The following is a 138,905-nucleotide window of genomic DNA, read 5'->3' as shown; positions in this document are numbered from 1 at the left end:
ATGGCAGGTTGAGCTATTCATCTGCTCACCCTGCTAAGGAGTTGAACTTGATCTGGAGAGTACCAGAGTGACAGAATCTCAAATGTGTGCTTTATAAAGTTCAGCCTGGCCACAGCTGCAGCTGTGATAGAGGAAGAAGAGAAAAGTCAAGGTAGAAACAGGGTCCCACTGTGAGTCACTTCAATCAGGGCAATGCTGATGATGTCCATGTACCGTTATTAATATTTTCCTTAAATGATCTAGTGAATCCTTAAAGGAGTTCCTTTAATGAAACCAGTGAATAAGAAAAGAAGGACAAGGGGCACCTGGGTGGCTCAGTGGGTTAAAGCCTCTGCCTTCGGTTCAGGACATGATCCCAGGGTCCTGGGATCGAGCCCCACGTCGGGCTCTCTGCTCTCAGTGGGAAGCCTGCTCACCCCACCTCTGCCTCTCTGCCTACTTGTGATCTCTGTCAAATAAATAAAATCTTAAAAAAGAAAAAAAGAAGAAGAAGAAGGACAGGTTCCATGGTCCAGTGTTGGACCCAGGATTAGGGGATGGCAATGGGAAAAGGCAGAGAGGGGACAGTGAGAAGGGTCCGTGGGTGCTGATTCAGGGCCCAAGGGGCCCAGAGATCAGGGAGTGGGAAACTGGCAGGGATTGCTGAGGGACTGCGGCTGCTGAATGAAGCCCCTGCGATGCTCCATGGCGCTAAATCCTCTCTTACGACATGTCCAGGCAGCACGGGCCCCAGCCGATGGGCCCCCTCCTGTCTCACTTTCTCTACCCAGTTCCTGTGCCTCCATTCTCCTCCAGCCTCAGTGGTCTCCCCCCGGCTGCTGGATCCCCTTCTTCCCAGCCTCTCTGTGTTGGAGGCTCCAAGACCCTGTGTCGGTTCCGTTCTCTCCTCCGTCACCGCAATGGAGAGTCATCTTTTCTCCAGGCCTTCAAGACCGTCTTTGTACCGACAACTCCCTGAAGCCCCTTCGTCCCTGGTCCCCACGCTCACATCCAACCTGGTCCCTGGTCCCCACACTCACATCCAACCTACTGATGTGTCTGTTTGGAGTGCCAATGAACATCTTGAATTCATGTCCCAAATGGGACTTCTGACCTCCCCCAGACTTAGGTCTGCCGTCTTCCGCATCTCGGTGATGGCTAACCATCCCTTCCGGGTTTTACTTTTGATAGCTATCTTTGAATCGTGTTTTTCTTGTACTTTATATCCAATTTTCAGTAAATCCTCCTGGCTCTATCTTCAGAGAAGAGCCAACCATGTCTCACGCCACCACCCGGGGCCACGCTACTGTTCACTGTGGTCTGGGCTCACTGCCCCCATCTTGGTGCCCTTCCCACCCCCACGATTTAAAGACGGGCTCTACTCCAAAGCCTCCATCTTGCTCTGCAAAAACTGAAGTGGGCACAAAAACCTGCGTCTCCCCGTCCTCCCTCTTTGTCCCCCTCCGGTCATTCGGGTCTCCTACGGTCCCTGTTCACAACGGATGCAAAGGTGTGCCTCTGCCTGCCCCCTCCACCCCACTTCCCTGCAGGCCTTTCCTCCTCGAGCCTTCCAGGCCCGGCTCCACCCCGTGCTCCGCGGCTGGCCGCGCGGCTCTTCCTCCCGCAGAGCTCGCCGCTCTCCACCGCACCGTGAAATCTACTCGTCCTGTTCATTGTCTGTTGCCCCCTAGGATGCGGCAGGCAGGCAGGGAACCGGGCTCGCTATCTCCCGCGCCTGGAACAACGCCGGCATGCGGGAGTTCTCTGTGTCTGTTTGTTGAAGCAGCGAGCAGACCCCAGAGAAGAGCTTCAGCTCAGAAGGACGGGTTGGGCCGGGGTGGGGTGGAATGAATGGCCGCGGGGGGCAGGCACAGACGCGGCTGGAGTCGGTAGGGCTGCTGGAAGGCTGGGCAGCGGGTCTGAGAAGGAGCCCACGGAAGGAGCTCGGGGGTGAGGGGACTGAAGGGTGAAGGGGCTGAAGCCCCGATGGGCGTCCAGAAAGAAGGGGTGCGCGGGGATCGAGCTGGGAGACTGGCGGGGGCCAGCGGGCAGGTGGGCGCGGAAGAGGGGACCGGCCGGGCAGGCAGTTGGGACCAGGCAGTGGGGCTGGAGGCAGGTCCCCACGCCGGCCGCAGGAGGGGAAGCGCGGTTGCCCGTGACTGTCACGCAGCGGCCAGCGTGAGACGGACGCGCAGAAGGTTCTAACGCCGGACAGTGCCGTGGGCTCCGCGAGGAAGCAGCCACCCGAGCTTTCTCAGGTAAAAGCCAGAGCCTCATAAATGCGCGGACGCGGACTGAGAGGCGGCACGAGGGCGGGGCGCGTCACGGACCCGGGCAGGGAAGGTGCCCGAGGCGGCCGAGCGGCGCACCGCGGCCCGGGAGGCTCCGTCGCTGAAGCGGGGTGGGCTTCGGTGGGCCAGTCGGGAAGGAAGGACCCGGCCCCGAGGCCCGAGAGGGCGGCGCCGAGGCACGCCCGTCCCTCAGGCGAGCGGCCAAGGGCTGCGACGGCGGCCCAGGGCGGTGAGCGCGCGGAGGCCGGCGGAGCGGCGGGAGGTGCGCGCCGGGAGCCGCGCGGCCACGCCGGTCCCCGCCGGAGGCAGGCCGACAGCGCGGGGCGCGCCGCACAGACGCGGCCACGCGGAGCCGCGGCCCCCGCCCCGGCGCCCCGCAGGCCGGCCAATCAGGCGGCGCCGTCGGCCGCCCGGCTCCGAGGCCCCGCCCCGGCCCGGCGCGTCGCCAGCCAATGGGCGGTCGAGCCTGGGCGTCCAGAGCGCGCAGCCCGCGCCGAGCCGGCTCAGAGCGAGAAAAGCGAACCCAACCCGTCAGGGCCGCCGCTCCGGACCCGCCGCCGCCGCCGCCGCCGCTGCCGCCGCCTCCTCCTCCCCCCCGGATCGGGTGTACTGTCCCAACCCGAAAGTCCAGTTCTGCGGCCCGGCAGCGGCGAGCAAGCGCGATGACACAGGAGTACGACAAGTGAGTGAGGCGCCGGCGCGCGAGTCCGGCCGTGCGGCTTCAGGCCGCTGCTGCGCGCCCGGCCAGCGGCACCTGCCGCGGGCCCGGGAGAGGCGAGGCCGGACGAGCTGGGGGGCTAGGCCGGGCGCGGGGCGCGGGGCGGGGACGGGGACGCGAAGCGCGCAGGGAGGGCGGGGGGCGCGCGTCACACCGTCCGCTTTCTACCCCGCCGCGGCCTCTGCCCTCGGCACCCCCCCCCCCACCGCCCTTTGTTCCACCGAAGCCCCCGGGTCAGACCCTTGCCTTGGGGACGCAGTTCCGGAGGGGACACCTCCCTCCTCGCCCCCCCCTCCGCCTCAGCGGCCTCGTCGGGGGGACCACCCCGCGGGCGCCCCCCCATCTCGGCTCTGCTGCTGGCAGGGGTGCGGGGTGGGAGACTGGGGCGCCGCGCCGCGCGGGGGCCCCCCTCGGGGTCGCTTTTGCTCAGGGGGGCCAGCGGAGCTCTTGGGGACCGGCTCCCCCGCTGGGAAGGTAGGAAGGTCTCGGGTAATCAGCCCGTTGTCGTCCAGCCCTCTCCTCCAGTCCGCCTGCCAGAACTCCAGAAAGGAGAAATTTAGGGAAAAGTTGAAGTGCTCTGCTGTCCTGGCATTTTTCCCCGCTGGCTGGCTGTGTGAGTGAGAAAATTGTTGTAGGAGTTATTTTGCCACTTGCATCATTGATGGTAATTACAGATTACTGTAATTAAAAATCCTCAGAACATATCAAGAGGATGAAATCTTCGAAATCTGGGTGATAAACAGAACGTACCGTACTAGTATTCCTTTTGGAGTTTGTGATCAAAGAAGTATTTCTGACAAATGCAAGGTGGTAACGCAAGATATTAACTTTGAGGGACACAGGGGCGGGGGGGGGGGGGGCGGGGAGGGATACTTCAGTGTTTTCTTTGCACCTTTTCTGTAAGTGTGAAATTGTTGCGAAACAAAATATTTATTAGGAAAAAAGTAAATCGCACCCAACCCAACCATCTACGGCAGATCAGTAAATCCAGATGAGAGATAATCCATTCCAGTTTTATAATTATTTGTTAAGGATCATTTTATTTAAGTGTGCTCTTTTTCTGATTTGGGAAGGTTAGATGTTGTGTAGGGGATATCTTAAATGGATTAATCTTGGGTTGTAGAATGTGCAGTTAAATTAATCACTTGAAGTATGTTTCAGAAGTCTTTCGAGAGATCACTAATGAAGAGTTTAAGACTTAACCAAAGGCAGTGATGGGCCTTTAGGGACGAGCAACTGCCTGACTGTCATATGAGGAAGTAGTCCTAAGTCAGGCAACTGGTGACTGTTTATTTCTTGACTTATGGTTTAGATAAGGCAAATTTCCAAAGCTAAAATTTTGGCCCTAGGCGCACTTTGGAAATGCAAGACACCTCCAGGGTGATCCCAAACAAAACCATTTGCAAAAAATATTTTCTGTTGCCTATACAAATTTGGGGTGGGGGTGGGAGAAGGAGAGAAGCTGAAAAACTAGCATTACTGGAATTGAATGAGCCAAGGGCTGTCATAATCTTCTGGAAGTAGCTATTACACTATTAATAATAGCTTAGCAGCGCACCAGTAAATCACCCCAAGGTACCACTGATTCAGTGGCTGTTATACTCTGCTCCTATGGTGTAGGGAATGCCTTTTTGTGCATTTATTTATTTATTGTGAATTTGAGATTTGTACACACAGCCTTCATTTTTAAATAAACGTCATTATGTTTGTTTTGTGTTAGAATAGTATACCCCCCTCAAAACTGCTTTGCCTACTAAATGTAATCAGTATTTGGATTTTATGCCTAGACATGAGTTTAAAACACTGGCTTCGAAATAAGACCGAATTTTGAGGATAAATTCAGTTGTTGGCCCATGTTCCCACACCTTTTCAAAGATGTTCTTCTTTTAAAAAATCTGTGTCTGTTTCTAAAGGGCCTGCCTGCCAAAACCCTAACCTTTGTTGATTACTTGAAAAGATAATCAATCTCTCTACATTCACTTTTAGAGTAGGTAGGTCACCTTTAGGCCATTTACATATTTCATTTGTGTGTTGCAATGAGAGCTGATCCTTAAATTTGCTTGTTAGAATACTGATAATTCAGAGTAGTTTTGAACATTAACAATTTTTTTTCCCTTAAAAAAAAAAAACAACCACTTCATTTTGCTGGAGTTTGTGTTCCGCTTTTTCTCCTTATTGACTTGTTAAATAGTACCAACTGAAAAGTTGTTGAGACTGTTGACATTTCAAGTTTTTGGAATCAGTAATGTTTGTTTTAATCTTTAAAACTGAATCTTCTGTCAGACTTTACTAAGATCTCTGTTGATTTTTCTGGATTTTTCCCACCCAACTACAGTGTTAAAATGAACCCGTTCTTGCCCAGTGTGAAAATCTAGTAAAGAGTTTTAAAAACAGATTTCCCACCCATTTTCTTAAAAAGCTCTTTTTGTTCAGTGGCCTTATTTATTGTTGTAGATTCTTAAGTGTTTATCTCTAAGATAAACAGTTAACTCCCATGCCAGAAAATTATGCCTCCTTATTGATTTACAGTCCCCTTTGGCCACATTCCATGCTCAATCTGGTGGTAATCAGTAGAATATTCTAACTTTCTCATATACCCCCGAGGATTAAACAAAGTCGCTCTTTTCTTTCCGCCCCCTCCTCCTCTCTCCCTGGTTTGTGGGTAGGAAAGTTTTCAAGGCCTGGTATCAACAGGAGAAAGAGGAAGTAACATGTAGCAGCACGATGCTTGAACCAGGTCTACTCTCTTTAAGAGGGTACAGTCCTGACTGCAGATGTCTGAGGAGAATGAATGTTCTGTTTTGCCTCACTTTGTCCTTGTGTTTGTTTGCTTAGGTATTTGAATAGCCTGGCATTTTCTTGGAGTGTTTTGTTTTGTTTTGCCAAGTTATATATCCCGGGTCACGTGTGCAGGTTAACTGTACGTTCCCTGGCTCCCCAGTCCCGTATATCTTACCTGGGGGCCCCGTCGGTGTGCATTCAGGTGGCTTGTCTCCTGGTCTCGCCTCGGTGGCCTTTGCTGGGGTGGGTCATTGGGCTCTTTTACTGGAATATCAAGGAATTGATTGTTTGGGTCTTTTAAAAATTAGCTTATGGTGCCTTGCAGTAAAAAGTGTGAGATCTAGCCGTATGTGTGTTTTTAATCTCTCCGAAGCAAACGGCCAGTCTTAGTTCTTCAGAATGAAGCCCTTTATCCACAGCGGCGCCCCTACACTAGTGAGGACGAAGCCTGGAAGTCTTTCCTGGAGAACCCTCTCACCGCGGCAACCAAGGCGATGATGAGCATCAATGGAGACGAAGACAGTGCGGCCGCCCTGGGCTTGCTCTATGACTATTACAAGGTAGATGTGCCTCCTCTTTCAAAAACCTAACAACCGTCCGAGATGCACTTGATTCAACAGCATATAAAACAGTAATTTGCTGGTAGAATGTAAAGCAAGTTGCTTCTCTAGTGACTATAAATAGTTTAATGAGTGCTTTGACTTACTGTGGTTCAAAGCCGAAAACCTACGATCAAAAATCAAAGGGTTGTTTTTAAAATGGGTGAAGTAGCCAGCTGCTCTAGCTCGATCTGGAGGGTGAAGCTACTATAAAAGAAGATGGGAGATGTGTCTTACTGAGACTGAACGTCTTACCCAAGGGACTTCGTGGTGCCCAGAAGAGTAGACAGTGGTTCCTTTCCCTGCACTCTAACCTTTATTCTGATGTGATCAGAATGATTTCCTCGCCTTACGTGATATCACAGAGCCTTTGATTTGACTGAAGGATTCATGAAGGAAAGCTGTTCTTCTAGTCTTGGACTTTCTACTTCTAAGATCAGAATATGTTCTGTTTCTATTTCAATAGATTAGTCTTAAATATAACCTCTTCTGTGCTTGGAGTTTTGTGTGATGTTCCTATCTGAAGATCTGTGTCCTTGTCACTGGTCACCACTTACTGGTTTCCTCTGTCACGCTAAGCATGTTACTGCCATGTGTGTTATTTCTGATCTCTCCAGAAAGCCTGAAAAATATGCAGTGTGACCGCTGTTTTGCAAATAGGAAAAAATTAAGTTCTCAGGTCACACAACTAGCATGTGTTGCAGGATTTGAGGCCTGGTCTGGATTACGCTAAAGTCATCCTCTTCGGCATGCCGTGCTGTCTCCCATGGAATGTCCTTTGCTTGCTAGACTTGTTGGCGTTCTTTCTGCTCGATAGTAGTATGTGGTGATGGCTCTATGTCACAGTTGATTTTTGTCATATTTTTGTTTTTAAAACTTCCAGACATAGAGAAAACTTCAATTTAATCAGATGATTAACTCTCAGATAATTTCACCTGGATTCACTAGTTGCTTATGGTTTGTTACATTCTGGCATCGTATTCTTTCCTGAATATAAGAAATGCAGAGGGCCGGGGTGCCTGGGTCGCTCAGTCGGTTAAGCAGCTGCCTTCAGCTCAAGTCATGATCCCAGGGTCTTGGGATCCAACTTCCTGTGGGGCCCCGTGCTTGGCGGGAATCTGTTTCTCCCTCTCCCTCTGCCTGCAACTCCCCGTGCTTGTGCTCTCTCTCTCTTTCCTTGTGTGTCTTTCTGTGTGTGTGTGTGTTAAGACGTGTGTGTGTGTGTTAAGTAAATAAATAAACTCTTTAAAAAAATGCAGAGGGAAAAAAACAAAGAAGATGGCTGGATCATGATTGCCAAATTAGGGTGGGACGTAAACAAATGATTTCATTATTTTCTGGTCTGAGGCCGCGTATCCAGCTTGTTGTGATTGAGAGACTGGGGTAAGTTTTGTTTTTTTTCCTTTAAATATGAAGTGAAACTTGTGTAGTAACTAATGACGCTAGGCGATCTCTTTGCCTGGGAAGGAGAGCCGAAGAATTCCTTCGAAGTGGAACTTACGATAAATCTCTTCTTCTCAAGTCCTGTTTTCTTGACTCAGTGTAAAAATCACAAGTTCCTAAGTTTGAAGTACATCTTTTTAACTGAAACTTTTTGAAAATGGGAGAAAACAAACAAGTTCAGTGCCAGAAAGACTGATGTAATGATTCTGATTGCAGGGGTTGTATGTGTATGTATTTTAAGTAAAGGGTCCTAAAAGTATTTTACATCTTAGGAGGAGATCAGTCATTATGTCTGTCCATTAGGGGTGACAGTCTTAGTACTAATATGTCAGGTTTCTTATGACAGGTGTAGCATTCTTTTCTTTTTTAAATGAACTGATTTGTTTCAGTTCTTTGGATATAACCATCTGTCTTTTTTACACAATAACTGTTTGAGTACACTCCACTCCCAGTGTAGAGCCTGACCTGGGGCTTGAACTCACAACGCTGAGATCAAGACCTGAGCTGAGATCAAGAGTCAGATGCTTAACGGACTCAGCCACCCAGGCACCCTCTTTGATGAAGATTTAAATAACTTCAGTGAAGATTTAAAAACACATTTGTTAACACATGAAATAATTTATTTTGTGTTTAAAGGTAAATATATCCATAGGTTCGCATTGGAAACAGTTTCAAACATTTAGCAGTTTTGGAGCACATGTTTGGAATTACTCTTCAGCGGGTTGATGTCTAGGGTACACGTGTATAATGTTAGCCTGTTTTCATCTCCTGCGTAAAGAAGAACAGAATTAAGAAAAGCATAGAACAAACTGAGTTCAGTTTGTCCTCTGGGTACCAGATAATGTGAATCCCAGCGTATTTGAAGAAATTTATCATTTGAGGCCAGCACTTGGATCTTGGAAATGAACTGTTAGCATGGCTGAGTCTTTCGATTGTGCATTTGATCTGAAAGGAAGAGTAACAGAAGGGCGAGAACACTGGGAGGCCGGTTGTGTTTTCAGTAGCTGCTTTATTCCGTAGCGTAGATAAATGGTAAAAACAAGCCAGAGGTATTTTTTTTAAGAGATGAAATCCAGGGGCGCCTGGGTGGCTCAGTAATTAAGTGGCTGCCTTCAGCTCAGGTCATGATCTCAGGGTCCTGGGATCGAGCCCCGCATCGGGCTCCCTGCTCAGTGGGAAGCCTGCTTCTCCCTCTCCCACTCCTCCTGCTTGTGTTCCCTCTCTCGCTGGGTCTCTCTCTCTCTTTGTCAAATAAATAAATAAAATCTTTAAAAAAAAAAAAAAAAAGAGATGAAATCCAAACTCAATGACAGAGTGAATTCAGGATGCCCTGGGTTAATTTGGCAATGAAGGAATCGTCAGTTTTTACATGTTAACCTCGTGACAAGATGTGTAAGCTCTTGAGGGCAGACACGGTCTCACTCGTCGCGGATCCCCACAGCCGGGCATCTGGCGGGCAATCAAGTAGACTTATCAGTGGTTGACTTAGCAGCCTCTGAAAAGAGGCTGCATCTGTATTTCACTAAGTGAGAACTCAATTGTGTCTTGTTTGTTAATATCTAAGGTTCCAAGAGAGAGGAGGTCATCGACAGCAAAGCCAGATGTCGAGCCCCCAGAGCCAGATCACAGCAAAAGGTAATGTCTCATAGAAAGCGTGAAATGGTACTGTATTGTATTTTCACGGGTTTCTGCCAAAAATAAAGTGGGGGTTCAAATGGAAAAGATTTAGTGGAAGAGATGGGTGGTAATTATGATTCTGTTCTGAGACGTTGCCAGTTTCTTTAGACAATACTTGCCTTTTCTGCATGCTTGCTTTGCCTGTGGAGGGATGTTTTTAGTGATGATGTAAGCGAACTGTTCCCTTATTTGTCTGAGTTTCTCTTAAGAAGGGTGTGGCATTTAATGCAAACGTGGGGGTCCTTTAAAAAAGATTATGTACCAATGATCTTGAATAGTGGCCTGAGTAAAACTTAATGAAGCAGCTATATTCCAGACTCCTGTTGAAGTTATTTTAGGTTATTTAGGTTAAAACTTTCAGAGCATTAAGGCTTGACTTTATAGCCGTGAAAACTAATTTGCACACAACTTGTAAATTTCCCTGTGCTCTATTAGTAGAAGAAATAAATATATATATTTATTTATTTGTATTATTTATTTATTTGTCTATTTATTTAGAAAGCGCGAGAAGGGTGGGGCAGAGGGAGAGAGAATCATAAGCAGACTCCACACCTAGCCTGGAGCCCAACAAGGGCTCAATCTCATAATCCTGAGATCATAACCTGAATTGAAATCAAGAGTCAGACGCGTCACTGACTAAGCCTCGTAAGGCTCCCCGGAAGTAAAATATCTTTAAAGAAAGTATGATCACTCAGAATCCCACTGTCTCTATGATTTCTTTATTTACTGTTTGGGTATGTGCGCACATTCTATGTGGTTGTAGTTTAATAGGTTGTGTTCTACTTTCCATAAGTGTTTTCCATGTTGCTAATTTAATCTTGAGAATTACCCTTTGGAGAAGATCTTAAGGTTTTTTTGTTTGTTTGTTTGTTTTTACTGTTAATTTTTATTATGGCTCTTTTCAAATAACAAAAGTAGAGAAATAATATAAGCCTATATATGCATGATTACTAGCTTCAGCAGTTACTAACATAATGCTTCCTGTTTGATCTGCTCTTCCCTTTTCTCCAACTTGTAAATTCATTGTTTATTTAATTTTGGTATAGTTTTTTTTTAATTAAAGATTTTATTTATTTATTTGACAGAGAGAGATCACAAGTAGGCATAGAGGCAGGCAGAGAGAGAGAGAGGAGGAAGCAGGCTCCCTGCTGAGCAGAGTGCCCGATGCGGGACTCGATCCCAGGACCCAGAGATCATGACCTGAGCCGAAGGCAGCGGCTTAACCCACTGAGCCACCCAGGTGCCCCAATTTTGGTATAGTTTTTAAGCAAAACTTAGTTATCCTGACATTAAGGCTCTATAATTTTTTTTTTTTAAACTGCTACAAAGCCTTGACAAACCACTTTCTAGATAGCTTTTTCCTTTTTTTTTTCTTTCATTAGGAAATTCTTGGGAGTGAATTTATGGTTCAAGTTTTGAACATTTTATTGATCTGAAATGTCCAGAACTGCCAAGTTGCTTTTTTTCTTAAACATATCAGCATATATTGTTTGAGGGGGCTTTGGACAATTCACTAACTTCACCCTGGACTAAAAGTCATCTTCTGTTGCCCAGGATATTTATTAAACCAAAAGTAATTTTATGCAAGTATAGCAACCTGTACAATGTAACCATTGGTTTTCTTTTGGTGTAGAGAAAGCCAGATAAGTGTAGGTCCTAGGAAACGTGGTGGCCAAGTGAGATAACTGTTCATACTTCTCAAGCCTTTGTGCGCCAGGCATCATCATACACATTTCAGTGCCTTGTCTCATTTTATCCTTGTCACAACCTTGTGAGAACAGAAAGATAGATAGCATTACTACCCTCACCTTATAGACAAGCACGTACTTACTAAGAGATGAGATAGCGTCCCACTGGTCACAGAATTTGAACCAGGGAGGAATGACTCTAGAGTCTGTGCTTGAAGCACCGTACTGCTCTAGCCGGTTACGTTTGTTGCTTCGGGCTTCGAGTGAAATATGACACTGTATTAGGGTTCTTGCAAATACAGCATAGTGGAGGAGAGCTCTGAGTTCTCTAGATTTCAAGTGAAATTTTACTTGATGCTTTTGGATTTTATGACTGATTAACCATGAAATCTTTTTTTCTTGCTCTAGTAATGGGTTTTCATTGCCATTTTCTATTTATTTGGTTTCTCCCAAACGTATTATTATTATTATTACTATTACTATTATTACTATTACAAAGGACCCAATGGCCCATTCCCATTAGGAAAATAAAAATTGTCAAAGAACTATATCAGCATTAAGTTTGAAAACAGAGTTTTCTTTTCTTTTCTTAAAGAAACAGCATACCAAATGTGACTGAGCAGTCCCTCATTTCTGCTGGAGAAAACAGAGTGCAAGTACTGAAAAATGTGCCATTTAACATTGTCCTTCCCCATGGCAACCAACTGGGCATTGATAAGAGAGGCCATCTAACAGCTCCTGATACAACAGTCACTGTCTCCATAGCAACAATGCCTACCCACTCCATCAAGACAGAAACCCAGCCCCATGGCTTTGCTGTGGGAATCTCTCCGGCAGTATATCATCCTGAGCCTGCTGAGCGGGTGGTGGTTTTTGACCGGAACCTTAATGCTGACCAGTTCAGCTCTGGTGCTCAACCTCCAAATGCTCAAAGGAGAACTCCAGACTCTACCTTCTCAGAGACCTTCAAGGAAGGCGTTCAGGAGGTACAGGAAATGCAAGCATCTTCCTAAGACGTTTGTGTGTTTGTCTAAGTATTGGGTTCCACCTCTTCCTTGTTATGTAAGCTTGAAACTCAGCCTGAAATGAATGGATTAGGAACAAAAGACTTTATTTTTTACGAGAAAAGGCCAATGGGTATAATTTGTAAACTAAACCTACAAAACCAGAAATCATTATCAAGGGCACATGGCTAATCTTACCAGCATTTGAGTTAACAATTATGATTTCAGCTAAGTGATTTTGTCGGAGAAAGAAAAGCCCATATGTAATCTTCCATCAACAACAGATATCTCCACAGAAATCTGTTTTCAGCTTTTGCCCTAGACCAGAACAAGATTCTTGTAATTGGTCTCAATATAAAATGATTTCTCATGGATTTTCTGGGTCTCTCTTGCTTGGTAGTAGAGTCAGGGAGGCAGTAGATGTTGGTGAGGCATGCGTTGTGTGAAATTTACAGATTAACTCCAAACACTTTCAGGGTTTTGTGGTGATGAACCACAAAAAAGTTGGGGAGTAAGGATGTTTAAAGCCATATTTAATGTCTCATGGGGAAAAGGAATATCCCTTTGCTTAGGGCACTAGGAGTAGAATCGTAGCCTTATCTGAGAACAGTGCCTCAGTCCGTCCATTGGTGGTACAGACCTGATAGGGTAGCTTCACTTGCTGTGATGAGCCCTGAAAGTCATGAGATCTTGGTTGCAGATTCTAGAGTTTGAACAGAATTGAGATGTGTGGGGAAGTTGGGAACAGGGGATAAGGCAGCACTCTGGGGGAGTACCTGCGTGGATTGTCTCCATGTAATTGAGTGCATATGAAATGGCTGTTTTTCCTTCAGAATTTTTTTGTAGAGTTAAAGTTTTTATTTTCAAATGAATGTCGAATGAGTAATGTGTAGCCGTGAGCCACATACTTGTGTGCTGTAGCACGTGTCGGTCTTTAGTGAGCCTGATAACCAGTTAAATAGTCGTGGCTTATCACATTCGTATTTCAGGTTTTCTTCCCCTCGGATCTCAGCCTGCGGATGCCTGGCATGAATTCAGAGGACTATGTTTTTGACAGTGTTTCTGGGTAATAGTTGTCTTTTAATTTGATTTTTAACTTTCAGCTCTTATGACTTTTTGTGTTAATCTGATGTTGGAAAATCAGAGGTGGCTTTGGTGGTTTATCTTTGCTAGAGGGACGTTCGCTTTAGTGCACTTAATTTTGAACTCTGTACTGTGTTTCATGTTTCCTTAATTCTTGGTGTTGGTGCTTTTTCTTTCCTTCGGTTTCTTTATGTGATGGTGGTAGAATGGGGTCTAGAAGAAGAGACGAGGGGACTCAACTGGATCCCTGCGCGCCCTTCCGTTTCCAAGAACATATAATTCTGTGAGAATTCAGAAATAACATCAAGTGGATAAAGGCTTTTATTTTGTATTAGCCTCACTTGTGGTGAAATAAATGAAGTCAGCTTTTTTCTGACCTGACAACCTCTTCTTTTAAAACCTCAAAATTGTACTTCATGCCAGCAATATGAGTATCTTCCAAGTTAATTATGAAAATGTACGAACACCTTCGGATGTTTTTTAAGGCATTTAGGATTTCATTTTATAATTTAGTCTTACGCATCTTTTGTATGTTGTGCTTTGAAGTAAAACCAGGTTTTTTTGTTTTTGTTTTTTTAAGTCTAGGATTTGATGGGAATTGAGACTTCCCTTAAAGACCTGCCTTAAGGTACAGGAGTCACAAACTCAGATACCTGTAGGATCTAAGATAGGGGTCAGCAGACCTTTTCTGTAAAGGATCAGATAGTACATACTGAAGCTTTGTGAGCCTTACAGGCTCTGTTGCAACTGCCCAGCTCGCTACTGTGGCACAGAAGCAGCTGTAGACTACGCGCGAAGAAGGGTGCGGTTGTATTCCAATAAAACTTTATTTACAAAAATAGGTGTAATTCTCGAGCTCTGGTCTAGGAAGGTTATTAACTCAAGGGAGATATATACATGTTACTTTAAGGTGATAGTGACTGTAGAGAATTGTGCAGTGCCCATCACAAAACATTGAAATTCCAAGCAAAAACCTCAAAAAGAGTGCTGTGCAGACCAAATCAAATTTAATCAGAGACCTACCGGGCCACCTGTTTGCAGCCCTTGCTGGGTAAATACCAAATTGGAAGCATGTCTTGTGAGATTTCCTTCCAAAGTCCTTTTCAGCTGCTAGTATCTTTAATACCCTTAGCTTCTAAACTTCTAATTTTTAACCTTTTCACTTCATAGAATTTCTAGTAGGCATTTTGTAGCCCTGCATATGAGAGATTTGAGAATATCTGTGTTGCTTTAGCTTATATTTATTGTGCCAGAAGTAGCACATGCTGTTTATAATATGACACAGTCAGTTGGATGTTTCCTGGTAGTTGGCTATTTGCATACATCCACACTGAAGCATTTCAGAGATCGCGCTGACCTATAAAGAGAGTTTCTGAAAGAGTGGATTAGAGAGCTGTGGCTTTTTTTTGTTCTTTAGGAACAACTTTGAATATACCCTAGAAGCCTCAAAATCACTGCGACAGAAGCCAGGAGATAGCACCATGACCTACCTGAACAAAGGGCAGTTCTACCCCGTCACCTTGAAGGAGGCGAGCGGCAGCGAGGGGATCCACCGGCCCATCAGCAAAGTCCGGGTACGTTCTGCGCTTGGCTCTGTTCTCCAGGAAAGCTCGTCAGAGCGCTCATTTAGATCTAAAGGAAGATCTAAAATGGCAGTTTACAGCCTTAACTGTAAAATAGAACACTAAGTAAGATTTCCAGAAGATACTCACCCTTTAGCATCTTTATATCATAATCCATTCTCTTTCATAGAGTGTGATCATGGTGGTTTTTGCAGAAGACAAAAGCAGAGAAGATCAGTTAAGGCACTGGAAATACTGGCACTCACGGCAGCACACGGCCAAACAAAGGTGCATTGACATAGGTGAGGAGCTGTGGAGCCTGCTTTAACTCCCAGAGGTGTAAGCGTCCAGTTTTCTAATTCCAGTTATTTTTGGCAGCGATCGGCTTCCTGCCGAAAGCATTTGAATCTTTATGCCAGCTACTGATCTGTTCCAAACCCTGTTCTCGGCCTCCTGGAATCAGTGTTCTTCACTTACTTCCTTCATAAGGACGTGTGGCCTGTGCAGTGCTGGCTCTCCAGATGACTCTGGACCAGAAGCTCTAGAGCTGGCTCATGTAAGAGGGCCCTGCTCTTTGGTCTGCAAAGTTTTTGAGGTGGAATGTCTTCTTTAAGAGATACTGGTTATTTGTAGATGATGGTGAAGTAGAGAAAAAACCCTAAATAAACAAGCAGAAGCAAATACTGCTGGCGGGCACTTACCTAAGCTATCTCCCCTGGCTACCTGATGAGCTGTACTGCTAGGTTCTTCTGTCTTCCAAGAGACCCAGGGATATAGCCGCTGGGCTGTGGCGGCAGATCTGGGCAGAACCGCGTTTAATGCAGGGGCTTCATGAGAAGGGCTCTTCTTGCCATGTAGAAATTTTGGTACAGAACTGTCATCTGTGTCACAAGATGGCTCTTAATCTCAGTGTTACTTCTTTTGTCTTCATGTTCTCTTTTCAAAAAAATTTAAAAGAGCTAAGTTCTCATCTTGGTTCTCTGAGCTAGTTTTGTGACCTTGGGACAATTATGTAAACTTTTAGTCCTAAATATCTTAATTTTGACATAATGGGGAAAAATTAAATAGGTCTAAGCTTACCTGTATTTTGAAAATCTTGTGATTCTTATTTTCATCTTTTTGAACCTTTTTCAATCCAACAATATGTTCATACAAGTTTTTCAGAGGCAATAATATGGAAAACGTTGGAACCAGAAATCACGATTTCCCTTTCTTTTTTATCACTCATGTAGCTGACTATAAAGAAAGCTTCAACACCATCAGTAATATTGAGGAGATTGCATATAATGCCATTTCCTTCACTTGGGACATTAACGATGAAGCAAAGGTAGGTAACCGAGTCCCGGGGCTCCTCCACTTCCAGCTTTGGGAGGGAAAGTGGGAGGAGCTTAATGATTTGGCAACTGATTTTTTTTTTTTAATGGTTTTGCATGTTTTATTCTTTCGCTAAGTAATAGCGAGAATGAACTCGGTAAGAGGATAGGTGAGAGCCATTAAGTCATGAGGTGTGTGAAAATGAGACAAGACTTTGGGAGAAGAAACCGCTGTTGTCTCATCAGCTATGCCCTTTCTTCTAACCTAGCAGAGTCAGCTGGATTCTTGACTTTCTCTCGTAAGTGCAGCTTCTTCCAGAGGTTACAAAACTGTCCTTGTCCCTCTCTTTCCTCCAAAAAGGACAGTCTTTGTGGACCTCTTTCTGCACGTGTGGTGCAGTGCGTGAGCCTGCAGAGTGGCGGGGGGCGGGGGAGTCAGGGCACCTGACGCCCCATTCCCTGTGCTCCTTTTCCTTATTTGCAGAGAAGCATTAATACCTCCCTCCTCCCTCCTGCGGGCCCGGGATGTGGATTATTGAAACAATTGCCCAGGAAGCTGTTGGAATTTCTTCAGAAAGTCTCTTAAATACAAGTTCTCGTTAGCAGTACTTTCCTGCCATTACTTTCACATTCAGCTAGAGTAAGGGTCTTCTCTCTGCACTTTTCCTCATGAAGAGTTGCCTCCAATTCACGTGATCATTTGGATCATTCTAGTTGGAGTGTTTGGTCCTTGCCAGAAAAATTCAGCATGTCCTTGAGTCATTTCTGCCCTTCCCACAGCATTCTTTTAGTATAATCCCTCTTTCGTGGAATTACAGGGGTTTCGTAGGTAATTTTTCCTTTGGGTTACTTAAAAACTCGGGAGCTCAGGCCTCACAGGGGAGACACGTCCGTGGGCGGTTGGCACGGAGCTGACGCTGGGTACTGTCGCAGACTTGCCGTGTGCGTTGCACTGCCCTTCGTCAGGGGCCAGGTGCAAAGCCACGACCACCTACCTGTCCTCTACCTTGAGAATTTCTTCTCTTATTTATTCAATAGGAAGCTTAGCAATGACAGATAAGACAGCATTAGGTATTAATTATTGCATAACTTCATTTTTTACTGCCTACGGTTGCTTTAAAAAAAAAATCCTATGATTGGATTCTTGTGAACCGTGTGAACTTTGTGGCATCGTCCTTTCTTCCTGGGGGCGTCCTGTCTAAGGCAAAAGTGTGTCTTCAGTGGAGGACATGGTGGGTAGGGTCTGCCAGTGTGAGGAAGTGGGGGTTACTATGGTCGCATGAGGGGCTTCTTGGCGACCCCCTTGGTCCTACACAGGTGTCCTCAGGGTGCGTCGTCCACAGTCTGGCGCTCGAGTAACCCGGGAATTCGCTATAGAAGAGTTGTTAGGAAGAAAAGGAAACTTCATTTTATGTAATTGTTGCTACAGTTACTTTGAAATTAAATCCCAAGCAGCCTATAAGAACAGTTGGCCCTGTGCCCTCCGAGAGCTTCTGTTCTTAAAGCAAAATAGAGATAGACTTCCTGTTTGCCATTAGGGACTAATTGAGAAATTGTGGAGGTGGTGATCGGGAACGCTTAAGTCTTGAATCCACTTTTCGGATTTACCCATAACCTTGGGTTTCGTCCCTTAGTTCACTAGCTCGGTTTTCTCCCCTTTCTCCCCCCAGGAAAATAAAAAGGCTGTGGTGGCCAACTCTCTTTCTCATTGGCACGTCATCAAGGTTAATAAGCACTTGTCAGAGTGCCTGGGGATCTGGGTGGAAAGGCCCAGCATGTGGGCGGGGTGCTCCGGTTGTCTGACGTGTCCCTCTTCGGGGGGTAAGGAAAGCCCAGGTGACGGGTCAGGATAATGGCTGCTTTCATTCTGGCGGCCTTCAGCATGTTTGTAGTAAAGAGAAGTGTTGTGGGGTGTCTTAAGCAGACTTAGTAGCTGCTTGTTCATGGATGGAGGTAAATTCAGTTTTCATTTCCCCTTCCAGACCCCCAACACTGACTTGGTTTTTAAGCCTTTGCCTGCTACCGGAAAGAGTTTGTGCCATTTCTTAATGAGGCTGTTGCCTTTTGATGCTGGTATCAGGCATCAGCTTCAAGCATGTGTTGGAATTCAGTGTCCAGATTCTTGGCTTTCCCTGGCCAAGTGGATGTTTTCTGTTTTTACACTTAAAGTAATTGATGCCCCAGGGCAGCTAGAGTGAAAGAGTATGCGTGCAGAATCTTGTATAGATTTTTTTGATTTTTGATTCTTTTTCAAAAGTATCCACTTTTGTTGCCCACTTTTCTTATTCTCATTTAGAATACGTTTGTTGTTCATTCTCTCCCATAAACGTAAGAGGTGATGTGTGCCATTCCCCTGCTCCCCAACACACTTTAGAAACAAATCTAATATCCCCTTCTGGCCATGCCAGGATGAGTAAAACCAGAATTCTGGCCCTGTGTTGACATCTGAGTTTTCCCGTAGCTTCTGCAGCTCGCTCTGGGGGTGACTGTATTTTGAGGACATAGGAATCCCGAACACCATGGCTTATGTTCCAGGTTGGAAAGAACGCTGCCCAAGCTGGACTCATCGTATCCACTCCCGTCATATTGTCACGTACTTGTGTTATCACGCACCTGCTGTTCCTGTAGGAACTCGAAGACATTATGGAGGCTGTAAAAAAAAATGACGAGTTTTCAAAATGGCAAGGAGGAGGAAGTGACTCTGAAAAGCTGAGGTAGCTTAGGAATAGCCCCCCAGGTGGCCCTCACCTCTCCGCCGTGCAGACCTGTTTTAGCTTGTTTTTCTGTCTTCCACACAAAGTTAGATTTGTCTGGGTAGCCAGGCTTCTTTTAAAGAGGCAGAAATCTCTGGACAAGTGCAGGTTCATCAGACACTCGTCTTCCCCCGTGGAATACCTTTACGATCAGATTTCTTCCCTCCAGATGTACAGCTGATCGCAGGTAATTTTGGCAGGAAGAAGCCTCCGCCTTTGAAACCTTAAAAGTGGAGCTCTGGTGAGGGGCTGCAGTTGAGAATCCGGGAGTTCTGAGGGGTCACGTGGGAGAGGGCAGGGAAGCGAGAAGGGCGCATGAGGAAGGTCGGGGAAGGTGTGCGCCTTCTTGGGCTGGATAGAGATCTTGGCCAGAGCCTGCTGTGCACATCCCCCACCCCGGGGATTCGTGACGCAGCGAAGAGCTACCGTCCGCCAGGACCAAGGCGCTGTGCTCAGTCCAGGCTGTGACCCTGGTATCGTCATTCAGGTACGTTGGCAGTCCCATGGGCTTTTGTGGGAGAGTTTGAGATCCTAAATATAACATCACAGAAAGGGTGTTTACACCACTTTGCAGATGAACTTTGGAGACACTGCTAATTTATAAATTGGGACTGGCTGTCCTTTTCCAGTGACAGTATTTCCAGAACCCAATGGTTAATTCTGGATAGGCTGCACATCTTGGCCTGGAGTTTTATTTCTTGCTGGAATTATAAATGAAGGGTTTACAACAGTGTTGAGATTTGGTTTGTGATAGGAAGTAAGGACCTCTCAAAGCCTGAAGATCTAGAATAAATAAAGGAAACAGAAGTTAGGGAGAGAGAATTAACTTCCTTGAATGCCTGTTTAATGCTAGGCACTGTGCTAAGGGCCCTTTTCTGTGTTTACATGTAACGAGGTAGTGCTACCTGCTCAGTACCCAGAAAAAAGCACTTAGTCCCCTAGATGAGTACATGTTTGCTACGTGGTCATCACGGTGAGGCTGTCCGAGGATGCAAGAATCTAGACCTTGAAATGGACAGAAGGCGTTTTGGACAGGGGGGAGTATTTAAAAGTCTAGTTGGCTCCCACCTGGCTCAGTCAGTGGAGCCTACGACTCTTATATAGGGTGGAGAGTTCAAGCCCCAGTGTTGGGTTGTAGAGATCACATTAAAAAAATAAAATCTTTAAAAGTGCGATAATTCTTGTTAATAGAGTAGCTTTATGGCTTCACTGTATAAGTTCCCTTAGTAGAAAAGCATTTTGCTAACAGGAAATAATTTACGTTGATTGTTGGTAAGTGATGTTTAACTACAGAGAAATAGAAATTATAGCTGTGTTGGAATCAGGTGGAAACTGGGCCAGCCAGCTTTGAGGGAGCCCCTGGACTCAGGGGACCGCTAACAGGAAGGGATCTCTGTTGATGGACTGGGAACACACTGAGTTATAATTGCCTAGACAGTTTGGCAGCAGGAAAAGCGCTACGGTCCAAAGCCAAGGTCGGGTTTTCTTTGATCACCTATATGTAGCTGTGACGCCCATGAATATTAAGCAGATCTTTCTATTTTTAAAGATTTTCTTTATAGAGAGTGCACCTGCACGCCTGTGTGGGTGTGCCTGCGTGTGAGGGGGGGGAGGGGAGAGGAGGGGGAGAGAATCCAAAACAGGCTCCGTCCTGAGCACAGAGCCAGAGGTAGGCTGGATCTCACGACCTTGAGGTCATGACCTGAGCCAGAATCAAGAGTCAGACTCTTAACTGACTGAGCCACCCAGGTGTCCCAAATTTTAAGCAAACCCTTTAAAAATGTAGTGGACCCCAGGGATACAAAACATGTAACAGATTTGTTCCAATAGTGACTTGTACATTTTTTTAAATTAATTTTTAAATTTTTTAATAAATGTATAATGTATTTTTATCCCGAGGGGTTCAGGTCTGTGAATCACCAGGTTTACACACTTCACAGCACTCACCATAGCACATACCCTCCCCAGTGTCCATAACCCTACCCCCCTCTCCAGACCCCCCGACCCCCGTGACTTGTACATTTTTACACCAGAAGCTGTGTTGCGGTGCAGCCACCGTTCCCATGTTTAATTTTTTAAACTATCAGCAGCAAAGCACTTACTGCCAGACAGACATGCACAGAGCTCCTGCTAGAGGAAGCTAGATGTGGAGTCTGGCTGTTTCATTGTCTGTGCATTCATGGCTTAAAGCAGCCTGGCCTGCTTCCTGGGGTGCTCCTGTGGGCCCCGCTGGCTTTCTGAATGAATCTTCGGGTGACCTTCAGAAGCAGCGCTCCATTTCACGCTGCGACTGGATTTCTCGCATGTGGATGGAACGTCTTCTCCTTGGTGGCCTGATCTTATCTGTGGGGGTGACAAAACGTTTTGTCTCTTCATGGTCGGTGAGAAGCGAAGGGGGGGTAGGCAGTCAGAGATGGGCAAAACCAGAGCGTTCCATTCTCTAGAGGAAAAAACCCATCAATGAGAGCACTTTGTGCTTTTAATTACGACCTATCCACTCTAAGAAGGAACAACCAAGCCATTCTGAAGGGTTGGGTTGTCACTCAGAGCCAAGCGTTCTATGTATCTTGGAGAGGCTCGTGTTGCAAAAGAAAGAGGATTAAAATAGAATGCGCTGCCTGACTGGGGTGCTGAGCAGGGGCCCGTGTTTGGATGCGGAGCTGGTATCTCGCTGGTATCTGCTTTGGTCTTCTTGTCTCTGCAGAGAGTGCGCAGTTCCTGGTGAGGGATTATGGAGGCGCGCAGAGTTCATTCTGTCAGAGGGTGTAGCCGATCTGGTAACTTGAACTTAAGACTTTTTGTAGGTTCTTGTGGGATGCGGGTTTATGAGTTTAATAACAGTTTGTTGTTTTGTCTAAGCATAATATTTGGAATTCATTGTGAGAGTAATTTTTAATTTGTTTGGACTGAGCATATCGCACGCATTTATAGGGATTCCATTCCGGTGAAGCATCAATTAAGTGCTCTATTAAAGCGAGGTGTTGCCGTGTTTGGTGGCATTAAGCAGGGACAGGTTCGGTTTGTTTCACAACTTTAAATTCCCAGCGTGAATGGGAGGGAGGAGGGAGAAGTGAGTCAGATATTTTACTTGCAATTGCAATTAAACGCAGGCAGGTGATTTCAAACAAAAGTGTATCCTCCCTGGCCTGAATAGAAGTCGGGAAGCATTGCTACTTTTAAAACAAAGGATAAGAGACTTCTAAGGTCTCAGCAAATGCAAGGCTGACGCCATCGAATGGGATTATCCCTGAGTTCTCGGCTGGGTGGGGGGCCAGCACAAGGGGAGCAGGAGGCCCTCTGTACAGCCTTCCAGATTGGCACGCACTTGACTCCTGGTGTTTCCTTCCATGCGGTTTGAAAGTACATATTTATCAGAGTAAAAAATAAACTTTTTTCATGACAGAAACACAGTCCCATTCCTTTATAGATAATGAACAGTCTGCAGAATTTGAGTTTGACCAGTTTGGGAAATGACAAGAAGTTGTTCTTGAGGGGAGGTTGGGGAAAGAATGCCTCCAGTTGACCAACACGGAGTAAATTCTTAGCAATTGGAACGTTGGCTTTGAAGAAATCGATCTGGGGCAGACTGGAGAAAGGTCTGTCTTTGGAATTTGTTACCATTCTTTTCGCTGGACTCTGGCTTGGAAGTGTTTCATGTAGTATCCTCTGGCATCTAAGCGAGAGTTCGTCCAGACAGAGGATAACATGCACTGACTCCTGGTGGACATTCAGAGCGCCGGGGAACAAGAGGGCACACTCACTGCAGCACACGCCTGAGGGCAGGAGCCTGGCGCCTCACGCTCCTCATTGGACAAGGGAGACACTTTGGCAGCTGAAGAAAGCTTTGGTTTGGTGGTGAAACCTGTATCTTGTGAAACGGGTTTGAAGCATCCCGTGTACTTAGCCGCCATTTGTGCTGTCACTTGAATTTGTTTTTCTTTTTGGTCAAATTTTGCCCCTTCCACCACCCTGCCACTGTCAAGAAACACTGAGCTCCTCTCCGGAACTTTCTTCTTTGACAGCTTGTCACCTCAACCCTCCTTCTCCAGGTCCTTCCTGGAAATTCCATCTAAAGTGGTTTTATAAATCTGTCCTTTCCACTGGTTTTGCTCCGTGTAAGCCGAATCGGAGAGCTGTCTGGCCTGAGCGAGTAGTAGCGGCTGGATTTACCTGAGCAGCAGCGGCCTTGGGGTCAGGTTCCTTTCACAGGGCAGATCTTCGTGCAAGACTCCAAATCCTTTAGTAAATATAAGTGAACTCTCTACATTAATTACTCATTTGGGGACTTTTTTCTTTAGCTTTTTTCAAAATGGAAAATATCTTATAATTAGGAATTTTGACTGGAAGTCTGCTTGCCTGCCAAATCTGCCCTCATGGCCCATGTCCCATTCTGAACCTAGAGATGCTGAAATGTGGTCTGTGTTTGCCTTGTGTCACACCTGCATCCAGTTCGCATATTTCACAACGGACATCCTACTTATCTGGGACAGCAGGTGCCAAATCACTGTATCTGCCAACTGTCCTTAAGTTCACCAGGTCCTGCTTAAAGGCGAGGCCACAGGGAAGTCAGTACGTGGGTACCTCCAGCATGTCTCTGTGTGTCTCTCTTCTCAACGCCTTCTCTGTCTCTGTCTCTCTCTTTTTCTTCTCCTTTTCTCTTTCTGTGTCTGTGACTTTTGCCCTGGCCGTCTAAAGTCTGTGCAGAAACCGGAACTGCCGTGTGGGCGGCGTGGGAAGGCAGAACTGAGGCCACAGAAGTGGGGAGGACTTAGGAGAGCCTTGTTTTTTCTTCAGGGAGATACCCTGCATAGAGGTGAGAAGATACTAGGTTAGTGCCCTGCTCTTCCCAGATCCTTCTCCTCCGTACTCTCAGCCCTCCAACTCTTGTTCTTAGCTCCTGATGGCCGTTCGATGGCCTGAGAAATAGCACAAACCCCAGTGGCGCATTTGGAAGCTTCTAGTTCAGGCTGTGATCATTCTGTAGGAGGGTGTTTGGAATTACCTCACACCATCAGAGTAGTGGGGGAAGTATGGCTTTTCTAGGACTGTCCAATGAGTCAGTAGCAGAACTGGATACTTGTTCTGGGTTTGTGACTCAGTCTTTGATGCCTTCTTGGGCTTGGTTAACGAGGCCAGCACACACAGAGTAAGTAGGAGCTACGGGGATGAGACAGAACTAAGATAATCAGGGTTTGTTTGGTTTTGTTTGCTTGGTTTTGGTTGGGGAGGAGGAATGTTGATTAGGATTAGGTGTCTTCTGTGTAATACTCAATAAATGTTCCTGTCGACTTAGACTGCAGCCAAGAACTGGGTCTTGATTTCTTGGTTGGTGCTGGTTCCCACTTGCTCTGGCCCCAGTTGGCGTTTATCACTTCACATCAACGTGTTGAAGAAAGGGTGATTTTATTCCCGTTAATTAGTGCTTTGGATTTAGGGTGAGAATAAACTTTGTTTTTGACTTCCTGTTGCAATTTCATATGTCAGGAGGTTTCTAACTAAGAAGAGCTTCTTTGAGATGTTTTTGAGTGATCTTTCTGACTGATATGAAAGAGAGTTCAATTAGAATTTGTTCCAAAGTGTCTGCTTTCAATTAGTAGGTCATTTACATTCTAGGAATAAAAATTATAAACTTTATATCTGTATCTGACTAAGCTGAATTTTAATACTAGGTTGGGTGAAAATGATAAAGATTCCCAGAGGCCTGGGAGTGTATCCAGGAGAGCTGCGGTGTCTTGAAGGGCACCACATCATCAGCTAAATCTCGTGACTTATGTGAAATCAAATAGGAACTTTGATTCGAAGGATAGGCACCTTTCATTTCATGCCTCATGATCAGAAAACAACCTCTGCTCACAGCCATTTGGGAATCACTTTTTCCTGGGACAATTTTTCCATGAGGTCCTCTCCAGCTCTCTGTGCTTCCCCGTGGCGGTGTGGTTTCTGGAATGCCTAGTCTGGAGCCAAGGATGCGGGTCCTGGCTTCGCCTTTGCCTTCTACTTCCTGTGTGCCTTCTACGGTTTTTATGTCTTCAGAGCCAGGGCCTCAGGCACAACTGAACAGTCTCTCCAGACTTCAAATGTGTGGAGTGGCCGGAGTCTGGACGGTCTGCTGCTCATGCTGAAGGTCATGTTTGTTGGGTATACAACAAATATGGAAGTCCGTTTTTGGAATATAAACACATTTCTCAGCTATCAGTTTTTTGAAGCATCTTCCATGGATAAATCAGCCTACTTTGCTTTTTTCTTTTCTTCTGTCTGACAGATCTTTTCTCTTTTCTTGCTTATGTTGACCAGACAGTTGAAACTATCTGTGCGCCGTAGCAACACATGGCAGGTATATAATAGTGACGTAGATAGCCAGGTATGCTCTCGGCTCCAAACGCAACACTTTTCCAAAAGTCTGCTGCGCATACTCTGGTTTGCAAAAGCAAAATACCATTCTTCCTTGAAGGATTGTTTCATTTCAGTCATTACTGACCGATTTAAATTAATTCTAACATCCTTCCAGGAAATTCTATGCAACGTAATTAATCTGTTGCTAATATGTGGGAGAACTGGCCTAAGAACTCATGTTGCGAAGGGTTGACCTTCTTAACTGTACACTCACTCCTTCAGCGGATTCTTCATTGTACTTCTCTGTGCAAGCACTGTGAGGGCCAAAAGAAGTGACTCAAGCATAATGCCTGTCCTCAGAAGCGATGATACTCTTTCTGTGATGCACAGGTCATCAGTGAGGTTAGAAAAACTTCGAAGTCCGGGGAGACGAGTGCTTTCAGCCAAGGGGATCCACAGAAGGCTTTACGGAAGAGGATGCGCCTGCTGGGGTTCTTTGAAAGCCTGGACCTACAGAATACTTCTGCAGAGTCTGTTTGATTGGATCCTTGTTCTCTTTCCTTATTTTTAGCTCCCTCACAGATTATATGTTGTGAATTTAAGTGGAAAAGAGGCAACTGGACTAGTTTAGTTTATGGAGCTGCTTTGACATACCGAGGACCAGACATTGTGTAGTGACGAAAGCAACAGTTGGGACGCTACCATGCCTGTTAGTGTGGCGTGAAGCCACAAGGGAAGGGCCAGCTTGTTTATTTATCAAATGCAAAATTGGTAGATAACCTGCAGTTTCTGTAGTAGATGGTCATTGTGGAGAAGAGCTTCAAGTGTAAAAAGTGTACAATCACCTCATGGCTCATTGTGTGGTTTTATCTCTGCTCTAGAACTTACCTACTCTCTCTCTCTCTCTCTCTCTCTCTGTGTACATATATATGTAATTATCTATATAGATACAGGTATGTATGTTAGTGAGCCTCGAAATGCCATAATCTTTTTCAAATTAATTGAAGGGATGTGTGTGTGTCCGTAGAGTTGATTTAATTACCCATTCGACAGATATTTATTTCATGTCCAGTATGTGTAAAAGGTTTCTTGGCATTCTGCTCTCTACCAAGATGATCTAGGTGTACAAGTCTACGTGGAGGAAAGTTGTGAACATAAATAACCTGTGAACTTGGGCAACAGGTTATATGACCTCTAAGCCTCAGTTTCCTCATCAGTGAAATGGGGTCAGAATAGTACCGATTTCATAGGTTGTTTCGAGGGCCAGAGTCAGGCGCGCTGTAAGAATGCAGTAAGTATAGCTCAAACATCCTGGTGGTGTGTAGTTTTAGTTGACTGGGGTTTAGGAATTGGGGGTCATTCATTTAGTGAACACATGGTTCTTCTTGCCCAGGCACTGCCAGGGTGCTTTGGGAATGTAAAGATGAGTAAGACATGGCCCAGTTCTCAGAAAACTCAGAATTTAGTGGAAGAGATTTCCACTGCAGTAAGACGTTGATAGAAGTTAACACATAGGAATAGAGCTTCCCTTAGAATGGGAGGACTGGGGAAAGGTTCCTCGAGATGAAACTGTTGACAAAAAGATAGCCAAACGTTCAGACCCCGGAATGGGCCAATAGCCTTGGCAAGTTGGCCTGTAGAACGGAGACTCCTGGACCTTGATTAGAGGTTGGAAGTGAGCAGCGGTGAGGGTGTGGGGGGTGTTGGGCCCTGGCGTGCCCTAGTAAGGACCTTGGACTCTACCCTATAAATGAGTTTGTCTCAGAACATTAGGGTCTTGTGGGCCAAGTATATTGAGGTTGGAATTTCTGTGAGATTTTTAATATTGTGTTTTCAATTTGGTGGTAAGACTTGTTAAAATCACAAGTGTTTTGAAGTGAAGTCCATTGCTGCCAGGACGTCTCAGTGCAAGTGTTTGTGCTTGGGTATCAGGTTTGGTCCAGATAAAGGCCAAAGGAGTTCTTGGGGTGCCCGGTGATCAAACATTTTACAGCTGTTTGAATAGAGTAATATTTTCCAAACTAGGATCTAGGTTATATTTTTAGGGGTTAAGGAACGTTTCTCTCTCATTTTTGTTTATTTACAGATTTTACTCATTTCTTTAGAGAGAATATACATGAGGGGGAGGGCAGAGGGAGAGAGAAAATCTCAAGCAGGCTCTGCACTGAGCAGAGAGGCCAGAATCAAGAGTTGGACACTTAACTGACTGAGCCACCCAGGCATCCCCATTTTTTGTCTTTTAAAAAGGATACGTAGGGGCGCCTAGGTAGCTTAGTCAGTTAAGCATCTGCCTTCGGCTCAGGCCATGATCCTGGGGTCCTGGGATCAGGTCCTGCATCAGGCGCCTTGCTCAGCGGGGAGTCTGCTTCTCCCTCTCCTGCTCCTCCTCCACTCTCTCACTCACTCTCTGAAATACATCTTTAAAAAATAAATAAATAAAAAGGATACATATATTATTCACATTTGAGAAATACTGAACTAGGGAATAAGAAGCATGGCTGGAAAGGTAGATTGGGGTCACATAGAGCATCTTGAACGCTGAGGAACTGAGTCACTATTACATAGACGGGGAGCTCTAAAAAACTGTAGTAAGAATAAAGGATTAAGATTTGGGGGCAGCTGGGTGGCTCATCTTTAAGCATTTGCCTTCAGCTCAAGTCATGATCCCGAGGTCCCGGAACTGAGTCCCACATCAGGGTCCGTGCTCAGCGGGAAGCCTGCTTCTCCCTCCCCACCCCACCTGCTGGTGTTCCCTCTCTCACCGTGTCTCTGTCTGCCAAATAAATAAATAAATAAAATCTTAAAAAAAAAAAAAAAAAAGGATTAAGATTTGTAGCGATACTGTATTTGGTGATTGCCTAATGTCAGTGAAGCAATCTCTCTTTCATTTCATTACCTGATTTGTAGCCATTTTATTGTTCAAAGGGTCCTTTGCTAGAGGTTGGGAGAAAGAAAGGTTAATTTGTGTGAATTGATATTAGCTCTTTTTTTTTTTATCAAGTGTTTTTATTTGGGGGGGGCACCCTTGTACGTATTTAAAGTTTTGTAAGGATTTGAAAGTCAAGATTTGGAGATACTGTGTAGCCTTTTTGCATTCGCATGATTTTTCCATCATTACTGGCATGTAATTCAGGACCATTTTGTAGTAGGCATTGGAAGAAATGCAAAAAATGTGCCAATCCCTTGAAAACACTTTAAAAATGGGGAACCATCTCTGCCATCTTAGGCGTCGAGCACTTAGAATTACTGTGTGACGGAGTGACAGAAGTGTTGGGGTCAGGTGGCGCGTTCAGGGCCCGAGTTGATTCCTTTTCGTGTACGAGGCGATGAGGGGATAGGGAATGCGGCTCTTTACCCCACACTGAAGCTCAGAGTCTGGTCGCAGGGGAGGGGAGGTGGGCAGCTTGGTCCAACCTGCTCAGTAGTAAAGTGGGGCTGAAATTCTATTGGGGGCCTTCGGGAACACGCTCCCCTGCAGCTCCATCGACTGGTACTGATAAAGATCACCGAAGTGGGAACATTTCTGTACAGGATGTGTGAGACTGGGACGGGAGTTCGGAGCTGGGTTCGGACGTCCCGGATCGTTTGGATTCCTTCCTTCCGAGGGAAGAGAACCACTGAAGGTGTCCGTGGTTTCCCTGGCCTTTTCATCTTCCCGGCCATCGGGGTGGTGTCGTGTGGATGAGTTCCTGGGACCTCTCATGGACTCTGATGAGCCTGACACTTCGTTACTGGTTTCGTATAAAAATTGGATCTCTTAAGAAAATTTTGTCGGAGCTGTTAAAACTGAGCTGTTATACTGATCCTGGGATTTGGTTCCTGCTTATATCTGCTTTCTTAGCAAATCTGCAGGTTGATATTTTGAAATTTTTTATTCTACTCATTAAATAAATTAAATTATGGAAGTAAAAGAAAACTGTTTTCTTCATTATAGCAGCAATGTTAAAAAATATTCAAAATTCTACCTAGATCTCTCAGTGGGGAAAAAAAAATTAAGGCTCTATTATTTGGATGTCAGGTTCTTGTACATGAATAATAATATAAACAAGTATTAACTGTTGTGGTAAAATTTTTTAAAGCAATAGCCCTTTTTAAAAGATTTTCTTTAATTGAGAGAGAGAGAGCATGAGCAGGGTGAGGGGCAGAGGGAGAAGCAGACTCGCCACTGAGCAAGGAGCCAAGACAGGGCTCGATCCTGGGACCCCAGGATCATGACCTGAGCCAAAGGCAGGTGCTTAGCCGACTGAGCCACCCAGGCGCCCAGGAACAATCTTTTTTTTTTACGATTGTATTTATTTATTTGACTGACAGATCACAAGAAGGCAGAGAGGCAGGCAGAGAAAGAGAAAAAGGAGGAAGCAGGCTCCCTGCTGAGCAGAGAGCCCAATGCAGGACTCGATCCCAGGACCCTGAGATCATGACCCGAGCCGAAGGCAGAGGCTTAACCCACTGAGCCACCCAAGCGTCCCAGGAACAGTCTTTTTGTTCATGAAAAACATCCTAGTATAGTGTACTTAAGTCTGCCAATTTCATTACTTAGCTTCTGACTCAACTTCTTAAAGTTTTTTGTAACTTTTGACTGATAAATTTCAGGTACTTTGTTAACACTTGCTGTGAATTAGGTGAGTAGAAATTATTTCTATAATTTCTACCCACAAATGAAGTTCACTTGTTAAAGCTTACACATCTGACCACTGTCTTTAGACTGGACGGTCAGCGTGGTTTACCAGGATCGTGCCTTGGTTTGCTGTGTTGCTAGAGCCTAAAAAGAGTGGGTGAGTTGGGGGGTGGTGTGGAGGGGTCTGTAAAATTCGTTCTTGGTTGCTTTCACTTCACGGCTGGGAAAATGAACTTCTGAGGCCAGCCTGTGTTTTGAGCCTCGTGTTTCCTGGTGTCTTTCTCCCCCTCCCTTTTTCTCCTTTGAGGAGTGACCACCGTAGAGACAGCCGCCAGCTGTGCGAACAATGGTGTGTGGCTGCTGGAATGCTTCCTGGAAACATCATCACAAATTAGTTCAAGATCTGATTTCTTGTTGGTTCTGCGCTTGTAAATGGCATTTAGAATTAAAAAAAAAAATCCATACAAGTTAATCCTTTGATAATATGAATCTTTATTTTGTTGTTTTCTTCACATTTTCAGCTGAGGTCTGAAAACAAAATCAAATCTTTTGAGAAGTTTTAGGTGTGTGAATTCTCAGCCAAGAATGAGGAACTATGAGTTGTTAGAAAACTGGGCTGGACGTTTGAGAAGGAATCTTGTAGAGCATCTTCGACCTGTTTAGCAGTTTATTTTTGTGGTTTGTTTTTTTTTCTCTTCTAGTGATTTTGGTTGGGAACATTAGATGCTCATCTTGAGTAAGATTTATGTTTCATTTATTTGAATAAAAGTAAACTTTTCCTCAAAATCGGTGGCAAGGAAGCATGAAAATGGAGAAAAGGTTATCCCTGTGTGTATTTTATGAAGGAGTGGAATGTGTCATCGTCATCTGACTTTTTACCTCTTTCCCACCCTTGGAGGGGATAGTGCCGTTTTTCTGTGACTGTGTTAAAGAAAGTATTTTTGTCTGCACAGTGACTGTGGCCCGAACTTTTGTTTTACCTAGATTTAGGTGACGTGGTCTGTAGTTCCGCCCCTGGGGGCGGTTGTCCATGAGGTAGAACCGACCCCAAGAGTTAACGCTGCGAGGAACAGACGGTGCCCCTCTTCTCGGGCCCAGGACCTTGAGGAGAACTCTGCCTCGTGCTTCTGCTCTTGTCCTCTCGCCCGTTTGCGGTGCTGCTAATGAGAGATGGTCACCTTCCTAAATAGGATTCCTGGAAACAGCTTCTCCCTTAAGATCTACTCCAGTCCCCTCTATGAGTGTGGGTCGTGTTGATAGAGCATATGGTTCCCCACGTAAATGACACGTTAGCGAGAGGTGCTCCTTGGGAAGTCACTTATGTGGAAAGTGGAAATGTTGAATTACAAAAAGGGAAGTAATACTTCCTTGCTCTTAACGACACTACACTGTGACGATGGAAGGGTAAGTTTATTGTTCGAGCACTTAGAGAAGGGGTTGTTCAGATCAGGGCTCAGCAAACCACAGCTCTCTGCAAACCTTGGCCGGCCAGCGCCTGTCAGTGTAAGTCAAGTTTCACGGAAATACCACTACATCCACTGGCCTGTGTATTGTCCGTGGCTGCTTCGGCTCTGTTACTGCGGCGTTTAGCTGTTGCACGTCATCCACGAAGGCTCAAACACCATTGGATCCTGTTACAGAATAAGTCCGCTGTCTCCTGGTTGAGAGAAATACTTGACAGCTGTCACACGCGTGTAGGGCGTGCTTCCTCTCAGCCGTATTCACGCCCTGCTCCCTCTGCATTTTCCTTCTTTGGCGAATAACACATGTGTTAAGCGTGTGCTGTGCACCAGGCATGAGAAGCAGGGCTGACCGAGTGTTCCGTCTGTCTCCAGGGCTCTGCCCCTCAGGGACACCGAGGGTCACCTGAACACACGGTTCACCAGCCACGTCAACCCCTGCGAAAACCGCATGGGAGGAAGAAACAAGCATCGTTTGATAGATTTTTAATAGGCTTTTTTTCTGGTCACTCTTCTTATGAACTGTGAGTTCTTGAGGGTGTGCATGACCTTACTGCGTGGTGAGGCTCCGCAGGTGCTCTGACCTTTACCTTTCCGCTGCTTGGATGGATATGACTGTGCCATGGGGCTTACACAATTTAATGAATGTGATTTTCGATGGGGCTTAACATTTTTTCTAGTGAGCAAACTTGATGGGGAACCTATACATACACATAGAATCTCTGAACTTCTTAAAGAAAGGAAACCGTATGTTGGGGCTTGTTTTAATCATCTCGAACTCTGGGAGCCAAAGGAGACCTTTGGTGGATCAAAGTGTTAAGTGTAGAGAAACTTTATCACCTGATAAAGTGGCTTTTATCCTCACTGGTCACTGGATTGCCTGGGGAGCAGTATTAACTGTTTTGGTAAAATTTTTTAAAGCAATAGCCAAGTTGCTTTAAATGGCCTTGTGTCTGGAACCTCCCCCCACCCCCCCGCCCCCAGGCCAGTGAGAGCAGAACCTCTAGATGGGGCTTTACTGCCTCCGGGTGATTCTGACCAAGTCAGGCTGTGAAGCCCCCGAGCACCCTGGCAGTGCCATGGCGTGTGAGGCTCTGCTTTACAAGGGCCTTAATTCCAGATGAGTAGTTCTTGTAATTACTTGAAATGGGACCCTTACATGGTTCTTTTAAAATAATATGATTTGTTAAAAAAATTTGATAAATGTATGACACAAAATTATTGTCACTAGTAAATACAGAGGATTCATAATCATTCAGTATAAATATAATCCTAGGACTCGGGAGGTAGAAGTGATCTAGACATCATCGGACTCACACCTGCGACGGACAGGCGAGGACCCCGGCCGCGCTCCCAGCACTCAGGGCCGAGGGAGCTGGAGCCCCCACATTTCCATTCGCAGGCCAGAGCAAAGGCTTTCCTGTTGACACCTAAGGCATCTTGCGCTCTTGGTAATCTGTGGTTGGGGCTTAAAGGTAGCAGGTGTGTCCCCTTCACTGGCAGCGGCGCTTACGCATGACTGTCCCGCTCCGAGAGGCTTCGTGGGCGCCGCCCTCGCTTCCTTCCCGGGAGGTCTGCGGCCGCTCTCCGCCTCGTACCCCGCGGTACCCCGCGGTACCCCGCGACCCAGGCCTCGTGCGCTTACCTCTTGCTCACTGTTTCCTGGTGGGTGTATGTGTTTATCTAGACAAGGTGGTGCTCTTTTAATATTGGGTTAGGGATGCTGTACGCGTTCTTTGTTGCATGTAGAAATAATGCCAGGTTTGGAAAGAATCGATTTAAAAAATAGGACAAGAATGTGTGTAAGAAAGTGATTGCAAGTCATTCTGAGTAACAGGGGAACATCTCTCTGAAGACTCCACATTTATACTTATACTTATCCTGGGGGTTGCTTACTGCTTATTTCTGCTTTGAATAGAAACTTGACGCTGGGAAGCAAGGGGAGGTTGGGCTTTAGGTTGGATTACCGTGAAATCCTCTTGTAAATGGAATACCACTTTGGGTCAGAGACTTCCTGGAATCGTGGAGGGTTAAGTGTAACTTTCCCAGGCTGCTGGTTTTGAGTCCTAAATTGAGCCATGGAGCCTAGAATGATAGAGAAGAATTGAGATTTTCCACTTGGTTATAAACTGGAAAATATGGTGATTTGGTTACTTGATGTGCTCAGTTGTTTGCGTGGACTACTTAACTGTCTTTCTGTTTGTCTTTCTGTCTTTCATCTGTTCCGTCTTTTGTCTGTTTCATAACCCATCTCCTTAACTCAGATTTGTAAATTGTATATGAAGTGTTTCTAACAGCCTTCCGTTGACTAGTGAACAATGGGGGCTTGAACTGCAGAGGTCCCCTTATATGTCACTTTTTTCCAATAAATATATTGGAATTTTTTTTTGAGATTTGCGACAATTTGAAAAAACTCACAGATGAACCGCATAGCCCAGAGATAACCAAAAAAGTTAAGAAAAAAAATAGTGTAAGAATATAGTATCTAATGTGTGTAACATGCAAAATACATGTCAATTGTGTTACTGGGAAGGCTTCTGGTCAACAGTAGGCTGTTAGTAGTTAAGTTCTGGGAGAGTTGAAAGTTATACGTGGCTTTTTGACTCTTGGTGGGGGGCCGGCAGTTGGTACCCCAACCCCCACATTGTTCCAGGGTCAGTAGTGTAGGAAAAGATATAAAGTCAAAGCACAAAGTTTCTGTAATGGATTTGAAATTCATACATACCACTTTTCCCTATATATCTAGATTCAGGTATTTTTTAAAACAAAAGTGTTTTGCTTATTTGCTGAAAATGGGTTAGCTTGAAAGACAAACAGTGGGCTAGAAAAGGCAACCTGAGACCCGGCAGGGGGCTAAAAGTAAGTGTTGAGAAAGCTGTCACATGGAGAATATGAGCCTGGCCTTGAAGTATGTGTGGTCTAGCCGTGGAAAGAAAGCACAAGGCACGTCAGGCGGCAAACCATTCCCGCGCAGTGATCAGGGCAAAAAGTCGATTTGGGAAACACAGGTTGCAGTGTCGGTATAAAGGGGTGAGGGGAGTTCTGGATAGAATTCTAGCCCTTTGCTTGCTTGCTTGCTTGCTTTTAAAGATTTTACTTATTTATTTGACAAAGAAAGACAGCGAGAGAGGGATCAGAAGCACGGGGAGTGGGAGAAGCAGGCTTCCGCGAGCAGGGAGCCTGATGCGAGACTCAATCTGTGGTCATGACCTGAGCCGAAGGCAGATGCTTAACGATTGAGCCACCCAGGCGCCTCTAGCCCTTTGCTTTTTTCTACCTTGGGGACAGTTTAAAAAAAAAAAATCTCTGGGCCTCCCCTGTAAAGGATTAACACGGTCTCTCAAGGTTGTGCAGTGAGATTCTGTCTTTAAAGCAGGTGCCCTGTACAGGTCTGGAAACCTCCGGGGCCCACTGCTGTGGCCTCCGCAACACACGTCAGGGTGAAGGGGGACCTCTGTGGAGATGGCGCTGGAGCTGGTGCTCTGCAGATGTGGAGGGCAGAGAGGAGCGCTGGAGGTGATTAGACTGGGACAGGAGGGACGCAGGAGGAGGAGGAAGGACAAGGACAAAGACGTGAGGCGCGGGGGTGAGCACTAAGGTGTGTTCTAGGGGCCACGAGCAGACCGGCCGGAGGGGAGAGCTAATGGAGGGACAGGATGTTAATGCGGACACGTTCTCCGTCATTGGAGGGTATTTTGGTCTTTTCCTTCTTGGAGATCGTGGATAGACGAGAGCAAGAATAAAACCCCTGCCTTTCAGGATTTGCAAACCTTCTGAAGAGAACGTTCTTTGTCATTATGGTTACAGTTTTCTTTCTCCTTACCCTGTGCGCTTCCTTCTCTTTACATTCTTAGAGGCTCCCCCATCCCAGATTTTCTGGCTTAAACTTCTCCCTGTCTGGGTCTTGGTTCAGCCGGTGGCACCGCACACTACTTGTAGTAGATCTGCCCTCGGTTGTTGGAACTAATAATGTGCTGTTGTCCCCTGGACTGGAAGGAATGGAGCGTAAGGGTCTTGGGTCTCTGGAAGGCACAGATAATTAAAACTGTAATTCCAATACTATCCACTATGTGGTGCTCACGCATCAGAAATAAATTCTGAAACTAAATGGTTGAAAGGGATCGTGCATTGTGACTTTGTGTGGAGAGGTTAAAATCCATAACCACAAAAAAGGGGGAAATGAAACATGCTTTTTGCTGTACCTAAGATTCACTTGAGTTTCTCGTAACAACCTCCAGTGACACTTTAATAATGTGACTTACCGATTCATAAATTCCGGAACATTGGGACATGCATCAGGTACTGTTGTTATCCTAAGAGGTAGCGTGGACAGAAATGCAGGCAGAGTCCCAGAGTTTGTACTAAGCTGGAAAACATCTTTAGATCTCTGTGCTGTTGGTAGCATTGGTAAAAATGACATCAAGGAAGACAAGCAGATTCTTCCACCGTCTGATGCTAAGTAAAGATTTCGGAAGGGAAGATGGACAGTGGTTCAAAGCTGCTGTCTATTTTTTTCCCTTCAAATAAAGTCTGCCATTCCTATGTCCAGAAGTATTAAAATAACCCCTATATTAAAAAAAAAAAAAGTTTCTTTTAAGTGAGAAGCTGAGTGTTTTCATTTAGAACATATTTGAGGAATTTCGGTAATGTTGATATTTTTACGAGCTGTACTAAGGTTGACTGTTGGTGCCTATTGCTTATCATACCTTCTTTTCCCTTTGCAGGTTTTCATCTCTGTGAACTGCTTAAGCACAGATTTCTCTTCTCAGAAAGGTGTGAAGGGGTTGCCTCTGAATATTCAAATTGACACCTATAGTTACAACAACCGTAGCAACAAGCCTGTGCATCGGGCATACTGCCAGATCAAAGTCTTCTGTGACAAGGTAAGACTGTCAGATTGGGGAGGGACAGAGAGAGTAAAGCGTGTGAGAGCCATACTCTTCCTCACAGAGAATACCAGGGTCTTTGCACTATTTCAGTTTGGTATAAATGTATTAATAATAATATGAGAGCGCGTACTGTGCTCAGTCCTCGGCGTCCCCTCCGCTCCCTGGGACTTGTAGGCTGCAGTGTTGGAGCTCTAGGGCCTTGTGTCCGAGGGCTCCGTGCGGATGGCCGTGAAGGGCTGCGCTTTAACCAGCTTCCCTCCCTCCGGCCCTTTGACGAGTCGTCAGCCGGCTCACTAAGCAGAAGGTGAGACTCAGAGTCTTCTCTAGGGCGGCAGGTAGGCAAGAGCAGAAAGCATAAGCTTAATGAGTTCAACATAATTTCTTTAATCTGGGGAGAAAACGGTCACTTTGGCCAGGTGCAGCGCCAGGGGCCCAGCTGGGTGAACTCCGGAGAGAGCGGGTAGCCCCCTGTGTCTTGAAGGCCGGAGACTGTGTTCTCCTCAGGAACTCAGCAGCGTCCCTGGAGAAGCGATTGCTCCACTGACCCAAGATTGAAGGCGACTTTGACCTTCCCCACTCAGGAAATGTTGGACCATATTTTTTGCCAGTCTCTTTTTTTTTTGTCCTGTTCGACAACAGCAGCAGCAATAACCCTCTCTGTTACTGAGATTTTTAGAAGGTACTAGAAAACTGGAAGTGTATTTGCTATCAGAGGTCTGCTGTCCTGATTTTTACACTGGGGACCAGAACACAGTATGTGGCCTCGTTGGAACAGCCGGAGTTCAGAGAACTTTCTCAAACACCCAAATTTAGTAACATGTATTGAGTACCACGTGCCTGGTTATGTGCTAGGCTGTGTTATTTTTCTTTTGTTGCTATTAACAAATTACCATAAACTAAGTGGCTCAAACAACACCATTTTATTACTTCATGGTTCTATAGGTCAGAAGTCTGAGGTCTCGCTGGGCTAAAACCCAGCCGTTAGAACCGCATCTCTTTCTGGCGTCTCTCGGGGAGAATCTGTTTGTCTACTTTTCTGCCTCCTCGAGGCACTCACATTCTTTGGCTTATGGCCTCTTCCACCTTCAAAGCCAGGAGCCTCACATCACATCCCTTGGACCGTGCTGCCAGTGCCACGTGTCCTCGTCTGGCTCTTCGGCTTCTAGGGACACTTCCATTATCCTGGGCTCACACACATGGTCTCGGACACTTGTCCTATCAGAATGCCAGCTGATTAGCAACATTAGGTCTCCTTTGCTGTGTTAGTGCACATTGTCCCAGGTTTTGAGATGTGGGTACGGACATCTCCCAGCGGCTGTTACTTCCCACATCCTCTGCGTTTTTACGAATGCCAAGTCACATGAGGCGTACAGCAGGCGTCTTGGATCCTGAGCCGGAGTTCTCTCCTTCGCCCCACATTCCTCTTATTAGCCAGAAGAAAACCTAGAGAGGTATCCAAAGTCATAAAAACTATAAGCCCCAATTTTTTATTATTTGATTCAGTAGATATCAGATCACTCTAATTGTTAGCCCAGTACTTACTGTGTTTCTGATGTATCTCTCCTGGGGCCGTAACCGTGTGTGCGCTGATCCTGGTGCATGGACCCACTCAGAATCTCGGCTGTGTCGAATGATGTCCACACGCGTTAGCATGAACTGGAGTTTTCGGCATCAAGACAAAAGCTGTACAAGCAGTTTTGCAGAGAAGGAAGAGTAATAAGTCACAATCTTAAATGAAATTCTTTTTAGTATTAAGATTTTTTGAGGGAAGCTTCCGTATTGGTAGCTGATTTAGAAGATGAAACACAGGGAAAGTTTCATGATTGTCTAAAGTTATTTTATTAATCAGTGGTTGTACAGACTCTAGAAACCACTTTTTATTGTGTGAGTGTGCACTAATGTACACTCTGAAGCAGAAAGCCTTCTCTTTGGAGTTGTAGGACTGAGTGAGGTCTGAGACGACGCACGGTTTCATCTTCCGCGGGTGCTGTTTGCCTCCTCACCTGTTCGTCTCAATCACGTGTGAGAGCAGCAGGTTAGCCACAGTCTGGCGTGGCGTGTCCACTGTGCAGGCCAGTCACTGTCTTCTCCTTACGCGTGTGTGAGCTCTGTGCCGCGGTGAGAGTAGGTCACGCAAAGTCGTGGTTAGGAACTAGGCGTCTGCCCCGGCCGTGCTTTGTGTAGCCTGTGTAGGTGCCCACACACCCTCAGCCTTCATAGGCTGGGCTTTCTTTGTAAGGCCCCTGAAAATAGTGCTGACCTATTCTGCCCTTTTGTGGAAGCAGAGATCTGCTCAGGGATGAAAACTGTTGGTCAGCTTTCCCCGTGGCACCCTGACGGCGCACAGCGGTGGTGTGAGCGCTCTCCGGTCGAGAGGTGCCTGGGGGCATCGGGGGTGAACTTACACACTGTTTCCATCCTGAGGTTTTAATCTCAGAGCTGTTAGGGGTTGATATCTAACCCAGTATGGGAAGAAAATACTATGTATCGCTGTGTGTAATTAACTGTCAAAGTCCTTGACTCTTTCAGCCACATGAAACCCCCATGACCTCACCCCCGCTCCTGATTCTCGTGCATCTTGTTGTAGCTTCTCTCGTCCCTTACAGCTGGGATTGCTTCTGCTCTTCTGGGCTGTCTGGTGCTGCCTCCTCTCTGCGCACTGTCCCGCCTCCCTCCTTGATGCTCTCCCTCCTGAGCTAGGCCTCGCCTATTGTTTGCTGCCTGTCCATCTGCTTTTCTCTGCTGGCTCTTAAAACTCTGACATCTTACCAATCTGATCCACATCCACAGTAGGAAACCAGAAATAAGACATCTCTTGGTATCCTTCAGAGGCATTTACATGGTTTTTCTCTCCTAAGAAGATTTTTTTTTAGTACGTTATTACAAACTACTCAACAGGTTTGGTAAATGGAACTTTCTCCTATGGCAGAAGCAGCAGCAATTTAACATGTTTTCAGAGAAAACGAGAATAGGAATTGGATCTCTAAGCAGTGGAGATTTGGCAGCTTCTCTTTCTACGAGCTTGTGTGTGTGTGTGTGTGTGTGTGTGTGTGTATTTGGGGTTCATCCTTAGAAACATGTCATTGGCCTTTATTTCCCATAGATTGTTTTCTTCAGCAGAGTAATACTCACTGTGGCTGTAATGGGGAACAGATAGATTAACGTTTTCAGTCACCGCCTGCTGTGATGGCCCAAGATCAGCCTCTTCAGTTGTGGAGACAGAGAGTGAAGTAGCATGAGTTTAAATGGCTCTCTGTAATGTCACAGGACTTGAACATTTCTTGCAGAGTCTAATGCTGACGAATTCTTTTAGCTTTTGTATGTCTGAAAAGGATTTCACCTCTGATTTTGAAAAATCTTTTTGCTGGGTATAAAATTCTGGCTGACGCTTTTTCCTTCAATGCTTTAAAGACATGACTCTGCTGTTGTCAGCCTTACATTTATTTTTTTGTTTATAGAAAGAGTGCGTGAGTGGGAGAAGGGGCAGAGAGAGGGTGAGAGAGAATCTCAAGCAGATTCCCCTCTGAGCGGGGCGCCTGCTGTGGGGCTCGATCTCATGACCCTGAGGTCATGACCTGAGCCGAAATCAAGAGTTGGCTGAGCCAGCCAGGCGCCCCAAACTTCCATGTCTAATGAAATATCTGCCATCATCATTATCTTTGTTCTTCTGTACCTAATGTATCTATTTTTCTCTGACTCTCTTTAGATTTTCTCTTTTTACTGATTTTGAGCAATTTGATATTTCTTGTTACATTTCTTGTACTTAGAGTTTGTTGAGCTGCTTGGATCTGTGGGTTTATAGTTTTCATCCTACTGGAACATTTTTCAGGCTTTGTTTCTTGAAACACATTCTTTCATCCTCCTCTGAGAATGCTGGTTGCACACGTACACACACAAGCTTGCGGTCCTACAGCTCCCCGGTGCTGTTCAGTCTCTGGGATTGCTTTTTCTCTCCGTGTTTCAGTTTGGATAATTTCTGTTGTTAATGTCTGAAGTTCTTCAGTATTTCCTTTGCCCTGTCTACACTGCCATTAATCCCATGCAGTGTATTTTCCATCTCAGATGTTTTTGTCTCTGGGAGATCAATTTGGATCTGTTTTACATCTTTCTGGTCTCAATATGTGTGTTTTTCGCTAAGTTTTTGAACATGTGGAATGTAGTTACAACAGCCACGCTGCTGTCCTTGCCTGAATTCTGTGTGGTTTCTGGGCTGGCATCAGTGGTTTGACAGCCTCCTCCTGAGTTACGTACTCCTGCTGCTCTACCTGCCTAGTGTCTCACCGGCTACTAGCCGTGTGAGTTTTACACTGTTTGACACCGGATGGCTTTTTCATCTTCGGAATCCTCAGGAGCTCTGTCCTGAGAGCTGGTGGAGTTACTTGGAAACATTTTGATCCTTTCAGGTCTTGCTTTTCCAGTTTTGATAGGGGAGTCTGGAGTGGCTCAGTATCAGCTGCTTATTCTCTGCAGCTGAGCTCAGGTTTTCCTGACTGTTCTACCAACCACCCTGTGGATTTTCAGCTTCTCCGGTCTCACTTGTGGGAAGAGGCACTGTTTTCCCTGTGTGAGTTTCAGACACTGTTCTCTAGTTTTTTCTGAGGGCTTTTCCCCCAACCTTGGGTACCTTCCTTACACCTGCTTCTCTCTGAGTGCCGGACTAACTACCTAAGGGAACCCTCCGGAGACCTCTGGGGTTCTTTCTCATGTAACTCCCCATTGCTACTTTGTCCTGCTTCCTTGATCTCTCTCTGGATTTTCAACTGTCTCTCTTGACCCAGGAAACACAGATGGAGCAGACCTCTGGACGTCCCTGCCTGTGCCACAGCCTGGGGACTGGGAAGGCGGTCAGCCCCTGGAGGGCTCATCTTGTTTGTTTCTTTTCTCTCACAGATCCCTGTTCTTTGTTGCTTGGTGGCCCTGGCCTTAACAATCCTTGTTTCCTGCATCTTTATTTTTTTTGTTTAGGTTGTTTCAGGGTGGGGGTAGGTCTGTCTGTGATAGTCCCATCTTTTTTTTTTTTTTCTTTTTCTTTTTTTTTTTTTAAAGATTTTATTTATTTATTTGACAGAGAGAGATCACAAGTAGGCAGAGAGGCAGAGAGAGAGAGGAGGAAGCAGGCTCCCTGCTGAGCAGAGAGCCCGATGCGGGACTCGATCCCAGGACCCTGAGATCATGACCTGAGCCGAAGGCAGCGGCTTAACCCACTGAGCCACCCAGGCGCCCAGTGTGATAGTCCCATCTTGAGTGGAAGCACAAACCCCTTATTCTTTATAGATGGAGCCAATAAATACGGAGAGAAATGTCTTTTTTTTTTTTTTTTAAGATTTTATTTATTTATTTGACGGGGGAGGGGGCAGATCACAAGTAGGCAGAGAGACAGGCAGAGAGAGAGGAGGAAGCAGGCTGCCTGCTGAGCAGAAAGCCCAATGCGGGCTCGATCCCAGGACCCTGAGATCATGACCTGAGCCAAAGGCAGAGGCTCTAACCCACTGAGCCACCCAGGCGCCCCGTGACTTGTCTTATTTTTTATTTTATTTATTTATTTTTTAAAAAGATTTTATTTATTTATTTGTCAGAGAGAGAGGAGCGAGAGCGAGCACAGGCAGACAGAGCGGCAGGCGGAGGCAGAGGGAGAAGCAGGCTCCCTGCCAAGCAAGGAGCCCGATGTGAGACTCGATCCCAGGACGCTGGGATCATGACCTGAGCTGAGGGCAGCTGCTTAACCAACTGAGCCACCCAGGCGCCCCCATGTCTTATTTTTTAAAACTACTTTTTGGAGAGTGTAATTTATCATCAGAGTGAAGCTATTGTTAGACTCTTGGAAAGAACTGAGAGAGACACAGACCAGCTGTATGGTAACAGGCAGGAGGTCAGGGATGTTGACCTGTTTTTCTGTGTCAGGGAGGTGGGGTCTGGGTCAGCATTGTATAGTGATTTTCATGGTGTGTTTACCAGCGTGTGAGTGTCTTCATACCTTCTGAAAGGGGCAGAAGGTGGTTTGTATTCTGTTTGGTTAAATGTGGTTTCATTATATAGTAGTGACAGGGTCTGTGGGAGGATTTTCATTGCCCGTCTTTGCTACCAGGGAGTTTATTTACAGAAAAATAAGCTTCTTGTGGAGATTTCACTGGGTGACTTTGTGAAGAAAGCTGTACCACCCAGAAATAAATGCTAACAGGTGAAGCAAAGTGATTAATTAATAGTTAGGTTTTTATTGTACATGTTTAACTTTAGATCATGTTTTATAAATACTACGACACTGCCATTCTCTATGCAGTTGATGGTATTGTGTATCTGTCCTCTCTGACGGATTGGGAGAACACTTTTTCTCTTTCATGTGATTATACAGATTTCTATTTAAATCTTCGCTTTAGGGAGTTATAGTTGGTCCTATCTGTCACTTACTTGATGCCAAGTTCTTGGAGAGAATCCCACTTCCAATGATAACATTACCCACCTGGGAAAGCACAGTCAGAGCAGGGCCAGCTTGTCTATCAGACAACGGCAGTAGTCACTTGGGTTTTTGAAGGCCGCGTGCATGAGCAGATATCTTCAGCTTTTCATTTAGCCTGGCTGCATCCATTGTTGAGGGGGAATTGTGCTGTATTTGTTTTTTAAGTAAATGGTATTTCCCCATGATTTCACATAGTTAAACAGTTTTAAGAACAGGCCTTCTAGGGGCACCTGGGTGGCTTCTTCAGCTGAGCACTGGACTCCTGATTTGGGCTCAGGTCATGATCTCAGGGTTGTGAGATTGAGCCCCGTGTCTGGCTGCACCCTGGGCATGGAGCCTGCTTCAGATTCTCTCTCTTCCCCACTCCCTCTGCTCCTTTTCCTCCTCCTTTTAAAAAAAATGGGGGAAAAAAATAGGCTTTTTAGAAAAAACTACTATGATAAGCTCCATAAATATAATAATTAATGGAGTTTATCTCCAGAAAGGAGATATTTTTTTCCCATTCGTCAGAAAAGAATTAAATATTTTATTTTTTTAAAAGATTTTATTTATTTATTTGACAGACAGAGATCACAAGTAGGCAGAGAGGCAGGCAGAGAGAGAGGAGGGGGGAAGCAGACTCCCTGCCGAGCAGAGAGCCCGATGCGGGGCTGGATCCCAGGACCCTGGGATCATGACCTGAGCCGAAGGCAGAGGCTTTAACCCACTGAGCCACCCAGGCGCCCCAGAATTAAATATTTTAAAGAGGATCAATTAAACAGAATCATGCCTTGTCTTCTCTTGGCCTATAGGGAGCTGAACGGAAAATCAGGGATGAAGAACGGAAACAGAGCAAAAGAAAAGGCAAGTGTACTGACCCCAGCTCCCGGTCGGATGCCTGTAAGTAGAAATGTTTCCACCACCTGCTTCACATCTTTTCCATTCAGAATAGGGACTGAAGCTGTATTTACTGTATCAAGCACAAGACACAGTAGTGGCCACTCACTGCCGCGCGGTGGTAGCATGACTTCTTTCCCGGTTACGCGATCAGATGAATGGCTGAGCTAAGTCCTTTTCTAGGGGGAAGGACAGAAAGGGTCCTTGAGTCTTTCCGGAGTTCACATATTTTGGCCCTTAGTTTTAGTTCTGGTTACTGATTCTGGCCCTGAAAAATAACACACCTTCTGTCTGGATGGCTGGTGATAACACTGGGGCTTGTCTAGACTTGTAAGAATCATAATAATGCTCTTGAGAATTCAGGAGGTCTCATTTCTAAATGTAAATGCGTGGTTTTCTAACGTTTCAGAATCTGTAGGGCTCCTGTTTGGACATTTCACCAGGAAAGCTTGCTTTCTTTCCTTATTTATTTATTTGATTGATTTTTTTTTTTTTAATGTGACAAATATTCATATTCACAAAATCCAGTATCTGTCTGCTCCGGGGTGGGGGAGGGGGGGAGGATGCTGGTCTGGGGCAGGAGCGTTTCCTGCTCGGGGCCTCCCTCGGCAGACGTGTGCTCTGCGGCACCGCGCCGTAGGCTCCCGGGCCAGCGTGGAAGGGCAGGCTCCCAGCTCACCCGAGGGAAAGCTCACCTCTGAGGGCTGCAGGGCAGATGGCAGGGGAGGAGGGAGTCTGTAACTTAATAAATAAAAAACCTAGTCCGTGACCCTCACGCTGAGCCTCTCCGAGGGGAAGTTGGAGCTACAAAGTTATGTTCTCGAGATGAACAGTGCGGTGCTGTCAGAATGTGAACCACTGAGTCAGGCGGCTCGGGTGAAATGACTTCTGAATTATGTTTGTATGGTTGTAAGTCTTAGCCTTTCAGACAAAAAGTAAACATGCTTTGCCTCTGTTCCAGATTTCCCCGGTATGTGTAAAAGTAGCCTTTTCTCTTCTCATTTTGCTAAGATGTTCAGTTGATTTTAGTATAAATGTAACCAATGTATTTCTTCACGAGGGCTGTGATTCTCCTCTTGGCTCAGGCAGTGTGAGCTCTTCCTTCTAGAGTGCTGCTGTTTAAGGGCCTTACATCGGAGGGGAATGCTCTAGCCTGCGTCCATTATGGGTACCGAAGTGGTTGACTAGGGGGTCGTCTTTTTTCCCCCCCCCCAGTTTCCGATGTTAAAGTGCCACTGCTTCCCTCGCACAAGCGGATGGATATCACGGTGTTCAAGCCCTTCGTTGATCTGGACACCCAGCCTGTCCTCTTCATTCCCGATGTGCACTTTGCCAGCCTCCAGCGGGGCACTCACGTAGGTAACCAGGATCCTGGGGCGGCCGCGAGAGAAGGTCTTTGGCATTCCTGGTAAACAGAAGCCAGTGTAGAGAGTTTTGACCAGTGTTATGGGCCAGCCTTCTGGAATATTCTGTTGGGTGATACACTGTCCTTACAATAAGGTGGATGTAAGCCTTGTTGACAGGAATGAAGTACCAAACCTGTGAACTTCACTCTGTTTGTCTGTGTGTGTTTATGTCATAGTTTATTTTTAAATTGTTAGAATAGTAACAGTTTGGAGTCCGGATCTATGATCTTGTGCATTTAACTTATATGGTTCTGGGAAGGAGGGAACAGCCACAGGAAGACTTAGCGTAGGTAACCCTCATGGCAAAAAGAACATCCGCCTGAGTGGCTCAGTTGGATTAGCCACTGCCTTTGGCTCAGGTCATGATCCCACGGTCCTGGGATCAAGTCCCACATCAGGCTCCTTGCTTGACAAGGAACCTGCTTCTCTCTTTGCCTCTGCCTGCCTCTCTCCCTGCTTGTGTGCATGCTCTCACACACACTCTCTCTCTCTCTCTCCCTGTCTCTCTCTCTCTCTCTCTGATAGATAAATAAATAAATAAAATATTTTTTTTTAAAAAAAGAGCATCTGAAGGCTCTCCTCATTGTATCAGTTACTGAATCATAGTTGGCACATACACAGCCGTATCTTGGCAATTAATATAAAAGTTCACAACTGGCCACACCTGCTTTGAGCAGAAGCTTAGTAGAGAGAATAGCCTGGCCCGCGTGGGGCCTGCTTTCTCTGCGGAGCTCAAAACAGTATGAAGAAGGTGGTCTCCCATGCACCTCGTGCACGGATGTATATGGATCGGTGAGTTTTTAAGTTTTGGGGATTGGGAGGGTATTGCCAATGTATCTTTCTCTCTCTCTCTTTTTTTTTCTTTAAGGTTTATTTATTTGAAAGACTGAGTGCGTCGTGGGGGGAGGGCAGAGGGAGCACGAATCTCAAGCAGGCTCGTCGCTGAGCGTGGAGCCCTGCGTAGGCTCCATCCCTGACCGCCCACACTGGCACCCCTGCTACTCAGCGCTCGACCATGTTGAGGGTCCGGTCTCCTCTTTGGTGCGCCCCTTTCAGACCCAGGTTGCATAGGGAGCCTTTTCTCTGAAGGCCATTCTCCACTGCCTCTCGAACTTTCCATGTGCTCAGACATACCTCAGAGATCATGATCTGAGCCGATGTCAAGAGCCACCCAGATGCCCCAACCATGTATCCAGTTTCTAATGAGAAGCTTTGGGGCGAGCAGGGGTTGACAAACTTTTCCTGTAAAGGCTCCGAGAGCAAATACTGTAGGCTTCTGGAGCCACATGGTGTCTGCTGTGACTCTTCAGCTCTGCCGCTACAGTGCCAGATGCCCGAGAGTGAGCATGTCTGTGCACCAGTAAATTTCTGTGAACAGGCATCGGGCCCCACTTGGCTCATGGGCCCTAGTTGGCCATTCCCTGCTTTAGAGGAGTTCATGCCCAGAAGGATCTGGTTATTGACAAATAAGCCTAAGGGATTTTGGACTAGACTAAATTCAAAATTATTTTCATTTTAGAAATAAGTTACTTATGGTGTGAAATATTTTGAGCATATACTAGAAAACAATTTTTTTTTTTTTTGGTCTTAGGTCCTTCCCATTGCCCCAGAAGAACTGGAGGGTGAGGGGTAAGTTTTATGTTTTGTTTTGTTTTAACAAATTCTTTTTATTTTTAAACAATCTCAAACTTACAGAAAAATTGCAAGTACAATGCAAAGACCTCATTTTTTCCTGAGCCGTTGGAGAGTCAGCTGCAGACTCCATGACCTGTCATTCCCAAACACCTTGTGTATATTTCCTGCAGATGGGGACAGTCTCCCACATAGTGGAGCCAGGATAGTAACAAGACGTTCCATTCAGGTGTTCCCATAATGTCCTTTATAGCAGAGGAGGCTCCTGCGCAGACTCAGACTGTGTGTGTAGTTGTGTCTTGATTCTCCTTCAGTCTTGAACAGTCTCATCTCCTTGACTTTCCTGACCTAATACTTTTGCAGTCAAATGCTCTACCACTGAGCTATAGCCCCGACCTAATACTTTTGAAGATTACGAGCCAGTTGCTTTGTAGAATGTCCTCTAGTTTGGGTCTCTGTTGTTCTGTCATGATTAGACTCAGGGAATTATGCATCTTGGCAGGAATGTCGTAGGGATAACGCTGCACTCCCTGTGTGTCCTGTCAGGTAGCACGGTTTTGGTCCCCCCCTCGTCCCCCTCCCCGCATAGTGTGGTTCACTTTGATCACATGATCAAGGTGGTGTCTGCCAGGCTGCGCCGCCGCGAGGGCACCCGTCCTCCTTTTGTAGTAAGTCTGTAGTGGGGAGGCGCTTTGTCGCTTGGTGAAAATTTCATTCCTCATCAGACTTTTAATTTCTTCCTTTTTTTTTTTATCATCAGTATGGACTCCTAGTTTCCGGCTTTGTTCAACAAGTTGCAAATCATTTCTTTTCTTTTTTTTTTTTTTTTAAAGATTTTATTTATTTATTTGATAGACAGAGGTCACACGCAGGCAGAGAGAGAGGAGAAAGCAGGCTTTCCGAGGAGCAGAGAGCCGGATGTGGGGCTCGATCCCAGGACCCTGGGATCATGACCTGAGCTGAAGGCAGAGGCTTTAACCCACTGAACCACCCAGGCGCCCCTGCAAATCATTTCTGTCATCTAGTTTGATCAAATTGTTCTAGAAGGTCCGTTGGTCATTCCAGCTACTCCTGAGCCCTGATGCCCTCCCCCCCACCTCCCTGGGTGCTCCCTCACACCCGCGCCCAGTGTCTTCCAGGCACTGGTGCTTTCCCTTCCCCAGCCCGAGGGTCCGCTTTTTCTCCAGGAAGCCCTGTTCCCTTTCAAAGAAGGAAGCTGGCCCTGGGTGTGCTCCTTGCTATGGAGGTGTCACTGCCCCTGACCTGCGGTCACCCTCCGTGGCCCACTTGGGCCCTGACTGCCCACACAGGGACACCCCCTGCTCAGCACTCAGCCATGTCCGGTCCCCTCTTTGGGGCTCCCCTTTTAGACCCGTGTTGTTGCGTAGGGAGCCTGTTCTCTGAAGGCCATCCATTTCCTCTCCGACTCTTCGTGTGCTCAGACGTACTTCAGGTGCTTTCACGGGAGGCCTGGGTGTGCGCTGGAAACTAAGACAGACTGAGAAGCCGAAGGCACAGCCCCTATTCTTGACGTGATCCTTCTGCTCGAAACCAAGCCCTCTTCCTTCATTTTCATTTTCAGTTATGGTGCTGTTTCCTTGCTCTGCTGGTTGTGCTTCCCCCCTTTGTTGACATGCTCTCTTCTTTGTTGCCACCTTTATACGTGCATGTGTGTGTGTGCTTGTTATTATCTCAAATCCTACTTCCTCTATAAAATGCTTCCTGAAAAGCAGCTCTCTGTTGCTGAGAAGCACTTTGCTCTAGTGTCCGAGCAGTGCAGAGCGTCCGGCAGCCGACCCGAGTGTAATAGTCCCAGCTCTGCCCTTGAACAGCCCGAGCTGGTTCAGTCAGTGTCTTTCCTTGGGCCTCAGATTTTCCTCCACAAACTAATGGAGCTGGACCAGAAAAAGAATGAAGGTCATTTTAAATCTGAACTTCAGTGGTACACCCTGAAGCTCTTTGTTTCCACAAGTGGTAGAAGTTGGAGTCACTAATCACATCTTTCGGATTGCCTGCAGCTCTAACTTGAAAAGGGCTCCGTATGGATCGGAGGAGGATTTTTCGATCGCCCCTGCTGCTAAGCTGACTCGGCTAGAAGAACCAAAGAGAGGTGCGTCGGCTTGCAGTCCTGGGGGAGCTGTCAGAGAGAAGGGGATTCCGCATCTGCCAAAAGCATGACGTGCTCAGGCCAATCTTGTGTAGCCTGACTATCTTGAATCAGACCAGCTCTCGGCTCAGAGCTTGGACTTACCCGAGAGTTAAAAGAAGCTGAAAGCTGTGTTCCTCCAGATGGATTGGACATTGGTTCATGTTCACTGTTCTTGATGTGTGTCTTTTTAGTTTAACCGGTATCTAAGATCTGTTCTCTCATTTTGCTCATACGAATAACTGTGTCCTTTTTCTTGCCCCCTCCTTATTCCTGGCTGTGGATTAGTGCTGCTCTACGTACGCAAGGAGTCAGAGGAAGTCTTTGATGCCCTGATGCTCAAGACTCCATCTCTGAAAGGCTTGATGGAGGCTGTAAGTAGTAGGAACTTGGAAACCCTCCTGCGAAAGTTAAACCTACTGAAGTAGAATCCTGCTGAAACACATTTTATCAGACCACCCAGATTCCTTGTTATGGAAATCTCTGAGGCCTGTGCCTGTGGCACAGCCCAGGTTTCAACCTGTCTCGTGGGGCCCTCAGTCGTCTGCAGGGCCTTCCCCACTGGGCCTCACGCTACTGCACCCAGCATACTAGTTGGTAGAAGTAACTTCTGAGTAACGTCTTATCAACCGAACTGATGGCTTTTGTGCTGATCAATGAGATAGGGGGGTTTTTTGGTGGGGGGAGGTTGGGTTTTGCTTTTGTTTTTTTTTTTAAGATTCTATTTATTTTAGAGCGAGAAAGCCAGTATAAGCAGGAGGGGCAGAGGGAGAGAGAGAATCTCAAGCAGACCCCCTGCTGAGTGCAGAGCCTGACATGGGGCTCGATTCCAGGACCCTGAGATCATGACCTGAGCCGAAACCAAGAGTTGGATGCTTGACCAACTGAGCCCCCAGGCACCCCTGAAATAGTTTTAATATACTTGGTTAAAGGAAGACTGCCATTTAACAAACCATTTAGAAGCTCACAAAAATTATTTTTAATCAAATAGAAATCTTTAAAAACTTCCTGCGTAAAAACAATGGCTCCTGGGTCTGCCTTTGAAACTCCTGATCCTGGGGAATGACCAAGTTTATATCAAGTCCTTAGCCAAAACCTATTTGAGAAAATTTAGACATGTAGCCACCGATAACCATAATCTTTCCCACTAAGGCCTCAGCACTGAGCAAACTGACCCCAGTCAGCCCTGCTGGGACATCAGCAAGAGTTGGCATGAGGAGGAGGCCATTTTAGCTTTGCCCCGGGATACAGTTCAAGGAGTCAGCACTGTGTCCTGCTATTAATCAACTCGCTAGAAATCACAGACATCTTTAAGCTCAGAGCATGCGCACCACAGGAAATGAGTTTCCCCTGGCTCCCCTGACAGCCACAGCGTGCTGAATTCCGCTAACACGTGTTACTAAGCGCCTGCTTGGCACCAGGTTCTGTTCTAGCTGCCAGAGTCATGAGAGTAGGTGACACGTTGCCGAATGGAGCTTCGGGTCCAGAGAGGAGGGTGTGGACAAGAAAGTAAGAAACTAAGAAGTAATTTTCCAGGCACTGATAAATGCAGTGACAAAAAATAAAGCAGGGCTAGCAAACAGTGGGCTGGGGGAGCCATGGTCTCTCGGGGTCCCGGGGCTCACAGGCATCTCCAAGTACATTCCCTCCCCACAACGAAACCAGCACCACCATCAGCCTCGGCTTTCTGTTGTTTTTCAGCTTCGGGCGGTTTTTCCTACGTTACTCTTTTTTTTTTAAGATTTTATTTATTTATTTGACAGAGATCACTAGTAGTCAGAGAGTCAGGCAGAGAGAGAGGGGGAAGCAGGCTCCCCACTGAGCACAGAGCCCGATGCGTGGGGCTCGATCCCAGGACCCCGGGATCGTGACCTGAGCTAAAGGCAGAGGCTTTAACCCACTGAGCCACCCAGGCACCCCTACATTACTCTTTCTTACCTTGTCTTCTGGTAACCTTTCCTCATTTCTGCAGAACCATGCAGACTCTTAATTATGGAGAGAAAGGAAGTAAAGAAGGTTGAGTCTTACTGTGCAAGTACTTCGTGCTCAGAGCCCATCAAGAATTCGTCAGTGTTGTGTCTCTCTCAGGCCTGGGGTTTCCTAACTGGTGCTTCATAAGTGCACGAGGAAGTACGACACAGTGATACAGAAAAGAAGTGGATGCTTGGATGATGGGAGCTTAGATTGGGTTTGAACTGGGTGTTTTGTTAGCTTGAAAGCGGTCTGCAGGTTGGCCTTCCGAGGCCCCCTTTCTCAGTGCTGCTTTGAGCTTTGCTCTTCAGATGGTCGATGGTAGCCCCAGTTTGGGGATGGTCTGCACAATTCCAGATAAAGCATTTGGTGTAGACGGAGTCAGCTTATCCTTGGATTAATTCATCCTCTCTCCTTAAAGACAGCCTCTGTGCTTTGACAGGAAACCCGCACACTTGACACTACCCTGATTCCACTGCTCAGTCGGCACCTTACAGATCATGGAAGGGGGTGGAAGGCCTGAGGATCTGGAGGGCCCAAGGGCCACACCCCAGCGGCCACAGCCACGTTAACCTGGTTAATCACGGAGCCTCGCGGGCTTTGCGAGAATCTGTGCTGCTCTCGGAGAGGCTCTCAGTAGAAACGGGCAGAGGCGCAGTCATGGTTTATGATCAGGGACCTTGACGTATCTCCTAGGCTCTGGGACATTCAGGCATTGTTTCCTTTGCGTGATTCTGTATCTGAAGTGAACCCCTGCTCTGTGCTGGACACGCGGAGTCCTCGCCGCCCCGCACTGCAGGGAATCAGAGCTTCTCCCTTCTGAGCGGGGGAGGCAGAGGGTCAGAGCTGAGTCAAGGCCGCTGGGTCGGACCCCAGAGCGGGGCCATTATGGGCTTGAGCAGAGCGTGCGCGGTGGTGTGACCCACAGGGCAGGACCCCGACTGGAAGCCATGGGGCTTAGGTCATCAGGCTGGGGCCCTGTGGCCGCGTCAGGGTCACAGGAGCGCCGCGGACGGGAGCTGTGGGTCCCCGAGGAGCAGAGCGGCACTGAGCAGCTGCACACTTCCTTCTGGAAATCTAACAGTGCTCTAGAGCGTAGTCACGTTCCAGAAAGAGGACCACATAACCCACTGAGAGCTATCAGTACGCTAGGGGGAGGTGACAGGCCGGTGACCACTGCTTCCTCCAAAGGCAGGTAACCCCCCACACACACACACGGTCTGCAGGCATTTCCTGTACGTGCACGTGCATTTTTGAAAGAAAACTGAGTGAGTGTCCCACAGTATTTATAGTGTGTGTTTTAAAGCCTCGAGATCAGCATTTTGTAATTATTTTTCTTTGTTCTTTTAGATCTCAGACAAATACGATGTGCCCCACGATAAGATTGGGAAGATATTCAAGAAATGTAAGAAAGGGTAAGCATTACCTGGCATTCCTAGTACTTCTAAGTAATGTTAATATTCTGTAACATTAGTGCAATTCACATGCATTTGTGCCCAGTCTAGAAAAAGTTACAGGAATGTGAAATGCAGGGATATATTTTTTCTTAAAATATCCACATTAAATTGATCTGCCTTTCTAAGACATCTTTGTGGACTTTTTTTTTTTTTCAAGTAAGATTTTTATTTGCTCTTCCTGCACTTGGTACCAGTGAAGCAGCTCCAAATCCCAGAGCACGTTACGAGATTGAGTCAGGGTAAAAGCAGACATGGCCCCGTTTGTTGTGCCCCCGGCATGAGTCAGGCACTGGACCAGGCACTTGGCGTAGTACTTGACTTTCACATTAACCTTTGAGCCGGGCTGGGCATTCATTAGTTCATAGACCTGGCAGCTGAGGCAGAGAGCCTGTGATGTCCAAGCTCAGGTAGCAGGTTAGTGCCAAGGCCATGGTTCAGGTTCAGTCTTTGCTCCCTCTACTGTGTTCTCCTGCCCTGGACCGTGTTTTTAATCATAAAACATTGCTCCCTGGCCCCGAAATTAATATTTTTAGTTCCATTTCACTCAAGTGACTCTGCTACTTGATATGCGTAAGCGGAGTATAGCATAAGAATCATTGGGCTTCATTCTAAAGCAAATCATAATTGGAATTTTGTGAATGAGCCTAGTGGGAAGGGTCAGACTTCCTAGTAGTTCACATAAATGTTGAGAATAACTTGCCAGGGAAGAGAACTGGTCAGGCAGCTGTGGCTTCAGATCCCATAGGTTAATTGAACTAATATGCTTTCTAGAGCTGGATCAGTGAGGTGCTGCTTCTGCAGACTTATTCTGGCATTGTAAGAGCTCCTGTCTATCGAGGGAGTCCTACATGCTGAAGTAATAACAGGAGATAAGCTAGTATGCTTTGTTTCACCCCGGGCCCGACGCTATTCGAAGAGCTTTACTGGGGTCCCTCATGTAGTCCTCGAACAGCCTTACAAGATAGGCCCTGACACTACCTCCGCGAGGGGATGGAGGCTGCGGGAGGTTTTGTAAATAATGTACCTCCCATGCCGCAGCTGGGACGGGCCGCGCTGCCCGTGAGACCGGGCCCGCCTTCCAAACGGGCAGGAATGACGAGACCTGTCTCGCTTCTCCTGTCAGGATTCTGGTGAACATGGATGATAACATCGTGAAGCATTACTCCAATGAGGACACCTTCCAGCTGCAGATCGAAGAAGCCGGGGGGTCGTACAGGCTCACGCTCACGGAGATCTAAGGGCACGCTGGCCCACCTCTCCCAGCGAGTTCAAGGAAGGTTACGTGGGCCTCACTGTTTGGCCCGCCGCAGGTACACCGCGGGTAAGGGTGGAGGTCAGCGGCAGGGACTCCTTGCGAGTAGGAGATGACACTACATTTGGCTCGTAGATCGCGTTCGACGTACCACCTCAGCATTTCCAGACGACAGAAATCCATACGCCATTATGTTTGAATTTTCGGATATCAGTATTCTGATACCATTACTTAGGATTAAAAGTGAAAACTGTGTTCTAAGGTTTAATAGACTCTCTGGGAACCTTTGGAATATCTGCTCCATTATTTATAAAACTATTGGGCTCTCTACCTTGTCTCTTCAATATTAGTGGGCCTGCTCACTAGTACAAGCCAGAAAAAGCAATGGGCTTGGGTTTAAGGATTTTGTGCCCTCGCCTGCTCAGCATAGCTCTGACTGCCTCAGGGTGGTGGCAGTGGCCTCCGAAGAGGCGAGGACTCGCCCTTTCTCCCTCAGCCTCTTGTCCTCCAGAAAACGTTTACTCAGATAGGGCATGTTACTGAATCTTCCTTTGCAACTTTCTTGAGTGTGTCAAAGAACTGAAATGGGTCACCGTGTGAATCAGTTAAGCTAACGCCGCGTTGTATATAAGTGCAATACGTTTTTGAAGGCCTGTGTCTGTAAATGTGTACATACGTGTCTTATACAAATAGATAATATATAACCGTGGTGTCTGTACATAGAGTGAAGAGATGCAACAAGGTCTACCTTGAAGACTTTGCCTAAATGAAAGGTTAAGTTATTTTCCGTCGTGTATACCAAGCAGATCGAGTACTGTGCTTAGCGGAGCTCACTGAAATGTTCCGGCGTGTTTTCCCAGACAGTGCTCATAGAGCATAGCAAAACCTTCACAGACGGCAGGGATTCTCTTTGCTCTTGAGAGGGTTGTTACTCAGATCTCCGCACCTGTAGCCCACGAAGCATAGGGGAAACACTCCTGCAGCTCCGCTCTGCTGCGCAGGCTCATGGCAGCCGTGCATACCTGCGGGAGTGGATATGCGGTCTTTCTGAAACGCGTGGCCTTGTCGGGTACCAGGTGATGCATCCCGACGTGGAGACCTTCCTTGTCTTCCTCCGGCAAGAAGTGATTTCTGGGTTACCGTGTTCCAGAGCCTTCAAGCTTTGATCGTTTCGTATGCTAACGATTCTAGGAAGCATTCATGAGTTTATGAGACCATGTGACTGTGCCAGGGGAGCATTTTTTGTAAACATGTTTAAATATATAAAGTACTAAAAAGTGTAATTTTATAACAAAATCACAGGGATCTCGGTTCAGGGAGCTAGAATAGGTCTATTTGTATAAGTAGGATTGATGGTTACATTTTTACATTAAAATATTCTAATGAAGTATGTGAACTAAATTGCTGGTTTTCTAAGACAAGATATCATGGGACACGGGTCATAACTATTTTATATTTTGTTTTATGAAATAAATTTTTGTCTCGCTTATTGTTTTTAATTGTATCATTGAAGATATATTTTAAAACCAAAGGGATTAAATTTTATATGTTTGTTTCATAATATGTCATTTCCCGTTACTCCATTTGATTTTATCCTTTCGTTGGTCACTAATGCAGAATGTGAGATCTTAAACTAGTAGAGCCAAAAAGAATCTCCTTAGTATTTTCTCAAACGAGTAGTCCTCTTTTCCTACATCTTAATTTTTCCTTACAGGTGTCTGAAATGGCCCAAGTAACTCTTAAATAAGGGAGACCTGAATAATTTTTAACCACTAAAGCTGAAGGTGTACACTTTTAGACCCTAAAATCTTAAGGGTTCTTAGCTTTTAAAAGCTTAACAGAAAAATGTTTGGCTTAACAATCTACCAAGAACGTTTCAGTTCATTAGACTTTCTAAATCAAACAGCTGTTGTAGCTTTTTCAGGTAATCCAAGGCCTAAAGATGACAGACACTGATAGAAATCTCTAATGACTACGTGGTCAGATTAATGGAGTGAAGTCCTGCTAGATTTCCTGTGACATCTGTTCATTTTCTGCTCTAAGGCTCCGGCGGCAGGTCAAGAATCTAGGGACAGATTCCGCTCCTGGTCGCTCAGCAGGGCCAGGGCCCAGCTCAGAGTCTTTGCTGGGCGCCACGTTTACCGAGGCTCCAAGTTGCGCCTCGGGTTTCCCTTGTCCCCCAGCGTCTGCGTTCAGCCGCGTCGCTCCCTCCTTTGGCAGCAGAAGCTCCCAGAGGAGTCCGGGCTAGGCCTGGGCCAGCAGGCGGGCTTCGCCTCCTGAGTGAAGGGAGGGTGCGCTCGGGGAGGCCGGTGTGGGGAGGCGGCAAGCGTGGGGCCGGGAGGAGGCCCAGGAGGTGGCGGAGGCAGGCCTGCGCCCGGCTGGGACCCGGGACCCGGCGCGGTTTCTAGGCTCCGCTTCGGAGGGCAGCGGCCAGCGGCGTCGTGCAGCGTTAGCCACAGCGGCATCAGCCCGCAGCGGGCGGTCCCCACATGGTCCCCAGCGGCGGTGGCCGCCCCCGGGCCCCGGGGCCGCATTTCCGCCCGCGCATGCGGCCCGAGCTGCTTGCGCCGCCCTCACCCCCTTCGCACCTGGAGCCAAATTTCCTCTTCGCGGTTCTATGAATGTGACGCAGGCGAAACAGGCAAACCGTAAGCGATGAGCATGAACGCTGAGCCCCGGGAGGTTTCTCCCCAAGCCCGCTGCCCCAACACCCGCAGGAGGGACGTGCCCGCGGTTCCTCGGGGCACACCGGGCGCACCGTCCCCACTGCAGGGACCCGCTGCTCCCTGGCCCGCGCTGCTCCCTTGTGGGCGCTGCTCCCTTGTGGGCGCTGCTCCCTGGCCCGCGCTCTCCCTTCTCCACCCCTGCAGACGTGCTCTTCCGATGCTAGCGCTGCAGTCGTGCCCCGTACCCCCTGGAAGCCAAGCCCACTGGCGGGCCTCCGGGCCGGGCTTTGCTGGGGAGCTGGGCTGCAGGACGGGCTGATGGACCTGTCCCCGCACACTTGACCGGGAAACCGCAGGGCGGGTTCTTGCCAGAGCAGCAGGAGCCTCCGAATTACGGAGGCGCAGGCCAAGAGCGTGGAGACACTGCCCGGTGGCCCGTGGCGAAACCGGTACCGTTCCTCCCCAGGAGCACGAGCGCCGGAGTCCCTGCGGCTCCCTGCTTCCCTGTGTGCCTCCGTCGGAGTGAAGCCCAGCAGAGCTGCCCGGCCGGCGGCCCGACTTCGTCCTTGAAGGAAACAATCCGGCCTCGTCCGGCTTTCCCGCTCCCTGTGTGCTGGGTTCTGCACAACCCATCGCCCGGCCAGCCCAGCCCGCTGGTCTAACCCCCTCCCAGACACTTGACAAACGTCCTCCAGTCCTCAGAGGCTCTCACGCAAGGGGGATATAGCGCCACATCACAGCCCACACTCCGGGTCAGGAGATGACACTGCCAGGAAGGGACAGACGCCTGCCACCTTCATAACATCCGAGCCGAAAAGCGGCACTGCTGCATCCTGGAGCTCGATGTCACCAGCAACCTCATTTCTTTCCTTCTTTGGGGACTCATCCTTGTTAGTCTCCGGATGGCTGCCAGCCCTTCCTCAGACTCCGTGTCTCCTGGTCCAAGTCCAGAAGGGGGAGAGTCTAGGCCCCGGACTCCAGGCGGAAGTCCCGCGCTTGCCTCCGATGGGATCGCCCCACTTACAGGCCACTGGGGAGTCCCCGCGGCCCCGGCCTGGAAGCCTCCCCACCTCCAACACAGCAGCCTAAGTAGAAATCGGGCCTTTGGGGGAACGGAGACGGGGCGGGTGGGGTGGCGAAAGGAGGCAGAGAAGTTTACCAGGCAGCGCGCCTCTGGTTCTCCGACTTCCGCTGCCGCTTCTCTGACCCCACTCTTGCTCCCGAAGTGTCACTGTCCCCAGGGGCCGGTCTGTGATTTCTCCTCCATCCTCGAGCCTAGGTCGTTGAGCAGCGACAACTCCCGGATTCCTTCCTCCAGCCTAGAGCTCTCCCTTCAGCTCGAGATCAGCCACCTCCTGGGTGTTCGCCACCAGGCTCTGCAACTGGGAGGAAACGCTTCCTTCTCCAGCACGAGCCTCTTCCGGGGGTTTCCGCGGCAGTGACCGCCCAGCCGGAAGCCAGTGGGCACCTTTGACTGCGCCGTCTCTCTCATGCCCGACCTCCAGTCAGACCTTCAGGCCTGGCGTATCTTCTCCAGTCCTCTCACGCTCTCGTCTCCGTGTTGCAACAGCGTCCAGTCCAGCCTGTGGCTCACCGGCCTCGAGGCCCTTTGGGCTCTCAGGCTCTCTTGGGTGTGGTCAGATCCTGTCAGGATAGACCACAAATGGCTCAATCCCGACTGCCCTGTCCGCATGCCCCCAGTCCCGGGAGCTGTCCCCGAGCTCCGAAGTCCTGCCCTTCATGACTCCTCTTGCCTTGTGCCCTTGTCTTTTCTGTTTCCTCAAGGTCTCCTCCTCGTTGGTTGGAGAATTTACCTCCATTCTTTTTTCTTTTTTATTTTTTTAAGATTTTATTTCTTAATTTGAGAGAGAAAGAATCCTAAGCAGACTCCACAGTGAGCACAGAGCCCAGTGCGGGGCTTGATCTCACAACCGTGAGATCATAACCCGAGCAGAAGTCAGAAGTCAGATGCTCAACCAGCTGAGCCACCCAGATGCCCCTCCCTCCATTCTTTGTAACTCCGCTCACCCATCGCCGCCTTGAGAACTCTGCTGGGCGCTTTCCTTTCTGCACATCCCCTATGGTGCCTCCATAGTGTCCTGTAACTAACTCCCTACTGAGATGTCTGACTGTGTTCCTCTCCACCCCTGCCCTGGACTGCTAGTACCTTGAGGACATGCCCCAGGCCTTTGCTGCTCAGCCTGTACCCAGCACAGTCTCAGCATAGAGAAGGTCACTAGCAAATGGCGATGCTAATTCTGTGGTTCCCCAGAACAGAAACCTTACAGCCATCACCAGCTTCCCTTTCTCTACACCCTGCCTCCAATCTCCCAAGAAAATCCTGCTGTTCCTCCCTTGAAAACACATCCAGAACACAGCCATCGCTTATGGCCATCCCTCACCTGGACTTGGGCAGTCGCCTATCTGGACTCCTGTCTTTCCACCCACGGGCACCTTCATTTTAGTCTCAATCTAGCAGTCACAATGATCTTTCTGAAACGTAAATCAGATTAAGCCTCTCCTGCTCAGAACCCTACTCAACCCAGAGGAAAAGCCCAGGTCCTTTCAGTGTAGACAGGATCTCTGCCACTTACCCTTCTGACCCTGCCCCTGACCAGTCTCCCCTCTTGCCGCCTCCCGCAGCCATCCGAGCCTTCTGGCTGTCTTGGAACTTCTCTCCCTCCCATCCGCTGAAGATCCCACACACTTCATCTGCTGAGGTTACGTGATGTGGACAGCAAGGGCTGCCCCAATCACAACCACCGCTGTCTGCCCTGTCTCGGTCACGTTACCAAGGAGAAAGATTCACATTTCATGAGCCTGATGGGATGTTGTTGACATTCAGAAGAAGATGAGTAAAAGGCTGAGTGTCAGGCTTGCCCTTCTCGGCAAGTACGTTTCACCATTTACCTGTTCGGAAAGACCACCAGGACTGTTGGCTTTCAGCCTGTCAGGGCCAGCATTACACTCTTGCTGCTGACCTTGGACTGGCCTGACTTTCCAGCCCTGAGTCGGTCTAGTCTGCGGACCTTGGCCCCCTTGACATCCACAGGACATGGAGTCCGTCCGCCCTTGGCGAGGCTGTGAGCAGGTGAGCAGGAAACAGCAGGTGCTAGTCTAGACACCGAAGAAGCGCATGTGTGCGGAGCGGAGAAAAGCCACAGGAACTCAAGGGCCCAGTGACCCCGCTCCCCACCTCCACCTCTGCCCCTGGCCCCAGGCCCCCTTAACCCCTCCGGTGTTTTCCATAGCATGCCGCTTTCTAACCTGCTGTGTCTTTTACTTGATGATTACACTCATGTTTACTGTGTGCCTTCCCTGCTAGAATGTTTGTTCCTTCAAGCAGAGCAAGGGCTTTTGTCTGACTCGTTCACTGATGAGTCCGAAATGCCCCAGGAATGGCTGGCACCTTGTAGACGTTTGTGTGGATGCGTTGTGTGAACCACATTCCATCTTGGCAAATAGTCCCGTTATAATAATACTCCGTCCTTGAATTACGATGTTTGAGCATGCCGTCTGATTGCTGTTGAAGTTCTGTTGATACGATGAGCAGTCATCATGGGTACCTGGCTGGCTCCATCGGGGGAGGACTTTTGAACTCAGAGTCACGAGTTCGAGCCCCACTTAAATAAAAGTTTTTTAAGAACTTAGTAAGAAAATTGGGGGGCACCCAATTTTCAGTTGGTTAAGCATCCGACTTGATTTCAGCTCAGGTCATGATCTCAGGGTCCTGGGATTGAGCCCTGTGTTGGGCTCCCTGCTCAGTGTGGAGTCTGCCTCAGGATTCTCTCTCTCCCTCCACCCCTCCCATCTCCCCCTAAAATAATTTTAAAAATAAAAAATAAATAAAGTTTCACTGACTGAAGAAATCAGTCAGTCCAGTGTTTCTCAGCAGCCCCTGGAATATCACCTGTTCTTTCCCGAATGTTCTCGTGTATGTTGTTACGAAAGAGGAGCTCTACCACTCTCTTTTCCAAGTTCCAGAATGCTGAGGAAAGAGAGTGAATCTGGTGGGTGGGTTTTCTTTTAGTGATTGGGCGAGAAGATGTGCCTTTCCCTGAGACAGCCCCGCAGGTGCACGCCTGTGCTCAGGTCTGAGTGCCCTTAAAAGGAGGGTCGTGTCAGGGATGGGAGCGGGCTGTTCTTCTGACCTCTGCTCCTTTCGGTGCGTGATTGTCCTGTTACTCTTTACAGAAAATTAAACCCAAAGCCCAGGGAAACCGCCTCATACATGAGCGCACGCCAGCCCGTGGGGGACCTCCTGAGGTCACACAGCAGGACACACAGTCCCTTCGTGGTTATCGCTCCACTTCTCGCCTGACCTGGCTTCTTCGCCCTACTGAAAAAAAGCATAATTTGCTTAATTTTCAGGAAAATCCTGAAACAATGCAAGATAACTGGTTTTTTGTCTTGTTTTGTTTTGTTTTACTTCCTATTTCCTTCAGGGATTTCCCTTCCTCTCTGCCTCCCTTCTTTCCTTCCTTTCTGCCTTAGTGTATGCCGAGACCTCAGCCATGGACTGGGGAAGTTACAAGAGGCAAAAATGCTGTAAGGACCCAGGCTGACTGTTACCTAGACTGAGAGGAAAGGCCTCTCTGGGAACAAGCATCTGTAGGAGCGAGCCCTGATTCCTTCTGGTCGCAGAGGTTTGCAGACTCCCCGGGGAGTCTGCCTGGGCCTCCATAAGGAACAGCAGGAAAGGGAAGTGCCCAGTGCAGGTCACCCACTGGCCGCTGGAATGGACACAGAGCTCTCGCCTCCAGTGAATCTAGACACACACCTTAAACCCATCACAAAAAGTAACTCCCAGTGGACCCCAGACCTAGATGCCCTTGGGTGTGTCAAGGACTTTCTAGCTACAACAACAAAGGCATCCACGACAGCAATCACAGATGAGCTGCACTTGACCAAGATGAAAAACATCTCGGCCATAGGCAATGTCAGGAGGAGAAAACAAGCCCCAGACTGGAGGAAATATTTGCCGAAAACATCTAATGAAGGACAGTTACTCAAAATACACAAAGAACTCTTAAAACTCAACAATAAGAAACAAACTACCCAATTACAAGAGGCCAGAGAACTTAACAGACGCCTCACCAAAGAAGACCCACGCGGCAAGTGAAAATCTGGAAAGACGCTACGTCACACGTCCTCAGGGAAACACACGTGAAAACGACGAGCTACCCCTGCATACTTCTAGAATGACCCCAGCCCAGACCAGTGCCACGACCGCATGCCGGCGAGGCTGGGGAGCGACAGGAACACTCGCCCACCGCCGGCGGGAACGCAGCATGGGCCGCCACTTTGGAATACGGTTTGGTGACTCCTTATGACACTGAACGTGCTGTTACTATAAGATCCAGCAGTCGTGCTCCGTGGTTCTTACCCAGAGGAGTTGAAAACATAGGTCCGCACAAAAACCCGCACACAGATGGTTCATAATAGCTTTATTCGTCTCTGCCAAACGTGGGGAGCAGCCCAGGTGTCCTTTAGTAGTTAGGGATATGCGTGAGTAAACCACGGCCCGTCCAGCCAGTGGGATATTTTCGGTGCTAAAAAGAGATGAGCTACAAGCCATGAGAAACACAAGGAGGACCCTCAGTGCAGACTTCCAGGTGAACTAATCTGATCTGAACAGACCCCAGGCTGCCTGATTCCAACTCCACCGCATTCTGGAAATCAAGTGCCGCGACGTACACAGTAAAGAGATCGGGGTTTGCTGCGGTTTGTGGGGAGCTGGTGAATTGCTGGGAGAGATTTTCAAAGCAGCGAGCACACTCTGTAGGATAGCCTGACAACGGGTCCATGTCCACACGGCATTCCAGCATCGTCCAGACCCGCAGGAGGTGTGATGCCCGAGAATGACGTCTAAGGTCGCTCTGGGCCATGGGTGATGGTGGTGTGTCACGTAGATTCGACAGTTGTGGCAAATGTACCCTCTGAGGGGGGCTGTTGATAATGGGGAGACACGTGTGTGTCGGGGAAAGGGTAGAGGGGAAATCTCTGTCCTGTCCCAGTCTGGCTGCAAACCTAACACTGCTCTGAAAAAGCAGAGTCTGTTAAGAATCCTTTCCCACACGCGTGCGCAGACTTGCTCCCCTGCAGGGCGAGGTACCCAGGAGTAAGGTGAGGACCCCGAGAGCCCAGCTGCCTCCATTTCTGACTCGTGTGTCTAAACCCAAGGGAAAAGAACACTCCTTCGGGAGGCGAGCAGGCCGCCTGTCCCAGTTCCCCGTCCCTGGGCAGCATCTGAGGTCACCCTGTTCCCCAGGTGGGCACTGGGGGTAGCCTGCATGACCAGATCTTAGGCTCAGCCATGCAGGGGGTTGTTGCTGATGGACTCTGGCCTCCTGGGACCTGAGGCCGGCCAGCTCTCGTGACTGCAGTCCCTCAACTCCCAGCGAGTCGGATGCTCCCACGTCCATGTCCCGCTGGGCCAGATCGGGCAGTGGACATCTTGTCCCGTGGCTGCAGAGGGAGCCTGAGGCAAGCCTGGCAGCCTGCACAGGTGGCCCTGTTGCCAGGGGCCAGCACGGAGCTCTTCATCTCTGTTTGCGTGCAGGTGGTGATAAGAATAAGCAAACATCCTGCAGACCACGCGGACCAAAGGGCTGTGGCTCCAGGGGCAAAGGTGCCCCAGGGACCCCTCCTGCTAGGAAGCCAGGCCCGAGCCTCGAGAAGCGCGGGTCAGAGGCAGGAGGGGCTGCGGCCGCAGCAAGGCCTCCCTCCACAGTCTCCTCCCGCCCTGCCTGCCTGGGAGGCCCGACGCTGGCCAGGCCTGTGTGAGGTTCTCGCAGCCTTCCCAGGTGGCCGGCAGCCAGGCAGGGGCTGGCCTCTGGGTGTCTGGCCCAGCTGGACGTCGGCTGCCTTCCTCCTGCTGGCCCTGGCGCAGAGCCCACAGCTGGCGCGACACTGAGACCTTTCCCCCACTTCCAGCTTGGGCCTCCAGATGATTCCAGGCCCCTAAAGTTTACAGAAGTCCCATGTCACTGGCAGAGGGCTTCCCAGGCCATTCCCAGCCTCCCTCTGCTTGCTCCAGCCTGAAGGCCACACAAGCAAGCAGGGAAGGGAAAGCCGGCCCCGGGGGAGGGCCATGGCAGACCTGCAGGGCTGGGGCCAGGCCGGGGCAGGATGAGGGCCCACGGTCTGTGCACTAAGGCTTCCCCCGGCACCAGCATCAGGTCAGCACGGGGCTCGTCCTGTCCACCATCGGGCACCTTCCCAACCCCTGAGTGTTGCTGGCGGGCGTTAGTCCTGAGGCTGGGCCTCACTGGCCCACTTTCTCTCAGCTGCCTGTGGGGTGCACCAGTCATCCTGGGACCCTCCCCGTGTCCCCAGCCTCCGTTGTCGGCTTCTAATCCCCTGGATCTCGAGCATCACCTTGAGGCGCAGCTGTTGGTGCTCCCAGCTGTGTCACTGCCCCATGGCCTTCCCGGAGCCCTCACAGCCCAGACACCAAGCTCAAGACTCAGTGACAACACAGGCAGCTTTCCCCGAAGAGCCACAGCGGGGTACAGCAGGGCCCAGGTATGAATGCTCCGGAGCCCCAGGCCCACATGGAGAAACGGAGGCACGGAGGTAAGCAGGGGCCCAGCTGAGCCCTGGTGACCCCCAGCCTCAACCCCAGGCCCTGCCTGGTCCCTGGAGCAAAGAGCTGGGGTGGGGTGGGGTGCAGGGATGCATGGGGTAGGGGCTCCCAGCCTCGTCACACCTGCCCGAGGGCCAGGAACAGCCACTTCCCCAGAGGTCACAGGGCCAGGCCCCAATCCCACCTCTTAGCGTCTTGCAGCTCCCTGGTCAGAAAGGGAATGTAAAGAGGCTGCCTTGTCTATGGTCCCTGCCCAGCCTCTCAGGGAACCCCATCTTGATCAAAGCCTGCAGATGCCCCCCCAACCCCCACTTTCTCAAAGTGCCTCCAGCCTGCTGTCTCGTCAGGCCTGGCAACAGAACTCTCCCAGCTGGACGGGGGCACCCCTGGAGTCAAGCCAGTGCTCGGGATGAGTAGAGGGACTTAGCAAGCAAACCAGGAGGTGGGGTCCCCAGGCCAACCACAGAGCCCTGGGGCTTCCTTCCAGGTCTCCTGGGTCTGCGCCCCTCCCGGGCCAGGCCCCTCAAGCTCCCCGAGCCGGCAAGCGCTGGGCCCCCTGCACCTGCCCAGCTCCCGGGTGGGCTGCTCCCTGCCTTTCTGCCCCCGCGGGGACAGCTCCTGGGGGCTCACAAGCTGTGAGGGGGTGTTGGCAGCCCTTATCTGGAGCGTGATAGGACGTCATGCATGGTAAGGAGGGCCCAGAGCTTGGGGGCCTGGGACAGATGGAAAGGGGAATCTAATTCTATTTCTAGATGGGTCCCGGGCACCCAGAACCTTCCCGGGAACTGGATGCCTGGGGGCTGCCCTCGCTGCCGTGTGATAGGATGGTCACCATGCGTTTCCTTAGCTGCAGATTTTGCAGTTTGAGGACAGAGTAGTGATAAAACCCAGCTCATGGGCTCGTGGGAGGAGGGCCCGGCCTCAGGGCCAAGCACACAGGCGGCGCCCGGAACAGCTCCGGAGCCGAGAGCAAGAACACGCTGTGAGAAGGATGGGGACACGGCACACGGACCCGCCTCGAGCTTCAGAGGAAGTGACTGTCGCAAAACGAAACAGAAGAGCACGAGCCCACGCGGGGGGACGCTAACCCAGGAGCACGTGCACGTTCGATGAGGAATCCGACATCACACAGGCCGTCGTCAGCACACTTAGGAATTACAGAATAAGGAGAGCGGCTTTCTAGCGGGAAGCCCGGCCCACGCCACCCCAGTCCCCCGGGTCAGGGGACGGAAACGATGACCGCCCTTCGCGCGGGAGAAAGCCGCCCTGACTGCGGGCTGGAGGCGCTCAGCGCACAGCAGCCTCGGGAGGTGCTCCCGCTGCGGAGGAAGGGGAGCCCGCGTGCGGCCAGGAGCGGCTTCTTCCCTCTCAGGAATCCCTCAGACAACCCCAGGCCTGATAGTTTCCTAAAACACCGTCTGATGCCTGCTCCGTGCCTCCCCCACCACCCACCTCCCACCCCCACCCCCTGCCAAGTCCCTATTTCAGCTCAGCAGTGTGGTAAAGGCCTGCGAGTGTAGACAAAGCCCAGGGCTCCGGAGAAGGCTTCCCAGGGAGCAGCTGGCATGGACACCGGCAGACGCTGGCCTGGGGCCTGGGGGAGGGACGGGAGACGCAGAGGACAGAGCTGCAGGGGAATGGGGGTGGCGGGGGGCATGGGCAAGAGCTCAGAACAGGAAGCTGTTTGACTCCGAGGGGCAGAGGGGGTCCAAGAGCTTGGGCTCCAGTGTCGTCAGAGAACCCAGCCAGAGGTGATCCTGAGCCTGGGGAAGCTCGAGCCAAGGGGCACCCCCACAACTGCCGGGCCAGGAAGGAGCAGCCCAGGCCTTAGGCGGAGGTGAAGCACATGACAGGTGCGTGTTCACTGTGTGCCTCTGTGCTCGAGTGTGTGCGTGTGTGCGCGCGTGCACACAAGGACCCTGACTTTGGAGAGGGAGGGCCGTAGGGAAGGAGCTGCCTAAGGCTGCCCGGCACCCCCCACCACCACCAAGGTACTCAGAGTCAGCCTGCTTCCCGGGACACGTCCTCTGTTCTGTTTCTGCCCCAGGGAAACCTGCCCTCGGGTGGGGCCGTCAGCCTGGAGACAGGGCAGCCTTCCCAGGGAAAAGAGGGAGGGAAGATGCTACCTTTCCCTGGGCTCGAAGCTGGCCACTGCCAGGTATGGGGGATTCTGCCGGCTTGCAGGCTCCTGGTTTCAGGCAACAGAAAACTCTCAGAGGCAGAAAGCTGAGACACCAGCGTGAGAAAGTGGACAGGAACCATGGCCAAGGTCATGTACCAGAAACAGGCCCATGGCTGCCCAGGACAAGTCCTCCCCCGACCCTGTCACTGGCAGATGGAGGGCTCCCCACCAGGCCTCCTAGGCCCCCCTCTAGGTATCGCTCAGGGTGGAGGCTCGGTAGATCTCCCTGATAGGGTAGGGGGATTGGCCTGCAGTAGGAGACAAGCCCACCCCCAAGACTTCCTGACCAGGGTTTCCCAGAGATAAGAAGGGCAGGGGGACCCCAAGTGCACAGGTCTCCAGGGTCTCAGAACTCTCAGAAAGGTGGGTGCATGGGAAGGCCTGGCGGACCACAATCTGGGAAGCCTTCAAGGAGGAGGTGACAGCTCAGAAGGGCTGGCAGGAGCCCCCTGGGAAGAGTGGGCCCAGCTTTGACGCAGGGACCAAAAGCAGGCACTTGGGCTGGAGGCTGCCTCCTTCAAGGGACGTCAAGGATCTCCTTCCCCAGGAAGGGGTGGGCACAAGCCCAGCCTCTCGGCTCTGGGACCCCCTCCCTGGGATCCCCTCTCCGAGCTGACAGGGGGCACCCTCCTCGTCCCTCCCTGGACACCTGCCTTACTCAGCCAGGAAGCAGCCATGGGAGCAGACACGGGCCTGGGACTCTGAATTCCTCACTCCCAGAGGGTGGGTGGAGGCACTGAGGAATTTTGACGGGGGAAGGGGGGGTGTTCTAAACCCAAGGATTCTGGCTATTGCTGGACAAGGGACGGGAGACAGCAAGGCAGAAGGCAGGGGAGCACTGAGAAGATACCCCGGTGCGGGGCCAGTGCGGGGGGCTGGCGTGCAGGGAGTGGGAACTCTGCATGCGGACGGTGGTGAAGGGGGTGGGGTTCTGACCCAGCTGGGCGGCTGTGCAGACATGGAGGGAAAGGGGAATTCAGCTCTACCTAAGCTCTTCCCTCTCGTCGAGGGAAGGCAGCGTGGTTTTCGCTCACCTCACCCGCTGGCCCTGCGGCCTCCCTGGGCATGGCCCTGCCCCAGGACACCGCTTCCTGGGAGCAGGGGCTAGGCAGTGGGCTGAGGGCCAGGTGGCCTTCTGGGAAGGAGGCTCTGTTTTCCTGGAAGCACCAGAACAGCAAACACACGGCCTTGCTCTGTGCTTCCGCCTCTGCCCGGGCTCTGCACTGGGAGATAAGGCTGTGTACACAGCAGCCCTCGGATGGGGCTCCCTCCTCCTGCAGAGCTGCACAGGGACAGCAGAGGGAGGGGGAGCGAGGGGCTGTGAGGGAACAGAGACCCAGGAGCAAAGGAGCCACTGCCTTTCCTCATGGTGGGGGGCCTGGGGAGGCAGGGATTCCCTGAGACCAATGAGCAGGCCACACACGGTCTGAAGAATGCGCGGGTCACGTGTGTGTGTGTGTGTGTGTGTGTGTGTGTGTACATGCGTGTGCTGCTCTACTCCTTTGGTCCACACGTTCACGCCAGTGTCCAGAAGCCACGCTCAGAGTTTAAAGAGGACCACGGGGTCTCTGGTTCCAGCCATAGGAGCGCAACGGTTATCAGACTTAGCTTGCCGCCGCGCATCACTACAGGACGGGGCAGATTCCTTGGAGCCCTGGGGGGACAGGCAGGGCCGTGGTTCCTAGACAGGGCGCACCTGGGGGCAGCAGGTCCGGCTTCTGCCTGGAGAGGCCGCTCTACCCCACAGCCCCAGGAACTCGCTGGCAGAGTTTGCTGATTTCTGTGGTGTCAATACTCCCTTTGTGGCTGATTTCAGGCGGGGATCCCTGGGGGGAGAGGGGGGAACCCTCCGCAGTGGGCCCGTACAAACTGGCTACAGCGAGCTCCGTGCACAGTCGGGGAGCGGGAGCTCAGACAGGGCGGGGGGCTCCAGGCCAGCACCGTGTATGGGGTAGAAGCGTTTCTCTTCAGGGTGCAAAGCTCTGGACTCAGCTTCATCTTCAGCGCGGCTGCTCCGTTGGAAAGCACGCTGGGGTCTCTTCTTGTCCCTTGGAGCCCGGCTGCTCGGCGGAGAGGGGGTCTGAGACCCGTCGGTTAGCTCAGCCCTCAGACTTGACCAGAAGTCCTTCCCCACGTCTTGAGCCCTGGGGACTCGGTAGCCTGCTCATAGCCCCAGGCGTCCGCTATGCACACCCACCCACTCACCCAGGCTCACGTGCACACACACACACACACACACACACACACAGCAGCCACGGGAAGCCAAAGGGTGAAGGACAAGAGCTGGAGGACAGAGCCACGGGCGATGGCAAAGATAAGGCTGGTGACCCCGGAAAGTGATGGTCCCCCAAGCAGAGACCCTGGTGTCCGTCTGTCCCCCCCCCAGCTTTCAGCAGCTCTCTGCACTCGGTCTGAGGGCCAGTCTCACATGTCAGCACAGCCAGGCTCTAGCCCCTCATTATTCAACAGGAACCCAGAGCGGGGGGGGGGGGGGGGGGGGGGGTGGAAAAGCCTTGTGAGCTCATTCTGTGCACCGCCCTATGTGGTTTTCCCCCAGGCCCAGAGCCACCACCTTGAATGGGGAGCAAGGAGGCGGAAGGAATAGAGGGGAGAACGTGGGATGCTGGGAGGAAGGGACAGGGGAGGCCGCCCCACGCTGGCTGTGGTGTGTGTGCTGCCCAGAGAGAGGACCTGCGGCCAGCGACTATGGACGTCCTTGAAGACCGGAGCGGACGGCCGGTGGGAAGCCCGGCCCTCGGCCACATGGCAGCAAGGGGAAGAACCGTGCCCACACCCCGAGAGAGCACCGAAGCAGGATCTCCCCCAGTCGAGCCTCCCCGTAAGAGCGCAGCCCAAATGTCACCTTAGGTGTGGATTACTGAGACCTTAGGCCAAAGACCTGACGAAGCCTCGTCCAGATTGCTCTTTCATTAGCTCACGGAAACAGATAATAAATGCATGTTGTTTTCAGCCTCTGAGTTTGCTGTAATTTGTCACACGATCTAAAAAATTAATCCAGCCCATTGCCTGCGGAGCCGTCCCGGCGTCCAGCCTGATGCGGTGCCAGGCCAATGTGCTCCCCACGCCGTGGCCAGGAGCTCGGTCCTAAAGCGCAGACATGGTTGCCTGCTCCCCTGGTGGGGTCCCAGCAGCGGGTTCTTGGTTGTCAGAACAAGAGGCAAACCCTCTGGCCTGGCCTGTAAGGTCCTCGAAACTCTGGGCTTATAAACGGGCCTCTTCACCCACTCCCACCTATCTGCAGGGTGGGGGCGTGGAGAGCCACTGCCCAGCCGCTCATGCTTCAGGTGTTCATGACCTCACTTTCCTCTGGCTCTGTGTGCACCACACCCCCAGCGCACGCGCGCTCACGCACACACACACACACACACACACACACACCACACACCACACACACACACACACACACACACACACACACACCACACACACACACATTTTCTCTTACTTTTTCCCCTTCCTCTTTGAAGCTCAGCTCAGACATGGCCAGGAGGCAGTGCTCCCACCCAGAATTTCCCCACCTATCTGCATCCAGCTCCCCCTCCTCACGCAGTTCCCCTGTCCCCCCCTCCCCAATGCCTGGTCACCTCTGTGTCCCCCCTGCCCTCCCCCGCACTGTGTATACCCAGCGAGGGCAGCAAAGCTGCTTTCTCAGGCCACCAGCAGGGGTCTGTATGGATAACATGCCTACTTCCTGGCAGTGGGGGACATTTAACCCATTGGCGCCCTCCATATGAGGAGTGGGAGACACACGTGAACAGGACACTCCGGGGAACAAATCTGATCAGGACACCAGGACCTCCGGAACCCAGGCATTTGCTGGAACCCAGAGATGCTGGTCGAAGCCCACGTGGTCTGTTTTATCTGCCCTTCTGCTGGTCCTTTGCCACCATCCTAGCAACGTCCTCTTGTAGCCAAAAGGGGAAACTGAGTCTGGGGCAGAGAGGATTCTGCCCCCCCCCACCGTGACCCCTCCCCAGTGGCTGCTGAGCAGCCAGCCTGGGTGTATCCCTCTGCAGGGGAAGTGCTGGCCAGGCCCACCCACCCCTGCATAGGGAGGCATTTCCCCAGGGTGGGGAGTTTCCTGCTCCCTGCAACCCAGACAAAGCCCTCAGGGGGAACCTGTGGGATCCGGAGATCCCAGCACCCCTTCCAACCTGCCTCCACCCAGAAGAGTGCCGTGGGCCTGTGACACCCTCGTCCCCTCCCTTCCTCCCCGCCCCCCCCCCACCTCCGGGCCCCAGAGCTTTGTAAACTGCAGCTGGGTGGGGGAGGTTGGGAACTGGAATGGTCCCTACGCCCTGCACTGAAGCATCTGAGTGGCCAAGCATGAGGCTGGGTCTGGAGACACCCCAAGGCCCAGCTGTGCGCGAATCTGCTCCCCGAGAGCCCCGAGGACCATGCAGCCGGCTGGCCCACCAGCCTTGGGGAGGGGTGGGGGATGCAAACTCAGGGACCTCATTTTCTGACCCTGAGCTCCCGAGGTGCCACCCCCCTTGTGGGACTCCAGGCCCGGCCCCCGCCCAGGGTTTCTTGGGGTCCCACATCCAAGACACTCGATACAGTCCCACAACTGTCCCCTTTTCCCCAGGGGCAGAAAGTAAAGAACTCTGTCTTCCCAGGATCACACACATTACCAGTCCTGACATGAGGGAAAAGCTGGGCCCCCAAAACCAAAAAAATGACCTGCTCTGGGCTGGGGGACCATGCCATGCCTAAGTGCCATGTTTTGTGGAACAAAACCTCTAAATTCTTTAAACAACTCGGCTAGGGAAGTATTTTTTTTTTTTTTACATTTTTTATAAAAATGTAAAACCCATTCATTAACCTACAGCGTATTATTAGTTTCAGAGGTAGAGGTCCGTGATTCATTAGCTTCCTGTAACACTCGGCGCTCATCACACCCCGTGCCCTCCGCAGGGTCCCTCCTGGTAAAGATCCCGTCCTGAAGTCGGAGAGTGAGGAAGGCCCAGAGGAGGTATTTCCCGCCGGGGCTTCTGTTCTCTGGGTGTTTAAGCCCTGCATGGGCCAGCTGAGGTGGCTTCCCAGAGCGGGAGAGGACTGGGGACTTGCGCGTGCTGACAAATATGGCCAAAAAGACCCGAGAGCATTTAGGGAGGAAGGGAATTCTGGGTCCTCTTCCCTGGACCCTTGGCCGGCCTTCAGGGCTGCCGTCTTGGAAGACGGTTGGTGTAGGCCCATGAGCTGCCGAAGGACTCCCTGGGAGGCCCTACGCTCGCGGGGTTGGTGTAAAGGTGGGGTACCCAGCCAGGACTCGTGGTGTGAGGCTTAGGGCAGATGGCACAGGCAACTGAGGCCTGAGGGAAGCAGGGACCACCCGGGCGTACAGCTGTGGCTCCGGCTGGAGTCGGCTGCCGAGGGCAGGCTGGTGGCCCTCTCCCCTTCTGGCGAGAGCCGCCTAAGACTCTAGAGCAGGAGGCGCCCATGAGCCTCCAGAACCCCAGGGCGGCCCTGGGGCCTCAGCATGAGCCCCCGCAAGGCAGGACCCCTCCCAGTCTGGTGGGCTTCTGCCCAGGCTGGCTCAGATCCCTCGCGCTGGGGGCCGCACCCCTCGTGGGGCGGTCCGGGCGCTTCCTATCACGCAGTCCTCTCCCCGCTGGTGCAGAGGGAGCAAAGGCTGTCTGTCCAAGAGCCAGAGGCAGAGCTCTTCTTGGAATACCTGCCCGGGTTTGTAGGTCGCCCATTACAGGAGGAGGGCCCTCCGGGCCTCACCACTATGGGGTTGGAGAGGAGCAGAGTTCACTGGGTGGGGGTGAGGCAGCCGGGCAGGAGAGATACAGGGGCACTGCACATGGAGGACAGAGGACTTGGGTCTTTTACTTTTTTTAATATTTATGTATTTGTTTGAGAGAAAGAGTGTGTATGTGCACACGAGCTGGGCGAGGAGCAGAGAGAGGGAGAGAGAATCTTAAGCAGACTCCTCACGGAGCTGGGAGCCCAATGCAGGGCTCGATCCCAGGACCCTGAGATCATGACCTGAGCTGAAATCGAGCCAGCTTAACTGACTGAGCCACGCAGGCGTCCTGAGGACTGGGGCTTTTACAACGGGAAAGTTCCATTTTGTGTTAAGTCTTCGCTTGCTTCCGTTCCTCCACTGTGACCTTGAGTCAAAGTGTCCATGCACTTGGCTGTGAAGGGTCAGGCTTGTCCAAGGGCACTCCAGGCCCAGGTGATGAGGAGGGGAGGAAGAATCTGCACGAGCATGTTCTCAGAACTGGTCAGGAAGGGAGAGATGTGGCCCTGGGGGTCCCTGATGATACTGGGAAGGATGCAGGTTTCCAACTGGACAAGGGCTGGGCTTTCCTTACCGCATAGGAGCAAGAGAGCTCCGCAGGCTATGGGACTTGAGGGCTGCGGATGGGGCAGATCGGGCATCCACCTGGGTCCCCTGAAAGTTGAGGGGTCAGCTCTGGCTGCCACAAACATCCCCTTTCCTGGAAACCCAAACTCCTCACTGTGGCTAACCAGAGCCTACAGCCCTAGGGGCCCTGGGTCCCCCACACTCGGACCCAGCCATGCTCCCGGCTCCCCCCGAGCCCCCACGACCCCCCGGTCCAGCCACCAACTGTCACACACGTACCACTCCCTAACCCACCTCTGCATACGCGTACACACACGTGCGCTGCCTGAAAGCCTGTCCATGTCATCTCTCACGGCACATTATTTTTAAAATTTTGGGTAACAATTTTAAATTTACCAAAGAGTTGCCAAGATAGTGCAGAGAGTTTCTGCATGCCGTCTGCCCAAGCTTCCCCAGGGCCAGCATCTCACACAACCAGGGTCTGCCCATCAGAACTCAGAAACCAACACTGGGACAATACTACAGACTAAACCGACTTTATTGGGAGTCTGCTAGTTTTCCCACCCATGCCCTTCACGGTTCCCAGTCCCCTCCGGGGGCTGCAGCACAGTCAATCCCCCTGTCTCCTTAGATTCCTGCAGTCTGGGACGGTTCCTCAGTCTCTCCTTGAATGTCATGACCTTCACCCTTGTGAAGAGTCCTGGCATTCTGCAGAGTGCCCTTAGGTTTGAGCTGTGCAACATACCCATGATTCGACTAGAGTTACGGAATTTAGGAAAAATAACACAGACCTACAGTGCCCTGCTCGCTTCTCCTTGGGGGTCCATTACACTAACACGACTTAGCCCCGGTGAGGGAAGCCCCCGCCCGCCCCCTGTGCTTGGTCACATTTACAAGCTCTCCCTGCTGTGAGGTTACCCTTTTCCCTTTCCGTACTGTGTGAGAAGCAAGTCACCAAGTCCAGCCCTCACTGCGGGGGGAGAAGACTGAAACTCCACTCCCTGGAGGGGGTTCTCCTGTGGGTTACTGGGATTCTTCTGTATCAGACAACGGTGGCTTCCCTTGTGTTTGCTTAATTACAGTGCGTTTTCCTTATCTCCTCTCTGAGAGCCTCAGAGATGAGAGGCTAGAACAGCTCTGCCCACCAGACTTTGCTCTCCTGATGCACCTGTCAGACCCCATCATTGTCATTACTTTCCTTGTGAGCCTCCCGACCATGGGACAGGTTTCTAGTCATCATTTCGCGAGTACTCGGTATATAGTAGGCACCTCTGCCAACAATTTATAGGAGCATCAACTCATTTAATCCCCACAACATGCCTTTAAGTAGATATTTTTACTATCCCCATTTGACAGATGAGGAAACAGGCTCAGAGAGGTTAAGCAACCTCCCCAAGGTCACACAGGTAGTGAATGATCTCCAGGAGGGCGGGAACTGTGTCACACCCACATCTCCCCAGTGGCTAGCAGAGTACCAGGCTTCATCAGGAACAGGCTTGCTTTGCAACAAAAAAACGGCAAAACCCCAGGCTGTTGTCTTGCTAACTGCCTCGGTCAAGTACCTCCCGCCTTCCTGCCCAGAGCTTCCTAGGCCCCCAGTGGCCAGCAGCACCAGCAGAGGCTTCACTCCTGGCAGGAGGCGGAGGGAAAAGCAATGAAGCCATTCCCCAGCCAGGAGCACTGAGCACCTGTCCCCCAGCTCCACTGATGGCCAGGGCAGCCCCGCCCAGAGAGTGACCCAAGGAAGGTGTTCAGGAAAGGGCTCAGGATATCGGGGCATGCGGCGTTTCCTAAGTTCAACCCGGCTTGGCCGTTGTTCTTGGGGAAGAGTGAGCCCAGTCAGCACCCGCCTGCTCTGCTTTCAGAGCCGCTGGAGCTCCCTGTTCAAGCCAGAGACAAGAGGGAGATGAGAACAGTGATCAGTGGGACTGAAAAGAGGCCACATGGGGACACCGAAGAGGGTCACTGACGGCAGGCTGGGCAGAGGGGCAATCACAGCTAGCAGGGGCCTCTGCTGGCCGTCCCCTGGTGCCCGGGAAGCAGCTGGCCGTGGGCCAGGCACCTGGGTGAAGCTGGGCAGCTCCCCCTGGCTCTGCTGTGCGTGTCTGGCCTGTGTAGACAGGGCATCTCCTGCAAGGGGCTAAAACCCATTCCTGTGCTGAGTCAGGGGGCTGGCCAGCGCGGGGGACCACAGGAACAGGACAGCCTGACAGAGGCTCAGCCTGGCGAGCCCGAGAGGGCAGGAACGAGGAGCAGGAGGCAGGCTCAGGCCCCCGCAGGGCACTCACAAGTTCCCCCGTGGGATACTCCTCTACTGGCCACTCTGCCAACGCCCTGAGCCGCTGCTGGCCCTGCTGCCCATCGGGGCTGCGGCCAGCGCTGCTGCCAGCGCTGCTCTGGGTTGCTGCAGAAGCCAGGCTGGGAGCAGAGCCGGCTCCGGGCAGTGGGCCAGGTGGACGGGCTGGGTGGCCCCGGGGATACGTGGAACGCTGCCCTCCCAGGCCAGCCCGCTGTCTCCGCTGTTGTCCAGGGCCACGCTGGCCTGCAAAGGCTTTTTCCTGGGCTTTTCCCGGGAGAGCAGCCCTGGCAGGGGTGGCAGTGTCATATGGTACAGGGCACTGAGTTGGGAGTGAGTCCGGAGGTGTGAGTTCTGGTAGCTTCTCTGTGCTCCCCCGGAGGATGATTCGGACAAGCTGTTGTTCTTTGTTCTCTGGCTCTGTTCCTCTTCCCGTGAAACCAGGGCATTGGGCTGTATCCGTGGTTCTCATAGCCTGGTCTCTGGGCCAGCGGTGTCAACATCTGGGAACTTGTTAGAAGCACAAATTCTCAGACCGTATCTGAGTCCTGCTGGGCCCAGCCGTCTGTGTTCTGACCCTCCCCCTTCCAGTGCTGCCCAGTGTGAGAACTGCTGGCTTGGATCCTCTCCTGGTCTTTTCCCGAAGCTATTTCAGTCTCTCGGGCGCCCGCTCGGTATGTGATGTGGCTACGATGCGTTGTCAGCTCTGAGGCGTCTCTTCCGTTCCCTGAATGGCTACCATGCACTTGTCCCTTAATGCTAGTTCCAGAGCCAGCTCCTGTGGGCAGCGGCCCCAGACCACTCTCCACCAGCTCTGTAGTTGGAGGGAGTCAGGTGTCCTCTACCCCCTCTGCACCTGTGTACAGTATGTCCCCCTGTCACTGCATCGGTTCCTCCTGCCAAGTGGGACCTGAAGGCCAGGGGTTGGTCTCAGTCCCCCGCGGTCCTGGAGCACCCAGCCCACAGGGGTCTCCTTCCCGTCCTGCCTGGGCGCTCAAGATCCCCCACCAAGTACCTACCCGCTCCGAAAGCCTCCAAGGGCCCATCCTGAAGCTTTCCTTTGGGCAAGGTTCCAGCTTGAGGCCCATGTGACCTTTCTCCTGGAGCGTGGGGGCCCGACCTGTCCATGCAAACTGGTTCTCCCCCGTGGAAGGTCTGAAGACAGAGCATACAGGTGCCGCCTGGAGACAGACAGCCACTGCAGGCCATGATCAGCGAGGGCAGGAGCCAAGCAGTCTCTGCTTCCCCACGCCCTCCCCTTGTGTGTGTGTGAGGAGCCACAGCAGGGCCCCCGCCCCGCCATTCCAGCCCCACTTACAGGGACTCACAAGTGTTCTTAGCACCTGTGGTCCAGACAGTCAGGAAAAAGCAGCAGCATCAGGAGATTGGAGTCCAGGAGACGGGCCATGGTGTCCAGAGCGCCTGCAGGGTCCCGCCGGCTGGTGGCTCTCCTTCTCCAGCTCTTGGTCAGCATTTAGGTTAAATGTCTGAACCCTCAGCCCACAGTCACGCAGCTAGTCGGTTTGCAGCATGTTCTTGTCCTTGTGGAGCTTCCAGTCATCAGGGAGTTCAAGGCGGGGGGAAAGAGAGAAGGATGGAACCCGGGGCCCACGGGGAGCCAGTTCCCCCCACCCCATGTCAGCTCTGCTGCCCCTCCCCCAGCCGGCTCTTGGTTCCCAGCGTGGCCCTGGCCAAGGCTGAAACACTCGAGAGCTGGCAAAGGCTTGGGACCGCCAGTCAGTGACCCGGGGGAGAGGTGCCAAAGGTCAGTCAGGAGGAGGACCAAGAGTGCTCCCCACGGGCCCTGCCTCACGGCCGCCGCCAGACCCAGGCCAGGGTGCCGAGGAATTGGTTCCAACCACCGTTTCTGGCATTGAAATCAGCTCATAATCAGAAATCTGGGTTCTATTTCTCTGCCATTTACTCCGAAAGAAAGAAAGAAAGAAAGAAAGAAAGAAAGAAATCTGCTCCTCCCAGTTCAACATGGAAAGGAGTCCAACCTGCCTTGCAGAATCATGGCTCTCAGAGACAGAACGAGCTTCTAGAAACAACCAGAGAGTCCCAGATTTGGGCATTTCACTGACCACAAAATTTCAGAACCAATTTGGGGGGCTGCCAATGTTCTGTTTTCACAGGTTACGGCCTTCTGTACCATCTGCCACCGCTACCTTTTCCTAAAACACAGACCGTTCCAACGCAAAAAAGGAGCTATCTCATCTCTGTAATAAATGATAGTCCTTAAATTGTACTTTACAACATGGGGGCAGGGGGGAAAGCAACAAAACCATGACAACAAACTTGGTCATAGTTCGGGACTGATTAGAATCACAGAGCAACGTCAGAAAACCGAGCTCAGGGAAGAGGAGGAGGCCCGCTCCAGGTGACTGAGCACTTGAATCCCCAGAGCTAGGACAAGAGCCCAATGCTTGGTCTAGGGTCACTCCAACAGTATGACTGGGCCTGCAGTGTGGCAGGCACTCGTCACTGTCCCTGGCCGAGTCAGCTCCAAATGCTTCGCATCCCACCAGGGCCCCTCCCGGGTAGATGCCTCCGACATCACCAAGAAGGCGGAGAATGCGGGAACACGTTGGCCTGCCTTCCTCTCCAACCCAGAATCTTCCTGGATCTCCAGCCATTTCTCTCCCTTGCCATGTTCTCCCACAGGCAATCCCTCCCTCCTGCGCAGGGTCAACTTCCTTGTCCCCCACCCGCCCCAACACACACTTCCCCCGCCTCCTTCCCCCTGTCCCCTCAGCTCCCCGCCTCGGTCTTGCATCATTCACTTTTCTCCACTGGCCCCTTGTCTCCAGCATATAAACATCCTCAGGTTTCTGTACTGTCATTTAAAATTCCTTCCAGGACGTCTGGGTGGCTCATTCGGTTAAGAGGCTGCCTTCTCCCGGTGCCTGGGTGGTTCAGTGGGTTAAAGCCTCTGCCTTCAGCTCAGGTCATGATCCCAGGGTCCTGGGATCGAGTCCCGCATTGGGTTCTCTGCTCAGCAGGGAGCCTGTTTCCCCCTCTCTCTCTGCCTACCTCTCTGCCTACTTGTGATCTCTGTCAAATAAATGAATAAAACCTTAAAAAAAAAAAAAAAAAGAGGCTGCTTTCTGCTCACGTCATGATCCTGGGGTCCTGGGATCGAGCCCTGCCTCGGGCTCCCTGCTCAGAAGGACACTGCTTCTCTCTGTGTCTGCTGCTCTCCCTGCTTGAGCGTGCCCGCTTGCTCTCTCAAACAAATAAAACCCTTAAAAAAAAAAAATTCCTTCCAAAGTTCAAAGAAAACAAAATCAAGATGGCTTTCAAACACATGAAAAACTCTGAAGGAAACTCCATCAGAGAAATGCAATATAATATGAGTTCTCATTTTTTCCACTCAGCTGGGTAAAGGTCAGAAAACTTGCGAAGACATGGCATTAGTGAAGAAAGAGAGGACTGGCTTTGCAGTCCCTCATTGGTGGGATAACTCAGCATAAGTTCACGCTTGGAGGAAAACGTGACAATTTTTCTAAACTTAAAATGCATGTACTTACATACAAGAAGCGTCAAAGCAGCTGCGTTCGTGGTGACCCTGGGTTGGATGTCGGTCCGCTGATGACCGGGCCAATGTCTCACGGTGTGTTCTGCAGCAAGAATGAATTAATTCTGACTACAAGTGACTGCATGCTCGACCCCGGAGAGAACTGTAAGATTCTCCGGGTACAGGTGTCAGTACACGCAGAAGTGTCCTCTGGTCTCAGAAGCCACGATTGGGGTCTTCCTGGCTGGGCTCAAGGTGGATGGTGGTGGGACTCTGAGGACACGACTGCTGTTCTGTTTCTCCATCCAGATGCTGGTGACATCAAGCGTGTGCCTTGTACAGATTCAGTGAGCGGTACCTGTATGTTTCCACGTTTCCTGGATCTGTCCGGTGCTTCGCTGACGTTTACCAAAAGGAAAAATGATAGAAAAGAAATGCAAAGGCAGCTGACGCGGCAACCCCATTCATGGGAGGGGACTCGGCAGGTGTCCTCGCTCATGGGCAGATGATGCTTGGAATCTCGTCCTGGCAAGTTAAGAGCCTGAACGCCCCGCTGATTTAATCAGGAGTAAAGTAAGTCACGACACATTCGTACAATGGAGCATCTCTTAACCCTTAAAAAGCACACGCCCCATCTCTGAGAATGGGGAGGTAAGACGCTCTAAGACGTCTTGTGAAATCAGAAACCCAGGCTCCGAAGGCGCACAGAACACTATGCGCTTGGTAAGGGCACGTTTGCACAGACAGAGACTGGCTGGAAAGTCACACTGGAAGGTGGTGGTGGTCCGTCCACTCAGGGGCTTATCAGTCTGTCCACACTGTCTGAGGGCCTCAGTGCTCAGGGGCACATCAGTCTGTCCACACTGTCTGAGGGCCTCAGTGCTGTCTCCGAGCGAACGAGTTGGAGCGGTCTTTAATTCACAAACATGGCACTATGCCTCTGGGTCCCCGCGGGACCAGCACCCGGGGAGGGCGGCAAGCACAGCCCCGTGGGCAGCTTTGTGGAGAAGCAGGATCTGGGTAGGGGGGGAGGGGGAAAAAAGGAGGGGCCAGCAGGACCCAAGACCTGTGTGTCTGTCCCTAACCTGGGCTAGACAAAGGAAGGCTAGGTTCTCATGCTTGAAGAGCCCTGAGCCGGCCTGCCGTCCAAGATCCCCCGTATTCCCGCCGTCCAGGGGCAGGTACAGAGTCTGAGAAGCTCATGTGTGGTCTTCATGGCCAGCTCCTGCCATGTCGTATTCAACAGAGACATGGCCGGCCACGTGATGGGGCCACACTGGCCTGGCTGGGATTTGCATCCAAGTCCAACTCCCAGGCCCTGCCCTTAGCCTTCTACTGAGCTGTCCTGCTGTGTGGGAGTCAGGGAGGGCATCCCTGAGGAGTTGCGCAGTCCTACAGAGGCAAAGTGGAGAGGGGGTGCCATGTTCATGCAGAAGGCAGGCCCTATGCAAAGCAGGACAGAGCGACTGGATCCGACATTGTTGGGGGGCAGGGGCTGCGTGCACAGAGCTCTATACTGGAGCACTGGGGGCAGGACGGCCAGAACCAAAGGGACTCAGGGAATTGGTTGGCCGCATGTAGGAAGCTCTGGCCCAGGCTGGTCATGCAACATAACGGACTCTTGCCTAAGGAGTGAGGTTCAGTCCTGTAGCTACTTGGCTCCCAGCTGAGAGTTGACACACTGGTTTGGTACCATCTCTCCTTCCAGAAGATCATTCTAGCAGTGAGATGAAGGGCGGATGATAGGCAGTGACGCTGGAGGCAGGGACACCTGCTGGGAGGCAGTGGCAAACAACTCAGGGGACAGAGGATGGACGGTGGCCTGGGCCGGGCACGAGTGGGTGATGAGGGAAGCTAGCGGTCTGCGAGAGATTTAGGAAGAAGAAGGCCATGAAGTAATTGGCAAAAGGAACCACATGCAGGAAAGGGAAGGTTCCCTGGTGACTCCCCTCTCTGGGTGAAGTCTCGGGGTATCCGGTGATGCCCTGCCCAGAGATGAGAAATGCAGATTCGGGCAGACCGTGAGTTCAGTCTCAAGGACACAGAATTAGAGCTGTCTGCAGCATGTCCAAGTTGGGGGGGAGGGGCAGTAGGTGTTTTGCCTTCATTCATCCATTCAACCAATGGTTACCGAGTTCCTGCACTGAGCCAGGCACCGGGCGGCAGTGGGGAGGAGGGGTTGTTCCGCAGTGACTGGGACAAGCTGCCAACCTAGGGAGGGGAGACAATTAATAAATAACTAAAGAAACAGAAAAGCAACAGATCCTAAAAGGTGCCAGGGTGAAACTGAAGAAGAAATGGATAGTAGTTGGTTTGCTTACTTACCCCTGTCCACCCAACAGCGCAGAACTATGAGGAGAAGCAGTACCCTGATCCCAGGGCCTCCCCTGCTGCCTTACCAGGAGACCCTGCATGCTCCTGTGGCCTGTCCCTTGGGCCCAGGGCTCCTCTTGCCCAGAGCAGAGCCCCCACAGCGCAGGCATGGATCCCATACCTAGTCCTGCAGTTTGCTTTTAGGGCAGAGGACGCCTCACGGTGACCTCTGACCCGTGGCTGCGCCCACCCGTATCACAGCTCAGCCACCGTGGGCCCTGTGGGTGGATGCGGCGTTGTCCCACGCCAAGCAGCAGGCTGGAGGGGTACACATAAACACAGCCTGGTCCCTGATCTTCAAGAACTTAGAGCTGCAGGGGCACCTGGGTAGCTCAGTGGTTTAAGCCTCTGCCTTCGGCTCAGGTCATGATCATGGTCCTGGGATCGAGCCCTGCATCCATTGGGCTTTCTGCTCATCGGGGAGCCTGCTTCCTCCTCTCTCTGCATGCCTCTCTGCCTATTTGTGATCTCTGTCTGTCAAATAAATAAAATCTTAAAAAAAAAAACAAAAACAAACTTAGAGCTGCAGAAGAGGGTAAACCACACTCAGAGACAGGGGCAACCGAAGTACGCAGGGAAGATGCCAGTGCGTATCCCTCTCATTCAAGCCAGAGGACTTCCTGGAGGGGGTAATGCTTCCACCGGGTTGGGAAGAATGGGAGGGTGTCACCAGGCACCCTTCAGATCTTGGTTCACCCTACTCCCCTTAAAAGAGTGGAAAAGGGGCCCAGAGCTGCCTGGGAAGGGAGGTCAAAGGCAGACCCACATCTAGAAGATTGGGCTCTGGGAGCCTGCAGAAAGGAGCCATGGATGCAGAAACGTCACCTGCAGCCAACCAGCTTTCCCTCAGGGATGCACTCCTAGGAGCCAACCAGAGGTAAATTGAAGAACAAAAATAAAAACAAAAAACAAGCAGGCAGAACCTGCTGGGTTCCCTCTCCGGACGAATTCACTCCATGGGGACCTGCGCTTGGGCAGGTCGGGAGAGGGACCCCTTTAATCGCGCCCCCCCTCCCCAGCCCAGGGACTTCCCCCTGCCCTTCCCTCCAGCAGCAGCCCGCCGCCGCCGCCTCCGCCGCCGCCGGGACCTTTCCCCTACTTTCCAGGGCCTCAGGCCCCGCCCCTCACTCCGACCAAAACACGTGCCGCATCCCGCCCTGCCAGATCACGCCGCGGCCAGGCTCCGATCACGCGGCTCCCCGCGGCGCCCATTGGCCTGCAGCGTAAAGCTCGGGCGCGGATTGGCTGGCGGGCACCCGGCCCCGCCCCGGCGGGGCGCGGCGTATTTTGGTTTGCCTTCGCGCCACGCCCCCACGGCCGCTCCCTCCGCGGCCGCCCCGCCCCTCCCGCACCGCGAGGGCCGCGCCGGGGCAGAGCGGCGCGAGCGGGCGGAGGCTCCCGCGGGCTGCAGGGGCTCCGGGTCGCCGCCTCCCGCGGCGCACGTGCGACTGCAGCCGTGCGCCGAGCTCCCGCCCCGCGGCTGCTTTGTTGCCTCCGTGCCGCCGGCACCATGCACACTCCGGGCTCCGCGGGCCCGGGCGACGCGCGTGCGGTGAGTGGACGCCCATCTGAGCGAGGGGCGAGGCGGGGACGTGCCGCCTGTGCGGGGCTCGGGCGCGGAGGAGGGCAGGAATGCACGGGGCTTTGTGGCGGCCGCGCGGTGCGGGGCCGGAGCCGGCCCCAGAGCTGGGAGGGGCAGGGGACGCGTCCGGCCGGCCGGGGGCGTGTGCCCCGCGCCGCCCTACGCGTAGCTTTGTCTGGCGTTTCCGCAGCGGCCGCCGGCTCCCGGCGCGGGGCTATTTCCAGCCATGACGTCACCAGGCCGTGTGAGGAGGCGGCCGTTGGGCGGGGCGCGGCTGGCGGGAACGCGACACGCGGGCGGCGGGTGTTCGGCGAGCGGGCGGTGGAGGGGGATAGGGGGCGGGGCAAAAGCTGGCGGGAAGGCGCTGCGGGGGGCGGGGTGGGGGCGGGGCAAAGCTGGCGGGAAGGCCCAAAGGCGAGGGGGTGGAGGCAGGAGGCGGGGCCGAGCTTGAGAGACGGTGGGGGGGCAGAGGGTGGGGCAGAGCTGGGAGGAAGGCCTTATATAGGGGGCGGAGCAAGTTCTTATGGAGGGGGGCGGGGCAAACCCGGAAAGGTGGTGTGTTGGGGCAGGGGCGGGGCAAAGAGGGGGGGTGGGGCAAAGTTGGCGGGAAGGCGCAAGCGGAGGTGGGTGTCTTGGGGTCAGGTGGGGCACTCTTAGTCGTAGCCCTCAGGTGTTGGGCGTGAGGGCCCTGGGAGTGCGCTGGCTCCTAGACCTAGGACTTCGGTCCTCGAGACTGCCGGGCACTGAGGGCCTGAGAGAGAGGTGTGCGAGCCCTGTGTGCCTCCAGACATCCTGCCCGTGGTGGTCCAGGGAGGAGGCGACAGCCCCATACCTGTGACCTCAGGGTTCCGAGGCCCCGGCTGTGGGGCCACAGTGGCACTTTAAAGAGCTCTTTAAAGTGCCCCCACTTGCAAAGGCGGGCACTTTACCAGCGTGCACTGCAGAGGGACCTGGTGGGGACGGAGGGATTCCATGTTCGCTTGGGCAAGCCAAGTGGAAACAGATCTTTAGAGAATGGACAGGGTCTTTGGGAGGACATCATTTGATTCCAGTCACTTCTCTTTCCACCCCTCCCACCCCTGCTGAAAAAGGATGGTTTGACAAAACAGGAAGGACAATTGTCTCTTGGGCTGTGCTAGATTTTTAAAATTCTTTTTCTTATCTCCTTGCTAGCCCTGTGGCAGTGAGGAGTGACTGTTCCTGAGTAAGGAACAAGGCTCAACCAGCATGGGCTCCCCTTCTTGGCGCTGTTAGAGTTGAGCCACTGGAAAGTTCTGCTATGGTAATGCCCTGACTTGAGAAGACTGTGCTGAGTGCCTCAGAGTTGCCAAAAATGCATCTGTAGGGACGCTTTTCTGCCGGCTTTGCCAACTCTGAAGAGCCATGTGTCCTCTCAGCCAGCTGAAGGCTTGGAGCTGGTGTCCGTTTCTCCTCCCAGCTGGACAGCGTCACACTGGCCACTTTGGCTCATAGCTCCGGGATTAAAGTCTTAAATGATCATTGCTGAAGGAAAACACGAACTTAACTTTTCTTAAGAGTCAGGGTTTTCCATGGAAACTGCTTGCCAGCCAAGTCCAGTCATATTCACTCTTCAGAATGCTGGCTTAAAAGTGAAATTGTGGTCAATGTTCTGTTGACGTGTTTTCCTAGACTACAGAGCATGTTGTGTGTTGAGCTTCATGTGTGTGTCACGTGCATAGAGCAGGCGCTTGGTGTACGTACCCACGTGCCCATCAGGGTTACCCTGTCTCTCTCCCCTGGACTGAGAAGCCTTTGTGTTGTGTCGCGTTTAGGTGGACATCATGGACATCTGTGAGTCAATCCTGGAGAGAAAAAGGCATGATAGTGAAAGGTCTACATGCAGTATCTTGGAGCAGAATGACATCGAAGCAGTTGAGGCTCTTGTTTGCATGAGCTCCTGGGGTCAAAGATCCCAGAAAGGTGACCTGTTAAAGATAAGACCCCTCACACCTGTCTCTGACCCTGGGGACGTCACCAGCACTGTGCATGTGGACACAGCCACGCCTGAGCTACCAAAGGACTTCGACTCTTTATCGACTCTGGTAAGAAATAAGGAGGAGAGCATTTTGTGTAGTGACTGGAGTGGGTTAGATGAATGTGCCGAAGACATGGGTCCGGAGGGTGAAAACTTCTCCTACTTCTCGAAAATACGTTCTTTCCATTAATAGATCATAGCTTGCAGCCCCAGTGCTGAAATGTTCGTAGGGGGAAAGCTACAGAGTGATGTGAGAAAGTGAAATGTACTTGCTTTCCTGGGGAACTCTAGGGTGGGGGCTTGGCTTCCCCCAGGTGACTCAGCGTGGGATCAGGATACACGGGTGACAGCTAGAAGCAGCCCGTGCTTTGGCATCAGCCGTAATTAGCTGGGTTGCAATCCTGGCCTCTTCCTCCCTGGAGAGCCTCACTTCTTACCTGTGCGAGCTGAGTGCAGTCAAGCCTGGTTTGTGTTTTTGTCCTCGAAACTTGCCAGAGCTACAGAAGCGTTGGGAGAGGTTGCTTCTCCGCTTGGAGAAATTGAGAGTGGGCTAACAGATGTGAAAATTAGAATCTGATTGTCTTGGGCTGGAGGCTTGCCCTGGAAGGAGAGCTTGGAAAGCGGGCTTGGGGAGAGGGATGAGAAGGGACTTGTGGGCAGGGGAGAGAGTTGTACCAGTAGCGGGCCAGAAGCTCCTGGCAGACTGACTTGGCACTGAGCTCTCCCACAGGGAGGCTGACAGTAAGTGGGAGCAGGAGAGGCTTGGTTCACTTAGAGCCACTGGTTAGAGCATGGCCTTTGGAGGATCATTCTGACGGGTTTTTACCTGGCATCTGGTAGGCACTGGGTAAGTGTGTGTTAAATGATTAGCATTGGGATCTAAAAAATAATAATAATAAACAAATAAATAAGGTTTGAGAATCAAAAACTACTGTGAAAAGCTCTTATTTTGAATATAAATTTGCTTCCTCATTTGGGGTTCTTGTACTTCAACTGCTTGTTTCAGTAGCTGTGGAAGCCCAGGGGTGGAACTGACATTCTTAAAATTAAGCAAGTGGTCTGGTTTGGGAGCGAACAGGAAATGGGGAGAAGCTTAGAAAGTGCAGTCCTTCACGTGGTCTGGAAATCCACTGGGTGCCGTCGTGAGCAGGCGCAGAGGAGTCTTTCCTACGTAATTTTTTTTTTTTTTAAGATTTTATTTATTTATTTGACAGAGATCACAAGTAGGCAGAGAGGCAGGCATAGAGAGAGAGAGGAGGAAGCAAGCTCCCCGCTGAGCAGAGAGCCCGATGCGGGACTCGATCCCAGGACCCTGAGATCATGACCTGAGCCGAAGGCAGCGGCCCAACCCACTGAGCCACCCAGGCGCCCACCTACATAATTTTTAAAAGGCATGAGGGGCACGGTGATCAAAGTAAGTCCTTTTAAAATTTAACCACAACAACCTTTTCACATGGTATTTTTTTTTTTTTAAGTGTATGACTCCTCCTCAGAGCCCTGATCTTATGGAGCCATCGACGGGGACACCTCTTCCTTCCCAAGTAACTGATTCCAAAGCGTGCATGGTCAAGACCATCACCCCAGCTTCTGCTGGGGCAGCCAAAGTGCTGAGCAGGAAGGCTGAGAGGGGCCCTCCGGATCTGAAGACGGAGTCACTGGAGCCAGCCTCCAGCACCCCCTGCAGGCCCATGGTGACAAGTGTCATCCGTCACACGGCGGGGAGTCCTGCTTCTGGTCAGTTGCCTACTGCCCAGATTCCAGAATGCCAACTTTCCATCAACAGAGAAGGAGAAGCACAGTTTCTGGGACATCCTGAAGCTTCGCTGGGCACACAGCTCACAGACAGTCTACTGAACACTAACTCGGTGTCGTGTCAGCCTTGCTTGCACAAGTCTGGTGGCCTGGTACCCGTTGACAAAGGCCAGCAGGCAGGGTGGCCTGTTGCAATTCAAACCTGCTCACCAAAGAATTATGAAAGTGACTTGCCAAGGAAAGCCACCCCTCTGATTTCTGTCCCTGTCCCCAGTTCCCCTGTCTTTTGCCAAATGATCCCTGTGACTGGACAGAGTGGCATTTTCTCAGCTTTTCTGAAACCTCCTCCCCAAGTGTCTGCAGGGACCGTCAAACCCATCCTTCCCCATGCTGCTGCAGTGCCCCAGTCTGTGTTCGTGGGACCGCCTATGCCTCAGGGAGCTGTGATGCTGGTCCTACCCCAGGCGGCCCTCCCCCAGCCTGCCACCTCGGCCTCCAGTGTCGTGGCTGTGGGGAATAGCAAGTTCTTGCCCCTCGCCCCTGCCCCAGTGTTCATTGCCTCCGGTCAAAACTGTGCCCCTCAGGTAGACTTTTCCCGAAGGAGAAATTATGTTTGCAACTTCCCAGGTTGCCGGAAAACCTACTTCAAAAGTTCCCACCTCAAGGCTCATCTTCGCACCCACACAGGTGAGTTTGAAGGCTGGTGGGATGTTAGAGCTCCAGAGCCTGCGGTGAAGAACCACACGCTGAGCCTTCCTGGAGTGGGAGGGAAACATGAGATCCCCCGGAGAAGGCGGAGGGCTGCCTGTTTTTCTTTGGTTCCGAAAAGCCTTCAGAGTCTTATAGGGATTGGGATTAACATTAGTGCAGCCATTATTGGTTTTTCTAGAACATGTCATCAGCTCATCCCAGTAGGTAAAATGTGGTGTAGTTCTAGGATTGTGGTCCCTTTGATAGGTTTTTAGGGTGACGCTCATGTTGCCCCTTTTGTTTATGTTGTGGTAGATTCCTCAGTCTTTCTGTGTTTTAGAAAATGTGCATTTCACATTCAAGAAACATCAGTGTAACTTACTTTGGTTCACTATGGAGAAAGGGCCCTACAGCATGGAAAAGTTTGAATTCGAAAATGTGCGAACTTGGGGATGCGGTGTTCTTATGTTGAGAATGTATCGTTTCTAATTCAGAAGGAGAAGTCATCCAAGAAACTGTGACTTAGTAATACCTTTATTATCTTGTCAGCCTGCTCCGAGAGAATTTTTGGTGATGAGAGAAATAGTCCCTGTGCAGTTAAGGTAGCCGCCAGCTGGAATGCGGACAGTGTGACTAAGGAAGTGACTTTTTCATTTTCGTTAAGCTTCCATTTCTGCAGCTCCAGGGGGCTGGTAGCTCTGGCTTTGACCAAGGTCTGGTAGACTGTAGGCCTTCGTAGGTCCCGTTAGAATATTTCAGATGTTCGCAGCTTTCTTGTTTTTAAGGCTCCTTTGGTTAAGGAGTCTGTGAAACTCGCCTGTCAGAGGTTCACACACACACACACACACGTAAGTTGTAAGCACAGTAGCAGGTCACAGTCTGTAAAAAAGACGTGTGTCATGAACCTGGTCGTGGAACCCCCTTCCACCAGAATGTCCGCTAACGGCCTGTAGGACAGCAGTGAGTCCCTGTTGTGTTGTCTTCCAAAATGCACTTCAGATCGGTGCGGGGCTTGGAGCTCATTAGAGCTCTAATCGTGCCGGCTCCCACTCAGCCAATGAAACAGAGTCTAGTGGGACGCCTGGGTGGCTCAGTGGGTTAAGCCTCTGCCTTTGGCTCAGGTCATGATCTCAGGGTCCTGGGATCCAGCCCCACATTGGTCTCTCTGCTCAGCGGGGAGCCTGCTTCCCTTCCTCTCTGCTGCCTCTCTGCCTACTTGTGATCTGTCAAATAAATAAATAAATAAATAAAAACAAGTAAATAAATAAGAAATAAGAAAAATAAATAAATAAAATCTTAAAAAATATAGAGACTAATCTCTAATCTAGTAGAGTCTAATAATCTCTATTAAAAAGTGACTAAGCCACCCAGGCGCCCCTAAGGGGCTCCACTTGAGGCAGGGAATTATTCCTTTCAAGAATCTTCCCCCTACCCTAAGCTATGACAAGGAGAGATTTATTTTTATTTTAAAATACATTTGAGAAGAACCCTGGTGGTGTAGTCCATTGGGCATCAAGCTCTTGGTTTCAGCTCGGATGGTGATCTTGGGATTGTGGGATCAAGCCCCGTGTTGGACTTCACGCTCAATGCAGAATCTGCTTGAGACTCTCTACCCCTCCCCGCTGCACGCTCGCGCACACGCCTGCACACACGCACACGCACGCTCGCTTTCAAATGGGTAAATCTTTTTTAAAAAAAGAAAATTCGGAAATGTGAGATTAGTTTGACATCTTTGGGCCCGGAGCTACATCTCAGGCGCGGCAACAAGAAGGGGAGGATTTCTTGACGTTCGGACAACCGGGTGCGGAATAACAGGACACGACTTTCCCAGAGTTTGACGAACAAAATTTAAAAAACGTCTGAGTTCCCCAGCTCGGGAAGCTGCCGAGTGTTTACGTTTCCTTGAACGTGTGTTTTCTCCCCTCCTAGGAGAGAAGCCTTTTAACTGTAACTGGGACGGCTGTGATAAAAAATTTGCTCGATCCGACGAACTGTCTCGCCACCGCCGCACTCACACCGGGGAGAAGAAGTTCGCGTGCCCCGCGTGCGAGCGCCGCTTCATGCGCAGCGACCACCTGACCAAGCACGCCCGGCGCCACGTGACCACCCGGAAGGCCCCGGGCTGGCAGGCGGAGGTGGGCCGGCTCAGCGCGCTGGCCTCGGCCGAGAAGCCGGGGGCCCCGGGGGCCGTGCCCGCCTCCGCCTGAGCGCTCAGCCGGGAGCTGCCCGGCAGTTCGTGGAGGCAGTTTTCAGGATTGGAACTGATGGCTTTCTCTCCCAAAATAAGGGGGGGGGGTGTTGCAGGAGAAAGGGGGAGCTGGTTCTGATGGAAGTATGTTAAACTTTTCCTTTTTTGGTTGGGACCCTGTTCAATCTCTTTTGGAGTTTCACAAGTTTTTTTGAGGAAATGGAAGAAAATTGGATCATCTGAATCACCAGCATTCAAACCGACATTTCGGCAATAAAGTTTACAAAATCTGGATTTTTACAACCTTTCTATTCATGTTTTGTAGAACTGAGACAGGGTACTAATTTTTATACTGTTTTTTATTACAATATTTATATTGTTGGTGTTCCAACCACCAATTTCTAGATAGTGATTTTTCAGTCTTCTTTTCAGTGTTCAACAATGGTTTTCATAATAACTCTACTTTTGGTAAATTTGGCACATTATTCAGCCACAGAAAAAGACAAAACAAAGAAACAAAAACCACGAGTCTGTCATCAGGCCTTTTAGATCTACGAATTTTTTAGAACCAGAACTGGTTGAATGGGGGCTTCTTAAATGAGGGGGCAAGGAGGGGAAGAACTTGAGTTTAGCTTTTTCATAGCATTTTCAAGAGAAATTCCAGGCAACGATTCCTTTAAGGCTGGAGCCTAAAGAATTAAAATTTTGGTTATGTAGGTCTAGTCATTTACCTGTGTCCATGGTGTGACTTGTAAAGAATGTACCCCCGGGGGTCATTTAAAATACCCGACAGAGACCCGGTGAACAGTGAGCTGTGGGGTCTGAGTGTCCTTTGGGGCCGTGGCTCTGCTGAGAGCAAGTTACTCAGTTTCCTGTTTGTACCTCAAACACGAAAACAAAGATAACGTAAGCTCTCAAACCCAGCCGCTTTGTTTAGAATCTGTTGACTTCTTTTTCTGTGGCCTTAGCGTATTTTTTGAGTAGAGTAACTTCTTAGAGAAGGAAAGGTCCTTAGCGGTTGGAGGAACTTTCCACCAAAATACAGTTTAGCTGGGGCGAAGCGGACCTGCAAACAATCCAGCTCTGAGGTTCTGAGTCCCCTAGTGATTAAACTCGGAGAACTACAGGAGAAATGCTAGTTACGTCCAGTCGGTAACGCTACTCTGCTCGCCTTTCGTTCATTATATTTGAAGAAAGTTGATCAAACAGAATGACTTGGAATGGGGTGTTCTGCAGTCTGCTTAGAAAATAGACCCAGGGCACCACTTTGGACCCATGCGATCTCAGGTCCTGATTCTCTATAGAGGCCGCAGTGCAGGGTCCAGGCAGTCGCTGAGCTGCTCACGGTGGGTGGCGGCAGGAATCCAGGCAACACAAGCCTGGGAAGTGGTTTTTTTTGTGTCGAATGTATTTAGGTTTTGTCTCTGCCTCTTAGTCATTGGCATTTACTTTTATTAAAATGATGGTAACGTGAAATATTGAATAAATACGATTAGCTTTTATGTTCGGGTCCTTTTAGCCTGGTCATCATCACCTGGTGAGTCACTGTGTGTTGCTTGATACCCGGCAAGTCGCCCTTTAGTGTCAGCTGCTTGCGATGCGCACGGCTGAGTGCTGAGTGCTGGCGTGTGTCCGAGGGCTTCCAGATTTTTGGACATTTCCTAGTCAACTTTTCCTGCAGCTCATCAGACAACGCCGTTGCAAGAGAACGTAACTGAATGTATATAGTTCATGCTTCCCCACTGCGCAGTCTTCTCCCACTTCCGCTTAATCAACAAAAACATCTCTGTCTGTGCCGCTGAGTGGCATTAAATTTGGGTATTTTTCTTAATTATGCCAAATAATGGAAGTCCGACTAACGTTCTGGAGGATGATACAAGGTCTCGGAGTGTTGGGTTACTTGTCGCGTTAGAGGTCGTTCTCCCAGCAGTGTCGTTTCTAAGGAATAGCTGTGTTAAAAAGGGTTTTGACCCAAACTTCCATTTCCTGATGGGATTTAGAAATACCTTCTGTAAATGACATTCCCCCCCACTCTGTTGACTGAAAACTGTAAATTGGGAGAGTTTCCATCGAAGGAACACTGTCCCAGGAACCAGGGGCCTGGCGCTATCTCAGCGCGGAGGCCGCGGCGGCGCCTCAGGGCCCCGGAAGCAGAGCGCGCCCCTCCCCCCAGTGCACTTTATCGCCTGAGCAATTTTGATTCGTCTTATTTTTTTTGACTTGGAGCCTTTTTAAGTAGTTTCAGTAATAAAATTGAAAATGCTTTGGAATTATGTTTTCTGTAACAGACTTTGACTTGTTATTTAAATGAGTATGTGTGATGTAACTTTTTGCTTTGAATCCTATAAAACCTTTTTGATTTGCAAACTGGACTTGTGTCCTGTGTCGTGTAGCCACGTCAGAACGTACCCGCTGTCTTCCCAGCACAGAGTCTACAAAATTCACTGCGCGTTGGCCCTCCCGGAGCCTCCCCTCTGTTTTCCGGGGCTCTGCTCAGCTCCCAGGACGCCCTGTAGGTTCCTGGGAGGGTCCGCTGGGAAAGTGTGAGGGGCTGTGACCCCTCGGACGCTGCTGCGGTTCTGACAGGATGGGACGGCGACAGCGGGGTGGCCTGCGACGGGAGGCAGAGCGAGCGGGAGTCTCTTCCTCCCTCCCTCCCCGTCCAGCCCGGGCTTGACACGCTCCTGCCCTCGGGCCCACGGCAGCCGGCGCTGTGCCTCCACGCCCGGCCGAGCGAGCCGAGATGTGCTGAGCTCAGGCCCCAGCCGTGCTCGTGTGTTAGCAGCCCCGGACAGAGCCGATCACCCCCGCCGGCCACACTCTGGCCTTCCTCGCGCCGGGCCCCTCCGCTCCCTACTCACCTCGCGACCGTGGTGCTCGCGGCCCATCTCGTGCCTTAGGAAGAGCCTCCACCGCAGAGCCCCGCGTGCGTGTCCGTCCTTGGCCCCTCTCACCGAGCAGCGGGGTCCCACATCCAGCCGTCCCCTCCGACGTGCGTCCAGTCGGCTTCTCGAACTTGACCAAGCTCTTCATCTCTCCCACGCTCACTTCTCACAGTGAAGCCGACTGTCTTTTTTTTTTAAGATTTTATTTATTTGACAGAGATCATAAGTAGACAGAGAGGCAGGCAGAGAGAGGAAGGGAAGCAGTCTTACCGCCAAGCAGAGAGCCCGATGCAGGGCTCGATCCCAAGACCCAGAGATCGTGACCCCAGCCGAAGGCAAAGGCTTCAACCCGCTGAGCCACCCCGGCGGCCCAGCCCACTGTCTTTAATACAAGAACAGGGCGTACATCTGAAACCTTGGAGGCACCTGGACTCCTTCCTCGCTTCCTGCGCCGTCTGTGGCAGTCCGGTGGGCTCCCTGCCTTCCTGGGCCCCTGGGGCGTGATTCTGGAGGCCATGTGACTCCTGGTCGTGGGTGTGCGCCAGGGCGGGGGTGGGGAGTGGTAAAGGATCATAATGGGTTTTGCGTCCAGCAGTCCACCCAGGAAAGTCTCTCCAGCTCCGAATACTTTTGTTTCCGGGGGACAGCCATAAGCTTGGTACCTTCAGCTTTGTGAATTTGTACTTGCTGTCTTTCCTCTTGTCCCCAGGGTTCTGACTGCTTCCTGTAACATCCACGGTCCCCATGCTTTCCCCCTGCCTCTTTGTTTAGGGACTTACACAGTGAAGAACTTGAGACATTTTTCTGACGGCTGGGCCGCTCCTGGGAGAAAGCCCCGAATCCAGGCTTCCCCACCTTAGAGGGGTGAGACACAGTCCCCTCTAAGTGAGGAGGGTCCGTCCCCAGAGTCCTCTTACCGCCCCTGTAACGAAGCTTAGTGCAATCCAGGATCGCCTTGAGCCGGTTCTACGGATGGGCAAACTAGCCAACAAGCAAGATGATAAAGAAGAAACAAGATGCCACAAGCCAAGTGCTGGGAGAGGCACGTGTCCAGGGAGATGACAGTCACACCATGATGGGGCTTGTGCTCCCTCCTCAGCTCGCAGCAGGCTGGGACACCCCTTTCCTGGACTCCTTTAGAACTAGAGGTTCATGGGCGCCTGGGTGGCTCAGTGGGTTAAGCCTCTGCCTTCGGCTCGGGTCATGATCTCAGGGTCCTGGGATGGGCCCCACATTAGGCTCTCTGTTCAGTGGGGAGCCTGCTTCCCCCTCTCTCTGTCTCTGCCTGCTTCTCGGCTTACTCGTAATCTGTCAAATAGATTAATAAAATCTTTTTAAAAAAAAAACAAAAAAAACCCAACCAAAAAAAAAAAAACCCTAGAGGCTCACTCTTTAAGATGAAAACTTGTTCTATTTTATTGAATTTTATCACAAGTCTAATCTACCTGCCAAAATGTCGGGTCCCACATGCCAGAAATTGGCATATTGCATCCACCTACCCTCCCACTCACGTCCCATCTACCCCCTCCCCGTCCTCCCGCTGCCCCCCGCCCCCCGCCCCCCGCAGCCATCCCCTTCGCCTCCACCCATCCAGACCCCAGCCATCCATTTACCCACCATCCAGCAGCACGTAATGAACCCCGGTCGTGCCGGGGCAGAAACCCGGAGATGACTCATTCGAGTCTCTGCCCCCGGGGAGCTCCCGGTCCAGCAGGTGAGACGGGAAAACACACGAGGAACAATGTGAGCCGAACACAGATAAAAGAGGATAGAGGGGCAGGGAGGCCCGCCCGTGAGCGGCTGATGGCCTGTGCTGCTGGGAAGGTCTTCTGGAGGGGAACGGACGGCGAGGGGAAGGTTTTCCAGGCCCTGGACCGGAACAGCAGCGGGCATGGGACAAAGATGCCGCCGGCCCCCCCTCCCCCGCCCACCCCAGGCTGTAGGTGCCCAGGGTGGGGTGTGAGGGCCCTGGTGGGAGTGGAGGGGGCAACCCTGGGTGGGGGCAGCCTCGGGTCCTCCCTAAGGGCCGCGCAAGTATGGCCGAGGGCTTCCCAGGGTGGGAGGAGAGGAGCAGCCCACACGTGCCGTGGGCTCATCTGGATTCTGGCGAGGGACGCAGGGAGGACCGGGGTCTGTGCTCCGTCTCCCCCTTTCTGAACCTCCCTTTCCTGCCAACACCCTACCGCCTCCCCTCACTGCCCAGCCTTCTTTCCTGGCACCTGTCCCTGTGGTCACGCCTCCGTGTTTCCCTGTTTGTCCCCTTCCATAGACCGTGGGCTCCCTGAGGACGGGGATGGCAGCCAGTCCTCGTGGCCGGCCTGGGTCCCTATGGCCTAGCATCCTGGAGGTCCAGGTGACTCTTCGGTATTTGTTAAATGGAGGGAATTCATGCTCCGTGCTGGGGTCAGACTCGAGGAACTGGAGGGGTGAGGCCGGGGCTGGAGTTGAGCCAGGAGAGACCCCTGACTCGCAGACCCAGGAAAAATGCTCAGAAGTAGACGGGCTTTGAGTGGCAAAGGCTGCGAGGTCTTGACGGGAAAAGGGAGGAGGCGGGCGGTGCTCTCTCCCAGCGTCCAGTCGGACGGCGGCATGCAGAGGAGTGGTGGCCCCGGGCGAGGGCAGCACGGAAGACTGCGGCCTTCTTTTCTTTTCTTCTTTGCTTGTTTTTAAAGATTTATTTCTTTATTTGGGGTAGGGGATGGGGCAGAGGGTGAGAGTGAATCCTGAGGCCAACTCTACTGAGCCCAGAGCCCGACTTGGGACTTGATCCCAGGACCCTGAGATGATGACCTGAGCCGAGATCGAGGGTCAGACACTGATCCGACTGAGCCATCCAGACAGACCCCCGAGCGGCCTTCTTTTCTGCCAAGGGTCTGACAGGCCCTGGCCTGCCTGCAGGCAGCTTCGGGGGCCAGAGCTGATTTGGCCTGAGGAGGGCCCACGCCATCCAGCCGTGAGCTGCTGAAGGATACTTCTAAGCTTTAATGTCCTTATTTATGAAATGACACCCAAGTAAAGACAAGGGGCCACGCGCCGAGCTCAGCGGGGCACTTTGACTCTGTGTGGAGAGGAAAACCTTAGCACGGGCGCCTGCAGTTGGTTAAGCGCCTGACTCTTGATATCAGCTCAGGTCTTGATCTCAGGTTATGAGTTCAAGCCCCGCAGCGTGGAGCCCACTTTAAACAAACAAACGAAACCTTAGTTGTTTCCTACCCAAGGAGCCAAGGATCCTAACTGCTCTGCTCTGCTCTCTTTCCCTCTGCTTGTGATCTCTCTCTATCTGTCAAATAAACAAATAAAATCTTTGGAAAAAAAAAAAAGTGTCAGGGACTGTACTAAACAGGGAGGAGGTCATTCTCAGGGACTGCCACGGGCCGACTTGTGACAATATGAACTTTAAAGTCAGAGGAATATGGATTCACTTCCACCAAGACGGCGTAACGAGACCGTCGTTTCACGTCTGAAATAGCAAGGGAGGGGCCCCCCGGGTGGCTCAGTTGGCTGAGCCCCCGACTCTGGGTTTCTGCTCAGGTCGTGACCACGGGGTGGTGACATCGAGCCCTGAGTCAGGCTCTGTGCTCAGCATGGGCTCTGCTGGAAGTTCTCTCCTTCTGCCCCTCCCACGCGTTCTCTCTCTCTCTGTCTCTCTCTCAAATAAATAAATAAATCTTAAAACAGCAAGGGACAACCCACCCAAACAAAATCGCGATCGTAGCATTTTCAAGGACCTGGACTGTGGAGAAACCCCTGAGAGACAGGAAACAAGTGGGGTGAACCCCGCGATTGCCTCCGATGGCTGCCTTAAGGAAGTTTCCAGGCTACAGTGGAGGGAGGCGAAACCAAGCAGGACTCAGGGGAGTCCCTGAGTTGAGGAGATGGCCTTGAGGGTCCAGGGACACCAAGGAGGTGAGGGGTCAAAGGACAGAGAGCCAAGGGAGAGAAGACCGCGAGAGGACGCTGGAGATCCGCTGAGGGAGCCCTAAGCCACCCGTGTGCGCACCGGCCTGGAGCGTGGCCGCACCTGAAGCCGAAGGCAGCTGTGCACATGGTCGTGTGCCCACTTTTCGGGCCACTGGGCTGCTAATTTTGTCAGCTCCTTGAAGGGGGACCCCGCACGGTTAGATCCGGGCTCCTTGAGGACGGGGCTTCTCAGAGCACCGAGGGCTCTCGGAGGGGGCAGGCAGTGGCTGGGCCTGGGGCTCGGTGTGCAGGAGTCCCCAGCCCCACGCCCCGCCGGCTCAGCATTCCAACCCTGGGAGCCAGGGCCTGCGGTTGGCCTCACGGGGCACAGCTGAGCACAGGCTCCCCAGGCTGGCGACAACGCGGCAGTGGGGAGCTCTGAAACGTTAGTATAGGGAACCCCAGGAAAAGGCAGAGCTCCGGCTGCAAAGCCAGGTGGGGCTGGAAGCCGCAGGTCCTCACTTGTAACCTTGGGGGTGTCCCTGAGGAAGAGTTCTGCCTCTTGGTAGACCCCCAAGGCCCCAAGCCCAGACCCAGCCGGCTTCCTGCGGAGCACAGACCAGCTGTTCCACCTACACCGAGTGGCCCGACAGGGTCCCCTTCCTCGGGACCAGGCCCCCACCTGCTACCTGACAGAGCTCCCTGCCAGCCATGGGCCGGTCAGGCCTCCCAGGAACCGCGGGCGGTAGGAAGGACAGGAGCCATCCGTCCACCGAAAAGACGAGGCGGCTAAGATCCCCAAGTCATTCGCTGGAAAGTGAGGCCAAGGCAGGAGTCCGGGCCTCCGCCCTCCGCGCGGGGCCCTCCCCGACCCCTGCTCCCAGCTCTTGCTGCGGAGAGAAGCTGATCAGCCTCGTCGGGGAGCCTGGCTCCTTCCTGCCCCAAGTTCTCCAAGGATGAGGGAGGGAACGGTGTGGACAGCAGGACCCAGACCCGCAGCGGCTCCCCCTCATCTGAGCTCGCACCGGACGCGGCTCATTCCTGTCACATCTGCCTGTCATCCCTCCAGGGCCCCTAGCCCATGAGGCCGTGTTTTATTTTCCACTCAAATCCTCTCCTGTCAGATTCGTAGGAAACTCAGCCCTGCCCTCTGCTGTTCCTCATCTTTCCCTACAAATTGTCCTAAATCTCTTGGGGCTTAGAGAGCCCAAATGGGGATCTTTCCAACCGCAGCTCCCCAGGGGCTGAGCCAGGAAGTCCTAACGGTTGCTGCTGCTGTGATCTCGCTGCCTAGTGGTGTCACTATTGACCCCTGACCACAGGTCCCTGACGCTGGCAGAAGCCCGGGTCTTGGAAGGACAGCCCTGGGCCCTTGGTGCCACAAGAAACCACACACACTTCCAGCCTCCTATGTGGCCACACCCCAGACACCGACCGGCTCCACGGGGTGACCATGGGATGGTCGCCTCCCGGAGACTTAAAATAAGGGTCACCTTTCCTTCCTGGGGTCCACACCCCACAGAAAAGGCAGCTTTTGCTTTCCAACTCTGAAAGCAACCAATTCTGACGACTTCACCACAGAAAGTACAGCCTTGCGCACCTGTTACCGTCAGATTAGTCCTCGGGGGGTCCATATGCCCCAGTGGCGAAGGGCTGACTCCATGCCACCTTCTTCCTAGCAGAGGGCATGGGCCTTCAGAGCCTCTGACGTGGTTTATCCTCTCCCTGGCACCCAGGAAAGGTTTCTTCCTGCCTAATTATCACCAGAGCAGCAGGACCGCCACCCCCGTGGCTTAGACCTCCGTGGGGAGCCATGGCTACTCTTCTCTGACAGCCTTTCCCCTCTCTGGACTGAATACATGTCTACAGGTGTGCCGGCCCCTGGGGACAGCGTGGCATCCCTGGTGGAGACCAGATCTCATGCCTGAACCAGGCATCTGGCAGAGGAGGGGAGGCTCACAGCCGTGGGAGTCAGGAGATGGAGGTGCAGAGGCTCTGGGGGGCTTCCCTGAGGGGCAGCACAGCTCATGATGGGCAGCCCAGTGGGAAGTGGTTCTAAGACTTTCGACCATCAAGGGGCACCTGGGTGGCTCAGCCAGTAAAGCGTCTGACTCTTGGTTTTGGCTCAGGTCATGATCTCAGGGTCATGAGGTTGAGCCCGGCGTCGGGCTCCACACTCAGCGGGGAATCTGCTTGAGATTCTCTCCCTCTGCCCCTCCACTCTCCCTCCCTCTTTCTCTCTCAAATAAATAAAATCTTAAAAAAAAAAAAAAAAAAAAGATGATGACTTTGTCCCGTCCCAGGAAAGCGCATCTCACAGTGAGGAGGAGGGTGGCCAGATGAGGCTGGGAGCCCGGGGGCCGGAGAGGAGGGGCTTGGGAACGCCAGTGGCAGAAGGAGGGGACGGTATGTCTCTGCCTCTGCCCCAGGGAAATGGCCATGACGTTTCTCAGAGCCAGGAACGGAGTGTGTTTCCTGGATTCGTGGCCTCTGCGACCTCCCCGTGGAGCGCGCCCACCACAGAAACCGGGAGACTCACTTGTGGAGTTCAGACGTCCCAGACCTCGACACGTGTCGTTGTCACTTTTGACCCTGAAGCCTTTCTCTTCCTGCGTCTAGTGGAGCCTCTTCCCTCCCCATCTGTGAACAAGACCCGCATTCAGCTCTGGAGCCAGAGCAGGGCGCTGGGGCCCCCGGGGCGCATGGAGCTGCTCCAGGAAGGGCCGGAGCAGCGAGTGGCCACCACAGGCCTTCGGACCCCATGTAGGCCCCTGGGCCTTCCCCGCCGCCCCCTGGGCCAGCGCCCCACAGGGCCTACTTGGCCACCTTCCACCTCACAGCTGGGGCACATAGTTTATTCAGCTGGCCACTGTCCAGAAGATACTTTCCCGAATTCAGGGAATTAAAAAAAAAAAAAAAAAAGACCTGAGAACAACTGCTTTGCTTTGATGACGGGTTCTCACTTTGACACTGACACAGACCGTAGTAGCCCAGGGGGACGTCTTCTTTTTCTGAATACTTTCATCTCATGAACGGTTGTGTGAGGTTTCCACTGGAAAATGCAGGAAACTGGCCAAATACGTTCCATTTTAACAAAATAATGATGTAAAACTGTAAACATTTTAAATCATGAAATTCAAGGCCTAATGTGTCTGGTGGTGAGAAAGAAAATATTAACCACTTTTAAGAGAAATATCTATATTATTAAAATAGAAATGGCTTTCATCTTTGATCAAAAGAAATGATTTGGGCTTGCATGGGGGGTAGCTCTCGCTGTTGGGAGGACTTGGGGCTGTTGGAAGGCCCCACGCACCGTCCTCTGGCTTGGAGGTACAATCTCCCAGCGATGGAACATCTGACCAAAGGCTGTCTTGCCAAGTAATAAAAGTTGATGGAAACACCCGTTTGCCTGTGACGGCAGCAGGCCTGTGGGTCTGGGGACAGTGCCAAGGGGCCTTGCATCTGTGCCCGAGAAGATCTCATGTCTTGCCAGCGACGCCAGGGAGGCTGCAGGAGTTGGTGGGAACTGTGTGTGACAAGTTGAGACCTCTTCTGGCTTTGGCAAAAGCTAACGTCGCACCCACGTGCCCCTTTGTTCGGACACCCTCCCAGCTGCTCCAGGGGGACCTGCCACCTGGATCCAGAATGCACGCCAGCCAGAGCCTTCTTCCAAGGCCGGCCATGCCTGCGCCCCCGCAGGGGTCCTGCCTTCCGGTCAGCCTCTGGCTCCCCCGGCCCCATCTTGGATTCACAGCCATCCCCGGCAAATCGGCTTCCTCATCTGTCAGACAGGGACGTTCTTGGGCTCTCTTGGCCTCACCACAATGACTTTGTGCCTTCTCCCAGGTGGGAAGAGAGGAAACCAGTCCCATCAGGCTGGTGAGAGCAGGTGTTCTCAGGACCTCCTCCAGGTGGGGCTGGGGTTCTCCACCCCACCCCCCTACAGCTGCAGGGGCAGCTCTGTGCCCCAGGGGGTGGCAGGACAGCAGAGATCTAGGAATCCTGGAACTGCCTGATCCCAGATTGTCGGGGCTGCTATGCCTGGAAGAGCCTCCAGGGGTCAGTTTCTAGAGAGGGAAACTGAGGCCCAAGGGGTAAAGTGGCTGCTCGATCGGAATCAGAACTGAGGGCTCCAGCTCGCAGCCCCGCATGCTGCGTCCATCACATCTGCCCAGGAGGGGAGCAGGCCTCTATCCAGGGAGCAAGGCGGGCGGTGGCTCTCACAGCCCCAGTGCCGGGAAGGAAGAGTCAGATAAGGTCTAAAGCTTAGACTCAATCCTTCCTACCCCGAGTGAGGCTGGGGTCCAGGAACAGGGGTGTCCCCCAGGGACCTGTTAGAAATGCAGACTCTCTGGCCCCGCCCCAACCCCCCAGAACCCCAATTCACACATCCACATCTCCAGGCAGCTCATGCTCAGAATCAGGGACATGTTAGAGGCCCCAAGGGAGCCCGTCCGGGAGGAGCACTGAGCACTGAGCACTGAGGAGCCCCAGTCCCGGAGCAGAGAGGGCCATTCGACATGGGAAGCATTTCAGGCTCTAGGAGAACCCCGCAGGCGAGCCCTCCCCAGAGACCGAGAGAGGAGCAGCTAGGAGAGCACCTGCACGCGCACCTGAAGGCAGCACCTGTGCCCGCACCTGGGGGCCGCACCTGTGCCTGCCTTCGCACCTGTGTCTGCGCGGCTGACCACCCCTTGCCAGCAAGCTTGAAGCTGGATCTTTGAAAGAACCAGGAGTAACTGCATGTTGGAGGGGCTCGGCTCCAGCCGGAGCCTGGGCAGGGCAGGGCTGGGGGCGGGGGTGCAACCCCAGTCTTGTGGGGGTGGGGCAAAGGAGCAGCATCCGGCTGGCTGGGACAGGGGCCTGCAGGGCTGCTCTGGAGGCCTCAGCGACAATACTCCCGCTCGATGCTGGCCATCAGCTCCTCTTCCGAGTAGTCGTAGGAGATGGCACAGATGCCCGACTGCCTCTCAGGCCTCCTGCAGCTGCTGTCCGGGGCTCTGGGGGCCAGAAACACAGACAGCGGCGTCAGGAGACAAGATGTTACCTTCAAACTCATCATCTCTCCGATGGCCTACCCATTCGGGGACGTCTGATCCGTGCTAAAACCAAAACCCGAAAACCTTTGCCCTTCTTATTCTTTTACAGGACAGGCCTCTGCTTATTTTTCTTGCTTCATTGCCTATGACCTTGTCTGCCAAGACCGTATGTACCCTGCCTGGAAGCCAGCCCCTGGAGCGTTTCGGGGTCAGGGCCCGAGTTTAAATCCCAGCTCTGCCACTTACTAGGGCCGCGACCTTGGACAAGGCGTTTATATCTCTGAGCATGGGTTGGTTTTTTCCTCCCCCTCTAAGTGGAGACGTATTTCTAAGTCCATTCTGGAGCATGAACAAGATAACACACAGCACGCGACACCCAGTCCTACACATGGCCTAGCCCTGAGCAAATGTGTGCTGCCTTTCGAGACACCCGTTGCCTGATTTACTCATGGGCCGGCACCCTTGTTGCAGGGGCAGGGGCGGGGGGTGGTGAATAGAGCTGCTCAGGACAGGACTGGGCATGGCAAAAGTGACCAGAGCCACACCCCTGTTCCTGTTGCCCGGGCTCCAGAAAGTGGTTCCCACCAGCCTGTACCTGGTGGCCCATCCCCTCTCTGACTTTCTGGACATCACAGGAACTTTTGGGTGGTGTACCCTGTACCCCAAACTTCCCTTTCTCTCAGGCTGCTCCCTGCTAGTGTTGCCTGGCACTGGCCTTGGCCTTCCCGGAACCTCCCACAGGTGGGAGGGCGTGGGCACGGTTCAGGCTGCATCTGGAAGAGAGCTGAGCTCTGCAGCCCAGAGCTACCTGTCGCCAGTTGGGGGACAGCAAGCCTGCCAGCCTGCTCTGTCATGCTAGAGAAGGAGCCCGCACGGCTCCGCCGGTCAGACAGCTGGGGCCACTTCCTCCTGTGAACTCAGGGAGCTGGGCTGGGAGATCCTTGGACAAGTGGGGACAGGAGCCTCCAGAGCCACCAAGCTCCCCACCCCATGCGCCCTCAGCTTCTGTTACCCAATCCTGAGACCTCAGGTCAGGCCAGCCCTGTCCTCAAATCCTGCCCGACCGGCTCAGCCCTGCCCCTTCCATGTCCTTCTGCAGATGTCATCAAGGATGATCGGGACTGGGGGGTCAAGGCCCACATGGCCCAGGGTCACATCAAATGTTCTTCCAACAAGCGTTTGGGAGACACCTGACCATGTGCCTGGAACGGTGAGGGACCAGACATGGGCCAGGTGTCCGCGCTGCCTTCGAGAGGCAGAGTGAGGCCCGAAGCCAGACGGCCATGTGCGCCTCCTGCCTTACAGGTCACGAGTGTGGAGGCTGGGGGCCCGCCGACAAGGGGACACCCCAGCTTGCCAAGGATGGGGGTGGGGGGCGAGCGTTTGGGGAGAGATACTTTAGTAGGGCTTCGAAGGATTTTTTTCTTCAGCATTTTATCACAAAGACTTCTAAGCATCCAGAAAGTTTGAAATTGTAGATTCAACAATGAAGTAAATACACTTTTTTTTTTTTTTTTTTGGCTGTATTTACTTTATCACACATCTCCTCCGTCTGACTTCTGGAGGTATTTCAAAGTAAACTGCAGCGTTAGGACATTTCTCCCAGAAATGCTGCTCTGCCGGGCTCTGACAGCAGAGCAGGGACTGGGGGAGGAGGCCGGGAGAGAAGAGGGGCCGCTGCCTCTGAGAGCTGTGTGGGGCCACGGGGGGCCTGCAGGCAGGGGCACGGGGAACCACGGCAGATGTGGGGCGGGATCCAGGGGCTCTCCTTAGAGTCCTTAGAGGCCACAGAGCCCAAGTTTGGGGACCAGAGGAAGCGCACTCCAGTCTGAGCCTGGGGAGGGCCAGCCTCCCTTGGAGCTTGCCTCCATGGCCCTCCCCCCCCCCCCCCCCCCCCCCCCCCCCCCCCCGGCAGGGCAGACGGAGCCGGCCCGAGCCTCCCATGAAAGCAGGGGAGGGAGGGAGGGAGGAGTGGACCCCGGTGAGGGTGGTGGCCTCCTGCAGTGTGCAGGGAGAGAAGGGGCCCCCTCGGTTAAGAGGCAGAATTCTACCTGGAATTTAACCCTTCTAAACTCCTCAGGTTGACGAAAGCTGGAAAAGTCACACTAATTCTCTTTAAAATCAGTGGAAACATTCAGCCAGCGCGGAGCTGGAGCCCACAGGCAGGCGTGTCCCCAGGTCCCCAGCACGGAGCCGCAGGCACGGGCGTCTGGGTCAGCCCAGCAGCGCCGCCGGGGCCCCTGGCACAGCTACTGCAGAGGGACCCCGTGTCCCCCCTTGTACCCGAGACCACCCCCAGATGCCGAGTGCCAAGCCCATCCCCGGTCCATACAAGGAGGGGAGGCGGGTCGGAGGGAGGACCAGGGCTCTCCACCGAGCTGACCAGGGCTCTGGGCCCGGACCACTGGCGCCGGCGGGTGTAAGTGTTCCCACTTCCCGGGGTCCCAGCCTGCTCGCACTCGAGAGCGGTGGCCAGTGGCCGCAGCTCAACACTTGGTGCCCTCTCTGCCTGGGGGAGCTCCCGGCTCTCCATGACCTCAGGGCCCTGTGCTAACCGCCACCTGCCAGCACCCAGCGTCCTCAGCTGGAGATGCTGCCCGGGGGCTCCCTCCTCTTGCCTCCCCTGCGACCCCCCACACGGCCTTCCAACCAGCTGAACCATCACCAGCTCCGCCGGGAGCCCTGAGGCCTCTCCCGTCCCCTCTCTGAGCTCCCAGGAGCCCACTGCCTGCGCTTGTGAACAGACCGAGCTGCTCAGGGAAGGACCCCCACAAATGTGTGGTCGCTAAGGGAAACCCAGCCAGCTTCTTGCCCTGCAGCCATTGGGAATTGGTCATAAAACAGCTAAAACATACGCCAGAAGTTTTACACCTGTTCACATCTTAATACCAGAGTCACGCCCGGCCCGGGGACAGGGTAGATCACTGTGATCCCTTCAGAGGTGAGGAAGCCAGGAGGATGCGGTGAGGGAGAACAGGCCAGGGGCCCAAGGTCACCCCAGCCGAGCCTCATGCCGGGCTGCTCTTGATGCCCTGAAACCCTCACGCGGCCCGGAGCCATGCGGGATGGCCTGCAGCAGAGGAGGTCTGGTCTCTGGGCCCAGGTCCTTATCTGACTCTTCCCAGGGGTTTTAAAAGCATTTTCCTGATAAAATTGAAACAGAATTATAGGGGCCCCATCTGCAATCCCTCTGGGCTGTAAACCCCAGAAGGATCGTCGGCAGGTGCCCCCAGCACACAGTTTCTGCGTGAATGAGGGAGATCGGGAAGGCCCTCGATGATCTGGGTCAGAGCATCTCTCTGGGGGAAGGTCACGGCGGCCGTGAGACCGGAGGGCTTCTGCACGTTTCCATGGAAGGGACCTTCCCTGGCCGGGACCGTTCCTGGACGGCGGGAGCTGCATCGGGCAGCGAGCTGGGACCTGGGACTTGGGGGCCACACAAGAAGCTGTGGCCTCTGGCGGAGGGAATGCGCTTGCCCCAGCCTCGCACTCACCTGGAGACTCCGGCGCTCTCCGGGGGCTCATCAGCGCTCTGCTTCCAGGACACCTTGAGAAGGACAAAAGGAAGAAGCATCAAAAGTTTGTCAGGGGTGCGGCCCACCTGGGTCCCGGGTTTCTGCCGGCAGCGGACGGCCACCGCGGTCCTCGAAAAACCACAGCCGGAAAGGCTCCCTCTGGCTTCCTGGGTCCGTCCGCTTCCTTCACAGGTGGGAAAGGTGACTTGACGAAGTTCACAGAAGCAGCTCCCTGCCTTGTGGAGGGAGGGTGACCTGATGGCACCCCGCGCTCTCACCCAGACGAGGTGTGGAGACGGAGCACACGTCCGTCTGTGGGCTTTTCCAGCGGTCAGGGCCGAGCCCTGGGCCCGCACCAGCCTGTCCCGGGGACCACAACTTTACGATGAACTTGACATCTGGTAAAGCAGGTCTTCCCACCCCACTTTTTTTTTTTTTTTAAAGAATCTTGAATACTCTCTGTTCTTTGCCTTCCCCCATATTCGAACTGGCCTATTCCATGGGAAACAAAAATCTTGGGGATTTTGTTGGGGTGATATAAAGGCACAGATCATTTGAGGGGGAATTGATATCTTTATAATAATTGGCCTTGTGATTTATGAACTGGGACTGTTTCCCCTTCATTCATGCCTTTAATGTCCTTTATTTTTTTTACGTCTTTATTTATTTATTTATTTATTTGAGAGAGAGACAGAGAGACAGTGAAGCGGGGGTAGGGGCAGAGGGAGAGGGAGACGCAGACTCCCTGCTGAGCAGGGAGCCTGACCTGGGGCTGGATCCCAGGACCCTGAGATCATGACCTGAGCCAAAGGCAGATGGTTAACTGACTGAGCTGCCCAGGTGTCCTGGATGTCTCTTTTTAGACCAGTTCCGAGATACTTGTATTTGCAATGCTATTATTGCTGTCATCTTTTTAAAATTTTAATTTTTTTTAAATTTTTTTTAAAGATTTTATTTCTTTATTTGACAGACAGAGATCACAAGTAGGCAGAGAGGCAGGCAGAGAGAGAGAGGGAAGCAGACTCCCTGCTGAGCAGAGCCCAGGGCGGGGCTCCATCCCAGGACACTATCATGACCTGAGCCAAAGGCAGAGGCTTAACCCACTGAGCGACCCAGGCGCCCCTTTATTTTATTGTTTTTAACGATTTTATTTACTTATTTGAGAGGGAGTGGGGGAGAGAGAAGCAGACTCCCCATTGAGCAGGGATCCCAATGCAGGGCTCGATCCCAGGACCCCAGGATCATGCCCTGAGCCAAAGGCAGACGCGCAATTGATGGAGCCACCTAGACACCACAACATAAACTTTTTAAATAAAATTTTATATCTCTTGTTGTTATAGAAATATGACTGAAATATATATATTTGGGGGGTTGGTGAATTTACTAACTCTTGTATTAGCCCTAATAATTTATTTATAGATTCTTTTTGTATTATTTTTGTTCTCATTCACATTCTCTAACAGCCGTTTGATTTCCCCCTAGGCTTACTGTACTCCTGGTGCTACATGAAAAGAAATGATGATAACTGACTTCTTTGTCTTGCTCCCTTAGAAAGGGAAAGTTTCTATTGTTTCACAACTTAATGTCTGCTGTGGGTTTTTTCTCAAGCATCCTGGATCAGAGCCTCGTCTGGGTGCCATGGGCTGGTCATTTCTCCAGCTCCGTCTTCCAATGTGCTGATCTCTACATCTTTGTCTGGTCTCCTGCTAACCCACACCATTGGGATCTTTGACTTTATTTATTCTAGTTTTCCTTTCTACAAGTTCGGTTTGGTTCTATTTTATTTTATTTATTTGAGAGAGAGACAGTGAGAGAGAGCATGAGCGAGGAGAAGGTCAGAGGGAGAAGCAGACTCGCCGTGGAGCTGGGAGCCCGATGCGGGACTCGATCCCGGGACTCCAGGATCATGACCTGAGCCGAAAGCAGTCGCTTAACCAACTGAGCCACCCAGGCGCCCTTTTTTAATTTAATTTTATTTTATTTATTTGAGAGAGAGACAGTGAGAGAGAGTATGAGCGAGGAGAGTTTGGTTCTTTTTCAAATACATCATGTCACTTTCTCTAGGCCCTTGTGCTTTGTAGGTATTTTCTTTAAACATAATAAGCATAAATCAACTATTACCTGTTCCTGGTAATCCAAATAACTGAAGTGTTCACTGATCTATTTTGGAGGGGTGAGGGGCAGGAGCAGAGGGAGAAGGAGACCCTCAAGCAGATTCCCCACTGATCATGAAGCCTAACCCAGAGCTCAATCCCAGGACCCTGAGATCATGACCTGAACTGAAATTGAAAGTTGGACACTTAACCAATTGAGCCACCCAAGTGCCCCTTCACTCATCTGTTTTTGTTAACTATTTTTTCTTCTGGTTTTTACTGGGTTCCTTCCATAGTTGGTTATTTCCTGTTGTGTGCTGCTCATTGTCCTTGGAAACGTCTTTGTGAGTATTCCTCAGGGCCTAAGAGGAAGATGACTTTTTTCCAGGTATCTCGGTGGCATTTCTAGTCTGGGACCACTTGAAATTAAATCTATGCATTCAGGCCTGGTAGAGGGACCTTCCTTATTCTGCAGACAGTGGGGAGCTTTAAAGGCTTTGGTTTTTTTTTTTTTCCTTTTCTTACTGGAATAATTGCTTTCCGTCATTCCATGATCCTACACAGCCAATAAAGAGAACTGCACTTTTCCCCCATTGGAAGCTGCTTAGATCCCCTCCGATTTCTGTTTTAAAGCCCTTCTCCATCCTCCGACTCGGAGATGTAATCACATGGGTCAATCACTCACCAGCCCTTCACCCAGCACGCCCAGCGCTCCATCAGCAGCCACGCAGACATGTGCTCTGCGCTCGAGGTGCCAGAAATGTCACCAGAGAAGTAAGTCTTAAACACATCAAACAGTTAGCTGGATGTGTAAGAGCACAGTGCTGGGTGCTGGGAGGTGGATGTTGCTATAAAATGTGCGACTGGGGAAGGTGGGCACTACAGTAGTCAGAAGCACGAGTTTCGAAAGAGAGATAGCCCAAAGCCTGGCCTACCAGCACTGTGGTTTGGCGTGGATGTCTTGACCTTTCTAAGCAGTGGTTTCCTCGTGTGCAAAGCAAGTTTACTGGGAGATACTTTAAAGTCATCCCAAAGTGCCTGGCACTTAGTAAGTTCTCAGTAAACACTGGCTGTTACTGTTTCTATTGTCATCAGACAGATGCTATAGACCATGCTGTCCTCTAGTTATTAACCCATTAGATTAGTTAGTCCTCCCCAGCAAGAGTACCACTTCTCCCAAGCTTACAGCTCTCCAAGCTGAGCACAGAACAAACACGGGGTATTTTCTGAATTAAGTCGAATGTCAAGTTGCTGGGTTGTTATAATCTTGAGTTTAAATTCTGTATAGCAGTTGGCATAGTAGAGTAAAAATGGCATAATAGAGAAAAGGGTTCAAATCCCAGTTGTGTCATTTAATAATGATATGCCTTTGGATGGATTGTGAGGCTCTCTGAGCCTCAGTTTACCCATTTGCATAATGGTATCTTGGCTCCTCAGGACTGCTGTGAGATGAGAGATTATCCATCCGGCTCATCCTTAGAGTAACAGCAATCCTACAGATGACGAAGAAACACCACTTGAAGTATGTGAACCAACATCCAGTCTAGGGTAACCTCTGATGAAGCTCCACAGGCAGATGACCAGAGCGCGTGATGAGGTTGGTCCAGGGGACTTGGTCTTGGTCTTTGAGGCATAACCAGAGGTTCCTATACAATACACTCTTCCCTGAGAAAAGCTCTGATGTGTTTCTTGGGGAATGTTAGTGATGGGAAGTGGAAGAAAACACACACTGGGTGTGTCCTGTCGATGCCAGCCCCGTGGGGATGGGCAGGGGAGGGCCAGCCAGCCTCAATGTGCTTCCGGTAAAGGTTGTTCTTGCCTGCCCAACACGCCAAGTGGAGGCTGGCCCCAGGGCAATGGTGCACAGCCCAGTCCCAGCAGTACCGCCAAGAGCTGACCGTGACCGCTGGTGGCTGGCGACCTTGCCATGGGGAACTTACTATCATGGCACATTTCTTTGAACACTCATTCTTGCCTTTGGGGAGTATAAAGATGAAGAGGAGATGACTTCCAAGTCAGCAAGGAATTCACAGTCGGAAGAGGGACAGAGAGTAGGGATGGAGTGAAGAAAGAAGACAGGAAGTAACACACACACACACACACACACACACACACACTTACCCCCGCTGCCTCTTGAAGCCACCCATCCCATCTCAGAGCAGCTCAGACTATCTGAATGTTCTTTTTTTTGTTGTTCTGTTTTGTTTTAAGTAGGCTCCACACTGGGCATGGAGCCCAATGCAGGGCTTGAACTCATGACTCTGAGACTGACACCCAAGCAGAGATCAAGATTTGGGCGCTTAATCAAGTGAGCCACCCAGGTGCCCATGAATGTTCTTTTTAATTAAAAACAAAATTCCGGGCGCCTGGGTGGCTCAGTGGGTTAAAGCCTCTGCCTTCAGCTCAGGTCATGATCCCAGGGTCCTGGGATCAAGTCCTGCATCGGGTTCTCTGCCCAGCAGGGAGCCTGCTTCCTCCTCTCTCTCTCTCTCTCTGCCTGCCTCTCTGCCTACTTGTGATCTCTGTCTGTCAAATAAATAAATAAAATCTTTAAAAAAAAAAAAAAATTCCATGATAAAATGCACATAGCCTAAAATTCACCATCTTAACCATTCTGAAGTGTATATTTCAGTATTATTTTTTTAATTTTATTCATTTATTTGACAGACAGAGATCGCAGGTAGCCAGAGAGGAGGGCAGAGAGAGAGGCAGAAGCAGGCTCCCTGCTGAGCAGAAAGTCTGATGCGGGGCTCGATTCCAGGACCCTGGGATCATGACCTGAGCTGAAGGCAGAGGCTTTAATCCACTGAGCCACCCACGCACCACAAAGACTTTATGTATATTCCAGGATTAAGTACATTCATATTGTTGTGCAACCAATCTCGAGAGCTCTTTCCATCTTGCAAAACAGAGACTTTGTCCCCACTAAACAGCTCCCCGTTCTGTGCATCCCCACCCCAAGCCCCCTCCTACTGGCTCTATGAGTCTGACCACCTTGTCTAAGTGCAAACCTAGAGCATTTGTCCTCTCGCATCTGGCTGATCTCAGCTGACGCGTCTTTGGGGTTCATCCACGTTGGAGCAGGTATCAGGATGTCCTTCCCTTTTAAGGCTGGTTAATATCCTGCTGCGTGTGTGTACTACATTCTGCTTCTCCATCCGGCTGTCAGGTCACTTGTATATTTTGGCTGCTGCGAATACCACTCTTGTGAACAGGGCTAGACAGAGATCTCTTTGGGACCCTGCTTTCAACTCTCTCGGGTGCCCGTGAAAGTCTTTGCTTACATGTCCACCAACCTGCCTCCCGATGGCTTTCGGTCGCTGGGCCTGCCTGCATTCCCAGGAGCTCCAGAGAAGAGAAGCAGTAGTTTGCCAGCCATCCCCAGCGTTTTCAACGTCATGCTATCTGCACCCTTGCGCCTCTTGTCAGTTTCAGCCGGAAGCCGCTTCCATCGTCACCTGCTTTGGCCAGCCCCCTCATCACCAGACTCTCTGAACGTTGTCACAAATACAGTTTCTCCCAGCGGGAGAGTCAGACCTTTGCAGGATCAGCCTGTCTCCACTGCCTCGCTGCTTTCCCTGCCACCAACGGCGACACACTGCTGGCCTCACGGGGCAGCTAGGACTGGGCACACCGTCACCAGCGGGGACTGCACACCGTGCAGCGGGGTTCGGAAGGGACGTGGTGCTCTTGCTTTCATAATCTCCCTGATGGCTCAGGCTTGTTACATTTGCTCCATGTTTACTGAAGTTTCTTCCTATGCGCGAGGTCTGAGTGTGCGGTCCTTTCCTTATCAGTGCATTTCAGCCTTTCGCTTGACTTTGTCAGATGTGGACTATGTTAGACGCCCTCCCAGAAACCCAGCTCACTGAGGCAGCAAAGGGAGGTTGGATGAAAAGCAAAGACACAGCAGCCCCTGCTGGCGGCTCCAGGCCTAGCGTGGACACATGTTCCAGCCACCAGCCAGCTGGCAGCTGGCCACCTCTGGGCCAGACAGACACTGGGAGCCCCGGGGGGCCATGGCGCCTGGGCTGAGGCCGGTGGCCGTGGGAACTGGGCTGAACTCAGGTAGCGCGTGAGTGTGTGTGGGTGGGCGGGGGGTATGTGTGTCATCACTCACGATCCCGTGCAGGCTTGGAGGAACACACCAGCGCTGGGGAGGGAGTGAATCAGAGGGTCTCTTAGTCTCCTCACACTCCTACACTAGGCACTTTGGAAAAAGCAAAGTATCAGTGGTTAATTTTTAGGAAATGTACTGTATCTTTTACTTACCAAAATGTCTCTGCTCTGTTTCTTCTATTTAGAGAAGAAGTTTTAACTCTTTTAACTCTTCATGTTCACACACACACACACGCGCGCGCGTGTACCAGTGATGTGCAGAATTGCCACAGATGTGTAAGGAATCCAGTCTGGTAGCCTTCCACGGTAAACCACCCCGGCCGTCAGCACCCTCTGTGGTCCTCCCGGCTTCCCTCGGCCATGTCCTGCCTCCCGGCAACCACTGTCCCTGTGGATTTGTGGCTCCATCTGGAAGCCACGACCATTGTGGAATCACAAAGCATGCGCCCTTTTCCTGGCTTCTGTCCCTCAGTGTAGGATTCTGAGATCCATCCACATTGTGTGTAGAGACATTTCACAGTGCCCAGTGTGGGGCTCGAACTCATGACCCCAGGATCAAGAGTCGCGTGCTCCACCCACTTATCCCACCAGGCATCCCAGTAGTTTTCTCCCTTTTATGGCCGGGTAATAATATTCCACAGCCCGGGAAGATGTCCCCTTCTTCATTATCGAAGAATTACCCTTCTTGGAAGCCCAGGTTGGTCCGGTTGGTTGAGGGTTTTCTGGCTCCTTGTCTCACGATGGACACTTGAACACATAGTGTGGAGAGAACAGCGTGAGGGCAGCCCTGGCGCCTGGCCTCCCCACCTCCGCCAGGTCCCCTGTTGTGCCTTGGGTTGCGGGGGCGGGGGGCGGGGGGGGGGGTGGTCCAGCCCTCCCGCCGCCAGGGGGCGCGCCTGTCCCGACACGCCCCACTCCAAGGCAGTTCTGCGTGAATCAAATGACAACCAGACTTTCCCCGAAGGAGGCTGTGACTCTGAGACCAAGGAGGCTCTGACTCTGAGACCAAGGAGGCTCTGACTCTGAGACCGTCGGTCGGGGAGCCCCCACCTCCCTTCACAAGGCCACGCCTTCATGAAAGTGTTTCCAGAGAGAATGAAGGCCTGGAGAAGCGAAACGGGGTGGGATTGGAGGAAAAGGACAATCAGTTGCATGTATAGTGTTTTCTCACCTTATAAAGCACAACCACATTCATTTTCACACCATTATAGACACTGGGGACCCAGCTGGACTCGCGGATGGGCTGCAGGCGGACCGTTGCCCACCCTAGGGGCGGCCCCGATCTGGGGGTGCGGGCCCTTGCATGGGGAGGGAGATGACCTGGTGTGGCTCCCAGGGGGCCTGCCCGGCCCTGGGGCAGCTCTGCCTGCTGAGCCCCAAAGACCCCCCGATTCGAATGAGATATGGGCCTCATGGCCTTGACTCCCTTCGGGGCTAGTGCTTGATTTTCCAACTGGAAAGAGACCACCAGGTTCCTGGACACTGGATGTTGGGAGGAAGAGGCCAGCGGTCTCCTTCCTTGATGGTATCGGGCTCCCGGCCCTGAAGGAGGTAAGAACCTTGGGTCTCCCCAGACTCTTGCTGGCCCCTCACCAGAGCCCAGGCACCCCTTGTCCCAGCCCCTGAGGGAGCGAGAGCTCCTGGGCCCAGAAAGTCTTCCCCAGCACGGCTGGGTGTCAGGCATGTGACAGCGACCCCCACCCTCCCTGCCCTTTGTCTCTCCACCCGCACTCAGTAGCCACTGCTGAGGCTCAGGTCAGGCCAGGCGCTGTGGGGCTGGGCTCTCACCCCGTGCACAGCGGCCGCCATCCTGCAGCCATGGAGGGAGGGAGCCCTCTGAGGTCACCCGCCGACCCACATCTGCAGGCACTGTGCATCTCGCAGTTCACAGCCTCACTGTGTTTACAGGTCCCCTGAGGGGAGGACTCTGCCTTCAGCGTTTGATCTTCTCCAGGCTTAATCTTCTCCCCCAGTCCAAGTGCTTCCCCCCACCACACCCCAGCCCGGCTGTCTGCAGGCTGATGTTCACGAACCACTCTCCGCAGTGGACATGAGTCTCAGACGGCCTCTGGAACTGGTCCGCCTCCCTCCCCGACCTGCCGTGTAAGGCACTGAGCGTGATCGTCGGCTCAACTACACAAGCAAGAAGCCCCAGCGTCTTTCTAGAAACTCGCCTTCCTTTGCTTGTCGCACCTGCCACCCGGTCTTCTCCCGCCTTCTCTGCCCCGGATCAGTGCAGTGCCCGCCTACCCGAGCGTCCTACTCCTGCACTGTCCCCGCTCATTCCCTCCCCGCTGCTACCTCTGACCTTCGGAAAGGGAGGCTGGCCCAGAGAGCAGGAGAAATAAGGCGATGTCTCCGGGAAGGGACCTGGGGAAAAGGTGGCGACGGTGGGAGGGACACTTGCTTTTCGGGACATCTTTCCCATCTTCTCGCCGGTGCGTGTCTATTACCTCTTCTGATTTTAAAATCAACATTTAAGTATAATAAACACAGACAACTTCTATGAGCTCCCCACTGTCTACAGGATGGATTTCCACCCCTTAGCCTAGAGGGCTGCGAAATCCGGACTCGAGGCGGCCCGCTTGCCTTTTGCACTCCACCCATCACCCCCTCGCTGTCCGGCTAGAAGGGGCTGCACACTGTTTCATCCCTTTGGGTTTTCCACACGCTGCCCCCTCTGGAATGCTTCATCCCCACACGCTACTGGAAAACTCAACCGATCCTTCAGAACCAGCTCAGACGTCAGGCCCACCGGGAAGACGCCTGCCTCCGGTGGGATTATTCAACCCCCTGGGTGTGTCATACTTATGACACACCTGTGCTGCGGGGCTTCCCTGATGAACAACAAAGGTGCGTTTATACGGCCCTCCAGAACACAGCTAGGAGCTTTCTGAGCGTCAGCACTACGTTTGACTCCTCCATGTTTCCTAGATTGCTCAAAAACCGCCTACTCCCGCTCAAATTTGTGTGCTTTGGTATAAATCACATCTGAATGCAGATGGACAGTAACTCTTCAAAACAGTGGCTTTATTTTCTTTGCCAAAAGTCCATCACATCATCCATCACGTTCAAGTCTCTCTGGTGATCTGCTTTCCAGCCACATAATCATTTGATTGCTGTCCTCCCCCTCACCTCCCACGGTAGCTGTGAACCTGGGCTACGCCGAAGTCCTGGGCTGGTGGGAACACACAAGCCTTATCCAGGTCCTCCTCTGCTAGAGCAAAACGGAACCTTCACAAAAATGCTGAAGACGGATTCATTCCACCTAACTAGAACGCATGATCGGCCTAGACCTTCTTGTAAAAAAAAAAAAAAAATGTGCTACCTTTGCAGCAACAATAAAGTTTCCAGAAAATGAGGGGCACCTGGCTGGCTCAGTCAGTAGAGCGTATGATTCTTGATGTTGGGGTTGTGAGTTCAAGTCCCGAGTTGGATATAGGGATTATTTAAAAATAAGAACTTTAGGGGTGTCTGGGTAGCTCAGTCAGTTAAATGCCTGCCTTCGGCTCAGGTCATGATCTCAGGGTCCTGGGATCAAGCCCCGCATAGGGCTCCCGCTCAGCAGGAAGCCTGTTTCTCCTTCTCCCACTCCCCCTGCTTGTGTTCCCTCTCTTGCTGTCTCTGTCAAATAAATAAAATCTTCAAAAAAAAAAAAGAAAAAAGAAAAAAGAAAAACTAAGATCTATAGGGGCACCTGGTTGGCTCAGTTGGTTAAGCGTTTTACTCTTGATTTCACTCGGGTCGTGATCTCAGGGTCCTGGGATCTGGCCACTTCAGGCTCCGCACGCAGGAGGGAGGCTGCTGGAGATTCTCTTCCTCCGCCTCTCCCCACTCACTCGCATGCTCTCTCTCTCTCTCTCTTTTTTTCCTCTCTCAAACATAAATAAAATATATCTTTAAAAAATAAAAACAAATAAAATCCTAAAAAAAAAAAAAACTTCCCCCAAAACAAACTTCCCTAGATCTTGACCAGCCCAGATTTATGAGGCAGGAGGGGGAACTAAGTCTGAAGGACATAATGTGGTAGTAAAGGGGCAGAATTTGTGTTTATTGGGTTGTATCAGAATTTCCTCTCTAAGAGTGCCCTTGAATTTTACTAGTGCATTTAATCTCAAAGACTTTGTATATCCAGCCCGTCTGGGACTGAGATTTTATGGTTAATTGGGCTTCCTAAAAGAGCCATCCTTGACCATCTACTGCCACTGCACTGGAAAAAGAACCTTCCCGAAAGCATTGACTACACTCTGGTCCCTTGCCCCTCATTCTCCATGAACCCCAGCCCGTCGGGCTTCCCCCACGCTCTTCCCGAGGGCTCTAGGGATCTCCAGGTGGCTGAGGTCAGTGGCCAGCTCCCTGGCTTCATCCTGTTCGTCCCATCAAGCAGCATTTACAAGAGCTGCTCCCCTCTCCCTTCTTGAAACACTTCCCTCCCTTGGTTTCCAGACATGGCGTCCTCTTGGATTTTTCCCCCCGTTACTGGTTGTCCCCTTTGGCATGTCTCCTTATCTTTTCCGCGTCTAAACACAGCAGGGCCAGGTCCTCGGCTCCTCTCACACAAGCTCACACACATACACACTGGCAGCCGTGCTTGCCTGGAACACACGAGGGTGTTAGCTGGCGTCGTTGTTACTGGTGTTCTGGTCCACCCTCCACGTGCCTCTGTCCTGCCGGCTCCCACACTCCTAGGTCCAGCCACAACCTCTCCCCTGAGCCCCAAGCACTTACAAAGACCTCTGTGTCCATGGGCCAACGGCCTAACAGTGGCCAAAGGACCATGATGCTCTGCCTAGACACCGGGCACCCATCCTGGGCACCAGCCTGTCTCCCACCACCCTGACCTTGCCCTCTCCACTCCAGCCACACCGCCCAACCCGCTGCTCTCTGGGCAGACCCTCCAGGCCCCCCCAGGACCTCTGACTGGCTGAACCCTCAGCCTGGGACAGAAGTTCCCACAGAAGCGGGGCAGTCCTCGCCTCCTCCACGGCTTTCCCCAGTACTGCCCATTCAGTGACACCATGCCTGCCCACCTATTAAAAAAAGAACAACCTGCACTCACTCTTGTTCTCCCCAGCCCCTGCTGCTGTGTTGTTCTTTTTTTTTTTTTTTTTTTAAATTTGAGAGAGAGGCACAGGGGGGAGGGGCAGAGGGAGTGGGACAGACAGAATCCCAAGCCACCCCACGCTGAGCGCAGAGTCCAACGTGGGACTCAGTCTCACGACCCTGAGGTCATGACCTGAGCTGAAATCAAGAGTCAGAGGCTTAACGGACTGAGCCACCCAGGTGCCCCTGCTTTTATTGTTCTTTGTACTTTATTTTGTTCTTTGTACTTTATTGTTCTTTGTACTTTATTTTGTTCCCTGGTGGACTTACTGTGATCAGAATGGTAGCAGATCAAATGCCTGTTTGGGTCACTACGTACACCCAGCACCTCAAACGGCACATGGCCCGAGCTGAGCGCACGGATCAACCGTGCACGGTACCTCCTCCAGTTACCAGAGCTCTGAGGACCAGAGATACCACTGCACTGTTAGAAAACTAGAATTGGATTAAATAACTTAATACAACCCAAACCCAAACCGTCAGCTCTCCTTAAGTAATTTTTCCATCCTAAATAGTTTTCCATTTTAATATCCCACTAAAATGCTCTTGATTTTAAAGTCCCACTGGCTTTAGAAAAGGCATTCTGTCTTGCACACCTAACATTTCACAGGCACGAAGGTGGAAATGAACCCAGGACAGCAATAGGAGACGGTTTTGCTATTGTATATGGACTTGATGGATATTTTGCATTTATTAAAATCATTAAGAATACTATGCAGCCATATAAAAGCTGTTTAAGAGAAGTTTTAGTATAAAAATTCAAAAGGGAATATTATAGTTTCACCGATATCAACATAATGCCGCTGGGACCACATTACTTGTAGATACCCATGTAGATAGGAATATATATATATCATACATAGCGGTATAAATGATTGATTTAAATACTTCTTAAAAGGGGCACCGGGTGGCTCAGTTGGTTAAGTATCTGACTCCTGATGGCAGGTCAGGATCTCAGGGTCATGAGATCGAGCCCCGCATCAGGCTCTGGGTGTGGAGCCTGCTTAGGATTCTCTCTCTCTACTCCTTCCGATCCCCAATCTCTCTCTCTCTCTCTCTCTCAAATAAATAAATAAACGTAAATACTTCTTAAAAGTTAACTTTAAAAATGCCAGTTTTAGACGATGGCAATACTTCATTCTTACCCAGCAACCTTCACAGTATCAGGAAAACAACCAAGAATTAAGAAATGAGACAAACATGAGCACTAGATTAACTTGAATATTTGCCACAAAGCCCATTGGGCAAAGAGATGATTCTCCGGGTCAGGGAAGAACCTCTCTCTGGCCTGACCTCAAAGGGTCCTGCTCTTCCTTTAAACACGGGACCAGCAGGCGTGGGTATGTGACTTCAGCCCCTCCCCCAAGGCCAGCTCAGAGAGGGTCCACTAGGGTGGGGGTTGCTCAGGGACAGACAATGGGTTACAATGTGACAAGCATCATAACTGTTAGGGCCATAAGAGTACAAGATACAGGAGCCTGACTGCCCAGAGTCTGATCTCCACTCCGCCATAACTGTGCAGCTTTGGTTAAGTTGCTTAACCTCTCTGTGCCTGTTTTCTTTCCCATCTGTAAAAATGGACAAGAATAATGTTAAAGATGAAAAGAGTTAATGCATGTCCGAGACCCCAGTGCATGTTAAAATATGAGCTACGACTATTTTTGAACAAAGTCGAGTATAATCCGTAATATTCAGGATGATGGTTCAGAGTTATACATAATCAGTCTCCAAGAGAGTCTAATCAATAGTGGTTAAAATTTTTAAACATGGGTGCTTAAAGGGATAATTTCACTTGAGTCTGATACTGTCTTATGAAGAATACCTCTCTCTTTCAAAATGCTAGACAGTTTAGCACCTAAGGAAGGTTTCCGTCCTTCCCTCCTCAAGAAATTTAAATTGTGTCATTTACTTGCTCAATGAAACATTTGCTCTGTCCTTGGGAACAGCATCTCTAACACTTCGGAGAAGGGGCGACTTCTATGTACAAGTTGAAGTTGGCCCTTTGGTTTTGAGATGGTCAATATTGATACATCTAAATACCAATTTCTTCCTAGCTCAATGATGTCTTACCGACTCGGAATCTTATAAGATGTGCAAGTGCCAAGAGAATCAGTCCAAGGAGGTCATCTATATAGCAAAAAGCATAAAACTCACAACTGAGCTGAAAGGCAATTAACCTTCTAACTGTGAACTTTACAGTCAAGAAATTAGGAGCCTGGACCTTTTCACTTTGTCTCCCCACACCTGAAAATAATTGGACTCGAGGAGCTTTCCTACAGATCTAATAATCTAAGATTCTAGGATTGACTCAAGAAATAATTATGGCACAGAAGGTACATACAATCTACCTCCAGAAGAACCACCCCGGCTGGCCGATTCTCCCTCCCAGGTACCTCCACCTCCCCTCGGCCCTCTAACTGTCCTGCTTCATTCAGGACCTGCTCACCCAGACCACCAAAGCAGCCCCCAGTTGGCTATCTTGGTCCCGGGCTTACTTGGCCCAGCCCATCGTCCCACAGCTGTTCGTGTCCTCTTCCTAAAACACAAACGCTGCACCCCCCAGCCCTTCAGAGATAGCCATAGCTTTTAGGATGAAGTCCAAATTCCTTAACATGGGGAAACTCTCAAACGACCTGATAGCATGGTTAGGGACCCATCGGCGTCTTCCACCCAGGCCATCCCCATCCATAGCCTGGGCACCGCAGACCACACCCCATTGCCTTTACCCACTCATGCAGGGTTCCTTCTGCACAAATGCTCTTCCCTGCTTGTCTGCCTGGCTAAGGCCACAGATCCTTCCAGATTCAGGTCAAGGGCTGTCCTTCTGGACAGATTCAGGTCAAGGGCTGTCCCCTTCTCCAGGGGATCAGTCCCTCCTCCTGTGAGCTCTGTGCAAGTCTGTCTCAGCACACTGTGTTCTGCTTTTTGTCTCTCTCCCCAAGCTAGACTGTGAATTGCTTTTGGGCAAGGACCATGTGCCATCTGTGTTGGCTTTAGCACCTAGCGGGGAGCTGGGCTCGTAGAAATGACTGGGTCAGTGAGTAAGGCAGCCCTGCTCCCTGAGAGTCACTGAGACTCAGCGGATCAGGGGAAAATCATTCTTTTCCTTTTCCTCTCGTTTTCACTTTGAGAGTTTCCAAGGCGCTTGAAACTTGGACACTAGTTGATTGCTTCCATGCTCTCTGAGAATTTCCCCCAAGTTTCTCAACTGTTTATCCATTTCTAGTGTTATATAACTGAACAGTGACGTAGTCCTGAAGGAATCTTGTGGACGAATTCAGTCCTACTCACTGTGGCTCACTTTGGGAGGGTAGCAGGGGACAGGGGACAGGCAGGAGGATGGGGCGGGGGGGGGGTGCTGAGACACTCTGCAGGGTCTGATTTGAGCCACTTCTCCTCCCCACCCCTCAGGGAGGCCTTTTCAGGATTCTGCTGCTTGTTGGCTGCCCCCAGAAGACACTTCCCTGGGTCCTGGCAGTTAAGCCTGTCGGGCTCCAGAAAAGGGGGCTCTGCCTTTGGCGTCCACCTCATGCCCGGGAGCTGAGAGTAAAGATCTTGTTCATTCTGCTCTGCTGGAAAGAAGACTGTTGCCAAACCAGAGCGCTCGTTTTTATTGTTTTTCTAGAACAACAGGACTGTTATTACAAGTGTTCTGGAACAGAGGACAGGGAAGCTAAAAACAGATTCCACAGCATCTTAAAAATAGCCAGTAGCATGTGAATTGCTAGACTAGCAAGGCAAGACTCTTGACGTGTCTGACACATTTGTGAACCACTGTTTGGCTACCGGTCCCCACTATTTCGCAGCCTCCTCTTGAGAGAAAAGCCAGCACCCCTGGCCAGCTCCCACCTCCGCCGGAAGGGCTCTGGGATGCTGTGCTTTGAGGGTAGACACAGTTCTAGAAGGCGAGCTCTGGCCAGAAGACAGCCTGGGAGACGCATTTCTGCCAAGGGATGTGTGTCTCCCCCACCCCCTCTCTTCCAGGCTGCTCCCAGCACTGTCACCCCAGACAGTGAGAGCAGCACCCAGAAGGGGCAGACGGGGAGAACATCAGAGGGGATGCTGGGGAAGGACAGGCCGCGTGGTCAGCGGGACATCTCCGAGGCATTCGGAGACACAGAGACGGTGGGTGACACTCAGGGCAGAGGGGGACGGGCGCGGCGCGGGCCGAGGGGCGGGGGAGGGGGTGCGCGGAGGCGGGTGGGAGGAAGCGCGCGGCTGGGGGCTGGGGGGTGCTGGGGGACAGGGCGCGGCCCCAACGGCTCCGCGGGCTCCCACACTCACCGGGCTCCCGGCGCCGGCTGCGGGTGGGGGCCGCGCCGGGCCCCGCGGGGCCAGCTCCCCCGGGCCCCAGGCCGCCGACTCGGCCAGCAGCTGGTCCAGCAGGCGCAGGGTCTCGTCCCCGCCGTCGGGGGGCGCCGCGGGGCCGGGGTCGGGCTCGGCCGCCCCCTCAGCCGCCTCCGCCTTCCCGGCCTCCTCCCGGGCGGCCGCCGCCGCCGCCGTCGCCGAGACCAGAGGCCGCGTCCCGCCCTCCGAGGCTGCCCCGCCGGACCCCGCCGGCCGGCTGTCGGGGCTGCGGAGCCGCCGCAGGGCCCGGCCGCTCCGGCTGCTGCCGCTGCCCATGGCGCCCCCGCCGCCCGCCGGGCAGGCCGGTCTCGCCGCCCGAGCGCGGCCCCGGGGCGGGAGCGCGGCGGGGCGGGGACGCGGGAGGGGGCGCGGCCGGGGGCGGGGGTGCCGACCCGGCCGGGGTTAGGGGGGCCGGTGAGGTGCGGGGGACGCGATCCGGGGCTAGGGATGCAAGACCCGGCGAGCCGGGGGTTGGGCTGCGGATCCGGGCCTGGGAGGGGGTGGAGGGTGGCGAGGGCGCTAGAGGGAGGGGCGGCGGGGGTACCGGGACGCCGACCGGGTTCGGCCGGAGGTGGAGGGGGGTCGGCGCGCTAATGAGATGCGGATCCCGGCCTGAAGGGTGAGGGGCGGAGATGCGGGGGAGCGCGACCCGGGGGCGGGGACGCCGGAAGGGGCGCGACCGGCGTTTGGGGTGCCGACCCGGGCGAGGGCTCCAGAGCAGGGGGCCAGGGCCAGAGCTAGGGGTGGCCGGGAGGCGGGGGCGCGGCCCCAGCCTGTGGAAGGTGGCGCGGGGAGCGAGATCCGGGTGCAGGGCACTGGGGTGGAGGGTCGGGGGCACTGGGGCGGGGCGTCCCCTCCTCAGTCGTCTGACCAGTCTCCTTCTCCCCGCTTGGGGTGGGGACCCCCTTGCGGGCCCCCCTGCCCGGCTCTGGCTCCGCGACCCCTCGGGTCAGCCAGGTCCCCGCCGCCTGGAACTGAAACCCCCGGGCGCCGACAGGCCTTGGTGCGACCTCGCACTGCGCGAGGACGGGGTGAGAGCAGGGAGGTGATGTCACAGCCTTGCCCCCACCGGGCTGGGTGGGCGGTGGGCGACGTCGCCTCTGCGAGCCTCGCACTCCTCGGATGGGTACCAACACCCGAGGTTCGAGGCAGTTAGCGCGCGGGGCTTCACGCCTCAGTGGCCCCCCGGCCGGCCGCAGACTGCAGACCCTCTCCCTCCCGCGCCAGGGCAGACCTAAAACGCGACAGGGTGAGGGAAGGGGCAACCCTCCCCGAGGACAGCGGGTCCAGCCCTTGGGCGAGCGCCGCCGGGAAAGCGCCGGGCCCTCCTTGCGTACTCCACCCCTGCCCGCCCCGTCTGAGACCCCGCGGCCCGACGCTGCGTCTCACCCAAAACCCCATCATAAAAAGAAATCGCTGTTAAGAAAGAAAAATTATAAAAAGAACAGAAAAAGCAGGCCCCCCCCCCCCGAAAAAAAGCAAACGAAATACCAATAGGTATAAATCATTATTCTAGCTTTGGGTCATGGAATAGTAAAAGAAAAACGTTTATTACTGTAAGTGAACTAACTCCCAGATAAGGACAGGCAGCTCCCCAAAGCTGTCTCCCTCAACCCGAGGGATGTTCTTGTATTGTGCTTAGACTTGATTTCTTCCTCTCTTTTTTCCCACTTACTTAAAAACCCAAGTTTTCCAAACTAAGGAAATGCCAACACCGTGAGTCTCACTCACCCGTCTGGGCTGGGCATTAACCAGAATCCTGAATAAGTTTCAGGAAGAGGTCAGGTGAAATATTGGCCAACCTCTTCCAACCGTGGACTTGAAATGTTACTGTTTTATGGCTCCAGGAGTAGGGATTAAAAACTTTATGCGGCGAAAATGGGATAAACATGGAATTCAAGTCCATTTCCATCAACTGACAAGGAAGCTTTTTTTTTGCAAGATTTTATTTATTTGACAAAGATTACAAGTAGGCAGAGAGGCAGGCAGAGAGAGAGGGAGAAGGCTCCCCGCTGAGCAGAGAGCCCGATGCGGAGCTGGATCCCAGGACCCAGGGATCACTACCCAAGCAGAAGGCAGAGGCCTTAAGCCACTGAGCCACCCAGGTGCCCCCAAGGAAGTCTTTCCAACTTCCTTTTTCCTCTCTTTCTCTTTTTGACCTGCAGTCTTAACAATCCAGATGTAGGAGATGGGCCAGACACATCATTTGAAGTCATCTGGGTGTCCCGAGTCTACAGATGTGTCTGATTTGAAAGCTATTAATATACGTTTTCTCTTTAGCAAAACAAATTTTATCTTAAAACTCTTTAAGCCTCGGGGGGAAAACATTCAGAAGGAAAAGACATTTTTCTTGAACTAAGTTCAACTAAGTTTAATCATTTAAAGGAAAATATGTTTTTCTTCTGCCCAAGTAGAGTCTAGTCATGTGACTCATAGTTTAAATATATGCGGAGTTCCCTGTGTTCACCTGTCAGGGCAGTTAATGTTTCTGACCACTCTAGATCCCAATCTGGTTTCCCCAGACTTGTCTAGCTCGCTTGGCTTCAGTGGCAGTAATGCCAAAGCCTACAGTCTTTTCACTCGAGAACCCATTTAAAGTCAGCTGCATTTGGAGACCTGGCTTCCACTGAACAGGCTAAAAGCCCAGATTGCTTTTATTACAAGTTTCCCACAATGAACAGACAACCTAAAGTTTTCCCACATGACTAATGTGTCCTAAGATCATCTCAAGAAATAAACAAGAATCTCTCTGTCCCACGGGGTTAGCGAAATCCCACAAATATCGGGACATGGAAAATGGGGACATCTTGGCAGCCACACCTCTCCAGCTAAAGGACTTCCTTATGCAGTGACCGTGGCGGCTGGTGAGGGAGATGGAAGATGAGACCCGGCCTGAGACCTGTCTGCTGCACTTCTGGAAAATAATTTCCTTGCAGTGAGCCAATGAAACTTGGGGAGAGAACTGTCGATGTTGATACTTTCAGCAGGAGATGGGTCCCGAGCGATGTTTTCCTTGGCTATAGGACGAGCCTGGCGTCTGGAGCTGAGGCAAGTCCTCTTCTTACCAGAGCCCAAGGACCACCTCCCTCTTAAAGCCCCACTGCAGGGCCCTACTTCAGGGACTCTCCAGATCTACTCTCTCTGCTCCAGACCTCTCTGATCGCCCACCATTCCTAACACACCACTAGCGGTCAGGTAGGAGGGACAGACTGTGTAGGTCCTAGTTATTATGAATATACAGAAAAATCACATTTATATTCAGAGGAAAAATGAGAGCACTTGAAACAGGCAAGTCATCTTTCTATTTTTAATGTTTAATCAGGAACTTGAGAGCCACGGTGCTCTCAATGATTGCTGATACAGTTGGACAGCAGTAATCTGTAACTGCTATTGTCTCCCCGCAAAGCGTCCCATGCTTTTGCATGTGGTTTCATGACATCCCCACCAAGAGTAGTGGAGAGAGAGGTAAGAAAGAGTAGACACTACTCATTAAGGATAATTAATGGATTTAAAAGTCTCCTGCAGTATTCACTCAGAAAGCAAGGTTAATGACGCAGGCTTTCCATTAGGTGATCAGCTCACGTTGCTGAAGGGGGCTCTCTGGGCTTCTGGTCCAAAATGGCAGGTTTGGCACAATTTGCTTCTCTTGTTACTTGAGACCCTCCCCCTCCACTGAAATCAAGATATTAAAGTTAAAAAAGAAAAAAGAGACAGGGAAGGAGTGGTAAAGGAGAGAGAATATTACAGATGAGAGATTTCGGCACATTTCTGGAACATGCAAAGCTGATCGTGGAAGGTTTCCAGGTGAACCAGGAAGAAGAATTACAGCCTGTGGTATGATGTCAGGGGCTGAAGGGGAAGCAAGAGGCAGTCTTCTGCCCGGGAGGCTTGGGGACTCGGCAGCAGGTACGGACGAAGGTGGGAGCAAGAAGCAGGATGGAAGGTCTGCATATGGACAATGCTCAGCCTCCCCCCCACCCAGGTCACGTGTCAGGAGAAAGGACTGGGCTGCCGGGGCTGAGCTCTGGGGCTGTGGAGTCTTTTCCTGATGCCATTTTACTGGGAGTGGGGTGCTCTGGTGGGGGTGGGGTGTTTACTAGTGGGCAGGACGCCGCCCACTCTGGAGTTGGGCTACTTTATGTTCAGGTGCCCATACCTGGCCCCTGGGCTACAGTGCTGGCCCAGGTGGCGGGACCGTCCCCTCCCCGGGGGCTGGGCACAGCAGAAGCATCATGACCGTCCAGTACGGTGGCATCTGTCCTTGCCGGCCGGCCTTCTCTCGGGTCCGCTGCGCAGACAGCCGGGGGCTAGCCGACTCCCCTTTCCACAAACACAGTTTTGAGTTGGAGATTTGGAAGCCGCTCAGAGCATACATAGGCTCTAGGCTGGGTGAGAGCTCTTTTTCATTCCGAGGAAGTCTTGTAGCAGGAGGGGAAGGGGAGAGGGGGAGAGGGCAGCAGTGAGGGGAGGAGGCAGTGAAGCTGGTGCGAACTTGGCCTTAATACGTTTGGATTATGGAAGTGAACCTTAGCACGACCACAGGCTAAACAGCGTGCGTCCAACATGAAATGTCCAGCTTTAAGCTCAAATAGCCCCACCGTGAACGACAACCCTGCAGTGTGGAAACCGCCCTGTTCTGGTCGCTTCTACGCAGAACCAGCGCCTGGGCCCGGAGAGCTGGGGAGATGCTTACATCCCTCCTCCTCCTGGGAGACCTGAGAATCCCCCAGTGAACCGATCCCCTAAAGGAATGGAGATGTCTCCAGTTAAAGTCCAGGTTAAACATTATGTTTGCTGGCCCTGTCGTTCATAGTGTTGTAACTTGTTAAGTGGCACCCAAGACTCAGCCTGCTCGTAGGGATGGATGCCTGTGAACTGTTCGTGCACATCGTCCTGGCCGGAAGGACCACCTGCCCTGTGGGATGAAATCAACCACCACCAGGGAGGTTAGGAAGCACTTCCAGGTCCCTCTACAGACCTGGGCTCCTTAAACGAGCCCCTCAGCAACCTCCTAGGCTAGATGTTACCTCTGTCCATGTCACAGACAGCAAAGCTGAAGTTCAGAGGAGCCGAGGACTCGCCCAAGGTCTCGAAGCCTTGAAGCAACAAAGGCGGGACTCGAACCCAAGCCCGCCTGGTCCTTGTGGTCTTTTCCTTATGTTTGCTGTACCAACTGTTGAGAGACCTAGCAGAACAGGCAAATGAGCTCCGGAGAAGGAGCTACTACCCCGCTATCCAATGCTGCTGTGCAGGTGGGGTGAGGACTGTACAGATTATTTACTGATCCAAAGTGCCTGACCACGGAGCAAGCAGGGGCTGCCATTCAGCCGAGCTCTGTCCACTCAGCTGTCCCCTCTGCATCAGGGCTGAGCCCTCCCCACCTCCGCCTCCCCTCCTCCCCCCCAGGAAAGTGCAGAATGAGCTAGCATGGTGCGAGGACAGGCTGCCCCAGGACAAGCCACTCGAACATGCAGATTCTTTAGCACAAAACGCAATCCAGACCCTACAGTCTCAAGAGAAGCTTTTGCCCCTCCCTTAATTACATTGGAGAATCTAAATCAGAGATCTTTCCAGAGTAAGGGTTACTGCCACAGTTCAGTTTTATCAGAGTGACCCATCTATAGGGCAGGGCAAGCCTTTGTTGACCAAACATGTGCTCTTTTTCATCTTCCTGTGAATTACATCCCTTCCCTTTGAAGTTCAAGACCCCCAGCCCCTTCCTCTTGGTTCAGAATGGCGGAAATACCTGATTTGGGCTGTCTTTGGAATTTCCATGTCTATGTCTGTGTGGATTCCCTGTATGTATGCTTTTTTTTTTTTTTTTTGTATGTACGCTCTTTTTTTTTTTTTTTTTTTTTTAAAGATTTTATTTATTTATTTGTCAGAGAGAGAGGGAGAGAGCGCGAGCACAAGCAGACAGAATGGCAGGCAGAGGCAGAGGGAGAAGCAGGCTCCCCGCCGAGCAAGGAGCCCGATGTGGGACTCGATCCCAGGACGCCGGGATCATGACCTGAGCCGAAGGCAGCCGCTCAACCAACTGAGCCACCAGGCGTCCCTGTATGTACGCTCTTAAATCTGATTTTCTCTTGCTAATGTATCTCGTTTCCATTTGAATCTTAGTCCAGCTAGAAGGACCCTTGAAGGGGACAGGAAGTATTGCTTTCTGATACTCACTAGGGTCCCACCAATTCCTCTGACACTATTAACCTTGAAGTCTAAGTTAGCCGAGTGACTAACCTTTTCACCCTCTCTGGCCAGCGAATTTCTCCAAATCCCTGCACACACACATGCACACACAGGATCAAAGCACAAGTTCCTAATCACGGTCTTACAAACGACTCCTGCCGCTGATGGGAAGTGAGCCTGGAGGGATATGGTAGATCAAGAATGTTGTGTTTGATGGCAAACATTTCCTCCTGGGAAAATGGTAGGTATGCACTTTCCACCTTGGGATTGGGTGGTCCTGGGACATACTCTGGCCAGTGATTCCTGAGCAAAATTGAGTGTGTCCCTTTCGGACTACAACCATCAAGCCTGCTGGGAGATCTCGAATTCTCTTTCCACCACAGTGACTGGCAACGTTCGTGGTGGTATCTGTCACCCAGGGTCCTGGGTCACTGAACAGACCCCCTGGCCAACTTGTGATGGGCACGCAGCCATAAGTATTTGCTGCTGTAAGCCAGCCCTGCACCCGGGTTGTTGTGGTGTAAAAGAGCCCCACTGCCCTGCATGGTGAAGAAACCACATGTAATTCCGTGAACCATGTGGGGGGCTCAGGGGAGTAGTGGAGTCAAGTAGACAGTTTCCAAAGACCACCCTATTCTATCTCATTGGGGTTGTTAAATATAAGTTTAAGAATAGGGTTTGTCCTAAATATATTCTCAGAGACCAGGGTTTCTTTTTAACCTTTTTTTTTTTTTTTTTTTTTTAAAGAACTTATTTGTCAGAGAGAGAGCACAAGGAGGCAGAGTGGCAGGCAGAGGCCAAGAGAAGCAGGCTCCTTGCTGAGCGAGGAGCCCAAAGCAGGACTTGATCCCAGGACCCTGGGATCATGACCCAGGCTGAAGGGAGCTGTTTCACCAACTGAGGCACCCAGGTGTCCCGGATTTTTTGATCTTTGACTGTAATTTTCTTTTGGTAAGAGTTACTCTAATAGTTGTTATGGTTAATTTAATGTGTCGACTTCACTGAGCGAAGGGAGGCCAGCGAGCTGGTAGCTTATTATTTCTGGGAGTGTCAGGGAGAGTGTTTCCAGAAGACATTAGCATTTGAATCAGCGGACCAAGTCAGGAGCTGTCCTCCCAGAGGAGGCTGAGGACTGGATTTGGTCAGGAAGGAGGAAGAGTGAATTCTCACCCTTGGGCTGGAGCTGGGACACCCACGTTCTCAGGTCCTTGGGCATCTGTCCTCCTCAATCTCAGGCCTTCGGGCTCAGACTGAATTCTGCCACCAGCTTCCCGGGGCTCCCAGCTTGCAGATGGAGACTGTGGGACTGCTCAGCCTCCACAGCCCCATGAGCCTGGTCCTGTAGTAACCCTGTAGTAAGCCTATAGTAAGTTCCTGTAGTAAGCCTCTTCTTATATGTCCCCCACTCTCCAGACCCTATCGCTTCTGTTTCTCCAGAGAACCCTGGCTAATACAGTAAGTCACATAAAATCTCTGAGTATTCAAAAATGCAAATTTATTTTCCTACATTGATTAAAAATTAGCACTTCCAGGGACGCCTGGGTGGCTCAGTCAGTTAAGCATCTGCCTTTGGCTCAGGTAGTGATCTCAGGGTCCTAGGATCGAGTCTCACATGGGGCTCCTTGCTCAGCGGGAAGCCTGCTTCTCCCTCTGCCCCGCCCTCATGCTTGCTCTCTCTCTCTCTCTCTGACAAGTGGAGAAATAAAATTAAAACATAAAAAATAAATAAAAGTTAACCCTTCCATCTGGGGCCAGTGTGGGGTTTTGTCTGCGTACATCTGTACTCTGTGTAATAGATCAACACAGCCAGCAGGCTCCCTTCTGGGCACCACAAACCTCAGACTTCAAAGACAGTGGGGGGCGGGGTATGGGTAAGGGAGGGGTCAGTTAGAGTAGGAGGTGGGCTTTGCCCCAGGCCAGAGGCCAGCCATCCTTCTGGATCAGAAACCACCGTTCAGACTTGAAAGGTTTAATTTTTCCATTCATTTGATTCTGTGTTCAAATTGCAACTCCCCCTACCCCCCCCCCCCATAATAACCTTAGAACTTGGTCAGCAGGGCTTCCTTTTATATGTGTTTGCTGTATTTAAGAACAGGGACAGGTAGACCTGAAAGTGAGCTGTTTAGCTCAGGGGTCGGCATCCTACAGCCACTCAGCCAAATCCAGCCCCCACCTGTTCTTGTAGAAGTTTCCTTGGACACAGCCAGGCCCGAGTTTGTTCATGAGCACTCTCCCGCTGGCCCTCCGTCCCTCTGAAGGGTTGAGTAGTTGCCCCAGAAGCCCTTTGTCCCGCAAAGCCTAAAATATTTACCCCCTGGTCCTTCCCAGAAAAGGGTGCCAATTCCCAGGTTAGTTGAAAGGCCTCCGTGTTTCACCCCGTCAATCCGGATGATCCAGCTTATTCATGAAAGAAAGCAAGTTAATATTAACCACCTGCGACTTTTAGTAACTTATTTCTGCTTTCATGTCTAACTTAGCATTCTCGCCGGGGCCTCGGGTGAGCTTGCTGAGCTGTGAAATTCAAAGTAAAATGTTCTCATAGGCAAACCTGCCTTCTTAATTTTTAAAGTCCTTCTTTTGTAGGAGCCAGAAACTAGACCTGCCAGTCATCCTTCTGTTTCTACTTCTACCAGTTTTTTTTCCTTACAGATAAAATGTTGAAAGCATTTCTGTGCCCTCATTCTCTCTCTGATTCACGCACAGACAAAGGGAAAAAAATCTTTCTGATTTCCAGTTTTGTATGCGTCAACACTAGGGATGTATTAAAAGTTATTTGAAGCCATTTAAGAAACTATATCCAGTTATGTTTTGATTCCTTAAACTAAATGCAAACTTAGACCAAAATGAAATCATCAGAAAAGAAACTCAATCTGTTTGAACAAGTATACACCCCACAGATATTCAATTTGATTAACTCTACAAACGTTTGTAAAGCACATAATGATAAACCTAGGGAACAAACAAATGAACCATAATCCCTACCCTCGGGGAATTTGGGGAACAGTGGGGAAGTTTAATAACTAAAATAAAGGGAGAAATGATTTTCTGTGTTAAATAATTAAATAATTTTTATTTAATAATGAATAGCTATGTTAAATAATTAAATAAATTAAATAATTTTTTATTTAATAATAAATAGGTATGCTAAATAATTAAAATAAAGGGAGAAAGGGAAAACAACAGGTACAAAATACGGAGGAAGGAGAGTTAACATGAGTTAATGTCTCTGGGAGCGGTCAAGAAAGCATCACGGGGCCAGCACCAGGCTGGGTTTTAAAAGAGGAGCAGAAGGTGAGTTTGCAAAAGAAGAGGTCAAGGCACCGGACGTGTGGAGGCTTGGGGTTGGGGGCAGAGAAATGAGAGCTGCTGTCTTCTTCCAAATGTCCTCGCGGGCTCTTAACTAACTGCTCTAGTGGGGAAACCAGCATCCTGATTTTTAGATAGAACCCTGCACTTGGAACGACATGAAATCCTTGAGTAAAGAAAGGCTTCTCGCCACCCCAGGCCATCTCCTGCTCCCAGCGTGAATGTCATTCTGTCACTTGGAGCGTGACCCGCACGGTCCCCTGCCGATGCTGTGTTCTGGGCAGCCACGGTGAGGATGCGACACAGCACACCCAGGGGTGTGGAGTCGGCCCTGGAAGGGGCCTGGGTAGCAAACGCCCCCAACAGAGTCCTGAAGAAGGGGGGACTCACCCAAGGTCCTGCGGCGAGGATTTCAGATCGACCATGTGTTGAGGGCTCTGGGGCCCTGGCCCTCTGTGACATTCCGATGGTTTGACCTTTAGCAGCATTATGGGGTAGATCCTGAGGACCCCTATTTGACAGACAAGGCACTGAAGCTCAGAGAGCCCAAGATACTTGCCCACAGTCACACAGCCCATCAGTGCCAGAGCCTCAGGTGGTCTCACTGCTGAGCCCAGGCTCCCCTGACACCTGTCCTGGCACTAGGGCCACCTGTCCTGGTCCCTGGCTGTGCCCTCCATCACCAGTGAGCCACCCCAGCCAGCAGACCAGCAGACAGTAGCACAGATGGTTTTGGTGGCATTGGCACAGTGTGCACTGCTGTCCCTTGAGGATCCTCTCTCCCAGACTGAGACGGCGTCTTCCACACCCTGGAAAGATCTCCGTCCATCTTCAGTTTGCAAAGCCTGGCGCTCATGTCCCCACCTCTAGTGGCCGCCTGAGAAGAGGGTTATCTGAATGTGGGAACGCGGGGAGGCGGAGCCTACGCCACCTGGACAACACGCATCTCTAAGTCTCTCCTGTCTGGATGAGATGTGAGCACCAGCCACTCTTAAAGCAAACTTTGGTTGCCATGGTAACTGGGCCTTCAGCCTCTTCCCGGCTTGAACAGTGCCAGCCACGCAGCCGGGTCTTATCTCTAACACCCAGCGCTCAGTGAGTCACTCCCGCGCCTCTGGCTGCAGGCTGCCCAACTCGGGGCGGGGTGGGGGTGGCCAAAGGGGCGAGGTGGGGCAAGGGGGGGAAGGGAGGCTCTCCTTACTGGCGGCAGCGTTCTTCAGCCTCCAGAGCAAATTGCCAAGTCAGTACTTGGATCCTGTCTTCCGTATTTTGTTGGGGGAACAGGCATTGCAAGGGGGGGGGTGTGTTGCTGCCTCCCAGACCCGGCTTTTGTTTCTTTGTTTTATTTAAGATTTTATTAAATAATCTCTTCACCCCACAGGGGGCCCGAACTCACAACTCCAAGATCGAGAGTCGCAAGCTCCACCAACGGGGCCAGCCAGGCGCCCCCCAGCGGTGAGGGTCGGAAGTGACCCTGGTTTCCAGGGATTGGTGGCCCCGAGGAGAGGAGCGAGCAAGGGATCAGGGTGGTGGGCCAGGCCAGGGAAAGAGTTCGGCTGTGGCTGCTCCTCTTGTGGTGCTGGCTGCCTGGGCCTGTGGCCGGTGGCGGGGGGGTCCACATGGCCCCCCAAGACTGTTGCCCACACCTGGGGCCCAGCGGGAAAGAAGAGATGTGCAGGCAGTTAGCAAGGAGTCGGACAAACGGTCTCAGGTTGGAGAGTCAGGAGACATGACAACACAACATAGGAGGGGTTCTGCACCCAAAAATGACAGTAGGGAAACCCCAGAAAATTGGAATCAAGTTTGCAGGAACGTGAATGGTATGGGACGTACCTCAGCCAGTGCCCTGGCTCTGTAATCCTTCTATGGTGATAGCACGTGTCAGCCCCCAGGGAAGCTGGGGCTCGAGGGAAACACACTGTACTATCTTGGCAACTCTTCCAAAGATGATTTCAAAATAAAATGTTTAAAAATCTTATGTTTTTTCTCATGAGAATAAAAGGAGTTACTGCCTTTCATATCTTGGGACCTCCTAAACTCACTTTGCCAGAGTGCCTTATTTCTTTGCCCGTCCCCCTGTGTCACAGGCGTGTCACCCAGGCCATGGGTGTCACCCAGGCAAAGGGCCAAGAGGCTGTGGGGAAACAGAGGAAATAGCGGTTGACCTCTTCTTAACACTACAACATCTTCCTAAATTCTTTACTGCTCCAGTTACTCGGGCCAAAAACCCTGGGGTCATCTTGAACTCCTCTCTCTCACATCACATCTTCAAACATCAGTAGTTCCCTTGGTTTGGCCTTCTGATGACATAGCCGGAATCTGGCTGCTTCTGACCACCTCCACGGTCTCTCATTCCTTGCCAGCCTCCTTGCTCTCCATCCCTAATCATGCCAGACACATGCATACCCCCGGGCCTTTGCACTGACTGCATCTGTGTCACTCTTTCAGAACGCTGCACAGCTCACATCCATCCTCATGGATGGCTCCCACTCAGTGCCATTTCATCACTGCAGGGAGGCCTGTTTTAAATCAAGCCTGCATTCTACACTTCAGATCCCCTTATTCTTCTTTCCATAGCTCTTTCTGCTTCTAACATATAATCCACTAAACTTATTATGTTTGTTGCTTGCTTCTCTTTTCCTCCTGCTAGAATGTACACGCCAGAGGGCGGGGATTTTTTCTGTATTGTTGCCTGTTATTCTCCCAGCACCTAGAATAGTACTGGGACAGGCAGGACTGGCTTCTTAAGCACGGCACAGTTTTGTTTACCTTCTGGCTCTGGACTCATCAAGCAGAGCAGAAATCAGTTGTCAACGCTCAGAGGACACTTAAATGGTCGTCTTTCCAGGTGGGCAAGCTCAGGCCTGGAGAGGGTCACACAGCTTCTTCCGTCCAAAGTCGTGTTGCTTTTGATGTCCAACATGACTGTATCAGTAACCATTAGATGGAATAAAAATGTCTCCTTTGCAAAACAGATGTGTCCCAGCATCTTCTACATAATGAACTACTGTGTCATCGCTCTCAGGCCAACGTGAAGCCTGAGCTCCCTCCCCCAGCGTCTCCTTGAAGACATGATTTCCATCAGCTTTTCTCCGGTCTCCTAGGCAGGTGAGAGGTCCCGGGGTTTGGGTTTTGTTTTTTGTTTATGTATTTATTTTTTTTCCTTCCTCCAGCCTGGAGGCCAAGAACCTGTGACCGACGTAGCGCCAGCGCGCCCCCTGCTGACCAAGAGTGATATCGCCCTCCCCGGACTCCAATCGCAGCTCAAGCTGAATTGGCGGGGAGGGGCGGGGCGGGGCGGGGCGGGGCGGGGCGGGGCGGGGGCGGGGTGCGTCCTCCAGAACCTCTCTTTCCCAGCAGGGCTGAGGGACGGCCATCTGCCCTTAAGTTGAGGGTGTGACAGTGGCTGTGGGACTTGACCTGGAGTCTTTGCGACCCACACTGTCTTATTTGGGTGGGGCGTCCGTTTGAGGGGTGCTTAGGAGACATGCCCCATCCGCCCACCCCCAACACCCCGCACCATCACCAACTCGGTCCTTCGATGGCACTTGACTGAATGTAGTATCTGGCCTGTCCTACCACGTGCAAGGCATGGTGCTCAGAGCGGTAGGAAGTACGGAGATGAGTAGGATCTTTACGTAAACTCACGAAGACGAAAGCGCAGCCCCTAACAGGTGCCCCTGACAGGTACCAAGGAGTGTCCTCTGCGGTTGTTCAAAGGCAGTCACCCTCCACTGTGAGGGTCGCCGGCGTGGGACACCGTGCACGCTCCTTAAGCGTTAGGGTTCATCATCTTCACCCCTGGTCAGCGTAAATGGACTCAGGGTCCGGGAGTGGGAGATAAAGTGTGGAATTAAGGGTGTTCGTATATATCCGCTTTGGTTCAAGTGCTTCTTCCCTCAGTGCGTTCCTGACGCTGGAAACAAAGAGCTTGAGTTTAAATGGCTTCTCTCCTTTCCCGGAAAGGCCGGTGAGGAGTGGAGTGGGCTCTTACTTCCCACATCTCCTCCTAAAGCTGAGAAAGATCAGGGGCTGGAGGCCAGGCGATGGGCCCTGCGTCCAGGAGCGGGGCACCTGGGCCACCTGCGCCACCTGCGCGGGTCCCAGAGGCTCATAGGGTGTTCCCTGCAGGATGTCTTGGGTCTCCAACCTGCTGAGGTGGCATCTGGGAAGGAGATGGGGGTTGCTATTTCCCTAAGGTCTTCCCCAAGAAGCCCTTGTCGAGGAGTATCTCTTAGGGATAAGTTTTCAGAGGAAGAGATGGAGTCCCCTTGGCTTTGTGGGGACCCGGTACAGCCCACTGCGATGGCAGCTGTCCTTGACGCTTCTGAAATCAGCCCGAGGCCAAGTGGAGTCACCTCGAAGAGCCAAGCTGGCCAGAGCCCACCACAGGGGAAGAGGAAGACAAGAGCTGGTTTCCTAGGTATGGCGCCTGAGCTGTGCGCTCCCGAAGGCTGGGAGTATGTGTGTGTGTGTGTGTGTGTGTGTGTGTGTGTGTGTGTGTGTGTATACCTATTTTTAAGGGAATATTTTCTGAATTCCAGAAGCATATGTTTTGTTGTCAGGCCCTAAATTAATCACCAGTCTCTATGAGGAAATAGGTAAAAAAAACTAAGTTAAAAGTTCAGATTTTAAAGAACTAAGTATCAGTAGGATTTTTTTTTTTTAGTAACATTAAGTAATGTTTAGACCTTTTCTGCACCATTTCTTTAGCTGTCCTTGAACTGTTAACACAGAACCGGAGGGTCTCTCTCTCACACACACCCCCTCTGGTCTCAGAAGGGGCAGGAGGGCAAGAAAGGTGAGCCACGTGTAGGAAGGTGCCTGGGAATGAACAGGCACGGGGCGACCAGGGCCGAACGATGATGTCAGAGATGGGGCGGAGGTAGAGGGTGCTGGGGGCGGGGAGGGGGGGCAGGGTGGGACAGCCACTCTGGGCTTTTCAGGCACCTAAATCAATAAACACCCTTTTGGCTCAAGTGTCTTATCACTTGCAACCAGGAGAGTCCTGGGTCCCCTTCTTGGTTTGCTCTGCTTGGCACTGCCTTGGGTCCGCCTTCCATTCTGTGCTTCCGAGTCTCACACTTCGTTCTCTCAAGCTCCAGATGCCGCAGGAAGTCGGAGTTTCTCCTTCTGCCCGTGGCCAGCAACTGGCCTGAAATTGGGTTTCTTTAGCCCAAGGCTTGAGTTGGTTGCCTATTCCCAGTGAGGTAAGAGCCGAGAAATTGCCTGGGTGGTGTCCTTCCCCTGTGCCCCTACACCTTTAGGGGGCAGGAGGAAAGTGGGGGGCTGACCCGTGGGCCTTGAGGGCCTTTCAAGGACTTGGCTGTTGGCTTGCGCGAGCTGAGACGAGTGAAGTCAGCGCACTCAGGCCCACGTTGGGTGTGCAATCCGGGCATCCTGGTCCTCTACTTCCTGGAGCACCGTCTGGACACTTTGGGTTATATTAACCCCCGCCCCCAAAGTGTGATTCTGCAGGTTTTGAATCTGCCCATCCAGCAGCCCCATCACGAACCTCCGTAATCTCCCCACACTGGTGTCCTCAGCCGTGGGCCAAGCCTAGATAAGCCTCCCTGGGCCTGCCCATCGGCCCCAGCGAGAAAGAACAGTGGTGCCACCTGCCCTGGGTCTCATCAGGCCATGCAGTGGAGAGTTTGGATGGTGGGTCCAGGGTTGGGGGCGGGGCTTGGAAAATTCTGGAACAAAACTCCTAATCCTCATAATAGCTACCAATTTTTGAGAACTACCGAATGCCAGGTGCTGCGCTAGACGCCATAAAATCTTTCACTGAAGCCTCACACGTCCTGCTGAAACATTAACGCCCCATTTTCTCAATGAGGGTGGTAAGGCTTGAGAAAGAGGAAGCTTGTTCAGTTCCCCAAGGGATGTGGCAGAGGGCAGCAGACGAGGTCTGTGACTCCAAGGGCCACGTTTGGAGTTAGGACCCCTCTGTTTCCATGTCCCACCTCAAATGAACCTCTGGTCTCTTGTCAAATGTTTTCGACCTCTTTCACCAAATAGGGTGGGAGGCAACAGTTAACAGTATCAGTTTTCTTCCAAACTCGGCATTATCAGCCCATTAAAAACACTCCCATAAAAGTTAATGCTGGAAATGTAAACCCAAACCACAATAGGTATGATTTTAAAAAAAAAAAACAACCACCATAAAATAGGGACACCTGGGTGGCTCCGTCAGTTAAGCATCTGCCTTCGGCGGAGGTCATGGTCCCAGGGTCCTGGGATGGAGTCCCACATTGGGCTCCTTGCTCAGTGGGGAGCCTGCTTCTCCCTCTGCCTCTGCTTCCCCTACTTGTGCTCTCGCTCTCTCTCTCTTTCTCTCTCTGACAAATAAATAAAATCTTTTTTAAAAATTGAAATTTAAATAAAATAAATAAACTCTTAAAATAACAAGTGTTGATGAGGATGTGAGAAAAAAAGAGCCCTAGTACCCTCTTGGTGAGAGGTAAGAGGGCACAGTCATTATGGAAAACAACATGACAGTCCCTCAAAAAAACTAAAAATTACATTATTCTCTGCATATTTTTAGTTTTTAAAAAATGAGGAAGGAAGGAAAAAGTACATGCTACATTTTCTGGTAAACTATATCAAGCAAAGAAAATATGTGAAGTTTCTTAATTTTATTCTAAGGAAGCCACTCCAAACTATGTGAGAAACAGAGTGGGAATGAAAAAATATCTGAAACGGAAATCAAATATATGGATAATTAACATTTTTGACTTTCTAAATCACTCAGATCAAGGTAGAAATCAAGACCAAAAATTCAGAAAGATTGAAAAAATTAGATCACACCCATTAAAACCTGAGGAACTTGGCCAAAATACACTCAAAAATCCATACAGGGGCATTAATGATTTCATTAAAAAACAAGAAACAAGACAAACACATTGAACTCAATGTGGAAGCCTGGGCTGGATCCTCACAGGGAGACGACCTTAGTGAGATAGCTGGTAGAATCAGAATAAAGTCTGTAGTTAATCATTTGGTACCAATGTTAATTTTTTCACTTTTAACAAAGGTAAGATGCCACTATTAGAGGAAGTTAATGAAGGGTTCATTGGAACCTTCTATAACATCTTTGCAATTTCTCTATAAATCTAAAATTATTTCAAAATAAAAAGTTCAAAGAGACAGAGCAGCTTCTAGCTACGTGGGGGTCAGAAGGAAAGGCACAGAGCATCCACTCTGTGGCAAAGATCCTGGCTAAGCAGTGTGGACTTGACCGCTGCACGGGGGCCTTGACCTCTCTATCCCAGTCCTCTGGTCACAGCCCTGGTGGCCCAGTCTGCATTGTTCTGGAAGTTGATCCTGGAAGCTCCTCCCAGAGCCCACCCCTCTAACACTTTCAATAATTTGTAAGCACTGACTCCCCCCAGTTGACCCTTTTCTGCCTAAATTGACTACAGTAGTTTCTGCTCTTCTCAAATGACCCCTCACTGAGGTGCAGATAGAAATACTGACTGTATATACCCCATAAAAGGATGTGAAAAAGTTATTCGGGCTCCCTGCTCAGCGGGAAGCCTGCTTCTCCCTCTCCTGCTCCCCGGGCTTGTGTTCCTGCTCTTGCTGTCTCGCTCTCTGTCAAATAAATAAAATCTTACCCCGTCCCCCCAAAAAAGTTTACCTCCCTCTGCACAAAAAGGCACAATTCTTTTTTTTTTTAATATTTTATTTATTTGACAGAGATCACAAGTAGGCAGAGAGGCAGAGAGGCAGAGAGAGGAGGAAGCGGCTTCCAGCTGAGCAGAGAGCCCGATGGGGAGCTGGATCCCAGGACCCTGAGATCATGACCCGAGCTGAAGGCAGCAGCTTAACCCACTGAGCCACCCAGGTGCCCCAAGGCACTAATTCTTGATAGTTTTTACGGGCAAGTGCTATGAAGCTTACAAGAGATAGATCATTTAAACTCTATCAGAGCAAAGAAAATATGTAAAGTTTCTTAATATGATTCTAATGAAGCTACTTAGACTCCAAGCTATGTGAGAATAGAAAATGTAATTTAAATATTAGCAATTTTTTTGTGTGTAACTGATGCAAAATCTAAATAACACCACTGGGTCTTGTAGAGTAGTAAAGGAATAAAAGACCGTGATCAATACAAACTGGCTCTGGGGTTAATAGCACAGATTCGGGAACAGGACCACACGGCTCAAATCCTAGTCTCACCTGTTTGCTGCCTACCGCCTCTGTGTCACCTTCTTTGTCTGTACTATGCGGGTGATGACATGTGTACCTCGTGCAGTTGTCAGGAGTTACAATAAAGAAATATACAAAGTGCTTAGGACAGTCTCAGGATATAGTAAATGCTGCATATTAGTTGGCGGCTATTACTGACATCGTTCTAGGATGCAGTGTAGCACATCACGTCTAAATAGATTTAAGAGGGGGACGCCTGGGTGGCTCAGTTGGTTAAGCAGCTGCCTTCAGCTCAGGTCATGATCCCAGCGTCCTGGGATCCAGTTCCACATCGGGCTCCTTGCTCCGCAGGGAGCCTGCTTCTCCCTCTGACTCTGCCTTCCGCTCTGTCTGCCTGTGCTCGCTCTCGCTCGCTCTCTCTCTGACAAATAAATAAATAAAATCTTAAAAAAAAAATAAATAGATTTAAGAGGAAGCATCACACAGTTTTCTTGGTAGACACTGAGAGAGTATTTGACTAAATTCAGCACTTCTCATAAAAGCTCTCTGTGATCTAGGAAGACCGTGACATTTATTGAACATAATAAAGAATATGCATCAAACACTGACAACGATATCTCCGGAGAAAGAGGGAAGTGATGCGAGATCATGGATTCTCTGCCCTGTTAGTCATTCAGTGAGTATTTGTCAAGAATATACTGGGATTCCGTGTTGGGAACACAGCAGGAAACGGCTTGCTGGGTCCTGTTCTCATACGCTTACATTCTAAATAAGAAAAAACTCAAGTGGGTGCCTGGGTGGCTCAGTGGGTTAAAGCCTCTGCCTTCGGCTCAGGTCATGATCTTAGGGTCCTGGGATCGAGCCCCACATTGGGTTCTCTGCTTGGCAGGGAGCCTGCTTCCCTTCCTCTCTCTCTACCTGCCTCACTGCCTACTTGTGATTCCTGTCTGTCAAATAAATAAATAAAAGCTTTAAAAAAAAAAAAAGTGAGTGCATGTGAAAAGAAGTTTAATAACATGACCCAGAAAGGAAATGCCAACTACAGCTCCATTAATACATTATTATACACCTACTAGAATGCTAACATGGAAACTACCAACAATATCAACTGCTTGTGGAGATGTGGAGCCACGGGAACTCGCATTCCTTGCTAGCGCAAATGTAAACAGGGCAACCACTCTCCAAGACAGTTAGGCCGTTTCTTATAAAGGTAAACAGACACTTAGTGTATGAACCAGCAATTACACTCTTGAGTATTTATCCTAGAGAAATGAAGGCATATATTCTCACAAAAACCTACATGTTAGTATTCAACACAGCTTTATTTGTAAGAGCCAAAACTAGAAAAAACTCCAGATGTCCTACACCAGGGGGAGGGTTAAATACACAGTGGTGCAACCACACCATGGGACTCCACTCAGAAATAAAAAGTAATATTCTATTCTCAGGCTGAGCAACACAGATCCAGCTCGAGCTCATTATGCTGAGTGCAAAAAGCCAGTCTCCAAGGGTTGCACACTGCAGGATTCCACTTATATCATATTCTCAAAGTGACAAATTATGGTGATGGAGACAGACCGGTGACTGCCAGGAATTAGGGATGGGCATAGTATGGACAATTAAGGAGTAACACAGGGACTTTCTTTGTGGCGGTGGAATACTTCTGGCATCCTCATTTGGTGATGGTTACTTAAGTCTACACC

General features: G+C 51.3%; 5 protein-coding genes and 2 long non-coding RNA genes across 13 annotated transcripts; 5 read left to right on the top strand and 2 right to left on the bottom strand.

Moving 5' to 3' along the window:
- The first annotated feature begins 2,005 nt into the window (after positions 1-2,005).
- GRHL1 (grainyhead like transcription factor 1) lies at positions 2,006-54,897 on the top strand. 5 transcript variants are annotated; one of them, XM_032353345.1, is made up of 16 exons: positions 2,006-2,237; positions 6,143-6,329; positions 9,376-9,446; positions 11,772-12,162; positions 13,170-13,246; positions 14,681-14,837; positions 15,016-15,127; positions 16,058-16,152; positions 36,027-36,185; positions 43,437-43,524; positions 44,737-44,876; positions 46,519-46,556; positions 48,578-48,669; positions 48,994-49,079; positions 52,027-52,091; positions 53,257-54,897. In XM_032353345.1, the coding sequence occupies exons 2-16, from the start codon at positions 6,264-6,266 to the stop codon at positions 53,369-53,371; spliced, it is 1,752 nt and encodes a 583-aa protein (XP_032209236.1). In that variant the 5' UTR covers positions 2,006-2,237; positions 6,143-6,263; the 3' UTR covers positions 53,372-54,897. The 5 variants fall into 5 exon arrangements, with proteins under 5 accessions (XP_032209236.1, XP_032209234.1, XP_032209233.1 ...); XM_032353343.1 differs by lacking the exon at positions 2,006-2,237 and adding an exon at positions 2,744-2,952 and having other exon boundaries at positions 43,437-43,488; XM_032353342.1 differs by lacking the exon at positions 2,006-2,237 and adding an exon at positions 2,744-2,952.
- On the top strand, positions 54,391-59,716 carry LOC116596421 (small nuclear ribonucleoprotein-associated protein N-like). The gene is made up of 3 exons (XM_032353718.1): positions 54,391-54,461; positions 55,672-56,033; positions 58,695-59,716. The coding sequence occupies exons 1-3, from the start codon at positions 54,391-54,393 to the stop codon at positions 58,778-58,780; spliced, it is 519 nt and encodes a 172-aa protein (XP_032209609.1). The 3' UTR covers positions 58,781-59,716.
- Positions 59,717-73,363: 13,647 nt separating this feature from the next.
- Positions 73,364-75,819, bottom strand: LOC116596211 (protein transport protein Sec24-like At4g32640). Its single transcript, XM_032353341.1, is given in 3 exon segments — positions 73,364-74,967; positions 75,477-75,638; positions 75,801-75,819. Coding segments are annotated over 2 exon segments (1,038 nt in total). The 5' UTR covers positions 75,628-75,638; positions 75,801-75,819; the 3' UTR covers positions 73,364-74,080.
- Positions 75,820-81,665: 5,846 nt separating this feature from the next.
- Positions 81,666-90,923, top strand: KLF11 (Kruppel like factor 11). 2 transcript variants are annotated; one of them, XM_032353340.1, is made up of 5 exons: positions 81,666-81,899; positions 83,103-83,211; positions 83,723-83,992; positions 85,401-86,364; positions 88,297-90,923. In XM_032353340.1, exons 2-5 carry the CDS (start codon positions 83,209-83,211, stop codon positions 88,572-88,574), a joined length of 1,515 nt encoding a protein of 504 aa, XP_032209231.1. In that variant the 5' UTR covers positions 81,666-81,899; positions 83,103-83,208; the 3' UTR covers positions 88,575-90,923. The 2 variants fall into 2 exon arrangements, with proteins under 2 accessions (XP_032209231.1, XP_032209230.1); XM_032353339.1 differs by lacking the exon at positions 83,103-83,211.
- Positions 90,924-92,718: 1,795 nt separating this feature from the next.
- Positions 92,719-119,894, bottom strand: CYS1 (cystin 1). 2 transcript variants are annotated; one of them, XM_032353337.1, is made up of 5 exons: positions 95,462-97,453; positions 95,134-95,187; positions 93,691-94,120; positions 93,058-93,315; positions 92,719-92,752 (listed from the first exon to the last, which is right to left on the bottom strand). In XM_032353337.1, exons 1-5 carry the CDS (start codon positions 95,485-95,487, stop codon positions 92,738-92,740), a joined length of 783 nt encoding a protein of 260 aa, XP_032209228.1. In that variant the 5' UTR covers positions 95,488-97,453; the 3' UTR covers positions 92,719-92,737. The 2 variants fall into 2 exon arrangements, with proteins under 2 accessions (XP_032209228.1, XP_032209229.1); XM_032353338.1 differs by lacking the exons at positions 92,719-92,752; positions 93,058-93,315; positions 95,462-97,453 and adding exons at positions 97,880-100,340; positions 103,874-103,926; positions 119,494-119,894 and having other exon boundaries at positions 93,689-94,120.
- A 6,695-nt stretch (positions 119,895-126,589) lies between these two features.
- LOC116596208 lies at positions 126,590-131,009 on the top strand. The gene is made up of 2 exons (XR_004288057.1): positions 126,590-126,693; positions 129,247-131,009. It is a non-coding gene; the product is annotated as an uncharacterized LOC116596208 (long non-coding RNA).
- Positions 131,010-132,367: 1,358 nt separating this feature from the next.
- Positions 132,368-138,015, top strand: LOC116596209. Its single transcript, XR_004288058.1, has 3 exons — positions 132,368-133,849; positions 134,148-134,258; positions 137,760-138,015. It is a non-coding gene; the product is annotated as an uncharacterized LOC116596209 (long non-coding RNA).
- The last annotated feature ends 890 nt before the right edge of the window (positions 138,016-138,905 follow it).

This window comes from Mustela erminea, chromosome 7, assembly GCF_009829155.1.
Source record: "Mustela erminea isolate mMusErm1 chromosome 7, mMusErm1.Pri, whole genome shotgun sequence".
NCBI classification, from domain to species: Eukaryota; Metazoa; Chordata; class Mammalia; order Carnivora; family Mustelidae; genus Mustela; species Mustela erminea.
This window is presented reverse-complemented; position numbering and strand designations above follow the sequence as displayed.

What these genes read in the sequence shown, in the direction of transcription:
- GRHL1 (XM_032353342.1), top strand. Translation starts at nt 2,933, where the DNA reads ATGACACAGGAGTACGACAA. An exon ending in GTTTTTGACAGTGTTTCTGG is followed by an intron (nt 13,247 to 14,680) that starts GTAATAGTTGTC and finishes TTTGTTCTTTAG; the next exon opens with GAACAACTTTGAATATACCC. An exon ending in ACATTAACGATGAAGCAAAG is followed by an intron (nt 16,153 to 36,026) that starts GTAGGTAACCGA and finishes TTCCCTTTGCAG; the next exon opens with GTTTTCATCTCTGTGAACTG.
- LOC116596421 (XM_032353718.1), top strand. Translation starts at nt 54,391, where the DNA reads ATGGCAGCCGTGCATACCTGCGGGAGTGGATATGCGGTCTTTCTGAAA. An exon ending in GTGGCCTTGTCGGGTACCAG is followed by an intron (nt 54,462 to 55,671) that starts GTGATGCATCCC and finishes TCCTGAGTGAAG; the next exon opens with GGAGGGTGCGCTCGGGGAGG. An exon ending in GCAGGCGAAACAGGCAAACC is followed by an intron (nt 56,034 to 58,694) that starts GTAAGCGATGAG and finishes CGCCTCCCGCAG; the next exon opens with CCATCCGAGCCTTCTGGCTG.
- KLF11 (XM_032353339.1), top strand. Translation starts at nt 81,858, where the DNA reads ATGCACACTCCGGGCTCCGCGGGCCCGGGCGACGCGCGTGCG. An exon ending in TCGACTCTTTATCGACTCTG is followed by an intron (nt 83,993 to 85,400) that starts GTAAGAAATAAG and finishes TTTTTTTTTAAG; the next exon opens with TGTATGACTCCTCCTCAGAG. An exon ending in TCATCTTCGCACCCACACAG is followed by an intron (nt 86,365 to 88,296) that starts GTGAGTTTGAAG and finishes CTCCCCTCCTAG; the next exon opens with GAGAGAAGCCTTTTAACTGT.
- CYS1 (XM_032353337.1), bottom strand. Translation starts at nt 95,487, where the DNA reads ATGTGCACAGCTGCCTTCGGCTTCAG. An exon ending in ACGATCGCGATTTTGTTTGG is followed by an intron (nt 94,121 to 95,133) that starts GTGGGTTGTCCC and finishes CCCCAAATAAAG; the next exon opens with AAATAAATCTTTAAAAACAA. An exon ending in TCTATGGAAGGGGACAAACA is followed by an intron (nt 93,316 to 93,690) that starts GGGAAACACGGA and finishes GCTGCTGTTCCG; the next exon opens with GTCCAGGGCCTGGAAAACCT.